At 37.2% G+C, this 121,896-nt stretch overlaps 7 protein-coding genes, 1 long non-coding RNA gene and 1 pseudogene across 8 annotated transcripts; 6 read left to right on the top strand and 3 right to left on the bottom strand.

Moving 5' to 3' along the window:
• Positions 1 to 29,254: 29,254 nt before the first annotated feature.
• On the top strand, positions 29,255 to 29,662 carry LOC147522807 (uncharacterized). The gene has a single exon (XM_086568541.1). The coding sequence runs from the start codon at positions 29,255 to 29,257 to the stop codon at positions 29,660 to 29,662; it is 408 nt and encodes a 135-aa protein (XP_086424667.1).
• Positions 29,663 to 42,465: 12,803 nt separating this feature from the next.
• LOC147522808 (protein MITOFERRINLIKE 1, chloroplastic pseudogene) lies at positions 42,466 to 43,381 on the top strand (annotated as a pseudogene).
• Positions 43,382 to 43,953: 572 nt separating this feature from the next.
• Positions 43,954 to 44,718, bottom strand: LOC147522809 (uncharacterized). The gene has a single exon (XM_086568557.1). The coding sequence runs from the start codon at positions 44,716 to 44,718 to the stop codon at positions 43,954 to 43,956; it is 765 nt and encodes a 254-aa protein (XP_086424683.1).
• Positions 44,719 to 50,763: 6,045 nt separating this feature from the next.
• LOC147522810 (uncharacterized) lies at positions 50,764 to 51,670 on the top strand. The gene is made up of 2 exons (XR_015195635.1): positions 50,764 to 51,241; positions 51,323 to 51,670. It is a non-coding gene; the product is annotated as an uncharacterized LOC147522810 (long non-coding RNA).
• A 254-nt stretch (positions 51,671 to 51,924) lies between these two features.
• On the bottom strand, positions 51,925 to 53,259 carry LOC147522811 (uncharacterized). The gene is made up of 4 exons (XM_086568566.1): positions 53,089 to 53,259; positions 52,620 to 52,875; positions 52,332 to 52,460; positions 51,925 to 52,178 (listed from the first exon to the last, which is right to left on the bottom strand). The coding sequence occupies exons 1-4, from the start codon at positions 53,257 to 53,259 to the stop codon at positions 51,925 to 51,927; spliced, it is 810 nt and encodes a 269-aa protein (XP_086424692.1).
• A 17,914-nt stretch (positions 53,260 to 71,173) lies between these two features.
• Positions 71,174 to 77,129, top strand: NRT1.7 (nitrate transporter 1.7). Its single transcript, XM_086595062.1, has 4 exons — positions 71,174 to 71,517; positions 71,920 to 72,137; positions 73,693 to 74,267; positions 75,935 to 77,129. Exons 1-4 carry the CDS (start codon positions 71,313 to 71,315, stop codon positions 76,809 to 76,811), a joined length of 1,875 nt encoding a protein of 624 aa, XP_086451188.1. The 5' UTR covers positions 71,174 to 71,312; the 3' UTR covers positions 76,812 to 77,129.
• A 954-nt stretch (positions 77,130 to 78,083) lies between these two features.
• On the bottom strand, positions 78,084 to 84,094 carry LOC147522813 (translocase of chloroplast 34-like). The gene is made up of 7 exons (XM_086595070.1): positions 83,766 to 84,094; positions 83,569 to 83,676; positions 83,331 to 83,455; positions 82,981 to 83,245; positions 78,889 to 78,957; positions 78,573 to 78,734; positions 78,084 to 78,457 (listed from the first exon to the last, which is right to left on the bottom strand). The coding sequence occupies exons 1-7, from the start codon at positions 83,862 to 83,864 to the stop codon at positions 78,347 to 78,349; spliced, it is 939 nt and encodes a 312-aa protein (XP_086451196.1). The 5' UTR covers positions 83,865 to 84,094; the 3' UTR covers positions 78,084 to 78,346.
• A 2,249-nt stretch (positions 84,095 to 86,343) lies between these two features.
• Positions 86,344 to 90,149, top strand: LOC147522814 (protein NRT1/ PTR FAMILY 2.11-like). The gene is made up of 4 exons (XM_086595079.1): positions 86,344 to 86,766; positions 86,872 to 87,089; positions 88,385 to 88,944; positions 89,063 to 90,149. The coding sequence occupies exons 1-4, from the start codon at positions 86,670 to 86,672 to the stop codon at positions 89,967 to 89,969; spliced, it is 1,782 nt and encodes a 593-aa protein (XP_086451205.1). The 5' UTR covers positions 86,344 to 86,669; the 3' UTR covers positions 89,970 to 90,149.
• Positions 90,150 to 96,177: 6,028 nt separating this feature from the next.
• On the top strand, positions 96,178 to 100,393 carry LOC147522815 (protein SWOLLEN 1-like). Its single transcript, XM_086595086.1, has 6 exons — positions 96,178 to 96,259; positions 96,338 to 96,428; positions 96,520 to 96,576; positions 97,012 to 98,425; positions 99,055 to 99,143; positions 100,113 to 100,393. The coding sequence occupies exon 4, from the start codon at positions 97,022 to 97,024 to the stop codon at positions 97,463 to 97,465; it is 444 nt and encodes a 147-aa protein (XP_086451212.1). The 5' UTR covers positions 96,178 to 96,259; positions 96,338 to 96,428; positions 96,520 to 96,576; positions 97,012 to 97,021; the 3' UTR covers positions 97,466 to 98,425; positions 99,055 to 99,143; positions 100,113 to 100,393.
• The last annotated feature ends 21,503 nt before the right edge of the window (positions 100,394 to 121,896 follow it).

Raw genomic sequence — 121,896 nt, forward strand, 5'->3', positions numbered from 1 at the left:
ACGTCCACTTGCTTGATCACTATGCCATATCCTAAGCGAGAATTTAGGCCTTCTTTGGATCGATATAGCCAAAAATTCAAACCTATGAATTATTTTCCGCTGAAGTTAAGCCCCCTCCGAGCCTTTCTTTAGCCTTCCATAAAACCACAATTTTTTACCTGTTACAAAAACAAAACAAAATAAAAAAAATTCAACTTACCCAATCTAGAATAAGTCTGAGAATAGAATGAGTGAAGAAAGAAGAAGAGAAAAATCTGTGTAAACAAAAATTAGTTAGTTGCTTCAGAAAAAGAAAAGAAGTTTCCATCCAAGGAAAAGAAAAAAAAATAAAAATAAATAAAAACTCCAAAAATAGAATAAAAGGGAGTCAAAAGCCAAAGAAAAGAAAAAGAAAAATATGGCTAAGGATGGAAACAAAGTATAGAAGCAAAATAAAATAACAAGGTTTTCTCTAAGTTACATAATATGAAGACTCTATTATCTCGGACTTGTCCTTTTGAATATCCATTTCCTTCCTTCTTAAACCATCTCCTAATCCCCGCAACACCTAATAAAGACCTCTAGCTCAATTAGAAATAGGTTAGTGTGATAGTAAGTGGCAGATGTGTTTGATCGACTCCGGCTTCCTTGTTGTCATTGAGATTGTAAGGTAAAGTGTGCCCACCGCATTAATCGGAGTAAATAAACTTGGAGCAGAAAAATCGAGTGGTTTTTTGTCTTGACATTTATGTGAGGACCTACTTAAGGGCGCTTATTCGAAGTTTTCAGAAACTTAACCGCTAGGCATTTCATAGTATTACTCATAGTATATATATTTGTATCATAGATGATTGATTATTATGCATATATTAGTTTAGTTTTTGACTTGGTTATTCTTATTCAATTGCTAGTGAGATGTATAGATAGTTGAGACATGAATGAGGAAACAATAGTTTTATTTCTTAGTCGTTGTAGTATAGATGAAGTTTGTGAGTACCTTCTTTGGAAAACTCTCACGAGGCTATAACTCGTCCACTAGGGAATTCCTAGTGGTTTAAGGCCTTGTCAAGATATGGTCAATGCAATCGTCACTCAGTAAACGCGAGTAGATAGAACTCCATTTTTTGGTCACTTATTCAAATTTCTCATCTTTGCTTGAGGACAAGCAAAATGCTGTTTTGGGGTGGTTTGATAAGAGCCCAAAACTGTAGTTTTAACCCTTAACAATCATACTTTTAGACCAATTATGTGAGTAATAATTAAGAGTTAATCTTGACATATTATTTTTATGCATTTAGGGCTTCAAAGTCTATTTATGTGCAGAAATGTGCCACTTTAGCGAGATAAAGGACCAAAGGTCGGTTGCTAAGGAGTTCTCTGTGAATAAAGGTCAAGATTCAAGGAGACAAAGCCTTTGTAAAGCCCGGCCAAAAGCTGAAAAGTCAACACGGGCGTAAGCTTGATGCACAAGTCAGTGAGAACTTCCGAAGGCGTATCTTTGGACTCGGATCTCGAATTGGGAGTAGCTTATGTCAAAACGACCGGCTCGAAAAGAGCTTTCCAATGGTCTAAGCCTTGGCCCAATCAGAGGAGCAGAAGTGGATGAAACATCTGTCGAAGCCAACTGCAGCTGAATAGCCCATTTTGGACTAAAGAAATTGGGTTTTGGGCGGATTTTTCCGCCCAAAACATGGCTCCAAGCCCATGCACGATTTTTGGATCTGGAAGTATAAAACAAAAGCTTGACTCTTTGTTAATGGCAGTTAGGTTAGGAAGCTAATGTTAATGGAGTTTAGGGTTAGAAAAAGTTAGATCTAGATTAGTTAATTACTTAGTTTTCATTCCATTAATTAGTTTCATTCTTTGTTTTAGCTTAGTTATTTAAATCATTGAATATCATTCATTAGATAAATAAAATAGTTGTTATTCATTCAATCATATCTTGTTCTTATTGTTCTATTAGATAAATAAAGTTAATTAGTTCTCCATAATCTAGTTTCATTTTCATTTATTTATTAGCTTAAATCCTTAGATTTACTTATTTGTCATTATTAGTTTAATTCAATTATTGCATGAGTAGTTTCAAATTGAGTTTAAACAAATAAAGTTCAAATCTTTATATTATGTCTTGTTTAGATTCAATTGTTGGGAATGGTAGAATAGAAAATTCACATCAAATCATTACTCTCACCATTGTTCCTTTTGGGTTTGATTAGTTGAATTCAATTTAAGTCTTGAGGGTTTAAGAGTGGAACGAATCCTTACTCATTATATTGCATGATTATGACTTGAGAGTAAGAAGAATTGATTTAAACGTAAGAACGGTAGGATTACGTATTAGTGTTGTTAACATGATATTAGGATTCTACTATTTTTACAGTTATCACGTCTTGTTAAAGAATGTCACATATCATTCATATAGTGTCTAAACACTTCTAAAACCTCAATTTTGCTTACAAGTATGCTTACAAAACAGTATCTTGAGCAATTTTCTTTATTGGCGCTCTTTGGCGCAATAGTAAAACACATACATCTTATAAGTAATATAATACTTTTAAAACCCTTTTAGAACCCACCATTCCTAACATCTTGAATGAAGTAAGGATTCTCGAGAATCTTGGATCATAATCCCCTCCAAGTGTGGCATTACCACCACCTTGTTTGCTTTCAAGAAGTCCATTCCAAGAATGACTTGAAAATTGTCTAAGCGAGCTACCATCATGTCCACTTTTCCTCGCCAGTTGTTCATCTTAATGTCAACTCACTAGTACAAAAAAAAGGGTTTTTGTGACTGTTTTAAAATGTTATTTGTGACTGTTCTATTTGAAACGGTCACAAATGGCAGAAAAGGGTTTTTGTGACTGTTTTAAAAAGTTTTTGGTGACGTGCGTTTTGAAACGGTGACAAATGGTTTTTTACTAAAGAAGGTGTATATGTGTAGAGAACTATTTGTGACTATTTCATTAAAATAGTTACATATTACCCGACCTTAAGTGACTGTTTGACCCATCTATTTGACCCAACTAGTTTTGGTCTAACGTGCTCACAACTCCACTAAAAAAACAAATTTGAACACAACACTACTGCCCACATTCACTCTCACCTCCCTCTATCTCCCGCTCCCTTCAAACTCTAAGTACCTGCCTCTTAAAAACAAGAAAAAAAAAACACTTCATGACTTTCTCTTCACTCATTTTTTACCTAAAACAATTTCAGTTTGACAAGTTCAGTGTTCATTAGCTCTCCAAAATTCAGTGTGTTTGTGCAATAATTGAAGACAAGGTTACTTCTTTCTCTCTCTTCAATTTTGAACTTGTTGCACTAAAAAGTTTTGGTTTTTGAGTTCTATAACATTTCCATTTTTCATCAAGCACAAAAACTAACCCGGGCCATTTGTTGCCACTATTTGCCCAAAATAGTCACTAATGGTATTATTTTTCATTAGTGTTCTAACTTCTAAGCCCATACGCCCACGAAGATAATCAGTTTCTTCTTAAACAACACTTCATCTTCACTCATGACTCTCACGGTTTAATCCCTAAGAAATTCGATTTGTCGTCAGGTTCCTCATTCTCTTCTCGGAACTTCAATTCCCACTACAAAGAATAATCGATGGCTTATGTCTGTAGGAAGTCCCCGCACATTTTGTCTATCGGGTATAATCTGGCCATCTCCCCGGGTACCCGATGGTTCTACGAGAGTTATTAACTGTCGGCATATCTCTTCCAAATACCAGGCCCGCCCAAACTAATTTCACTTCCTACCTAAAATAATATTTGGTAAAACTAAAATAACAAAAAAAAAATCCCTAAAATTGTTATCCCTCATTCCCTCAATCACTCACGCTTGTTGTAGCCACTTCACCTATCTTTCTCTTTCCCACTTCAAGAAGGCCGGTACACCCACTCTATCTAATCTCAAAACGTTAATAATTTTCCCTCCCCTCCAATTGGCCATCTGACATATGAAATTAGATTCATTATTTTTCAGGAATCTAGGGTTTTCACACTTTTATTTTTGTTTCGGGTAATTTCCGTTCATTTCAACCCAAATTTCTTAGAAAATTTCGATATTGAAACTGATTTTTGAAAATTTCCGTTCTGAGCTTCAAATTTGTGAATATGGGACTCGGTACACAATTTCAGACTAGGAAATTGAAGATAAGAACTGGTTCCATACGGTTATTATTTTTCGTTTTTTTATTGCCTAATTAATGTTTATACTATTTCTACTACAAATGATGTTAGTGTTAATTCTGAGAATGATTGTTCCAAACCGATTGTTTTAGTTACTAATGGTGATGATATTGATGCTATTGGACTTACTGTTCTTGTCGAGGCATTGGTTGGAGTGGGGCTTTTTAATGTTCATGTTTGCGCTCCTCAATCGTGGGTTTTCTTATGTTTTGTTAGATTTTATTTGTTTTTAGTAATTTGGGTGTTTTGGGTTTTGAGTTGCTATTGATTTGACGCAGTGATCTATCGGTTTCGGGTCACTCGATGTCGCCTTTTTAGACGCTTATGGTTAGTCCTGTTGAGATTAGTGGTGCCACTGCTTATGAGGTTTCTAGTATGTTCTCATTTCCTTGTATGTATTGATGATTAGATTGAACGTTCATTCCTGATTTAGGATATAGGTTAACACCTAATTATAGTTACTTTGGTAATTCTAGATAGTCAATTGTAATAGAGGCTTATTGTATTTAGGATTTTGCTCTAACATCACAATTATACTGTAATTGATTGTTTATGCGAAGGAAGTTGATTTGGTTTTAGGAAAATATGAAGGGAAGGAGTGCACTTACGATAATTGTTGGTTGAAGAGGCAAGCAATATTCTCGTCTTTCTTGTTATATCTGGATGGCAATGATGGAATTTGCACTACTTGTAGTTTTTCTTGCCATGGTGGTCACACGTACGGTATACCCTAATACACCCCTCCTTTTCCATTTTATCAAAGTACATAGTGTACATGTTACAATGGGTTTTAATGTTGTTTAGTAGGATATTGAGTTTGTAAATGAGAACTTTGTAATTGCTACTAGATTTTAAATTTTGCATCTGATTTATCTAATAATGGAACTTAGCTTTTAACCGATACTCATCTTATCGCCTTGCATTGGGTCAGTGTAGCTAACTTGATTCACTTTCACTTTCACTTTTCAATTTCCATTGTATTCAAGCTTCAAACACTTTTCAATTTTCATTTTATTCAAGCTTCAAATATTTATGTTTCGATCGGACTTTAGCATGTAGGATAAGCATGTCATATTACTCGGGATCCAGAGAAGATATTGGATAGTTATTTTATTTCTTTGGACCTTTCAATGAACATACTAAATATAAACAAACAATCTGACTACAAAGAACTTTCTAAGAATTTACTTGACAAATAATCCCACAAAAAATTAGATTTCAAATTTGCTAAACAACTGAAAGAGATGAAGACAAATATATGAATACAAATATAACAGTATCTCACCTCCTCAATGGCGTGTGACGGAGTGATGGATACGAAAAGATCTTACAGAGTGAAGAAACTTTAATGAACAAAGAATAGTTGGGTTTCAATGGAGAGATTAAGGAGTCGAAAGAGTGGGGAGATTTTGGATTTAGGTAGGGCGAGAAGAAATGAATATTTGAGTTTCTATCCCTTCGTATTCTCTCCTACCCAATTATTGCTAATTTATGTCATTTATGGCGGGGCGTACAATTCAAAATGGTGTGGAATTGGTTTTTTAATTCACTGCCACAGGAAATGACCGATTACTCTTATTTAAAGGTGTGAAACAACATTTTAATTTAAGGACAATATCGGTACTAAGAATTTACAAAGACATAAAAAGACCAAATAGTCTTCATTAATAAATATCTAAGTATTATGCATAAGAAAAATATCCAGATGAATTTTAAGAGTCCATATTAGTTATAGGATATACTACTAGTAGAGATTGTGTGTACCATCTATTAATACTTCTAGACTTCTTTTGCACTGTTTTAGGGTATGCATGAATACTTTCGGTAGGACTGGGCTTGAACTTTCGGCCTCCAAATTCTAATTTTCTCTAGTTGAACGAGGCCCAAATCATTTATTTGTTGAGAGAAACTGTACTTTTGTAGAATGTCTGATCGAAATCAGAATTCTGCCTCTAATCACTGAATTGCACTTGATTCATTCCTAAATGCCACTCTGAGTTTAAAAGTAGGCTGATCATTAGTTGGTAATTTTACGTTGCAACTGTGTCCAAGGACGATCCAAAAAAATTAGTTTTTGGTCAAACATAGTGCTGTTCAATTCAGGGGCGGATACAGGATTGCCACTCAAAGAGGCTGCCTACAACTAACATACACTATAAATATTTTTTTTTGGAGTGAGTTATAGACCCCCGCCCCCTCTGGATCCGCCCCTGGTTCAATCTAATGCGCTGTACTTTTATCTAATGATGAAATAAAAGGATTCGTATGCGGTTAATTATCATTACGTGTGCATGCTTATTCTTGAATATTTGATCATTGATGTTTGAAAGCGCGTGCACAGGCGCACAAACTCAGTTAATCGTCTAGAATCTTTTGAAGGTCGATAGGAATGAACAAGAAACGTAACGTGTAGGCTTTTTCCGACTCTTCCCCATGGTTTGGTATTCCTTTGGACCATCTGGAAATTGGAACCAGAGCAAAAATCACATTATTTTGATGATTAATTATATGACACATGAATTGAACACCCTGTACACTTTTGGTGTTCATTATCAATTTTAGGATCATAAGGCGGTGGGAGAATGCACATGTTTTGCATGTGCTTAGTTTTACATCGATTTCCATGGAGTAATTACCAGAACAGTTGAAAATTTGTTAAGATTCAGCATTTGTAGAGAGATACATCGGCAAAAAAGTGGCTTCAACAAACAATGGACTGGACTGTTCAGAACTACAAAATGGCCAGTTCTGCAGTAAACAGCTAAGATCAGTAAAATTACATGCACGGTGCTTTGAAAAAAAAAGATGTTTCATTGTATTGATATGATACAATGCCAATTATGCCATTACTTGATTCTTAACAGATTTATTAAATAAATAGGTATAAAAAAAATCATGATATCCTACTTTATTCGATTATGAAACATTAACTGAAACACTGTGTTATGTATGTTAGGAATAATAGTCTTACACTGTTTGGATATTTGGGCATGAACTAGTAGATATGCTCTTGGTAACCCTCACTTGGTAAACTAGTTTTCCAAGTGAGTTCTACCCATGGGTTTCGGATCAATCCAATAACAATGGTCGGGTTAAAAAAAATGGTAATTGATTACATTGGTAGCTCTATCGTTGGTGTGGAGGGAGAGGGCTAATACATATCTTGATCCATAGTTTTATGCTCACGAATGGAGAAAACATGTTTCTCTTTCTATACCTTTCTCTATGTTCTTACGGTGTTGTAAATCTCACAACACAATACACACCTATGAGACTGTATTAATAGAGTCAGGGAGAGGACAATTTTCTATTTCAACAAAAATGTAATTCTCCATAAGAATTACGTTAGTAAATAGGAACACTTCTAATTGCCAATATATTCAAGAATGAACCAGATGCACATTAATAATTTCATGTTTTAGTAAAACATAAAACGCAAGTATTATTAATTACTTGGCACATAATACATCCATGTCATAATGTGGGAACGCCTCTAGCCTTGGCGTTAAGGGAGACTACAAAAAATATAATTGGCATTGACATTGGTCGATCAAGAGTTCGAGAGGAGGTGCTAGGAATAATAGTCCCACATTGCTTGGATATACTTGGGCATGAGCTAGTAGATATGCTCTTGGGCACCCTCACTTGGTAAGCCGATTTTCCAAATGAGTTCTACCCATGCATGCATGGGTTTATTGACATAGTATGAGGTCAATCCAAGTAATGATCGAGTCGGATTAAAATAATAATAATAATAAATGGTGACTGATTGCATTGGTACCTCTAATTTGGCGTGGAGGGAGAGGGTCGCTTCCAACCCTGCATTAAAGGAGAGTACAAAAAATTGGCATTGACAAACTCTCCGAGTGCCTCTAGCTCCGATACCATGTAAATAAACTCATGGGTAGAGCTCACTTTGAAACCCGGAGTACCAAGTGAGGATGCCCAAGAACATATCTACTAGCTCATGCCCAAGTATCAAAGCAATGTGAGACTATTATTTTTAACACTGTCCATGCTACTTGTTTTTCCTTGATAGAAATACTATAAATGTTGCTTTCATATATGGTGATTATGGTCTCTGCTACTAATTGTAATCTAGATAGCATATTAGATTAGCCGATAGTTCCACTATAAAGAGATCGTCATAATTTCATAATAATGGACTTGCGTCAAAATCCAATTGCTTGACATTGTGCAGCCTTAATAGGATTCTCACTCAGCCTTAGGGGTGTCTCTTTTTGCCGAATTTCCGATTTTTCCGAAATCTGACCCGAAATTGGTCTGGCTCTGGGTGTAGTTTTCATGGGCCGATTTTCCGATTTTCCGATTTCCGAAAATTCCAAAAAAAAATTGGATCGGATTTGGATATAATTCTAAAACCCGATCCGATCCGAAATTTCCGATATTATTGCCAATTTATTCCGAAAATATATACTTCTCTCACTATCCACTTGATTAGATCTCGACCGTTCATTCATTTTCTAGTTTTTTACTTCCAAAAACAAAACAAAACATAACCTAGCCGCTACTTCCCCACTTGAATTGGACCACTCTAATCGTCATTACACCGCCTACCATAACAACAATGATATATGAAAAAAAAAAATGTCATTGAGTCATACAATGACTTCCGCATCAATCCAAAAGCCAAATTCCAATAGATAGAATATTATGTAAAGCTACTTAGAGTCCAAGACCATAATCGATTATTTATCGCAGACACTTCACGCTTCAATTTCCACACACGAAAAAAAGATTGAAACATTACAAATACCCGGACCTTAACGAATGCAATGCTTGCTATTGGTGGTCGCGGGTTCTTTTCTCATTTTTTTGGATCACTTGTTTGAATGAAAATAGGTTTTCTCAAGAAACAAGTGCGATTGTTGTTGGTACATTGGTGTTGTGGACATAGTTTTCTCTCCTATAATGAACATTGGGTATGATATTCCAAAAATAATTGAAAGTAAAGAGATCTTTGAAAATTTACCAAGTATTCCGAAATTTCTGAGTTATTCCGAAATTTCCGAAAGTTCTAAAATTGGAAATATATTTTGAATCCGAAAAAAAATTGGATCGGATTTGGTTAGCATATTAGGTTCCGAAAAAAATTTGGAAAAATTCCGAAAGAGGTTAATCCGATCCGAAGTCACCCCTACTCAGCCTACAAGATAAATCGTACCTGAAAATGATATCTATAAAGTTGGTGACCTTTTAGAGCTCATTATCCTTTTAGAGACTTAGACAGTTTGACCTGTGTATAATGGGCCGGCCCTGAATTTTGAAAGGCCCAATGCAAACTCCCCAATTGGGCCTCTTTTTGTTTCTTTTATCTGTTTAACTATATGGGCTTTTGTAGTGGATATGTTTAATATAGTGGGGTTTTTAAGGGTGAATGGGGGCTTGATCTTGATTTTTCTTTGGGGCCCTATGCAAAGGCTTAGACTGCATAGGCCCAGGGCCGGCCCTATGTATAATTATTGGATCTTGATTGAGAAGTTGTTGTCACTATAGTGTTTATAACTTCATACGCAACACAGATATTTTAGAACGGGACGACTCTAAGCTAGTCTAATAAATTGCACGCACAAGGATTGCTAGCGTCCTGCCCTCTTCAGGGGGCAAGACCATTCTAACCCAAATACAAATAAACCAAATGACATGTTGACCTCTTAGATAAGTTGCACTTCAAACTATCAAAACAGAAGACCAATGAGTTAACTCTATCTTCTACAAGCCCAACACAAAAATATTACCACCCACTAAAAATATCTTACTCACTCCGGTGCAACTCTTACGGAGCAACCTTGAGACCGGCCGCCGGAGTATTGTGGGAATCTCAAATTTCTATTTATTCATTATATCTTTATTCATAATTAGTTAGCAAATATATATACATAACAATTAGTTTACTTTCTTCAATTCAAACAACCCCGTAACCTAACAACCACCCTCAACCCTCTCTACCCATTCTCCACCACCCCAGCTACACATTCTCTGGCAACCGGAATCCGATCAAGCCAAAGTCCCAAGTTTTATTGTATCCCTTTAAATAAATAAAAAAATTACCCACTATCACTAACTTTACAACAATCATTCAATCAAACTACTAATAGAAAACCCACCCACCTCTTTCAAATTTCAGATCCAACCATGATAGTGGACATTAGTGGGGTGTAAGAGGATGAAGAAATTATGAGAACAGAAATCTAAAAAAAAATGGAAAATAAATAGACAACCCAAATAATTGAATAAGATGAGAACGGTGGTGCTCGATGGCGGCAGGTGGTGGTGGTGCTTAATAGAATTTGTAGTTGAAGACTGAGTCGAGATGAGTTGAAGTTAAATTAGTTTTAAATTTTCTAAATATTTTTTATAAGGCTAACTCCAATGGTTTGGTGCGCCAAAACACCAAACCACAATAACACAGTAGATACAGTTAGTGAGATAGCGAAATCAAATCCAATGGTTTATTTTTCCAGCCGCCCGTGTCATTGGCCCAACACAAAATATTAAATATCGGTTAAAAAAAAACCAAACTTTTTTGTACGCCATCACCAGTGGCGGGCAAGAAATAAAAAAAAAAAAACCAAACTTTTTTGTACGCCATCACCAGTGGCGTGTAGTTATTTATCTTCCTATATTGCCCTTTAAAAAAAAAAAAAAAAAAAAAACAAAACAAACAAACAAACCAAAAAACCAAGTTTTTGTACGCCATCACCAGTGGCGTGTAAAAAAAAAAAAAACCAAACGCCATCACCCGGTGGCGCCCGTAACCTAAAAAGAAAGAAAAAAAAAAATCACTGCTCAATCCATGAACATGTACACTGGAAAATTTGGAATCAATAATTATTCCTTCAAATTTTCTGGCAAATTAAACCCAACTGCTCAATCTTCTCAAGTGGAACTTTGCAATTAATCCATGGGCATCATCAAATCGAGGGGCAGTGAAAAGATAGTACGGATTGAGAAAAAGAATCTACAATTAACGTCAAGGGATGGATTCATATAACAAAGTGTGGCAAAGAGAGGCAGCAGTCATGGTGGATTCATATAGCCAAATAGTAGTCGGTGCACCTCTAGAAGTGGGAGTGGATTCTTAGACATCGATGATTTTAGCAATGCAAGTGTTTTGTTTGGAGGTTAAAGATGGGTATTGGATTGATGCTTTGTCCAAGAGTTTACAGTATCTATATTTTGTTTGCCATGACAAGATTAAAGGGTGTTTCTCAATTACAACTATGAAATCGAGTATTGGCAAGGCTTTCTTCATTTCTTCATTATTTTGTTCTTAAATATTTCCCACTAAATAAGCAACTGAAGAAGATAGGATAGAGATTCGCCATTGAATATGCTTGTCATGTCTATTGAAGAAGAAAGAGTTAGAGATTTCGACGATGACCGTCGAATTTTAAGAGATGAGTGGGCTAGATTTTAACATGTGACCATCAACTTAAGTTTTTGTTAATCAAAGGGTAACATTGGTATTATGTAAAAATTGAACAGTGAACTACCAGATTCAAAACGGGGGGGGGGGTAATTTCTAAGCATGGTTGCTGAAGACACAGTATTATTCAATTGATCCAATTACCGGAACAAATCAATCAGGCAACATATTGTGGGATAAAATTAAAGAACAATTTGAGAATCAGAGGATGATACGGGGTTTTACAGAGGCACGAACTATGAGAAGTGTTACAAGTCGTTGGCAACTTATAAATAAAGCAGTTACTTTATTTCGTGGATGTTTGAATCAAGCCGAGGATATGAACAGATCAGGAGCTAACGAAATGGACATTGTAAGATATTTTTATATATATATATCAATTATTTAGCTAGAATATAATTGATTAAACTCAAACTATTTTTTTTTTCTTTTACAGATGGAGCAAGCAAAGAAGTTGTATGTCACCAGGTCTTCAGATAATAAACCCTTCAAATTTGATCATGCGTGGTTTATTTTGAAAGACTACGAAAAATGGGCGCGCCATTCAATTCCAACTACACCTGGTTTCTCTCAAACTAATTTTCATAACGGGTCTCCAGCTCCATTAAACGAACAAGATGGCATGGGGGGAACACCTGATTCTGAAATGCAAAGACTGGTTCATCAAAAGACCGGATTGTGGAAGAGACAAAAATCAAAAAAAAAAAAGTTGATAGTCAAAATGAAACTTCTCTCAAAGAATTAACGCGACAATCTCAACGGGCGATGGAGGCCATTGAGGCAGCAACTGACCGTGGGAAAAAATTCTATGAAAGTGAAGCGTTTAATCCTTCAAGGATTAAACTTGCAGAAAAAAAAAGAATTCCGTGAGACATTGGCATGGGAAAAGGAGATCATGAGCACAAATACATCGACTATGACACCTCAAGGAAAAGAATGGTACAAAAACGCAAAGAAATAAATTTTGAAAGATCAAACTCTTCGCAATTCACGGACTCTTTCAAGAAATTTGCACTTTGAAGAATACGGAGAAAGCGATTGATTAATTTGATTAAGAATTTTAAATGTTTTTAAAGTATGTATTTGATGTATTTTTTAATGTATTTCTTTTAATTTGTTGTTTTTTTATTTTCAATAAATGTTTTATTTAAATAATTAATTAAGTTGTTGGAATAAATTTAATCTTAAAATTGAAATTATAACAAAGAGATACAAATAAATCAAAAAAATTTAAAAGGGTAGGATAGAATGGTAATTGAACAAATTAAGTTATTAAAAAAACAAAAAAAAAAAAAATCAATTCTGTACGCCATTGTGAGTGGCGTGTAACTTATTATTTCAATTAATAATTCAATTCTGTACGCCATTGTGAGTGGCGTGCAACAATAATTAACTTATTATTTAAATTAATTCACATTCCTACCCGCCACTGGCTACGGCGTGCAACACTAATAATGATTTTTTTGATTGCCCGCCATTGTAAATGGCGTACAGAGCATACGCTATAACGTTAAAATTGACTGCAAAAATAGAGAAATTTATGAAGATAGCGTTGGCGGTATAACGTTTTAACGTACCATTGGATCACATTTTACGTTAAATTTGATGATTTGCAGCACCATTGGACTTAGCCTAAGGCTAACTCCAATGGTTTGGTGCGCCAAAACACCAAACCACAATAACACAGTAGATACAGTTAGTGAGATAGCGAAATCAAATCCAATGGTTTATTTTTCCAGCCGCCAGTGTCACTGGCGTCCAACACAAAATATTAAATATCGGTTAAAAAAAACCAAACTTTTTTGTACTTATCACCGATGGCGGGCAAGAAATAAAAAAAAAACCAAACTTTTTTGCGCCATCACCAGTGGCGTGTAGTTATTTATCTTCCTATATTGCCCTTAAAAAAAAAAAAAAAAAACAAACAAACAAACCAAAAAACCAAGTTTTTGTACGCCATCACCAGTGGCGTGTAAAAAAAAAAAAAAAAAACCAAAAAACCATACGCCATCACCAGTGGCGTCCAGAACACAAAAAAGAAACAAAAAAAAAAAATCACTGCTCAATCCATGAACATGTACACTGGAAAATTTGGAATCAATAATTATTCCTTCAAATTTTCTGGCAAATTAAACCCAACTGCTCAATCTTCTCAAGTGGAACTTTGCAATTAATCCATGGGCATCATCAAATCGAGGGGCAGTGAAAAGATAGTACGGATTGAGAAAAAGAATCTACAATTAACGTCAAGGGATGGATTCATATAACAAAGTGTGGCAAAAGAGAATCATCATGGTGGATTCATATAGCCAAATAGTAGTCGGTGCACCTCTAGAAGTGGGAGTGGATTCTTAGACATCGATGATTTTAGCAATGCAAGTGTTTTGTTTGGAGGTTAAAGATGGGTATTGGATTGATGCTTTGTCCAAGAGTTTACAGTATCTATATTTTGTTTGCCATGACAAGATTAAAGGGTGTTTCTCAATTACAACTATGAAATCGAGTATTGGCAAGGCTTTCTTCATTTCTTCATTATTTTGTTCTTAAATATTTCCCACTAAATAAGCAACTGAAGAAGATAGGATAGAGATTCGCCATTGAATATGCTTGTCATGTCTATTGAAGAAGAAAGAGTTGTGAGATTTCGACGATGACCGTCGAATTTTAAGAGATGAGTGGGCTAGATTTTAACATGTGACCATCAACTTAAGTTTTTGTTAATCAAAGGGTAACATTGGTATTATGTAAAAATTGAACAGTGAACTACCGATTCAAAACGGGGTAATTTCTAAGCATGGTTGCTGAAGACACAGTATTATTCAATTGATCCAATTACCGGAACAAATCAATCAGGCAACATATTGTGGGATAAAATTAAAGAACAATTTGAGAATCGAGGAGGATGATACGGGGTTTTACAGAGGCAATTTAACTATGAGAAGTGTTACAAGTCGTTGGCAACTTATAAATAAAAAAGCGCTTACTTTATTTCGTGGATGTTTGAATCAAGCCGAGGATATGAACAGTCGGGGAGCTAACGAAATGGACATTGTAAGATATTTTTTATATATATATATCAATTATTTAGCTAGAATATAATTGATTAAACTCAAACTATTTTTTTTTTTTTACAGATGGAGCAAGCAAAGAAGTTGTATGTCACCAGGTCTTCAGATAATAAACCCTTCAAATTTGATCATGCGTGGTTTATTTTGAAAGACTACGAAAAATGGGCGCGCCATTCAATTCCAACTACACCTGGTTTCTCTCAAACTAATTTTCATAACGGGTCTCCAGCTCCATTAAACGAACAAGATGGCATGGGGGGAACACCTGATTCTGAAATGCAAAGACCTGGTTCATCAAAAAGACCGGATTGTGGAAGAGACAAATCAAAACAAAAAAAAAAAGTTGATAGTCAAAATGAAACTTCTCTCAAAGAATTAACGCGACAATCTCAACGGGCGATGGAGGCCATTGAGGCAGCAACTGACCGTGGGAAAAAATTCTATGAAAGTGAAGCGTTTAATCCTTCAAGGATTAAACTTGCAGAAAAAAAAGAATTCCGTGAGACATTGGCATGGGAAAAGGAGATCATGAGCACAAATACATCGACTATGACACCTCAAGGAAAAGAATGGTACAAAACGTTAAAAGAAATAAATTTTGAAAGATCAAACTCTTCGCAATTCACGGACTCTTTCAAGAAATTTGCACTTTGAAGAATACGGAGAAAGCGATTGATTAATTTGATTAAGAATTTTAAATGTTTCGTATGTATTTGATGTATTTTTAATGTATTTCTTTTTAATTTGTTGTTTTTTTTTATTTTCAATAAATGTTTTATTTAAATAATTAATTAAGTTGTTGGAATAAATTTAATCTTAAAATTGAAATTATAACAAAGAGATACAAATAAATCAAAAAAATTTAAAAGGGTAGGATAGAATGGTAATTGAACAAATTAAGTTATTAAAAAAACAAACAAAAAAAAAAGAATCAATTCTGTACGCCATTGTGAGTGGCGTGTAACTTATTATTTCAATTAATAATTCAATTCTGTACGCCATTGTGAGTGGCGTGCAACAATAATTAACTTATTATTTAAATTAATTCACATTCCTACCCGCCACTGGCTACGGCGTGCAACACTAATAATGATTTTTTTGATTGCCCGCCATTGTAAATGGCGTACAGAGCATACGCTATAACGTTAAAATTGACTGCAAAAATAGAGAAATTTATGAAGATAGCGTTGGCGGTATAACGTTTTAACGTACCATTGGATCACATTTTACGTTAAATTTGATGATTTGCAGCACCATTGGACTTAGCCTAAGTAAACTAGTCACTCTTTTTTGTTTTTTATTTGAGTAGTACGGTCCTACCTTTTTTGGTAGGACGCTAGCAGTTCCCCCTGCGCCACCAAACAAATAGTTACAGACCAAAATCTAAGGTTGAATTGGGCAAAAAGTGTTTTGAGGGTTTTGGCTGAATCTTAAAAGTCACGCAAATCTAAAGATGAGATTGACTAAAGATGTTGCATTCACTTTGAACTTTTTTGCCACTATCGAGCTGCAACCCGAATTACTCTCTACTTCATGCCATGATATGAACTATTTACATATACACCACATATATCTAGAATTGCCATTAAAGAGGGTTGCTATAACTAATATACACCACAAATATCTTGAATTGCCACTCAAGGGATTGCTCCAACTAAAGTTCAGGATTTCGGAATTGCGACAAATTTAAAAATTGAAATTCATTAAATTTCGACTCTTATCACATTCAGAATTTCAAATGATTTTAGAATTTTATATATTTCGACTATATAATTGGAATTCCAATTTTTTTAAAAATTGAAATATCGAATGGAATTTCAAAATTTCGTTCAGAATCACAAACATTGGCTACAACTAATATACACTACAAATATTTTTTTTAATAGAATTATATATACTATTATAATTAGTAACCCCAACCCAAGACATGATCAACGCTAATGGACCACCACGATAACCCTATCTCATGAATAGGAAATATCACTGAAATATTTCTTTTTTCAAGAATCCGTAACAGATGTTGCCAGCCATGCTGGAGGTGATGGACGATGCATGCACCAACAAAAAACATTATATGGTAATGAATTGAAGATGTGCAGACCTCATAACTCTCCTGATAAATATTATATTCTTATCCCCAATCATTACTATTGGTCACATATTTTTCATGCGACTATACTAAATTGAATTCAATATACATTATTTTTCAAATCTGTTGTTATAATTCATACTGGTTTTATATATTTTCAATGCCTTATTTGTTGTGGTTCTTCTAATCCAAATACCAATATGCCTATGGGTTAAACAGGTAAATTTCTGATTTGGCCATGATAATTGCACATTATGCTCCAACCAGCCACGTCCTTTAATTTTTACCCATTTAACGGGTTTTTGACTCTTTTGCCCTTACTTGCAGCACTATCTCTCCTCAGGCAACTCTCTCCTATTTGTACTTTTGATATTAACATAAGAAGTTACAATAACCCGTTAGATTTTCTTAGCTATACAGAATAGCGACTGTTGACCATTGGATTTTGACCCTCATAAAATGAAAACATTGTAGTAATTTATACATGCACAGTTAGCTAACTTTGAAATCTAAAAGTAGTAATTTATAGACCTATTGTCAGTAATTTTTTCGTTGATTTTGTAATTCAAACATGAGACAAATTTTATCTTGTTTTTTGTGCCAATTTCCAAAAGTTTGTATAAAGCTCCAAAACTACTGTTTTTTTCTTTTTCTTCTTGATTGTCTTATCATTTTCGTTTTTCTAATGTTTTTCATGGTGGACAACAACACAAATTAACCTTGATAATGATATAGTTCTTATTGTTTATTGATATGTTTTGAATTTTGATTTGTTGTCTTCAGTGTTGGTTTGTTTATAGGTAGTGTTGGGTTTGTTTTTACATAGTAATGTTTGTGTTTTTTAAGGTTTCTATGCTTGTATTTATCATTTCCATGTTGATTTTGTTATTATATTATTATGGTATTTATAAAAGTTTTATGTCATAAATATAGAACAATAAAGTAGTGGTTTTTGTTTTTCTCTAAACTTTAGTGAGCTTCATCTTTCTTTTATCTTTTTTTTTGAAAAAGTTGAATGAAGGGGTTTAGTCATTGGTTTATATATATATGATGTCTTGTGGGATTTATATTTTTGTTGTAACATATGACGTTTGTGAAGGTGATTGGTTTTTTAAAATATTTTTGTAAGTTTAAATATTTAGAAGATGGAGGCAACTCAAAATTTATTTATTTTTTATTTATTTTTGTAGGAATTTGAATACATCCAATTTATGTTTACATTGGTTTCTTTTGAATTGCAACAATGGAGGAATAAAAAGTTGGGTGTCTTGAATTTGATATCCAGGGTACGCTTAAGGCAACATGCATATGCGAGACCTACAAACATGACGACATGCGGAGGAAAACAATATCGATGTGTGGATGTGCACATGGTAGCTCAAAATTACTAATAGGGATGAAATAAAACATCTGAGTGAAGTGCTCAAATTGTAGTGAGCTGCTTAATGAAAAAATTCCAAGAAGTGCTTCCTCTGGAAAACAATTTTTTTTGAAAGAAAATGTGTTAGCTCGTCAGAAACGTTCTTTCAACCAAGTTAACCTTGTGAATGAAACAATAGGTAAATGAGAAACTTTATTTACGTTCTTGTTAATGCTAGTATATGCTTTCGTTGCTGACATTTATAAACGTTTTGTTTACTAGACAGTCCGCTTGTTCAATCGTCAACTAGAACTCGTCAATTGGAAGATGTACGCGCATGGAGATTCATGATGTCGTTGAAAGAGTCGCACACAGCTTGTTGACGTTTGAAAATGCCATGGTAGGTGAGGGTTGACCAACATGTTGTAGGAGTGTAAATGAGAAAGTTACTGATACATCCATTTCCAATTACTGACTGTTTGTTTTACCATTTTAGTTTTTATCCCTAATGGAAGCTCAATTTGGTACTTCAGAGAGAAAAAAAGAAAGCGTACCTCCTTCACCCTCATTGAAGGTGCACATTTTCTTTCTTTCAAGGGGTACTATTGTCTAAGTTGTTGAAAGTCCTTTCACTAATGGTTGACTTATTGTAGAGGAGTTGAATGTGGGTGATGGTCTGCCTGGTGTGTTGTAGATTATGATCAACCTGACTATGATGACTTTGATTCCCAAAATCCATATGGAGTACAATTGACATTCCTGGAGAATACATAATTAGCAGTCCTCGAATAAATGAGGAGGTTAAGGATGAAGTTGATAATGAAGTTCAAATACGACTGGTCGTCCTCCCGTAGATGAGGTAATGCCTGGACGGCCACAGAATAAGAGGAAACTCTTTTAAAGGAGATTGTCACACCCCGAATTTCGACAGAATTCGGAAAAAACATTATTTGTTCCCGACTCTTCGATCTCCGAAGTGTGACGCACTCTCAACTCCCAAAAACTCATAAACAGTTTAAATATGCGGATAAATAAAAACCAATAAAAATTTTAAACTTATACAAAAGTCATCTTTATTACAAAAATTAACAAATGAAAATACAAATAACTTTGTCTCAACTGAAAAACTATATCACCTCAAAGGAAAACAAAGCCTATCTTGAAATGCGACGCTAACGCAAACCACGAGCAGCAACCAATCTTCTTCCACACTAAACCTGTCAAGACTTATCAACTGTGTTCATTTAATGAACACACCGATAAGCAAACATGCAAATCGGGTCAAGACATTATAAAATCTTTGGTGTGAGTAGCTCTAAAACACAACATATACTTATACATATATTTACACAATCTATAAGGCAGTTAGTTCCTCCACCGAGGCTTTTAACTTTCCACCTAATAATACAACATCCTTAAGTTCAATAACTAAGGCAGGGTAGTTTCCACCGAGGCGCCTTAACTTCCCACTAACCACACAACAAACCATACGCATAATAAAAAGGCATTTAGTTCCTCCACGAGGCGCCTTAGGTTCTAACTAAACTATAGCCAGCCAAGCATATACAATAATCTATCTAAAGATATATCATTAACCAACATATTACCATAATTATATTAATTAAGGCTTTCTTTGTGTGTCCCTAAAATCACGTCGTATCTATGTCTTACCTAGTTTCCCTGGCTACCACAATCGCTACCCAACGCCGAACATGTACATCCACATGCCTCCCCTTACATAATGTACCACTCCGTGCGTAACTACCCTGAGCGGGATGCCGCACACCAGGTAACCCTCACACGGAAGCCATTATGCAAATACTGCCACTATTCGGCATAAAATATCGCGCGTCTCGTTCCAATATTTGCGAACGGAATAATCAAGCCACTATTCGGCTACGATTGCCCAACACATGGGTCAATCAACATCTCATATATATACACCCTACACAAGGGCCAATCATATCACATACGCCCACACAGGGCAAATCACATGAGTTGTGGTAGTCAGGTTCTAGGATTTTCGTTACGTAATTTATTCAGGTGTCATACATAACTATCTCATAATCATTTCACTATATCACGTGCATGTCAAATATCTTATTGCACTATGCCACAATATTTAGAAATATCTCAAATATATCTCATAACCACTCTCATTCTTTCACGTGCCAATATATTATTGCACTAAGCCATAATTCCGTGGGAAAATATCCACACATACTATACTACCTCATAGTAGCATCTCACATATAAAATAATGGAGCGTTTATACATTTATTTCTCCAAAACTATTGCATTTAATATATATATCCCAACATATTATATAATGTCACAATATCAACGTCAAATCTTAATTAGATAATGACCACCAAATTTATACAAGCCTCTACAATATTTTAGCATTTGATTTGTCCATACAATTTACAACATAAAATGCAGCACAATTAAACAGTCCACAGTCCACAATCAAAGCCCAATATATATATGTTTTACACACTATTCACGTCAAATCTTAATTAGATAATGACAAACAACGTTATATAATTTTTGACAATATTTTATTACTATATTTGTCCATATTCTTTAAATATGAGAAAAACTAGAAAAGTCAACATTCTACAGTCAACGGTCAATGGTCAAAATCAACGGTCAATGGTCAATGGTCAACGGTCAAAGTCAAAGTCAAACTGGCATTGTCAAAGTCAAACTATCATTGTCAAAGTCAAACTATCGTTTCTATATTCAACAAGTTTATGGTCATAGCCATGGTTCATGGCGAAGGTCAAGGTCAAGGTGCATGTCATGGCTAAGGTAATGGTTCGGACCCAACTGGCCAAACCCAAACCTTAAAACCCGGCCCCGAAAGTCTAAAACCAACTTATTTATTCCACCTGACCCAATTGGGGACATAAGGACCAGCCCACATAAATAAAAGAAAACCGGCCCATGATTACAAAAATTAGAACTGGCCCCATAACAACTAATTAGTTTGGCCCAAAACTGAAATAGAACTCGGCCCACAACTAACACTAAAACTGATCCCAAAACTTAATTAAATCGGGCCCAAACAAAACTAAAACATTTCGGCCCAACCAAACCAACCAAATCCAAGAGAAACCAACCCAGGCCCAAGCCCAGGTCGTCATCTCCTTCCTCCAGCAGCTCCACCAGCCACCAAAATCAACCACCGTCGACCTCCACTCGACCACCCAATTCAACCTAGCGGTTTGACTCCAAATGAAAAACCCCACATCTTTAATACATGGAAAAGTCGAGTTCCTCTCCCTCTCACCAACGCACCAGCGCGACTTCAAGCCAAATCGCGCCGCCATTGATGGCTTCAACCACCTCCGACAGCCCTCACAGAAATCCAACATTTAATCAGACATCACTACCTAACCTCAACCCAACAAAGCAAAACAACACAACCAATTAAACCAAAAAAACAGCCCAACCACCGGCGCCATTAACGCCTCCAACCAAGCTTTGGCAGCACCTACCCAATCAACCAACAACCAACCTCCATCCCTTGATTCCCCGTCATCAAACAACAATACAAAACCACCACAACAATTAAAATCGCATAGAAAACCAACTCTCAAGATTATCAAGAATGACATTTTTTACAGGGAGGAGGTTTGGGGGCTCGCGCCTCCCTCTACAACCACCTACGGGTGTTGACAGTCCTAACAAATCGCATAAGTTTTAAACATTTACAGGAAGAATAATTGTTGAACCGAACAGAGAAGAAAAATGTTAAATGAACGAAAACATGTTTCTACAGTAAAGCTACTTGTGTGTATAAACGAGAAAAATGAAAACTAACTACTCACCTTAACTAACAGCTCGACGAATTCCTCCTAGTCCGAATAAATTGGCTCTCCCCTCCAAACAATCCAGCTTTTATCTCTGCCTCCATTTTTATCATTTTTTTATTCTCCAAGAACCCTATTCTCTAGAACAATGTGTTTATATATTTGGGTCTGAAACCCAAGCCCAACACAGACTTGGGCCCAGAAACCAGGCCCACGTATCACAAATCCAATCCAGCGAATTTTTAAATAAATAAATAATTAATTAATAAATATGTATTTTAAATACGGGCATTACAGAGATGGTGCCATAGTGCAAAGGAGAAAGGTGCAGTCGTTGTGGTGCCCTTGGACACAACAGTTCAACATGCGCTGCTTCGATTGATGATGTTGTTTGGATTGACTTTTTAGCCGGGGTTCCACCAGATTTAGCAATGAAGACTTTATTTGATGCAACAACTGATTTAGACAAATTATTGTCGTTTAGAACCTACAAATCAATAAATATATTTCTAAACTTGCAACAATTAAAAAGGATAGTAGCAAGTTAGAGTCGAACCCAATCTTGAAGTGGAGAATTTATAAATAAGAAATTTGATAAACCAATTACTAACCAGAATGATTTAAAAACAGTTTGTTGGATTTTTTTGCTAACTAATTTAAACTAAGAATAAAAATTTAATTCTAAATATTTTAACTAAATAATTATTTTTCAAGAAATTAATGAATGAAGAAATCCTAATGGTGAATGACTTCACCCCTATTTTAAAGATAAGACTATTTATATATTTCCAAACATTTATTCTCCTTTCTATTTTATAAATTTTATCAAATAAACTCCAACTCTAATTGCAAGTTTAATGGATGATTTTCAATAAATGCATTTTATGGACGCTAGTCACATTTATTTAAAAGAATAATTCCTCAAATTCTCACTTTTTGAGACACTACATCGCAGGACTGAGACGAAAACAAATTGTACTTATTAGAAAACACGACGAAAATAGTAATATGTTCTATGGTACCAATTAGGACGATGTTCACTATCCCACTTTGCAAGCGTTGAGAGTTCATGACATATTTTACCTCCCAAAGTGAAAAGACAAAGGAGTCGGACTTTTAATTTACAAAACATCTTTGTAATTGTTAAATACCCAAAAAAAATGGGGTGGGGATTCACAAAGTGTAACTCTGCCATTACCAACTGCTCAGGAGGCACCTATATGAATCTCGTTGCACATTTGTATCATAAGTTCAGGAGGCATCAAGCATTACAACAGGCAATCAAACTATGTTGAAAGTCCCAGACTCCAAAAGAAGATGAAAATTTAAATGAAATTCAAAAAATAATATATAATGCTCAATGACATACCTCATCTGTAAAAACTATTTAAACATGCATGCTCCAAAGTAAGTTCAGTGTCTTCCATGCACAAAATTGTAAACCTAGCCCTATCTTATATAAAGATGTTTAAGGCTAAACAAAACTTAGCTACTCCCCTCTTTAGTTTAGTTTTAAATTAGGGTTCTCTCTCTCTCCTATTTTAGTTTTAGTTTATGAGTTTAGTTTGTAGCCTCCATTAGAACTTTTTAATAAAAGCTTTAGTTTATTCAATTTAATTAATTATTCTTTACATTATGTCTACCTTTTATTATTTTAGTTTAATTAATCCAATGATATTAGGCTAATCCCCCTATTAGAGGGAGTGATTATGAAGCCTAATGAGGAATATATTGCTTAGTAGAATTATTTAATTGTGTATGTATTTCAATGAGTTTAGTTTAGTATATGACTTCCAAAATAAGCATATAGTAAATTAAACTAGGGATTGTTGTAACTAATTCGAGAGATTTGGTTGTAATAATCATACATGCTAGTAATAATGACTATAGAGATGTAGGTTATTACTAGGATGATAAATGTATGGGCTCAATTGAGGAAATGATGCCAGGTCAGCGGACATCATGAAGAAGGCAGGATAGTGTGATAGAACAAGAGCACAGGAATTGAACCTAGAGGAGGACTAGGTCCGCGGGGTACCGAATGGGGGGTAGCTTAGTAAGGCCAACTGAGAGGTAGGCGATCATAGCCGGGAAACCTTAGAGCACGGACGTGTCAAGGGTACGACAAGAAGAGGAATGGTTGGATGGAGGGACAGCTGGACGGCCATGAAGCGAGGGGAAGGGATATAAAAAGAATGAGAAAGGAAGGGAAAGAGGAGGCCGCACAGTGGAAAGAAAGAGGAGGAGAGAAAGTGAGAGAGAAAGAGAGGGAGAGAGGAACAAGAGGAGAATAGGAAAGAGTTTTTAGGTCTATACATTTGGCGCCGTTTGTGGGAACCGAACAAAAGAGAAGTAGAGATGGCACCGAAGAGAAAGGTGGGCAGACCAAGGAGAGTACCAGTGCTAGAAACGACACCAGAGGCGGGGGTAAAGGAAAAAGGAAGCGAGAGAGTAGATTTGGAGACAGAGGAGACGAGGCTTATGAGGGAGGAGATCGGAAGGCTAAGGGAGGAAAATGACGGGTTGAGGAGAGAGAGGGAAAGAGAAGAGGAAGGACTGGACGAAGAAGTAAATGATAGCTCGGGGGAGGAAGGAGAGGAGCCCAACCTGGTGGAAAATCCGGTAGCAGGCTTGACAATTGAACAAATGTAAGATATGATAGACAAGGATAGAGAAGCGAACCAACAGAAGGGGAAGAGTCATGGAGGAGTGGCTAGCCAGGTGGTGACGGGGCTAAACCGCAACCCTTTGGTGAACGACATTTGGGCTTTTGAGGTCCCAAAGCGCTTTAACCATCCCCGATTCGAGAGGTACGATGGGAAAGGAGACCCAGCGGATCATATCCACCACTTCAGGCAACAGATGTCGTTGTGGTAGGAATCGCGGTACGATGGATTGTGATGCATGATGTTCCTGGCCAGTTTGAAAGGCGGGGTGTCGGATTGGTACTATCGGCTGCCAGCATGGAGCATAAGGAATTTCCAAGAGTTGGAACACGCCTTCCTGGATCATTTCATACACCCGAAAAAGCGAGCGGTGGACATCGCGGCCCTGTTCAATGTGAGACAAAAGTCTGCAAAGACAGTAAGGGAGTATCTCTGCCGGTTCAAGGCTGAGACACTGAAGGTTGAAAATTTGGATGAGAGGACCGCGGTTATCGCCTTCGAGCGAGAGTTGCGGCCGGGGACGGGAGTGCACTAGTTGGTCACAAAGAATGAAATTGCAACGTTGCACAAGCTATATCCTCGGGTAGAGAAATACATCAGGTATGAGGATACTTTACCGAGGGAGGCTAGGAGATCAGGGAAAGCTATTTTGTCTTTGGATAAGGATAGGGAGCGCCACAAAGAAAGGGCATCGGAGAAAGGAAGCGGTGGATACTGTGATTACCCACCGAAAGTCGAAAGAGCATGGGAAGGAGTTCAACAGGAGAATAGAGAAAGGAAGCCATACCGGGAGATAGAGGTGACACCACTGAATAGACCGTTGAGAGAAATACTGCCGCTGATTAAAAACATGCAGGGATATGAAGGACTGCGGACTACACCAATAGAGCTGCCAGATAAACCGTTCTGCGCATATCACCAGATGCGAAACCATGAGACGGATGACTGTTACACTTTGAAGTGGATGGTTCAGAGATTGGTGGAGAAGGGTAAGATGAAAGAGTTTGTGAGGGAAGCACAGATTGATGAGTGCCTGCCACGGCAGGATCAGTTGATGGGGACTATACATGTGATTTTCAGTGGAGAGGTACTAAGTCATAATGCACATAGAGATAAGGTGAGGAGGACTGCGAGCATCCAATAGATCAATGACAGGACTACTATGTCGCGACCAAGGGTGGGGTCAGCCGAGGACAGAGACATGATCGTCTTCAGCAAAGCAGACTTGCAGGCAGTGGACTCCCCACATGAGGACGCGTTGGTGATCATGGTGGCAATGGGCAATTATCTGGTGAAGAGAGTGTTAGTGGATTGTGGTAGCGCAATTGATCTGTTGTTCAAAGGAGCTTTAGAAGAAATGGGAGTGGATCTTAGTCAATTAAGGCCTCCTCGCACTAATTTATACGGGTTCAATGGAAGTATGACAAAGCCCCTGGGGGAACTCTTGCAGTCGGTAACCACGGGTCCTGTGACGGTATTTCGCGGTTCATGGTGGTGGATTCCGCCTCCCAATACAATGCTATCTTGGGGAGGAGGTGGATTCATGAGATGAAGGTCGTCCCATCTACCTACTATCAAGTGATACGGTTCCCAACTCCAATGGGCACATATGAAGTCCGCGGTGATCAGGTGACAGCCAAGAACAGTCATAGGGGAACAGTGAAGCGATTGGTGCACGGAACAGAAGAGGAAAGCTCCCACCCAAGAAAGAGGCAGGCATAGCAGTTACAGATCGCCTCTGCGGAGAGTAAGGGGGAGCCTGCGGAGGGTCGAAAACACTAGATGAAATAGAAATGGTGAATATAGGGGATGGAGAAGAAAAGAGGCTCACATCGGTAGGATCCAGTCTGCCAAATGATTGGAAGCATAAGTTGATACAATTCTTGTCAGAAAATAGGGATGTGTTTGCATGGACTATTGAGGACGTTACGGGATTAGACCCAGAATTTGCATGCCATAGGTTGCACATGAAGGAGGACGCCAAGACGGTGAGGCAGAGGATGCGGAGTATCAGACCAAACTATGCGGAGAGCATCCGTGAGGAGGTGTCACGGTTGAAGGGAGCTGGCATAATACAGGAGACAGAATTCACTGAGTGGTTGTCCAATGTAGTCGCTGTACCGAAAAAGAATGGCAAAGTGCGTATGTCCGTCGATTTCACGGATGTGAATAAGGAGTTCCCGAAAGATAGTTACCTTATGCCACGAGTTGATGAGTTGGTAGATAGGACTGCGGGGTAAAAGGTGTTCTCGTTCATGGACGAGTCTATGGGGTACAATCAGGTGGCAATATATGGGCCAGATCAAGAGAAAATAGTATTTGTGGTAGAAGGCGGCACATATTGCTATACACGGATGCCATTCGGTCTGAAGAATGCTGGAGCCACGTTCCAAAGGTTGGGGGAGAAAATATTTGAAAGCAAGATCCGAAAAGGGATTGAAATATACATAGACGATATGGTGGAAAAGAGCATGTCGGAGGAAAAGCATTTGGAGGGCTTACGGGAGACATTCAGTATATTGCGGAAGTATAACTTGAAGTTGAACCCAGAGAAGTGTACCTTTGGAGTGACCACGGGCAAGTTCTTGGGCTACATCGTGACACATCAAGGGATAGAGGCCAACCCTGAGCAGATAAGAGCCTTGATAGAAATGTCATCCCCGCAGAATGTAAAGGAGGTACAGCGGCTAGTAGGAAGGGTGGCGGCATTGAATAGGTTCATTTCCAAATCATCCGACAAATGCAGACCGTTGTATCGACTATTGAGAAGTACTCCGGATTTCTTGTGGACGGCGGAGTGCGAAGAGGCATTCCAAGAGTTGAAGGGGTATTTAGGCAAAGCACCTTTGTTATCCCGGCCGGAAGAAGGGGAGAAGTTGTACTTGTACTTGGGGGCGTCTGATTATGCGGTGAGTTTAGTATTGGTCCGCCTCGTGGACAGGGTGGAGAAACCGGTGTATTTTCAAAGTAAAACATTACTGGACGCAGAGACGAGGTATAGCATAATCGAGAGACATGCCCTGGCCCTAATCTTCTTGGCTCTGAAGTTGAAGCCCTACTTCGAGTCTCACTCCATCATAGTGGTCACCAACCTCCCGCTCAAGCAGGCACTGAGGACAGAAAGTTCTAGAAGAATGTTGAAATGGGCAGTGATGCTTAGTGCGTACGAGATACAATATCAGGTGAGGACCGCGGAGAAGGCGCAAGTAGTGGCCGAATTTCTAGCGGAGTTCCTAGCCGAGGATCCCAATTGGGGAGAAGAGATGGTTATGGAACCAGAGAGAGATGGGGAGCCCAATTTACTGGATCCTTGGGATAAGAGAAATGGATAGAGGATATTCGCGGACGGGTGAGCCACTGATGAAAGTAGCAGCATAGGTGTGGTATTGGTTACACCCGATAACCATATAATAGAGTTAACTGCAAAATTGGGTTTGCGACATCCAGCAATGAAGTAGAGTATGAGGCAGTGGTAGCGGGACTGAGGATGGCAGAGGATGTGGGGGTCAGAGAATTGATAGTGTACTCGGATTCGAATCTCGTGGTTTGCCAAGTTAATGGAGGGTTTGCAGCTCGATGCCCAAGAATGGCAAAATATCTGAAGGTGGTACGAGAGAAGGCCAGCAAGTTCGCAAAGATCAATTTGTACACTTGGGTCGCGGAGAAAATAGACACGCAGACGCATTGGCGTACATGGCGGCAGCAATGCCGGGGTCAGAGGAAAGGATGATATGGGTAGGCAGATTAGACAGGCCTAGTTCAGAAGAGGGGGCGGAGATGTGTCAGGTTATAGAGGAAGAAGAATGCTGGAGGGATCCCAGCATAGATTTCTTGGGGGGGAAGGGAGGTGACCAACAAGAAAGAAAAAAGAGGGTTGGAACAAATGTCCCGAAGGTACGTCCTAGTAGATGGGGAGTTGTACCGGAAAAACTTCAATGGGCCTTTGTTAAAATGTCTGGGGCCACAGTCGGCGAAAGAGGTGTTAGGCGAATTGCACGAAGGTGACTGTGGGAGCCATTCTGCGAGAAGGACCACCGCGCACCGGCTGTTGACGCAGGGTTACTTTTGGCCCCATATGAAGAGGGATGCGGTGGACTTCGCCAAGAAATGCGACAAGTGCCAGAGGTTCTCACAGCGGATATTCGCGCCTGCAGAACCCTTGCATAATGTGTCAAGTCCGTGGCCATTTTCCATGTGGGCGATGGATATCATGGGACCGTTGCCCATGGCAAGTGGCAAGAGGAGATACATGCTGGCGGCCACAGACTACTTCACAAAATGGATTGAGGTTGTCCCTTTGCAGCAAGTCAAAGAAATGCAAGTGATTAAGTTTCTATGGGAGAACATCATATGTAGGTTTGGGTTTCCGTATGCTATCATTGCAAATAATGGGACACAGTTCACGGGAGCTAAAGTGGCAGCGTTTCTCTGAGACATACCGGGTGAAGCGAGATTCTCACAACAACCCAGAGGGTAACGGACAGGCAGAATCTTCCAACAAAACGATAATAAACAACTTGAAAAGGAAATTGGAAGGTAAAAAGGGCGCCTGGGCCGACGAGTTAAATCAGGTGCTATGGGCCTACCGAACCACCCCGAGGACAAGCACCAAGGAGACACCATTTGCCATGGCATACGGAGTTGAAGCCGTGATTCCTTCAGAGATGATCGCGGCCACGATGAGAACCAAGGCGGTGGAGGACGGGTCAAATTGGCGTGTATTGGCAGGGGACTTGAACTTGGTAGAAGAGAAAAGAGACGCAGCTCGTATCCAGTTGGAAGAATATCACCGAAGACTACAAAGACAGTACAACCAAAGGGTCAAGCCGCGACGTTTCAAGATTGGGGAATTGGTGCTGTGTCGAGTGACCCCAAACACTAAAGAAGAGAAGGATGGGAAGTTGGGTCCAACTTGGGAGGGGCCATACACCGTGGTAGAGACAGGAGGGTCAGGAACCTACAAGTTGCAGACCATGAAGGGTAAGCTGATAGAGAAGCCATGGAATGTAAGACTGTTGAAAAAGTTTTACAATTGAATGTAAGGGAATCTTAAGCAATGTAAGGAGGTCCAAAATAGAGGACAACAGTTGAATGTAAATGTATAAAACCACAGCACTTTTGGGAATTGAATTGTGTTTGTTAACTGCAATGTAGTAAGGAATAGTGTAAACCAGAGATCAGCGGAGTGAGTATGGATAGGGACAAAATAGAGTGTGTCCAGTAAGTGTAAGAAACTGAGCGAGTCGCGGGGCTGGATGAGCCCCTCGCGGATCAGAGAGGTCAGCGACACATGGGCAATAGAGTGTTCCCAGCAGGTGTAATAGACTGAGCGAGCCGCGGGGCGGGATGAGCCCCTCGCGGATCAGAGATGTCAGAGACACGTGGGGCAAATAGAGTGTTCCCAGCAAGTGTAAGAGGCTGAGCGAGCAGCAGGGCGGGATGAGCCCCTCGCGGATCAGGGATGTCAGAGACATGTGGGGCAATAGAGTGTTCCCAGCAAGTGTAAGAGACTGAGCGAGCCGCGGGGCGGGATGAGCCCCTCGCGGATCAGAGATGTCAGAGACACGTGGGGTAATAGAGTGTTCCCAGCAAGTGTAAGAGATCGAAGCGAAGTTCGCGGGATGGGAGCCCTCGCGGATCAGTGATGTTAGAGACACGTGGGGCAATAAATTGTTCCCAGCAAGTGCAATAGACTGAGCGAGCCGCGGGGCGGGATGAGCCCCACGCGGACCAGAGATGTCAGAAATGCGTGGGGCTATAGAGCGTTTCCTGCAAGTCAAAGAGATGGAGCGAGCCGCGGGGGGGATGAGCCCCTCGCGGACCAGAGATGGGCGGCGCAAGAGCCATATTCGTCCCATGGGCCAACCCTCAAGAAACACGGGGGCAAAGAGAATGTCCCCGACATGTTTCAAAACATCTCAGTAGATGAGGCGGCGGAGGGGGTGAGCCCTTCGCTGACGCTATAGAAGAGGATAGCGCGGAAGAGACTAAGGAGAATAGCGGAGATTTGGAAGAAGGAAAAAGTGTAGATGAAAAGTACAAGTAATCTCAAATGACGAAGAGATAATAATAAAACATATGGAATCCAAAATACCATGTTGAAAGGGAAGTATGACCAACAACCGGGCTAGGAAAGCTAAAATATCTTATTACAAAACAATGGTCACTAAATCACATCAGAAGCGGGCTCATTGGCCGGGAGTGCATCGAAAGGTGATTAGCAAGTGGTAGCAGTGACATCTTTGGCAGCTTCTTCGGAGGGAGCCGTGGGCAGAACCTTTGGGGCCGACAAAATATCTCCAGTGATATCCGAAGGGTCAGCCGCAGAGGTGGCAGGCATTTCAGGGAGGAGGCGGCCCTCCTGGATGAGTCTATCCATTGCTTCTTGAAGTTTCTTGGCCACCCTCTTGTCGTCCAGAAGTTTGAAGCAGTTGCGGAGGATGTTCATGCCCGATAGGTTCTTTCGTGACTCGGCGACACTGGCTTCTTTATACTTCTGTTCAAGTGCCTCCAGAGCCTCCTGATGTTGTTAGGCCGCAGCTTCCAAGGTGAGCTGATGGTGCTGGAGAAGTGAGTCCCGTTGCTGACTTAGACGTGTAGGAACTGTTATTTCAGAACGAATATTTCTACAAACCGCGAACTCCACGCGCAGCGGAATTAATAGGTGTCCACGATTTGTGATTGGAAAACATACCTTTTAGATCCGGTTTAGATAACTCTGAGAATCCAAACTTTATCAAATCCGAAATCAACAATCAACCCCTTGATCTTCTGTTGTATTCCTTTATAATAGATTGGACGTTGTGTGGACAACGATCTACCAATCCCCTTCTTACTCTCAAGATCAGAAATGAATTCAGACCTACTTTTCTTGCCTCTTTTTCAGAACCAGTGAATAGTGAATTTCCACCAGAGAGAAAGTATTCTATTTATTTCGACTAGCAAAGTCGGTAAAACCTTTGGGTGATGGACAATATTCCAGGCTTACCAAACAAAAAAAAAAAAACAACAGGGACCATATTCCAACTCAAACTCAAATTCACGTTCAAATTCATATTCAAATTCAACTTCAAATTCAAACGCACATTTTCATATTAAAATTCGTATACATCATTTCAAATTCGAAATTCATATAAAATAACTTCAAACATATAAATTCAAACTTCAAATTCCAACTTCAAACCATAATCCAACCAAACCCTAATCCCTAACCAAACCCTAATCTATATACAAAACCCTAATCCAATTTCGAAGCTCCAACTTCATACATGATCACGACGGTAACACCCACCAATAAACTTGCACTGGGTCAAGTTTTCCACTTTGTGGAACGATCTCCTTGCTTCCTCGGGAATCGCAGGCCCACCCAATTGCAGAGCTTTCTCAAGCATAAGAGTAGTTTCGTCGAGAAAATTGCTTTGTAAAAAGAAATGGAAACTTAATTTAGCATTATTACAGTTTTAAAATAGTGGAACTATAATTATAAAAGCACAAAACTCACCAGTCGAGTTCCTAGGGAACTGGGAAGTGTCTATAGGGAGAAATGAATAGGAAGTTGAGGATTTATCATTCGAATGTGAGTATTCATTTCATAACATTCCATGTAGCCAAACTCACACTCTCATGGATAACTTGCTGGGGGTCCTCGATTTTGGGGTTGGTCATAAGTGCCTAAAATTATATATTTTATATATAGTTTTATAGGCACTTTATAATATCATTTATGCTTAATGGCATATTTTTAGCATAAAATCATACATTTGCTTTATTCCATGGCATTATACACATTTTTTTGTCATAAAGGTTTCTTTGCATTTATGTGCATGTCTTTGGAAAAATCCCATGCAAAATATGTTTTATTAATTTGGTTTAATATTTTTTTTTCAGGAAATAAAGATGTTGGTCAAAGCCCAATCAAAGCCCGATCCCATGAGCCAAAAGGATCATTTAAAGAATCAATAAGTGAGAGCTCATGGAATAAATTCTTCTATCAAGAATGGAAGGAAATGTTAGAGAATTGATAATTATGGAAGGAAATCAAGAAAGGATAATCACAACTACCACTATATATCCTTACCATTTTCACCCCATTAAATATCCCATTTCCATTAATCATTTATTTCTTTGATTTTATCATATCAAATCATTCCTTAATACCTTATATTTTTGCCACCATATATATTCCCCCATATCCTCCATATTCTTGCCAATCACTCCATTCCTAATTCAAAACCATATCATTCCATTTTATCCTTTATTTGATTACCAATTTATATTTCCTTCCCTCATCATGCCTTGAGAATATCTCTTCTATATTCCATTTCCAAAATTTCTTTATCTTATATTCTCCTCCCATATCACAAAGATTGTTTTCATTTCATGTGAAGATATTATGCACCAAGATATTATTTGTACAAGCTATAAATAGATAAGAGAATTGGCATTGAAGACATCCAGACTTGAGAGAAAAATACAGCAAACTAGTTCTTTAGTTAGTTCATTTTTGTTTTAAGGGAGAGAGTTTTGAGCGTGTATTAGTTTCTCTTGTTCTCAATCAACAATCAATACAATAATTTAAGTTTCAAGTGAAATGGTGGTATCTACTTCTTATCTTTTTATGTGTTCTAAACTCATGATGGAGTAAAATCTCTACCATAATGGTGGAAGATGAATCCCCTATCATGAAGATGTAGGCTTATTTTCTTGCATTTCCAATTTTTATTCTCCAGTATAATCTTTAACGTATCCAATGATTTTCTTCATATGATTTAATAATATTGAAACGAAATGTGCACGAGTTCTATCACCATAATAATTGGGGTATTTCTCATTGTTAGTTTCTTTCACCATTATTATTTTTATTAAAGCTTGTTCAATAGCGTTTTAGTTGCCTATCCTTGATGACTTATACTACTTTAATTTGTTTGAGTTGATTTGTCATGCTTAGATAGCTTCCTATAATGCTTGAAGAATTTGATGATTTATTCTTTTAAAAAAATGTGACTAGCATCCATAAAATGCATTTATTGAAAATCATCCATTAAACTAGCAATTAGCGTTGGAGTTTATTTGATGAAATTTATAAAATAGAAAGGAGAATAAATGTTTGGAAATATATGAAATAATCTATTCTTTAAAAATAGGGGTGGAGTCATTCACCATTAGGATTTCTCATTAATTGAGTTCTTGAAAACCAGAAAAATTTAGTTTAATTAGTTGATAAAATAGAAGCAAATTTTCATTCTTAGATTAAATTAGGTTGATAAAATCAAAATCCAAAAATTGTTTTAAATCTCACGTACCTAGTTAGTTATTGGTTTATTAATTCTCTTCGCTCTAATTTCTCCATTTCAAGGTGTGGTTCGACTCTAACTTGCCACTACTTTTTTTAATTGTTGCAGGTTTGAAATTTATATTTATTGATTTGCAAGTTCTAAACAACAAGAATTTGTGTAAATCAGTTGGATCACGTGATTCTCCCATGTGGTCCAATATGCCGAAGCAAGATTCCATTTGACCTCGTACCCACATCCGTTGGTAGTTCTCATTGCGACATTTGGCTATGGAGGATTGGAGGGTATAAGCTGCAGGTGACCCAACTAATGGACCACCCTACAAACAACATAAAGCTCTATGATACCAAAAAAGCATATAAAGCCCTCAAAATAAACAATATCATCCACAGGGCGTAAAGCTCTAACATTGTTATAGGGCCACCATTCAACCTATCATATGAGAAAATTAATTAGTAATCACATACTCCAACCATCAATTAATCAATAAAATATTAAACAAGCTCATATACTTACCATAAAACAAGTTGTCTCATCAAGAAATTTTTGAAAACACTGCAATGCATGTTTTGTGTTAACATAGTGCGGAGCGACAATTGAGTGCCTACGACATTGAGGTTGGGCCAACTTACACTCCAGGTTTGGGATTGGCCTGAAGCACGGGAAGTACTTGTAGATCCACGCCTAGATTTATATACACATACAATTAAAATATTAATTAGATAAAGGGTTAACATATAAACGAAAATACTAAATATTTACCTGTAGGAGAGTGAAATAGCCTGAAATGCCTTTCACTTTGGTACCTGTGGCAGCCCTATGACCACGGTACAAGTATGTAAGTATTGCTGCACCCCACGCATAGTCTTTGATCTCGCTAAACTTCAACAGCAACCTCAAGTTACAAACAGGCACTGCAGTCCCAGACTTGTCGAGGAAAAGAGTACATCCAAAGAAGAATACAAATAACCTCTAACAGCACGATGTACCTCTATCAAAGTCGACACCTCCTTCACACCCCTTTTTAGTTTAATCGCACTATCATGCACTTTCCGGCCATGTGATGCTTCAGGAATTGTAACCTTACTTTTTATATGAAGTGGCTGGCTTCCAACTCCTCCTTAATCACTCCTAACGATATATTAAGAGCGTGGTTAAGAATGTTCTGAGTCTATTCCAACTTCATTTCAATGTTCCCTTGCACGACTCTTCCTTTTATCGAGACATCATCCAAAGTGATAGTTATCTCCCCAAATGGCATATGAAATGTGTTGGTCTCCGGATGCCACCTTTCCACAAACGCATAGACCAACACTGAATCCTGATGCTCGTATACTCCCATCATAAGATCATACAAACCCATCCTTTTGAGCTCATTTTCAAATCTAGGAGAGTTTTTAAATTCTGACTCCATATTCCATTGAGTTAACTTGGTTTGGTGCTGACCACACTTCAAAACTCCGCGCTCCTAAAACAATAAAGACAACAAAGAGTCAATGAGGAGCAGATTTAATTTCATAAAAAAAAAAATTAAAGTACTAATTAATATTAATATATATTACCTACCCCTCCCAAACATCGTGAGCCACGTGCATAACATGGCCATACAAAAGTTGGTCCTTGTCACATCCTTGCACTCTAGTCGGGCCACCACCATATGTGCCTAGTTGGTACTCCTTGTCTTTCTTCAATTTTCTCACAATATTTTGAACAGGACGTATCACCGGTGCCTCCATTGTTTCCTCCACCGCTTCCTCCTCATCATCATCCTCTTCCTCATTGTCATCCTCCTCCAAATCGTCGTCAACCTCCTCCAAATCTTCATCCTCCTCGTCCCCCTCCTCATCGTCATCACCAAACTCTTCACTATCCTCCTCTTCTCCTTTCCCTCCCCTTTCCTTTTCCCCTTCCTCATCACCATCAGCATCCTCACCTTCCCCTTCCCCTTCCCCTTCCCCTTCCTCTTACCCGTCCTCATCACCATCACCATCCTCCTCTTCACTAACACCACCATCTAAATTCTCAAGAAGAACCATATCAACATCGACATCATCATCCTCATCTATATCCTCATCTAAATCTAAAGCTACGTCCTCATCTACAATAGGAGTCCTTATTTCTTTTTCCCTTTTTCTTTTATTTTTTCTACTACCTCTAAATCACCTACACCTACTATAGTACTCGGATCGGTGGCTTGTCACCACGACCCGAACTACTACTGCTGTCACTAAACAATTTCTTAGCACCTATGTAGATGGTTTTCGCTATACTCTTCACATTTTTTGATCAAGGAGCCATTATTACTACAAAAAAATAGTAATAAACAAGTATTAGTAACCACAAGTTTCAATCTAATAATATGAAATACAAGCTTCATTGACAAAATGAAAATGAAACATAATCAATACAGTAATACAGTGATAATCTTATTTCACCAAAAAATTGTTACAATTAATACAGTAATACAGTGATACAGTCAAAATAATCCAATACAATCAATTTACGACAACAAGAAGTCTAGCAACTACTAATAAACTTAATGGATAAAAATGTACAAAGATGGCTATCTAGAAAAGTAAATTGCAATTCCCGGAATACAACTATCAATGTATCTCTCTAGAAAAGTGAACAAGGTAATTGTAAATCTTAAAAAATAGTTGTCGTCTTTGAAAAATGACAACAATTCATTCTTTGTAGGAATTCAACATTTCTTTTCTGAGTTTCCCTGTGATATGTATATTCTACTACTAATTTAATTACTAAACAACTCAAAACCAAAAATAGGATTGATCGTCTTTGGCATAAAGAACTGACTATATAACACAAGGAAACCTCATTTTTCATTCGCAAACTTAGTCATGATAATGCAATAAAACCACCAACAAAAATAAGGTCATAACAATGCACACACTAAACCAAATTCACAATAGATAGTGTAATCATAACAATCTTATTTCAATATAGATAACATGCATTGATATCAAGTACGTCAGTGTAACTTTATAATTGTTTTCAATACCTTCATACTAAATCAAGACAAAAAACACATAACAAACAAATTTCACACCTAATACTTAGATAGACTTCAAAATTTTATAGACAACATTGACAGTAAATAACCCATATACAATAGTTTTCAGTTAAACTAGCAATGCCATACACCCACTTCCTAAAACTAAATTTGCAACACCAAAATAACTAACCTAGCAATACCATACACTCACTTCCTAAACCGAAATTTGCATCACCAAAATAACTATTAAAGATGGGGTAAAAATTAAAGAAAAAAGCACAAGACAAAATTGTCTGATAAATGGATGGGCACAAAACAAATCAACCAGAGCTCGAATCAAACAGAAGAACTGCTAGCAAAAAAATATTCAAAATTCAAAAGACTGAACCAAACACTAATAGTAATAACTATTAAAACCCCAATGAACTGAACTAAACTTACCCAATCAACTGAACTGAACTGTGGCTATATTGAAAATGGTTTGGAGAGAATTGGGCGTAGAGACAGTTAAGCCCAACTGCTGGAGAAGATAATGCAAGTTCAATTTGTTTTGTTTTTTCTGGAGAAGAGAAGAGAAATTGGCCTGTGAACTGTGGCTATATTGAAAATGGTTTGGAGAGAATTGGGCGTAGAGACAGTTAAGCCCAACTGCTGGAGAAGATAATGCAAGTTCAATTTGTTTTGTTTTGTCTGGAGAAGATAAGAGAAATTGACCTGCGAAATTGGTTCTATTTGTTTTCTTTGTTTTGTTTTCGTTTGATTTTGTTTTTGTTATGTATAAATTTTGTTTTTGTTTTTGATGGTGTTGCGAGAGACGAAAGGTTTGGCGAGACGAAAGGTTTTTTTTTTTTTTTTTCAGTTTACTTTTGTTTTAATATGGACCCCAAGATTTCGAGATGATCTCGCAAGGTGAGTGGATGAGATTTGGAGTGGGTTGGGAATGGCGAGACTGGAGTGGGCGTATCCCTCCCCATTTCTAGCATGTAATATATATATATAATACTTATTACCCAAAATATACTAAAAAAACAAACAGATTCCTCAGTAGATAAACTTAAAAATATAATAATAAAATAACATAATCCCTAGTAGTTTGGACTCGATCACAGATCAACAAATTACAACTTAGAGAAACTTAGTATGTCAAAAAAAAAATGAGACAAACAATCACCACCAGTTCAGTACCAAAAATCATATAAGTTTTTGGCATATTATATGAAAGTAACTATCATATTCATACAATTAATACATTCAAGAAAAAACTTTACACAAAATGTACTGGAAAAAAAACACAAGTTCATTTTCAAGTAAGTTCTTCTGGAGCACCTATTCCATAATCATCATATCATTTTTTGTACAACTTTTAGTGTAACTAAACTAAATGATGAGTTAGTTTTTCAAATTATTGTTGAACTAACTTTTCATATCTATAACAACAGTGAAGTTTTGTAGATGAATGATGAAAATATCAGCACAACGAAACAAAAAGATGACATTTTTTTTTTCTATTCCATGTAAACTAATTACTAAAAATGGAAAATATAATTGGTTGTGTGAGATGAGTTATTCAAATAAAGAAGAGAAAGATCTGGGAAATGAAAATCGAAAAATGGAGAAAGTGAGTGATAAGAGAGGGATTTAAAGAACTAATGATGATAAATGTAAGAAGAAAATGAGATATCTAGTTGTTTTCCCGCCCAATTATTCCAGCCTAATAGTTTTCCCGCCAAATTCCTTATGTCATTTGTCATGTTGCATATGAGGGACTGACAAACTCATTCGCATTGTATATCAGCAATTTTACTATTGTACCTTGACTTTATCATTATCCAATCAACTGATGAAGTTTGGGAGTTAATGACAACATGGCTTGGAATTTCGATTTTGTTAGATTGATGGAATGAGTTTGCAAAAAAGAAAAAATTTGCTATTTTAATGGATGATGGATTTTATTATTTTAAGGAAGATGGATTTTGTTATTTTAATATTTTCTTGTGTATATATTTTTTTGCATTTTGATTTTATTTATTATCTAATTTATTTCACTATTTTATTTTTGTACTTTTTTTTTCATAATTTTAATTACCTAAAAAAACAAAAACAAAACTCAATCTAGATGGTCTATCTTGATTGTAATGATCTCCATGAAATCGAATGGTTGTTAGAAATTAACATGTATAAATCATGAGGGGACAAGGAGAGAGAAAAGTGTAAGAGGAGAGAGAAATTATCTTTTTGAATTGAAGCTGGTCAAATCATGTAGGGACAATGCAAAAACTACAGGAGAGAGAGAGAATCGGTTGCAGTGAAGAGAGAATTTTTAATGTTTAAAATCGCGCAAAAAATGAGGTAAAATTTGTCTCATGTTTAAATTACACAAATAATGAAAACATTGCTGACAGTAGGTCTGTAAATTACTACTACTACTTCTAGATTTCAAAGTTATCTAACTGTGCCTGTATAAATTACTACCACGTTTTCATTTTAGGGTTAGTTAGACTTACCCCCATTTGAGTGATCAAGCGGTCGATTTCTTCATCTGAAAAAAAATCATCTTGTAACCATTGGATCTTGCAATTGGGGTAAGTCTAACTAACCCTTCATTTTATGATGGTCAAAATCCAACGGTCAACAATCGCTAGTTCGTATCGCTAAAAGAATCTAATTGTATTTTCTCATATCAACATCAAAAGTACAATAGGAGATAGAGTGTGGTAGGAGGAGAGAGAGTATTGCAAGGAAGGGTAAAATGGTCAAAATTAAAGGGTGTGGCCGGTTGGAGCCCAATGCACCATTATCATGGCCGAATCAAGAATTTATCCTATAAGTATACACTTGATGGTTTATGTTGCTAAAATATGAAATTTCAACGAAAGTATAACTAAGTACTTAGCTTATCTGGTACATATGTCTCGCTACTAAACTTTTGAAAACCAAAATATTTTTCGAAAAATCTATTGTTATATTAACAACAACTATTGCATTATTAATTTCTACACTGCAACACATTAAAAAAAAAAAAGTCATCCAACAACACATTAATTGGGCTTAATTTTAGTTGATTATCACACACACACACACATACACACATTAATTGGGCTCCCAGTAATCAACAAGGACAATTTGGCCTTGTGCACACCCTCCTAGCTACAAGGCTACAACCTTCATCATCATCGACTAACTAAACATATAGTCCCAAACTTAGGACTGCCACCAATGCTCATTTTGTTGTTTCTATGATCAGTCCAAGCTAGCATTGTAGTGGCCCATATTCATATGCAGAATGGGCCATTCTCCAAAAGTCCAAGCAGTTAAATGGCAGCAAACCAAATTGTAAGAATTGTGTATCACTCATAATATAATCCAACCGCAACGCTTATTGGGGGGATTTTAATTTTAATTTTTTTTTTTAAAGTGAAAATTTTATTGATAACAAGTGTTACAAAAAATTAAGACAAGTGTCCAACAAGCTGTGCCGTAAGTCCTTTCTGAATGACAAATTATTTCATCTTAAATACAAACTCGTTAGAACAAATTGTCCTTATTATATTATTGTCAATAACTTTATGCAATCTTTTAAAGAGTTCAACTGACTGTTGTGCTAAGAAACCGAAAATGTCGAAACGGAACGGGATAAAACAATGCTGGTAATGGTTTTGGAGGGCTTTATCAATTTCCTTTTTTAGTTCAAATATGTGTATGTCCCCAAAACGTTTTTTTTTTTGTTGAACCATTACTTTCTACAGGGAGTGACTCTCAAGGACAAATCGGACGAAAAATTCACACTCAACACCACGTTTTTTTTAATCACTCACAAGGACCGGGTAGATGAAAGGTCAAGTATACCCTTGATGCAAAATAAAAAGCGGATCGGGTAGATGAAAAGTCAAGTTTACCCCTGACGCGAAATAATAAATAGTCCAGCCCAACAAAAACGACCCGGTGTATATAGTGTGAACAATCATTGTTGATACCATAAACATATAACACCCCTATTTTTAATAATGTCAAATAATGTTTATTTTACTAATTATAATATATTTTTTTATTATGCCATAAATCAACCATTTGAATTGAAACCAAATTTGAATGTTTAACTTTTTAAAGAAAATGAGATAATAGTTTGTTTATTTTGAAAATGGCTTAAAAGGTAAGTTTTAAAGTTTAAAAATAATGTGTAGAGATTTGATTAATAAGGAAACATGAAGTGACTTTGTAAAAATAAAAAGAAAGTAACTTATATTAGAGAAAGAAAGAGATAGTAGAGAACTTGTTAAAAGGGAAAGTTGCACCATTCAAGAAAAAGTTATTCGAATGTTTGTTTGTTTAAAGAGGTTTAGCAAATTTATTTATATAGTTAGTTCTTTAAATTTCATTTTTAGATCTTAGAATGTAATAGTAAAAATGAGAGATAGAGAGAGAGAAAAAAAAATGAGAAGAGAAGAAGAACTATGAAAATAAAGCTTTTACTATTTATTGGTGTTTCTCTTGGAATCTACGTGGAGTATTTTTATTGCTTAGTGGCGTTTGAATCTTACGTGGAGTGGCAATCTTTTCTTATTGTTCTTTCGCAAGAAGAAAAGGTGAGTAGACCTCACATAATAAGCTATTCTAATTATTTCAATTGTTGTTTTTCAATTGTTTTCAATTTATTAAAATAAAATATATTTTTGGTGGTTGGACATTTATGAAATGAATTGGTAGTTGGAATGTTAATGTTTGGTGTACGTATAATAATTATGAGATATAGCACATATCAATAATGTTATTAATTTTAATTGCATAAAATCTATTAACATTACATTATTATTATTAATGATATATAAAGTATATGAGAAGAAAAATGGGTGTGCATTTCCTTTGTGGGTTTAAACAATTATATGTTAGAATTATAGAGACTTAATTTAGTATTTTGGTTTGTTTGAAATAAGAACATGAATAAATGATATATTATGGATTAATTACTACTTGTTGTATTGAAAAGTTCATTGATTATATTTGCAAGAATTTATTTATTTTATTCGCATGTGATAATTGTAGAAGTGTAGAATTTTGGTAAAGGGGAATATATTTGTTGTTATGTATTTTCGGTTGTAAGATAAATACATGCTAAGAAAAACTGATTTATTTATCTTGTGTCTAAGTGAGAGTAATAACTTGTTTTGATGTAGACGATTAAACTATAATAGATTTTGTTATGGCATGAGGGCATACATCACTACTACATAAAGGCTCATTCCCCACGGTAGGTCAAAGAGTATATCCCACGGTTTCACTAATAACAGTGGCTAATAGGCATTTCTCACGGTAAGAATAACTTTTCTAATTTCGGCACAAGAAAATACCACTAGTCTCATAAAGCAGTGGCATATAAAGTGCCATATACCACGAAACGACTCAAAATCAGCTAATTTGTGCTTTGGTATTCATATATCCCACAGTTTCAACGAAAAAGGTGGCGAATGTTTTGCAAAATAGCCTGGATACCGTGGACAAAGAAAGCCTACCAAAACCCCGCACCCTACCTTAAAATATGAAGAACAAGCTCTCTGCATCACTTGGTCTTCCACCTCCAAACTTCATTGCAAGCACCTACCTTTAAAGTCTCACTAATTTCGACAACCTTTTCACTCATTTCAACGACACTCTATTATCTCCTCCAAACAACAATATCACATTCTCTTCAATTTCCATTTCAATGGAACAAAACTTTTCTACCCCAAAATCAAAAAATTGGATTAACCCCACTGCTAAAGGGAGTCCAAAGATTCAAACTTTGATGAAAAACTTGACAACTTTTGAGAAAGCACTCATTGGTTCATCAACTGGAGGTATGGCTGGTGCTTTTACTTATGTCTGTCTTTTACCTTTAGACACTATTAAAACAAAGTTACAAACCAAAGGGGCAACTCAAATTTACAAAGGAAGTGTAGATGTCATTGTGAAAACTTTCCAAGCAAAGGGGATATTGGGTTTTTATAGCGGCATTTGTGCTGTAATTGTTGGTTCAACTGTTTCTTCTGCAATTTATTTTGGTACTTGTGAGTTTGGAAAGTTGTTTTTATCGAAATTTAGTAAATACCCATCTGTTTTAATTCCACCAACTGCTGGTGCAATGGGGAATATTGTGTCTTCAGCTGTAATGGTGCCGAAAGAGCTTATTACTCAAAGGATGCAAGCCCGGTGTGGTGGGTAGGTCTTGGCAAGTTTTGTTGAGTATATTACTGGAAAAGGCGGCATATTGGGTTTATATCTTTGGTTATTTATCTGCGACTTTGCTTAGGAATTTACCTGTTGGGGTGTTGAGTTATTCGTCGTTTGAGTATTTGAAAGCCGCAGTGTTTGCTAAAACTAAGAAAGGTCATTTGGAACCATTTGAGAGTGTGTGTTGCGGGGCGTTAGCAGGGGCGATAGCAATGGCTTTTCCTCTCGGTAAGATTTGTGGATAATATGCTTGTTATATTATTTTGCTTATAAACTTGTTGTTGGTTAAGTTTGAATTGTAGTGTGCTACTCAAGTTGGAAGATATCTTGTGAGTATGATGAGTACTGGAGTCATACTTGCAACTAGATTTCAATTGTCAAGTTTGAATTTTTCATAATTTGGTGGGACATTTTACAATAATTTGGAATTTTTGGATTGAGAAAGTTTTGTGTGAATTTTGTTTGAAGGTGGGAACAATCAATTGGATACTTTGATATGGTATAGTTGGCTTGGGGGAATTATAATCGGAACGATGATTGGTTCCAATATGGTTTTGGAAGAACATTATAAGGCTGGTCCAAGAATTTTTTTTTGCACACAAGTAAGGATATTTTATTGATATAATAATATAGTTACAGGAGATAAAGGTCTTAAAACTTAGGGTGCTACATGATCATAGCTAATTAAAACCGGTAGTAGGTTCTATGAGGATCTTCTAAGCATCTGATGCAGTCTGGCTTGGTGCAGCTCCAACAGTATGTGCCTCTTTGCATTGATGAGCCCTTCTTTGATGCCGCGTCAGCTCCAAAGTTAGCTTCACGATAAATATGAGAGAGTTTCCAAGAATCCATCTTCTGAGTTGCTCGTAGCCCATCTTGCCTTAACAGCCCATGGAATGTTCCCCTTGCTAAATGCTATGATGGCAGGTTGTGAATCTGCTTCAATCCATAGACTTCTCCAACCTTTTGCTATTGCTGACTCCACCGCCATAACAATAGCTTCACATTCAGCATCGAAACTGGTGGTAACTCCTAGCCCAGAAACCATAACCCCCAGAACTTGACCATGGTGATCGCGAAATATAATCCCCCCATTTCCTGGGTTTCCCCTGGATGAGCCATCAGTATTGGCTTTGACTGTGCCTGGTTGGGGGAGCTTCCAGCAGACTTCTTTTGGGCAGCGTGGTGGCTTAGAGATGCCTCTGATATGAAGAGAGTGAAGAACTTCCAGCTCTTCCGCTGAATTACGCATGTGCCCAGTAGCAACCAACCCTGCAGCTTGAATTCCTTTGGTCACTTCATACTTGATGAGAATAATATTTATCTTCTTCTCATCAAATAGGATGCGATTCCTAGTTTTCCAAATCTGTGCCATTAGGTGCGCAGCTCCTACATTCCATAGTTCTTTTCTGATTGGACTAAGAAGCTTTGTGGCCGATATCACTTCCTGCAAGTTCAACGAAATCCTTACCTTGAAGACATCCGCGAGCCAGCCCCATAATTCCTTTACTGCCTCACATTCCCAGAGTAAGTGGTTAACACATTCTTCCTCTTTTTGACAAAGCCGACATCGAGAAGCCATGGGAATTCCCTTCTTCTTGACCTTGTCATCAGTGGGCACTGCCTTTTGTAGGAGTTTCCATACAATCCCTACTGTTCTCGGGTGAAGAGTCTTGTTCCAGACCCATTTGTTCCAATGTACCTTTTGTTCTTTTTTTCTAATAGCATCAAAAGCCTCCTTCACTGAGAACTTCCCATCCTTTGCTGGTTTCCAAATCCTGATATCGGTTGCTTCGCCAGTTGGAGGTTGGATTGTATTTAGATCTATTCCCACTTTTCCAAAAACTTGGAGCACTCGATCTGGAATGTTCCAATCAGTTTCAATTATGATGTCAGCAACAGTGGCCTTGAAGTTTCTCCAGTTGACACCTTGTACTGCAATGCGCTATTGCAACTCCACGCCTTGATTATCCCGCCAAAGTCGATGTCCTTACCTTGACCCACCTCCCAACCCATGTGAGGCGACATCTCTTTTAGAGCCCATTGAATGCCTGGCCATACTGATGACTTTTTGAAGTATGTAAGCCATTGACCTGATAACATAGAGAATTTTGCCTTCATAAAGTTACTCCATTCAGAATTTCCAGTGAGAAAGCTCCAAGTGAGCTTCATGAGGAGGGCTAGATTAAGCTCTCTGAACTTTTGAAGCCCGAGGCCTCCTTCCTCATATGCCTTACAGACCTTCTCCCATTTGAGCGTGATGCCTTTCCTTACTGTAGGATCCCCTGACCAGATAAAGTTTCTGATAGCTGCCTCACAGTCTTTGATACATTTAGATGGCCACCTGTACACTGACATGTTATACACCGGAAGGCTGGTCCAAGAAATATTGTCATTACTAGAAGGTAAGATTTCTTAGATTAGTTTGAAATTTTAATTACTTTCAATTTAACTAATATGTTCATTTTACTGTGATTATTCTTCTTCTTCTTGTTTTTGTTGTTCCCTTCTCAGTCTGTTTTATGTTTAATATAAACCAAAAGAAGGAAATAAGGAGTATGTTCTTGGTAATTTGTTAAACAGTTGATAGTCGTACTTGTCTAGTATTATGCTTGAAGATAATTGTCATGGTCTTTTTCAGTTTGTCAACCATATTCAATTTAAAACATAAAAGTACTTGCTTATTGGAGATCGGTGCCAAGTTCTTGATAATTATATCCTTGTGAATGATTCCTTTGGTTATGCAACTGTTTTTCATTGTTTTGTGACTTGAATACTAATTATGTTTGATTTGATGCTATACCCGATTTGAAACTGCGTTCTTATAATTATATCCTTGTGAATGATTCCTTTGGTTATGCAATTACATTCGAATATTATAGCTCAAAGATTGTTTTGAAAACTTTTGTTTTCACTTATTCATCTTTTTCTTTCTGTCTATCTGTCTATCTATGGCAGTTTCAATCTGTCTATCTATTGCAATGTATTTATCATCTCTTCCTATATTTTTTTCTAATTAATTAGTTTTGCTAATTTTCAACAGCTAAACAATGCTGGCACCAATAAAGGTTTTAGACCCTTACTGCAGTTCGCAGATGAAGATATTGAGCAGGTGTTTCTTTTTCTCTGAATTCATTCATCTGAGTACTGCTTGTTTCTGAAATGTGGTTTTCTATCACCTTCCGCAAAGGGGGTGGTAATAGTAAAGGTCCAATGCCATTAATCAATTAGTGACCATATGTTTAATGAGCTAATAAAATTGGTGACATAAATCTAAACAGTAACCATTGCTTTCCATGATATGAAGGATTTTGGCTTTTTTCTCAACTGAGACGGATGGTCTACTTTAGTTACTAAGTGTACTTATTCTTCCCAAAGGGGCCGGTGGTGCTTAAATGACATAGTTTTATACATCATGATTGTATGAATAGATTGTCTCAACAAATTTGGTTGGGTCTTTGCTTTGCACACGAGAAGACATGCGGGTGATGAGATCCCATGAAAAAGGAGGTCACATATTTAACATGGATAGTGCAGGATCTAGAGGTTCTAGTACCCCTTTGACAGCTGTGTAAGCTCTATTCTTGTTCATTCTTAATCTAATTTTATTCATTTTAAAGTAAACAGCAGTGTTTGTGCTTAGCATCTAAGAGTATCGCGGCAAGTTCCAAGTTGTTGTTGAAGGCGTAGCCGAGGAGGCTCAGATCCCAGACGCTACTTGGGAACCTAGCGCCTTGCCTCGTGCTTGACAACATAGATCTAAGATTGTTTATTATTTGTTAATGCTTTTCACTCAGTTGTGACTATTTTGACTTGTAGATATGGTTCGACCAAGTGCGGAATAAGGCAGCTTCAGGCATCACTTTTGACAGACTACAAGTGGTGGAAGGCAAGGCCCAAAATTTCGATATCGGTTAATATATCGGTGTACCCAAAAACCGAGATATATCGGATATCTCGGTGTTTTTGGTGACCAGTCCAAAGTTTCTAAAATATCGGATATCTTACCGATATATCTATATCTCGGATATATCGGATATTTCAGAAATTTCATTATTAAGTTATTAACAATTGGTCAAAAAGTCAACTGATATATATCGATTATCTTAGAAATATCGATTATATCGGCGATATAAACTTTCATATCGGAAATTCCGATATATCTCGGAAAAAAAGGGTTCAATATTCGGTGGATATATGTCGGAAATATCGATATCGGTGTACCAATTTACCGAGATATATCGGCGAGATATCGATTATCTCGATTATCTCGGCTATATTTTGGGCCATGGTCAAAGGTAGGAGTACATACAGTATCTCCAGGCATGGTGCTTACAGATTTACTTCTGAGGTACCTTTTTCATGATAAGTTAAACTTCTGTTTATAGTAAACCGAAAATGGTATGGTAGGTTCCTAAAGATACACTATCAAGCACCAAACCCCCAAGCAATCACATGCCAATAGTAAAGAGTGTAGGTATTACGTAATGAAGTTTATGAGAGAAATAATGAAGCTTGTTCAGATAATTCTTTTGAAAATAAGGTATAAGTCGTCATACACTAGCATTCTCTATTTTGTGGTAATCTTCATTATTTAGTTATTATATTACTCTATGATCTTTGATCGTGCAGATAACAAATCTATCCCTCAAAGATACATACACACAAGAGGAACTTGATGTTATTGGACTTGAAATTCTTAGATTCATCCAACATAATGGAGCGTTCAAGCCAAGCGTTGTGTCTTTGCTAGGTTTTGACCCATTCCAGTTAAGGTTTGGTGTTTGGTCTCACCATTTTTTTGATATTTTAGATAGAACAAATAGATTGCTCTTTTGATTGATGGAACAAGTTAGGTCATTATTATGTTGATAGAACAACTAAATTTGGATGTTTATTTCATTATTGATGACTCGAAAAAGTTCAAAACTCTTTTAGCAATTCAATGTCTTCGTGTTGGATGTCTAAATTTATTTCTTTTGTTCGTGTTGCACTATGAATTGTTTATTTGAGCAATGTGTTTTTAAATCTATTGTGGATATATATGGTGAAAAGGGTAGGTTGCAGGTTGAATGAATATGATTAGAATCAAATAATTAGGGGCTTTTTTTTTTTTTTAAATGACTATAAACCACGGTTTGGTAAGAACCGAGGTATAAGTAGTTTATATACCCCATAGAGCATATTGTTTAGACTATTAACCACGGTTTGGAAATACTAATACCACGGGTTTAGTCAAAACCGTGGTATATAATAGGTACTATTTCCCACGGTTTTGCTAGAAGTATTTGTCACGGTGGTTGTTACCACGGTATGAAAACAGTGGCTAAAGGCTTTTTACCACTGTAAATAACAGTGGTATATGAGCTTTTTTGTAGTAGTGCAGTTTGGAATGGTTTAAAAATAATTAAATCAACGTTAGCTTTGTTTAATTTTGATCTCTGTACATTACTGACTACATTCTAAATTAATAAACAATATTATTTGTTTGTTCGTATCGATTACCTTACTTTCGAATCTCGGGATGAGATTCTTTTGAGATGTGTATTAGTATAACACCCCTACTTTTAATAATGTCAAATATTGTTTATTTCACTGATTATAATACATTTTTGATTATGCCATAAATTGACCATTTGAATTGAACCAAATCTAAATGTTTGACTTTTTAAAAAAATGAGAGAATAGTTTGTTTATTTTGAAAATGGCTTAAAAAGTAAGTTTTTAAGTTTAAAAATAATGTGTAGAGATGTGATTAATAATGAAACATGAAGTGACTATGTAAAAATAAAAAGAAAGTGACTTATATATTAGAGAAAGAAAGAGGTAGTAGAGAACTTGTTAAAAGAGAAAGTTGCACCATTCAAGGAAAAATGATTTGAATGTTTACTTGTTTAAAGAGGTTTAACAAATTAATTTCTATAGTTAGTTATTTGAATTTCATTTTTAGATCTTAGAGCATCTCTAGGTGGTGGTAGCATACTCTTCAAATTTGAAGAATGCGACCACAGAATCTGGTAGCAAATTTCGACCAACTCTAGGTGGTCGCAAATTCGTGGTCGTAAAATTCATTGTAGACCCACCTGCTTGGCGACATTAGTATCGCGGCGCGAATTACTAATAATGTCGTGTGCTATGTTTTTATATAATGTCGTAGCGACGATTCGGACTTTGTCATTTTACAAATTTTTTTTAAACTCAGTCACTCTAGTTAATAGGAAAAAAATGAGTTCCGACGACGAATCCGTCTATATAACCAAACACGATGGATTGGTGGCGGTGAGGAAGAAGAAAACAGTGCATACGTTTGGGATAATCCCAGTGGTGATCTAGATGATGAACCAACCACTTCCGAAGCTGAGGCTAACGATCCATTGCTGCTTCAATATCAGAAAGTCGATTTTGAATTTCCTGCGGAGGCTATTGATTTCAGCCATCTTAGGCCGGTGTCTAAGAGGTTTCATGATAGGCATGTCTCAAGAGTTGTTCTTGAACAACAGGTATGTATTTTAATTTCATAAATTAGTAGTAGTAGTAGTTAATTTTAGTAGTTCAATACGTATATTTTTATTTTTATTTTTTTAATTTTAGTTTCATTTTATGCACATCGAGATGAGATGTGTTATGTATCGGGTTCGGTGCACTCCACGTCCGCTTAGGACGTGGTGGGATGATATTAAGAAAGTCGGTGCACTTGACCATGTTAGAGATGCAATTTTAGCGACTCCCTTTGCTCATCTAGTTGACATCCCTTACAATAAGACCCGACATTAGGGGAGTTATTAATGGTTTAGTTGAGAGATGGTGGGATAGTACACATACTTTTCATTTCCCTCAGGGAGAGTTGGGCTTCACTCCATTAGATTTTTGCATGATATCTAGTTTGAGTATAGGATTAGGTAATCCATTGAGATGTAGCACTGAATTCCAAAGTTGTGCCCAAATGATGACTTTCTTCCCTTGTCTGACTGAAGAGTCATATGACAGTGCTGGTGTTAGGATTTCTGGTATCAAGGCTGCATACATTACACCGTTGACTACTGATTCAGGATTGCAGTTTTTAATAGATTATTTGTCACTTGATTCGATGATGGTCAAGCACATGTTGATGAGTATGTAAGAGCTTTCTGTATGTATTTGATGGGTGTCTTCTTTTTTTCCTTCCGCCATTCCACGATTAACTTGGGATATCTAGCTAACTTTGAGCACTTGCATGAGTTGGGCGGTATTGATTTTGGTGGAGCCATATACCGTCATTTGTTGCGTTGTTTAGATAGGTTTCTCGACAGACTGGTGTTGTCAGTAGTCCCCAGATGGGAGGGTTTGTCATTCTCTTAGAGGTATGGTTTTATGAGTATTTTCGTGCTGCAAATCCTATCCTTACAGAGTATACCGATGAGAGGCCTAGGCTCAGGGCTTGGCATGGACCTTGTCGAGCTCGTCTGACCAGTGAGATCAGTCATAACATAACTTCTATCCGAACCCAGATCGAGCTTAGCACACAGGCTTCTATTGTTTGGAGGCCTTGGAGGACATCTGTGCACATCGACGCGAATGACTGTAGATATACATTGTTCATTTCTCATAGGAGGATGGTATTCACTTGTGGGAGTGATATGGAGTGGTATTTAGGGGATAGATGTTACAGACAGCTCACACCATGCTTTGGTATCCCTCCTGATCCACCTACCCATGTATCAGAGGCTAAGGACATGACCTTAGAGCAAGTCATCGAGAGTAACGTGCATTGGACTTGGCTACAGGCTTCTGACCTAGTTACATTGCAGACTTATGAGCAGTACTACTGTTAGTGGTTTAGGGTGTATATTGGTCATTTGCTCCCAGCTGTAGGTCGTACAGGCAACATTCATATGGTTAGCAATTTGGGTGTCAGACATGAATTCTAGATTGGGCAGCCGTCACAGCCGACGTTTCAGGCTGGACCTGTGCACACATTTGTTCCAGCGCCAGATCCCCCTTAGTCAGAGTGGCTTTGGGTTTTCAGTTTGAGCGATCCGAGTGGCCAGACGATTTACCAGCCCATTTCTTCTATTGATGCCACTCGCGTAGTACAGTTAGAGCCTGACCTTGGACATCTATCTCTGGTCATTATTTTTATTGGTTTTGTTTTATTATTTTGGTTTATTATGAAAATGTCATAAATTATTAATGAATAATTATTTCAGGATGACCTACGCATGAGATATGAGACAAGCATTCGTGTAAATGATGGATTGCGCTCCTCGGTATTCACCTACAGTGTTGAGAGAGAGAGACTTCTTTCCCAGGCTCATGTGGATTATGACGATTTGCAATGCCAGATTGATGAGTTACAGACTCAGATTGATCGCACAAGGGTGAGTTCATCACAGTATGGACAGACGGAGAGTTCAGCACAAGGACAGTCGAGGAGGAGTTCACGATAGAGGAGGCGTATGTAGGATAGTCTAGGAGGTTGTTGTATGATGATTATTATTATGTTGTGTGATTTAGAATTGTTCATTTGATCATTTTGATATGTTGTGTGATTATTATTATGTTGTGTGATATGTTGTGTGGTTATTATTATGTTGTGTGATTTAGAATTTACTTCATTTGATTTAGCAAATGAATTATAATTTTTATTAATAGAATGACAACTAATACATGATTGCAAAAACATAAAATAAAAATAAATAAATAAAAGATAACTATTACATATCACCATTTTATTACATACTACTAGAGTTACTCTAATTATCTAATAAATAAATAAAAGATAACTAATACATGATTACAACAATCAATGTCAGTCACCCCTAATGCTCCATAGATGCTCGACAAGGTCGCTTTTAAGTCTATCATGCATAGTCTTTGATTGAACTCGTAGAGTCCCTTCAATGTAGTGTTCCCGAGTAGGTGGGATCTGTGGTTGCCCTTCTGGATCAGGAATGTACCTCCTCATTTCATAATTTTTATTCTTAGCTCCGATTACTATATTGTGCAATATGATACATGCTCTCATAACAGTACCCATTGTCTCCACATGCCATAATTTGCAAGCTTTTGCCAAAATACCAAATTTAGCTTGCAAAACCCCAAAAACTCTTTCAATATCTTTTCTTGCAGCTTCTTGCATCGTTGCGAACCACTTCGTCTTTAGAGCATTAAGGTTTGAAATTATTTGTATAAATGCCGCATAGTCAGGATAGATACCATCAGCTAAATAATAACCCATATTATAGCTATGCTGATTTACATCAAAAGAAACAGGTGGAGAAGTACCATTGATCACGTGCTCAAATACAGGCGAGTTGTCCAACACGTTGATGTCATTGTGTGACCCTGGCATCCCAAAGAAAGAATGTCATATCCACAGGTCTTTGGTTGCAACAGCTTCGAGAATAACATATGGTTTTCCAGAACGACCACTGTAAGCACCTTGCCATCCAGTTGGACAATTATGTCATTCCCAATGCATACAATCAATGCTTCCCAACATACCCGACCATCCACGTGTGGCAGAATGTGCAAGCAAGCGTTTTGTATCTGCAATATTTGGCCTTCGCAAGTAGACTGAACCGTACAATTTGATAATTGCATCACAGAAATGCCTCAACGCCTGGTTTCCACTTTGCTCGGAAATGTATAATTGATCGTCAAGTTGATCAGACACCGTGCCATAACCAAGAATACGCAAAGCTGCAGCAACCTTGACCAGAGGATCTATACCAAGTTTACCAGCATTGTTAACTTTAGGCTAAAAAAACTTAAAATGAGTCTGAATATCGTTGAAGATGTGAAGAAATAAAGATTTTTTCATACGAAAGCGCCGTTTGAAATCCTCTTTCGGAAAGACAGGACAATCGACGAAGTAGTTGTTCTTCAAGATTTCCAAAGTCAGAGCATATTTTCTATGTTTAATTTTTCGACCCTTCTTTGAACCACCATGTGGTGCCTTCGAAGCATGTACTTGTGCTTGTGCAAGTACAGCCAAAGTGTGTTTCATAAGGGGCATGGCGTTAACAAATTCTTCATCAAGACTATCTACCGAGTCTTCCGCTGGAGGAGATGAAGAAGAAGACGACGATGAAGATGAAGATGAAGACTGAAGTGGAAATATCTCATATACTTCATGATCCATTTTTTCGCAATGTGTGTGTTGTTTGTTAAGGATTGATGTGAAATAGTTGAGTTGTTTGATACAAATGTTTGAGTTGAGTGTGTGTAAAATGAAGAAGGAGATGAGAGTAGATACAGAAGGTAGAAATCCGGCCGTTTTTTGGCCGTTGGAGCATTGACGGTAGGAGTGGCGCTACGATAAGAGGAGTGGCGCGTAGTAGTGGCGGACGGTGGCTGGTAATGGCGCGGCTTTGTTGTGGTCAAAGTCAAAAAAGTGGTGCGACATTAGTACTGGCGCGCGACATTACTATTGTCGCTCTGCATCCGCATCCAAATTGCCAAATTTGCGAACAAGAATGCGAACAAGCAGGTGATGCGACCACGAATGCGACCACCTAGAGTTGGAATTCCGGGAAATTCCGATGCATTTCTTCAAATTTGAAGAATGCGACCACGAATGTGTCCACCTAGAGATGCTCTTAGAATGTAATAGTGAAAATGAGAAAGAGAAAAAAAAATGAGAAGAGGAAGAAATAAGGAAATAAAGCTTTTATTACTTAGTGGTGTTTCTCTTGGAATCTACGTGGAGTACATTTATTGCTTGGTGTTGTTTGAATTTTACGTGGAGTAGCGATCTTATCTTACTGTTCTTTCGCGAGAAGAAAATGTGAGTAAACCTCGTATAATAAGCTATTCTAATTACTTCGATTGTTGTCTTTCAATTGTTTTCAATTTATTAAAATAAAATATATTTTTGGTGGTTGGATATTTATGAAATGAATTGGTAGTTGGAATGTTAATGTTTGGTAGACGTATAATAATTATGAGATATAACACACATCAATATTGTTATTAATTTTAGGGTTAATTTGTCTAAACCCCCCACATTTGTAAACATCACGATTTCCCCCCTATGCCGTTTGACTTCCATCCCCTTTCCGTCGGTATTTCATCTAATACTAAAATTACTCCTGAACCAAGGGTATAACGGGTATTTAACAACAACTCTTTTTCAAGTGTAAATAAGAAAAAGACAAAATGTAATAACGACTCTTTTTTAGGAGTCATTTTGGAATATTAACGGAACTAGGATGGAAGTTAGACAGCATTGGGGGTCGTGATGTTTACAAATGTGGGGGTTTAGACAAATTAACCCTTAATTTTAATTGCATGAAATTTATTAGCATTACATTATTATTATTATTAATGATATATAAAATATATGAGAAGAAAAATGAGTGTGCATTTCCTTTGTGGGTTTAAACAATTATATGTTGGAATTATAGAGAATTAATTTAGTATTTTGGTTGGTTTGAAATAAGAACATGAGTAAATTATATATTATGGATTAATTACTACTTGTTGTATGAAAAAGTTCATTGGTTATATTTGCAATAATTTATTTATTTTATTCGCATGTGATAATTGTAGAAGTCTAGAATTTTGATAAAGGGGAATATATTTGATGTTAAGATGTGCTTGTTGTTTAAAAGATGTTTGGAATAGATTAGAAAATAATTTAGACATGAATCAAAGTGTACGTATATTTTTGGTATAACATAACATTTTTGAAATGCTATAAAATTATTGTGCAACATTTTATGGAGTAATTATGATATTCTCTTATACATTGGAATTTGTTGAATTGGAATTTGTGTTAAATGATACAATTTGTTCTACGATACTTTCTAACCACTTATGTTGTTTTTGAGAATGATGTAAATAAATGATATGATATGTGACGTAGTATTCTTTGGTCAGTTACGCATTCATTAAATGCAGCATTTTTGAAAAATAAGGACATAAGTAAATGTTCCATTATTATATTTGTGAAATGTTATTAAGAGGTATTGTAGCCTTGGCGGATATTTCCAAAGGAATTGTGGTTTAATGCAATAATTTTATTTGGCACATGATAAAGTGTGGAACGATTATGAGATATAATTGCAAGATATTTGAATAATTTACGTAACGAAAATCTCAGTTCCTAGCTACCACAACTCATTTGAATATATGATTAACCCTTGTGAAGGAAAAGTGATTTTGTTTCAAGGGAACTTGGAGCCCTCATAGCCAAATGATGATGACTTTATTTATCTCGTCACCAATTCAGTACGAGACACGCAATATTTTATGCCTTGTAAAAGTTTACTCATAGTTTTGGCGTTCGTGTGGGGGTACCTTGTATGCGACATCCCGCTTAAGGTAACTACCACGGTATGGTTCCATTATATGAGTGAGGCATGCAGATGTTCATGTTCGGCTCGATAGAGAGGAGTGATTGTGGTAGACAAGAACCTAGGTAAAACATAGAGACGACGCGATTCTAGGAACACTTGAATAAACTCTAAATAATAATTATGATAATATGTCAAAATGTACATTAAATCTATAACAAATGTTTGATTGTGGTGTGAAATTGGTCATGGAGATTGTTCTTGTTGGTTTGGTGAGATGATTGGAATTATGCGTACGATATGTTTGTTTTATTGTAATTTATTTGCACTCACAATGGTTTTGCAAAATGGTGGGTTGAATTAATTATTTATGCAGGTATGACCCACTCTGTGATCAGGCCTACATCAGTGTCAGTATAGAGTAAGTTTTACTTTTGTTATTTTATTATTAGATGCAGTTGATCTAGTATAATTTGAAGCTAAGGCGCCTCGGTGGAGGAACTAAATGCCTTATTATTGTTGATTTGGAAGGTAAGGCACCTCAGTGGATGAACTACATATTTTAATTATTGTACTTACGGATGTTGTACCATTAGTTGAAAGTTAAAGGACCTCGGTGGAGGAACTAACTGCCTTATTGATTATGTATATATACGTATAAGCGTGATTTGTATTTTAGGACTACTCATACCATTATTGTTTATAATGCTGACCCGATTTGCTTGCATGTTTGCTTATTGGGTGTGTTCATAAAATGAATATAGCCGATAAGTTTTGACAGGACTAGTGTTGAAGAAGGTTTATTGATGCATATGGCTTGCATTAACGTTTCAAGAAAGATTGTTGATTGGTTTTCACTTTAAGGTGTAATAGGGTTGAGATAAAAGTTGTTATGTATTTTTTGTTGTAATTAGAGTTTTTTTTTTTTAATATTTAGAGGGTTAAAGTAGACCCACACCGGTTACATTGAAGGACCCTAAGCCCGAAGGCTTACGTTGCCCGAAGACTTATCAACCCCGAAGGCTCTCGCCGATGCGCCATTTTTAGTAGACCCAACCGCTTCCACTTTGTCCATGAAAACTTGCTTTTGCTCCTCGATCCACCCATCATAGCAGCACCTAATCTCTAGCCCGAAGGCTCACCTAGCCTAAAGACCCATCAAATAATTACATAAAAAATAAATCCCAACCAACACTTGGTAGGATTCTAACTTGCAACCTCTCCCATGAGGAGAGGGGTACACAACCAATTGAGCTAGAAGCTCTTGTAATTATAGTTGAATAGTTGTTTGAGAAAGTTTATATATTAATCCTATTTGTTACTTTTGTAATAAAGAGGAGTTTGTTTTAACTGTAAAATTTTAATTGGTTTCAAAATGTTTAGAATAATTAAACGATAGTGTTTTTGAAAGTTGGTTGTGTTTTTTATACCTCGAAAATCAAAGAGTCGAGAACAAATATTGTTTTCCAATTTTATCGAAATCCAGGGTGTGACAAAATAGATAAGATATGAACAATCACTGTTCATTCCTCAATATAATGTATGATTAGTAAGAACACATATTTGGGGTATGAACAATAACCTCAACATGAGCTATGAACAATAACTGTTCGTACCCCGGCCCATTGTTTATACCTCAACATAATATATAATCAATATAGTAAGAACACCTATTAGAGTATAAACAATCATTGTTCATATATATATGGGTTATGAACAATCACTGCTTATACCTATTTGGGGTATGAACAATCACTATTCATACCTCAATCATATCATACCTCAACATGATTGAGGTATAAACAATCACTATTCGTGTAAACAATCATTTTTCATACCTATTTGGGGTATCAATAAGCATTGTTCATACCTCAACATAATATATGATGATCAGTAAGATCACAATATTGGAGTATGAACAATCACTATTCGTACCTCAACATGAGATATGAACAATCATTGTTCATACATATTTGGGGCATAAACAATCACTAGTCATACCTCAACATTGTTTATACCCGAAAAATTGATATGAATAGTAACTTGTCCTTACAGGTTATTTTCACCTGAAAATTGATTTTCCAACTCTCTTCTATATAAAGCAGGTATGTGATTTCTTATATATAAAACATGGAAGGGTAAAAGTGGTATTTAAGGAAAAGAAAAAAGATTGGGCCAACTTATTTTGTCCTTGTTGGTTACTTTAATTAAAACACTGGGTCCGTGGGTTATTAAAACGTGGAATTTGGTGTTGTGAATTGTAAATGTCTAAATTTACACCAAGGTTAAGACTTAGCTATTAAGTTAGGATAATGAGAAGGGGATGGTTTTTGTTGTTAATAGTTGATCTTCATGTGGATGAAGATGCCTACGTATCCAGTCTGTGTATTGAGAAATAATGAATAATGATGGGGTGAGAGTTAATAACTTAGGTTAAGATTAATTGATCAGCTGAAATCAAACCACACATAGTTCTTGAGGGTGGGTTTTATAGGCATTAGGAGTGTGTATCGGATGCGACACGTGTACTAATAAGTACAAATGTGCAGTTGAGATGAATGACATGAGTCTATGAGAGCCACGCAGGTAGTAGCTGTAGGCGTTTAGGTTTATCTGAGTTGGCATAAAGTGTAATGATGGTACGTGTCTTTCATAATGATGGTTGATGGCTGTAATGGTGCAAGTATTACGGCAAGAAAGGGGCTTAAGTATAAAGTTAGTAATGATGACAGTAGCAGGTGATGACGTCATTGTAAGAACCGTTATGGTTTCACCTAGGGGTGTAATACAGGGCGGGTCGGGTCAACCACGGGTCAAATAGTGATGGGGCGGGTCTAGGGGATACAAATCCAGTGGTCCCCGACGGGGGGGGGTTGAAGTGTTATGTCTTAGTACCATCACCCGGCCTGTTGGGTCAGCTTACGGGGCGGGTTTTGGGCGGGTCATCCGGGTCGGATGGAAATTATCATTTGAACCCAATTTAACCAAAAAAAACTTTCTAATTCTGCAAGTAATATATTTCCAATTCACAACATAGAAAAAAAAATAGAATCAATCAATAAAAAATAAACAAATATAAAAAAACTTGAACTTGAACCCAAAACTATATCTGCAAATTTGAAACTTCTTTCTCGTGATTTACCATTTGTAAATTGATTATTTTCCATAACATGATAAAATGAAGATGGGAGCGAGGATCCATGGTACAAAATAATAAAATATAAACTAAAAGAATTCGAAATTAATACAAGGATGAATGATTCATCTTCTCCAAAATTCGAAAGTTGAATTTGAACTTTTGATATTTATTTGTCAAATGTTCAAACTTGAATATTTGAAATTGATGTTGAACTCATAAGTTTGTGTTCATATCTCCCAAAGTCCTACAAAAGTTAAAACAAAATATAAACAAAATACAAAAATATTAGAGTTAGAGTCTTGAAATTGTGCGGGTCAACAGGGTTGGGTCAACGGCTTTTGACACGGTACGGGTCGGGTGGTTTGACGGGTCGGATTTGAGCATAGAACCTACACCCATAGTCCGACCGCGTAAAAACGGTGGCGGGGCTGGGCGGGTCTATTTTCGGGTCGGTGCGGGTTTGGGTGGCGGGTGAAGACCGGGTACCCTACCGGATGATGGGTCAACGGTTTTTTTTACACTCCTAGTTTCACCAAATGATTTACGAACCGTGAAACCCATGCGCAGCGGAATAAAGGGTGTTCACGGTTTGGTTAGAAATTATCTTATCTTTAGATCGGCTGTGATTTTTCTGAGAATCCAAGATCTATGAAATCAGCAACCTCTTGATCTTCTGTTGTATTCATATTCTTAGAATGGACGTTGTGTGGGCAACGATCTTCCAACCTCTTTTTTCTCTCTTGGCCTCTCTCACTCACAAAGTTGGAACCGAATTTGGATCTCACTTTTCTTGAGCAAAGCCTTGGTGAAAACGGCCAGAGAAAGAGGTTTCTATTTATAGGCTACAACAAGGACCATGAGGAGAAATTAGGGTTGGGCCTCCTGACGGGCTTAGGCTTCCCATGTTCGCCCAGAATACACGACCCAAGTCCGTCAACAAATGGCTTATTCCACTAAAGGTCATTGTTGCACTACCGCCCTAATCCCAAATTACATGTTAGGTTTATGGGCTCCATATTATATGCTTGTTGATCTCCCCGTGTTTAAGATATTGAATGCCCGTTGATTAAGTCGAGTTACTGACAACTACATTAATCAACTTCTTATGTCTTTGAGTAGTACCACTCAACCTCATTGTCATGTCGGATTAAATCCACCTACAGGGTTTATATGACAATCTTTATGAGCTCCTCAAGGGGACATCATCAACCCGACTTCCTGCTAGTCACGGATTCCTTCTATAATTAATAGCACACCTTACATACAATGTCATTACCCAATCCATCGAGTTTGTTGATTCACAAATGAATCTCATTCATTGATGATTTAAAGCAATGTACAATACACGTAAGTGTCCGTTATTATATCTGGATTAAGAGGAAAAGCATCCATAATAACAGAGGTGTTTGTTCTCTTATATAGTTAGTATAAAGAGAAACAACCTCACTTGGTCCTGTTCAGTACACACAAAGTGTACTAGTGTAATCTTATAGTCAAGATAGACTAATACCAGATTATACTACAACCGTACCAATGGTTTGTCCAAATCCATCTAGATTGTGAACGTTTACATATACTTTATAAGGTATTGATGATATGATCTTCTGTGTGTTACCACACACCATATTATCTACAACATAAAGTATTAGACGCATACATATAACTAATAACATATATAATATGCATAACATTTTCCCATATGATTCTCATTCAAAATATAAAGAATTAGAGTTAATACAAAAATAATGTTTTTAGTATATAACCCTATCAGTCATGAGGTGGGGTCGAGTGACGAGTTACTGGGGCTGTTGAGTATGCGAGTCTCCTGATATAGCGAGTGTTTGGAGTCGTTTGCGAGTGTGAGGGGTACTCGTATGTCTGGGGTCGCATTGTACTGAAGGAGTCGTTGCATGTGAGTCTTGTGCACATCACGTGACTGGTAGGATGTTCCTTATAAAGCCCTCTATCGTTAGCACATCATTGAAAAGGGCGTGTTGACGAGAAAAATGGATAACTTAAGGCACGTGATGTGACGGTTACAAAAAGCGAGGTGGGCTGGCTGGGGTAATAACTGATGTGGTTATGATTACTTTTCGTTTGAATGGACAGTTGTGGAGCTCAAGGTGGGTACATGGCAAATGAAGCGTTGGGTAGGTGTTGTATTTGCAGTAGACACATGTTATTCATCTTGACCGCACATCTGTACTTATCAATACACGTGTCACATCCGATGCGCACTCCTAATGCCTATAAAAGTCACCATCAAAAACTACTTGTGGCTTGATTCCAGTCTGATCAATTAATCTTAACCTTTTTTTTTTTTTTTTTTTTTTAGAAAAAGCTAGGGGTTAAGGATGCCCCAACCTTTATTTGATCATGATCTCAAGTACAACTTACCCTCTTCATCCTCTTTGACCAAAACATGCAGTCTTTGGTCTAAAGGGGGAATGAAATACAAAACACTATCATCTATAGAATCACTAAGCTTAGATAAATAATCTGTGACCTGATTCCCTTCTCTCGTAAACATGTTCAAAGTCCACCAATTCAAACTCAACAATATGCGCGCTTTATCCGTGCTAAGCTATTCATCTCCGTCCAATGTGGCTCCTCCTTCAAGTTCAGAATACGTACAGCCCTCATGGAGTCAGATTGTACATGCAGTCGCTTTACTCCCAACTGGACAGCTCCTTGTAGGCCTCTTATGACTCCTAGCAGATCCTGTTGAAGCACTGAAAGAGATGTTGACGATCCAGTAAACCCAAAGAGGACCTTGCCATCTGTGTTTCTCATTAGCCCACCATACCCTGCCTTTGCCGAAGTTTCATTGAACCATCAAGATTCAAAGACCGCACTGATCATTCGGCTTTGACCAGCGCACCCACTGTTCCTCAACTGGCTGGTAGTTTCCTTCTATGCCTAGTTTTTTCAGCAGCACCCGCATCGCATGGCTCTCCTTTATAGACTGCAGTGTTTTTCCAAGATACACTTTCATATCATTTAGAATCTGCATACTCAAGATACTCGGTAATCTTTTCCTGCCTTTCTTTAGACGCCAGTTCCTCTCATTCCAAATCGCATGGACTGTTGCGCACGTGAAAGCCCGCAGAATTTCATTTTGCATTGAGTTCGCTCTGCATAGCCTCATTAAGAAGTACCACTCTTCATGTGATTTCTTCACCTGCCCAGACAAGCCCAAAGCTAGCTTTATCCTCGCCCAAACTTGCGTTGAGAACGCAGAGTCAAAAAAAAGATGCGAAGAACATTCCGCGTGACCAGTGCATAGGCAACAGCTGGATACATTTATGACTTTCTTGAACATAAGTCGATTTTGGGTGGGCAAGGATCCAGAGAAGAGCTGCCATACAGTAAAAGAGTGTTTGGGCACCGATAACTTACCCCAAACAAGCTTGAACCATTTCACTTTTCCTCGAATATTCTTGAGCGAGAGATAAGCCGATGCAAGGGAGAAGCGACCAGTGCTTGTTGGTGTCCAGATGACTCGATCCTCTGTCAAGAAGCTGTTTACCTCCGTTTCCATGATACACTTTTTCAGTTCGCAGCTTGGTAATTGACAAATGACATTGGACCAACTCCCATTTTCAATAATCGATCCAACACAAGCATCATCAGGAATAGAAGTCGCTAGCAGTTCTCTAGCTTGGGCGTTGAAGATCAAAGGACCAGAACACCACGGATCATGCCAGAAGCTCATTTTCAAACCATCAGCAATACTGTATCTCACACTCTTCCAGGTAGCCTCCCTGTGCCTAAGGATGCCTCTCCACACCCAGGAACAGTCCTTGGGTTCTTTCATAGTCCAGAAATGTCCCCCCTTTATACGATGCTCCCATGTCCATTTCACCCACAAGCAATCATATTTCTGAGCAATCTTGACAACAAGCCCACAGTAAGCCGCTTTATTCCAAGTTCTAGGATCTAGCAGCCCAAGCCCACCTTGATCTTTGGCCACTCTCATGGTTTCATGACTCGCATGATGCATCTTTCTCTCCATGGAAGGTCCAACCCAGATAAACCTGTTACATAGCTTTGCCACCTTATCCAGCACCATTTTTGGCAAAACAAAGGTTTTCGCCCAATACGTTTGGAAGGAGGAGAGGACCGACTGAACAAGCTGCACCCTTCCTGCTCGGCTAAGAGCTACATTTTTCCAATTTGAAATTCTCCCCGTTATTTTCTCAATGAGTGGGAGGCATTCCTTAATACCCAATCTGGTGGCCGTGAGAGGTAGGCCTAGGTAGGAGACTGGAGGAGTAACCAAGGAGATTCCTAGAACTTCTGCAAGTTGTAGCCCTTCTTCCTCAGACATGCTACCCGTGAGGAGGGTAGATTTTGCATTACTGAGCTGTAGCCCTGTTGCATTAGAAAATGCGGCCAAAATATCTTTTATCGCCAGAAGAGACTCCATATCACCTTTATAGAAAAGCATAACATCATCGGCAAAACAAAGATGCGAGATACCAATCTTTCTACACTTGGAGTGAGCATGGATAGACTTAGACCTAAGCCCTTTTTGCAGCATAGCACTTAACACCTCCATCACAAGAACAAAAAGATACGGAGAGACCAGGTCGCCTTGCCTTAGCCCTCGCTTTCCTTCAAAATATCCTTCAGGTGTCCCATTAACTAGAACGGAGTAAAACGGGGATGAGAAACACATCTTCAGCCATTCGACAAACAACGGGGGGAACTTAAATCTCTACAGGATCACCAAGAGGGAATTCCAGCTTATAGAGTCGTAGGCCTTCTTGATGTCCAGCTTTATTGCACACCTCTTTGGTCCTCTCTTTCAGCCATAACCTCGCAAAAGTTCATGAGCAAGCAACAAGTTATCCTGTATAGTCCTCCCAGGCACAAAAGCCGATTGTGCACAAGAAATCAAAGAAGAAATACATAATTTCATTCTGTTTGTGAGAACTTTAGATACACATTTATAAATAATATTGCAACATGCTATAGGTCTAAAAGAATCAACACTAGAAGACATTCTATTCTTCGGAAGAAGACTAAGGATTGTGGAATTTATACCTCTAGGCATCTGTTTATGTTGGAAAATGTGCTGGATGGCTCTTATTACATCATTGCCAACAACATCCCAACACTTCTTGAAAAAGAAAGCGTTAAACCCATAAGGGCCCGGAGCTTTATTATCGCTCATATCAAAAGAGCTTCTTTTTATCTGCGTGATCGATTGATAGGGGTAGCCACCGTAGACTTGTGCAATTATCCACTTCAGCGATACTAAGATCATTTAAGACTGCACGGTCACAAGTAGCAGGTGAGGTGACACCCAGAAGGTCCTTGTAGTACTCAATAAAAGCATCTTTCACCTCCATCTGGCCCTCTCTGAGATATCTCTCCTTGTCTTTTATACACCATACAATGCTCCTAGACTTCTTCTCCTTTATAGCATTAAAGAAAAAAGCATTACATTTTTCCCCGAAACAAAGCCACTCAATATTAGTCTTCTGGAAAAGGTCTGCCTCCTCCATCTTGATCAAAAGACAAAGTTTATGCCTTGTGGCACTCTCTTGGCAGCATAAAGAAGAATCTAGAAGGTTCACCTGTAGTCTCACTTGCAGATGTCTCAGCTCTTCTCTTGTTTCCTCCACAAGCCTGTGGGCGTCATAACAAAAGGAGCGAGCCCAACCCTTAAGAACAGCCTTTAACGCTTTCAGTTTGCATGATAGCATGTACGGTGGGTTACCATGGTCTTGAATGTTCCAACATTGAGCAAGGGTAGGTGCAAAATCCTCATGAAGTCGCCAAAAATTACAAAACCGAAACGGTGGTCAACTTCTTATTTTATTCAGAAAAGACATAACTATTGGGCAAAGGGTCGTCGAAAACTCCCCGAAGTTAGAAATTCCACGCTCGTAGCCAACTGTAAGGAAGCCCAGGATGAGTTCACCAGACACCGATCTAGCTTTGACCATTTCCTGACAACCTCACCCCCATTGTTCCATGTATAGAAGCATCTTGTTGCGGTATGATCAAAAAGCCCCGAAGCATTTAAGCAATTTGCTAGTGGAGCTGTTTCCCTCTGGTGGACTGCCACATCCCCAATTCTTTCGTGCGAGAAGAGAACATTATTCAGGTCCCCTATAACACACCACGGACCTTGAATGCCATGACTGAGAAACTTCAGCTCCTCCCAGAGAATCAGTCTCTCTGCATTGTTATTACTAGCATATATAACTGTCAAGGTAAACTGGAAATCATATTGTAAGATAGACACCTTACAGTGAATAAATTGCGCCGTCTCCAGCTCTTTAGTAATCTCCATAATTTCCAAATTCCATACAATCCAAACTCTACCACTATCATCGCTTGCATAGTTATGCATACTTTCCCACGAAGGACAAACTATTCCAGATATAGCTAGAAATTTCTCTCTTTTCACCTTCGTTTCCAAAATTCCCATACAACTAATATTCTTTTTTCTACTAAACAAATTTAGCTATCTAGCTTTTGTGTGGTCATTTAACCCTCGCACATTCCAGCTACACACTCTTATCATAATGAGAATCAGTGAGCCTTTCTCTTTCCTTGCCCTCGGCCTCTCTGTTTTCCTCTATTACTAGAAACTGCCTGTGCTTGGTGTTGGTTGTTGTTTCTATTCTTTTTTTGGTTTCGAGTATGTACTGACAGAGTAGCTGGTATAGGTGGAGGAGTCCTATCACCAAAAAGCTCCGGTTCTGCATCAGAAATGTCGTCCTCAAGGTCTTCGCCTGCTGCAAGGCATTCAAACATAGCCCCTTCACTAAGAAACTGTTGAGCAAGAGGGTTATCTGGTAGCAAGTGATGTAACGGCCTATCTTCATCCCCACTCTGTACCCTCACCACCTCACAGCTCAGTTCTGCCTCTTGTAACCCATCAGTACAACCACTACAATCAGAAACTCCTACCACCATCAATTGGTTATCATGCCTTGTTTCACCCTGTGGAGATGCGCCTCTTTGGGTTTGACAATTAGCACCTTCATTTTGATTACTGACAGCCGCAATTACACCTACAGTTAGGTCCACCACACCTACCTCTAACATTGGTCCCACAGCCTGAGTATCCATTACTGCTTCAGCCATAGCAGCGTGCCGCTCAAGTTCCTCATTGCTACTTGAATTCGAAGTCACCACAGCAGCTGTTTGCGATCCTGCTCCTTCTTGGATCTCTTGGTCAGTTTCGATATCAATCCCCTCTTGGCTGTGAGTAACTCCTCTTGGTCTGGCGACTCTTATGGTTTCTCCACCATTACGCGAAACTGCCCTTTGTCTCCATATCCTAGTTTGTCTACCAGAGCATAGGACTGCTGAGTGCCCAAATTTATTACAGGTTGTGCAGGACTTCGGTTTCCATGGGTATTCCAGAGGTATAACAACCTCTCGGTTCCCTGCTTTCACTGTTATTACTTCCTTGTAATCATAGTTCACTGGGAACTCAATACAGAATCTAGCAAAAGATAGTCTTTTCCTTTTAGCTGTTGCATCATCCATAAACATAGGTGTGCCACCCACTAAGCTTGCGAGGTACGAAAGTCTATCGAAAGTCCACATTTCTTTCGGGACATCCATCAGCTTTACCCATAGAGGTATGGAGGCCACCTTGTTCTTGTAATTATCAGCCTCCACCGCCCATGGCTTTACTACAAACACTCGCCCACAATAAAAAAGGACCGTCATCTAAAATCATTTGGCGATCCTCCCGAGCCCGTAGAAAACTCATATAGAAAAGCTCTTTATCCGTGGTGATATCAAAGGACCCCTTCAATTTCCACTTTTCTCGCAACACTTCCTTTACCATCGGAAATGACAATCTTTTGTCCGTAAAAAATACCCAACCAAATACTCATCCCACTCCTTTTTACCTTGCTCCAAAGAACTGGACGGAAACTCGGCCACTCCATCAACATAGATCGGGGAGAAAGACTTAAAAGCTACTGTGAATTCAGAAGACCCAAACCGACCAAACAGGGACCTCCAGGACGTGGTTCGAGGAACAGCTTGCCCATTTGCACTAATTGCAGAAGCCATGAGAACAAGCTTAGCTTAAACTGTCCAAGGAGAAAGAAGAACCAGCACTAAGAATTGCCTCAGCGAACTCACACTATAGATAGCGGAGGATTTTACCTTTGAGGCTAAAACTATGAACTTCCACTAATAAACTACCACTGTATAACAATGGAGGATTTTACTATTAGTAGAAAGCAAAACCAGCAAAACTAGATAAGAAACTTACGAAAGTTTAGTTTTTTCTCTATTTTTGGTAAGAAATAGAGCACCAGATCAAAGCAGCAACCTATGTTATCTCACAACCTATCACACCAAACACTGTCCCCATGACCAAAAATTAGAATTCCTAGTTAAAAATTTTCCTTTCTTTTTCTTTTTTCCCATCACTATTCTTCAATACACAAACTGGATATGTAGGCATCTTCATCCACATGAAGATCAACTATTAACAACAAACAAAACTATCCCTTTCTCATTATCCTAACTTAATAGCTAAGTCTTAACCTTGGTGTAAATTTAAACATTTACATGAATGACTAAAAAAAATAGTGTCCTCTAAAGTTGTTTTGACACGAATTTGGTCCTCTGACCCAATTGCTTGTACTTTATAGACCTAAACTACTTGGGTTTGTTCTACCCATAGTTCGGGATTTTGGAATATTCGGAATCCCAAAAATCTAGAAAACCGAAATTAACAATATTTCGACCCATATCATATTTTGATTTTGACTAATTTCAGAATCATCAATATTTTGACTATATATTGTTTTTTCCATTTTTTTAAAAACCGAAATATCCAGCAGAATTCTAAGATTCCGTTCCGAATCGTAAACAATGGTTCAAACACATTTCCAAAAGCATACCATGTGGTTGATAAACGGGGAATTCATTATGTTTGTGATGGCGTACCATGCAATCATAGACGCTTTGAAGTTTCAATTGCTGTAGTCCACCCTGCATTGATTGGCTAAGTCAGTTGAAATTGAAAGACCTGTTTTCAACGGATTAGCTAAGACCTGTTTTCAGAACAAGGACCCTCAACAATAATAGATATCAATTTATTTTAAAAGACTGAAAATTTGCTGAAAATTTTCCAAGTATACGGTATGGAAGACATCCAAATTCGTTGTTTGACACTTTGACAGCTTCATCTGAAAATACTGATTATCTCGAAATATATTGTAACTTTGGCATGCATCATGCATGTCAACATTTCTCCAATTTCAAAATTAGAGACAACTTAACGCCCACAGAGCAGATGGTTACAAAATCAATTAACCAATATAAACCGAAACGATAACTTAAGATAATAGGCTAGCAAAAAATTTACTCTTTACTGGTAAGAGTTGATGAGCTTTTGAGTTTCTCACTTTTCTGACCAATAACGACATTGTCAACATGTCATTTTTTTCCTGGTTAAGTTTTTCTCGTATACTCTAATTGATAAGACATCAATGTCTTGCAGCCGCCACCACTACCACCACCATTTTTTTTTCCCGGTACCTCTTTTTAGAGCGTACCTTTCCGAATCTTTTTAGTCACCAACAAGAGCTTGGAGACAATTATTGCCACCCCCATTTGCTGTTGTATTATAAGTTTAAAACAAAATAAAATAAAGCAATGATGAGGAGTCCAACTTTGCCACTCCACTAAATTCGGCTACCGAGTATTGATCGACCATAGCCAAAACAAGCAACAGCAATAGGACTCATGGGAGAGTGCTTGTTCAATACGCGGGCAGGATTCCGTGGTGACTAGGGCAGTGAACATGTTAGCAAAAAAACAAGTTCAACATGGGTTTTATGTCCAATTTGATATCTAAAGGTGGAATTCGAGCTAATCAAGTCGAGCTTTACCATTCTCAAGTTCGGCTCATTTATTAAGCGAACTTTGATAAAAGTTCAAGTTTGGCTCATATAATATATGAGCTCGAGCCAAGCAGAATCCGAATAATTCCCTTATCAAGCCGAGCTTCATCAAGCTCGTTTGTTATACGAGCTATAATATAAACTCAAGCTTGGCTCATTTATTAAATAAACGAATTCGAACCGAACTAAATGAACCAAGCCCGAACTGCTCGGCTCAAATTTCACCAATGATATCCATTCTAAAAGGAGGTGAAAATATCACTCCTGAGAAGACAAGTTCACGTGTCGTAAAAGACAATTTGACAGTACGGGTCTGAGTGGAGAACTACTATTAGTTTTACTTTTAATCATTTTTAACTTATACCATATGTTCTTATCTAAATAAATAGATGTTCTACACTTATACATCTTTCCTACAACTAGTGTAAAAATGAAGGATCAGATAAATGGAAATAGTTAGTTACCAAGAAATGGCAATAGTCTTAGTCTCTTAGACGCAGTCCTCACAAGTCGTAACAAGCTCGAAATATGAATGTCCAATGCTACATTACATCTTTGTGTTCCAATAATATGTCTTGGCAGATATATCAAAATAATATGACTAATATGGCAAACGAAAAACGACTAAAAAATGTATCAAACTTTACACTTTTTGACAATATGGGGACCAAACTTTTTTTCCTTTTGGGGACCAAACTGTTTGATTTTTTGCAATGTAGAACTTCCATTAAATTTCTCTAACACCGTTTCTAATTTGTATTAATTTGTATTTTTTTTTTTCAACATTGCAAATTAGAAAATTTATATTAATTTTTTTCAACATTATAAATTAATTTATATTAATTTTTTTTCAACATTACAAATTAATTTTCATTTGTATTAATTTATAAAATGAAAATTAATACAAATTATAAACGGTGTTAGAGAAATTTGACGCATTGCAAAAATCAAACAGTTTGGTCCCCAAACTGTCAAGAAAATAAATTTGGTCTCCATATTGTCAAAATGTGTAAAGTTTGATACTTTTTTTAGTCATTTTTTCTATGGCAAAAAAAAAGAGGACCTTTCGAGTTTTGGGAGCAGTTCTGAAAATCTGGCCGCACGATCATTTTCTTAAGGAGTGGGTGATACACATTCCACGACAATGACGACACAGAAGATCTAGACTCATCCTACAGAAATTTATAAGGAATACTAGAATAGTTTGAAATACACCATCAATTATTTGAGGGTCTAAACGACCATCATGAACTAACTATGTTTAGTGCTTGCAAAATGCCATATAGTTGACATCCTAACTTCGTTGTTTGGTGTGAGTTGTGGCCTTACTTTTGAGCAAAGTGCACACATAGTTGTACATGTGTAAAGAACGTGTGTCGTCTGTTTTGGCTGTGTTCAAGTACTGTTGGATGTTGATAGTAATCACGTCTTATTAAGTGCACATTCCGAGCTCCATGTTATAAGCATGTCGACTAAAATATTACGCGGATTATATAAAGTTACATGAAAATGCATCAAGAGCTACTAACATATTTAAGAACTTTTTGTCTGATTGCAATTTTAAGATAATTTAGTCAAGGCTTAAGTTCGTAAGCCACATTATTTTAACTAATCATCAGGTTAGTTGGTCGAAGGACTATTCAGCCTGAAAACATGGGTACTAATAGCTAGAAGATCTATCGCCAAATTGCACAAATTGCTTTCTACAAAATATGTGTAATTTTCCTTGTTTTAGGTGATGGAACGAAGTACGCGACCGTTTTCTTCCATCTACCAAGCTAGCTACCTAATGGAGAGTAAGAGTGTTCTGTACTGTGATTGATTTGCAGATGTGGTTGATTCCCCATGTATACTTAACAACATACATCCATACACTACAATCTGATTCATTACTAGGCCAACATGCATCGATTAGATGTGAAATCATAATCTCAACCAATTAAGCACAATCACTCTTTGCCGAGTTTCCAAACGTGTAGAACCTCAAATTGATCAATAAAAAAATAAAGTAAAAAACATAAAATAAATAATTTACTCCTAATAACGCTTTAGATTATCTGCTCACTCACATTAATCATCACTTTTGTTAAGTGTAGATGTCGACGATGTTGGAGAAACTTCCCCACGTTGAGGCTCAAAATTTGAATAGTACCTTCCTAATTAGGAACCTTTACCAAAAACCTTGTTAATATATAAGATGTCATCTGATTTCTAGTTAATAAGTGTATTGTCGATTAGGTTCTGATCGATACATACTGGATGTCCAATTATATCCATTTTCTGATCCGAAAAAGTAGTGGGTTGGTTTAAATTCATGAATGAAGCTAGGTGTGGCCGGCCTGATCCATTCGCTGCGAGTGCTACCAGAATAGCGTGAGTTTGTGTAATATGTGAGCGCGTTTGGGGTGGTCAATGGGCTCGCACATGTAGGCAAGGTATCGCTGTTTCTTGGAGCATCATATCATATTGCTGCCATTACATTGCATTGCATTTTAGTTCCCTAATAGAAAGAGTTCATCAAACTTGCTACCAAATAGAAAAAATCAAATGCATGTCATTTTCTTCTCCTTTTAAGGGGATATGATGTTAGGAACTCTTTTCCCACTTGCGTCACTTACTTGGTCATCTTGATTTTCTCTCACACCCACACACACTATATTAATAGGACACTTGTTCTCACTCAAAATCTCAAACACATCAGTTTTATGAGAGAATAGAGAGTGGTACTAGTACTACGATCCATGTGCGCTCAGCTCATCATATCACACCCGGCCCTTTTCAACAATACTTCCATTCACCAACAAAATTTTGTGAACAGTGAGTGTTGTTAGTTTTAGTGAGAGAAGGGAAACAAGCACACATGGTTGTTAATCAAGAGAACAATAAAAACATGAAGAACTCATCATCATGTGCTCCTTCATGGTTCATGTGCTCCTTCAAATGCTTTCCTCATTTTTCTTCATCTTCTTCTACCAAAACTGAAGAAATGTTTGGGGTTATGGAAGATTCTAAGACACCACCTAAAAGGAAACCTGGTGGTTGGAGATCCATGCCATATGTCCTAGGTCCATTTCTCTTTCTCTGCTATCATTTTATTTCTTTCTCCATGCATGTTGATTCATTTTATTCTTTTAGATCATTTAAAAATGATTCCGGCCTTCACTGAAAAACTTGAGATTATACTAGCTGTGGCCACTGGACTGTACGTACAAGTAGTTTTCACTTCTGATTTACTGTGAAGAATGGATATATAAGTTTTGTTCACCTATCCCCATACATTATCTGAATTTGCATCTCTATATGCCAACTTGTTATACATAGAGAAAATCTTAAAATTTTGGAAGAAAATCACTTTTTTACATATGGAGATGAAGAAATTAAATCACCGTAAATGTCCCTAATCCCTATAGATGCTGGTAGTTATTGAATTAAGTAACTAATGTTTTGATGATTGTGATATATAACAGGAAATGAGACATTTGAGAGATTAGCAACAATTGGATTGTTAGCAAACATCATGGTGTACCTACTAAACGAGTTCCACTTGGATCAAGTGTTTGCAACCAATGTTATCAACATATGGTCTGGTACTACTAATTTTGCACCTTTACTCGGTGCTTACATCTCAGATGCTCATATTGGAAAATTCAAAACTCTGGCTCTTGCTGTCATGGCATCCTTCATGGTATGATATCTACATAGTTATTCGTGACTTTTACATGTTATTGGGATGCGTGCAAGATTTTGCACGGATCTCGATGTGATTTTATTATTGTCCACCAGACTCTAATCGGCGGACACTCCAATGATTAAAGTTGAAGTAAAACCGAAGACACTGAAACTAAGGAAAAAAGCTTCACCACACGTCAAACGTTTTTTTAAGTTGCTGAGATGAGATTTTTTATCCTATTCAATAAGAAGCAACGAACCACCAATCCATATTTGTCCCTGTATGAGACTCTCTAGGGTTTCAAAACCAATTTGAGGATATGCTTCCACCCAGATCGAGCATTAAACCTAGTGGACCATGGTTGAAATGGGTAGAATCCTAGAAAAACATTAAGATCAATTGCTAGACTATTTTCGAGCTTGCAATTAAATGTTTCGACATATATTTAATTGTATATTTCGCCCATACTTCTAAGATATATCCTAGGGAAATATATGTCGCCCATACAATATATTTCTGTCGACATTTGACCCAAACACGAGCAACTTGCGCTAGTGTTACAATATCAAATTAAAAAAATAAGTAAAGTAAATTATATTAAGAACCTTTTTAATTTTGAGATGTGTTGAAGCAAGGTCTACGAGGAACCCGCAACATCGATATTTAGGACCTTGCTTGCAAGTTGCAACAGAACATGGAAGCCAAACGGCTGATGGCCTGATGCCACGAAAGTCAATATATTAAGGACATGTAGGTGAATTTTAGTTATACCAATTATATCGGTCAAACCTACCCTGAAACTCACATTTATGGTGTCTTGGCAGGGACACAAGTTAAATAGAATTCATTGTTATCATCTAAGATTATTATTAGTTAATTTCATTTTAAGTAGAAAATTAGAGGCAGGAATGATCTCTTATTCAGGGAGGATCCTATGTAATCATTTTCAACTCACTTTCTCCACTCCCAATTATTTGATATTGACAGAAATCTGTCTCAAAGCACTAGTAAAGACGATGTCTACAAATCATATCTGGAGAAACACTCATTTAATGGGAAAATGATCTCTCAACTCGATCTCAAGTCAAGTTATGATCGCAATGAACTTTTAATGAAATCAGTATAATTTCTGTAAACAATACTCAAATTAGAGGAAAAGCACAAGTCCATAACTACTAGAGGAATGATAAGTATGCGACACACCTCTTTACCAATTAACCACTTCATCACAACCCTGGGAACAAACGTAGTTACTGGTTACGCCCCTACGCACACTTTTTTTGTCTTGGGATTTCAGGTATTATTAAATCGATGCTTCAAGTAAATTTGTGTTCCCCTGCTGCTTAGGACGAATATGCCTAACTTCTTCTGAAAGAGTCAAGTCATGAACTTATAAATTAATTCCTTTTTACGTTACAAAATCAACCATTTTGTCATACATTCTAAGTTTCTAGTCCTTTCTTCTTCTTTTCACTACCCATTAAAAATATTTTGTCGCACATAAGAACCATTCACTATATATTGATCATAAGCTAACGTAATGGGCATGTTGTTCTAAATTGAATGACAGGGAATGATATCATTGACGTTAACAGCAGCAATACCAGGACTACGTCCCCCACCATGCACAAAACTACAACTACAAAATGCTCAATGCAAAGGTCCCACAGATGCTCAACTTGGAGTACTATACATGTCCTTGGGATTCTTAACAATTGGTGCTGCTGGAATTAGACCATGTAATGTTCCTTTTGGCGTTGATCAGTTTGATGCCTCAACTGATGAAGGAAGAAAAGGGATTAACAGTTTCTTCAATTGGTACTACTTCACATTCACAGTAGTCATCATGATTGCTATTACAGTCATTGTTTACATTCAAGATTCAGTGAGTTGGGTTTTGGGCCTTGGTTTACCAACTGGGTTCATGCTGTGTTCAATCATCTTGTTCTTCATCGGAACAAAAGTTTATGTATATGTACCACCTGGAGGTAGCATCTTCTCTGGTATTGCTCAGGTCTTTGTAGCTGCTTATAAGAAACGTGGTTTGAAGCTTCCTCCAAATGATCAACTTCACCATGCCTTATATGATCCACCGTTGAAAGGCGCTACTATTTTATCAAAGCTTCGTCTCACACACCAGTTCAGGTAATACATCTACTTCATAGTCATAGTTTTGTAGAGTGCCGTATAAAATAATGTGGCCTATTTTTCGTAGTTTTGGTCTATTTGCACAACTTGGACCATTTTTTCATTAGGTAGCTTGCAAACTACATATAACCCAACAAAAGAAAACAATAATCATATTATTCCACGAGTTTAGGTATGGTATGGAAAGGGTGCTCTAAATGGTTGTTTACTGCATTTGAATTTTGAAGTCGACATAAACGTACAAAAATTCATTAAGCCAGCGACATTGAATTCATTTTCATTGCTTATAGTATATCTATTATTTAACAGTGGTATGTTTTGTCAGATTAGTACTTCAACGCATTTTTAATTCAAAACTTTTAACAGTTTTAAGGTACTTTTCCTCTACTTTTTCTTTTCTTTTACCCTTTTTCTTTTCTTTTCTTGTCTGGTCAATCAAGTTAGATGCGACCAAACAATAAGTCAAGAAATCTGGAACATATGATGAATGCACTCCTTTCTATTTCAGTGTACCAAGTCTTCCTAACTAGACCCTCTCAATCCATTGTCAACCCCGGCAACTGCTGTGGGCTAACACAAAGATGTTTTTAGCTGATTAAATAGACCATTCTTTCACTGAAAACAAACTTCCGGACCACTTAGCTGTTAGGAATATACAACTTAATATATCTATTATTTACCAAGTGGTATGTTTTGTCAGATTAGTATTCTTCATTAAACGCATTTTTAATTCAAAACTTTTAACAGTTTTATCTCCCAAGTACTTTTCCTCTACTTTTTTGAAATTTTCCCTTTTCCATTTTTTTCTTTTCTTTTGTCTGGTCAACTATTTATAGATGCGACCAAACAATAAGTCAAGAAATCTGGAACATATGATGAATGCACTCCTTTCTATTTTCAGTGTACCAAGTCTTCCGAAAACTAGACCCTCTCAATCCATTGTTTTCAAACCCCGGAAAACTGATGTGGGCTAACACAAAGATGTTTTTTCACAGCTGATTAAAAAAAAACCATTCATCTTCACTGAATTGGGAGACAAAACTTCCGGAAATGGATTTGAGCAAATCATTTTTCTAACATTAGCTCCTGGACCATATGAGCTTCACAATACAATTTCATTATTCATCATGAATATACAGTAGAGATGTTTTTAATTACAACTCAAACTTGTAGTAGTATATATATATTAGTCCGGCTTCTAAAATGATCTTAAAATAAATACCAAACTAAACACCAAATCTAAAACAATCCACAATTTCACCTACAAAATAAATTAAAACCTAATTTTTAGTGAATATGATCTACTGACCATAAAGATTGTCTCTACAAAAATTCAGCTTGTTTGATATTCTCTAACCTAAATAAAAATTGTTGTCCACTTTTGAAAAAATATCTTACGGTCTAGAAATGTCAAGTTTTTGTGATCATCTTTTGCCAATGTTACAAATTGTCAAACGAGCAGAATTTTTATAGAGGTGATCTTTACGGTCTAAGGTCATTAGATCATATCTACAAAAAATTAAAATTTAATTTATTTTGTAAGTGAAGTTGTGAGTTGTTTTAGATTTGATACTTATATATTACTCAATTCAATAGATCAGTTTGAGTTCTTAATTTAAGTTTGCAACTTACATACATTTTTTTTCTTTTCGATGTTCAATCAGCTTTTTAAACAAGGCCGCACTCACCGTTGAAGGAGAAGTAGGCGAAGATGGATCTAATATAGATAAATGGAGACTCTGCACAGTTCAACAAGTGGAAGAGGTTAAATGCCTAATACGTATCATACCCATATGGGCTGCCGGTATTATAAGCTTCACTGCTATGGCTCAACAAGGAACGTTCACCGTATCACAGGCCTTAAAAATGGACAGGCACCTCGGACCGAAATTTCAAGTTCCCGCAGGTTCACTTGGAGTAATATCCATGCTTGCATTAGGAGTATGGGTTCCATTTTATGATCGAGTTCTCGTTCCCTGGCTACGAAAATACACTAAACATGAAGGAGGGATTACTCTTCTTCAGAGGATGGGAATTGGGATGGTTTTGGCGATCTTATCGATGGTGGTTGCTGCCATATTTGAGGAAAAGAGAAGGACTTCAGCTATACTGCATGCCAGGCCTGATGGGATTGCACCCATATCAGTATTTTGGCTTTCCCCTCAGCTCATACTCATGGGCCTAGCAGAAGCTTTTATCATAATTGGACAGATTGAGTTCTACTACAAACAGTTTCCTGAACATATGAAAAGTTTTGCAACTTCGCTGTTATTTTGCACTATGGCTGGTGGAAACTACGTAAGCAGTATCGTTGTAGCTATAGTTCACAAAAACACAGGTCGTCCAGATTGGTTGGATAACAATATCAACCTCGGGCGAGTCGATTACTTTTACTACCTTTTGGCTGGCATGGGGGTCCTGAACTTGGTATACTACCTAGTATGTGCTAGTCAATACCAATACAAAGGCGAGGCACCAATTGAAGGCAACGATGCGCCTGTTGATATTGAGCTGAGCACTACTAAACAAATAGATAATTAGATGTACCAATAACTTTTTATAGTTGTAAGTTAATATCTAGTATGAATCCGAGGGTGAACAAGGTGAGAAACAAAGAAATGTTTGTAACACTCTTTTCGATCAATAAGGCCATTCGTGTTCAAAAGGAGTGATTACTCAGTGAGAGTGGAGTGTGTAATTTGATCTGTAGAGAGACTGAGAGCTATAGGTTTGTTTAGTTATTTTTCAAAGCAGACAGAAGGGCAGCTAACAGCTACACCATTGAAAGATCCTAGTCCTATAATTGCTGCTAATCAATTGCGTGGCCAGAAACCATTGATTTATCTTAGTTATAAACTTTTTGCCATGTTATTATCAATCACATTTGCATGTCTTGCTTTCAGCTGGTGCATCTTTTCCTATCTCAGTTTCAACCACAACTCCTCCAAAGAAGCAAAGTTTAATTCTACATCCTTCTGAGTGAAACAAGTCTTCTAGTCTTACAAGTACTTGTTCTTCGAAAACTTTTAATAGAATGGAGCAATGTGACAACTCCACAAAAGGACCAAATGACTTCAGAATGGTGCAATGTGATAACTTCACGAAAGAACTAAACGACCGAACAATCTTCTGAATGATTGAGCAATCATGCAAAACTTCTAGATGAAAGATGGATGTAAAAACCCAACTTCTAAATGAAAGATGGATGTCGAAACCCTAAACAAATGTGAAACCAATTGTCAGATTCTTAGGGTTTATCACATAAACAAATGGATATTCTCCGAACCCAAGATTAGAATTTGAAGTTCTGCAATCACCTATGAACTGGAATCTGGTTTATGACGGTATGTGTTTCGGTTAAAATTGGGCTGTCAATAAAGCCGGTGGTAACTACCCATTTCAAAGAACCGGAAATCTGGAATCAACCTTCCTTATTTTATAGTCACGTGAGTTGGAAATGCGTTGCTATCACCTCACAGCCAATACGGGCCTCCTTGTGATTAGGACTAACATAACATGGTTTTGACCAACGAAGGTAGTAATGTTTGCAACGCTCTTTGAAATTGATTGGGATGCATCCTAAAGGATCCAACTATGGCTTATACGAACATACTCTTCCTAAACATAGCATTAGCAGGGAACGCACAAAAATGTATAAAGGAAACATCCATGGGGTCACAACAAATAGCGATCATTTCTGCAGTTCATTTGTACATATCATTTCAAATCAAGCTTAGGAACTAGGTATTAGATATTGTATAAATGACCTCTATTAATGGAAACATAACAAATGCAAACTACAACAGGTCCACAGAACAAACATAACATTGTAGATTAAAAAGATTATTCAACTGAAAGATTTTAACACACAAGGAAATCCTAGAAATAATTCACTCAAATTCAAGAAAGGAGTTTATCTGCCGCTTAGGTTTTCTGCTGACTACAACTACTATGATGAACAAAAAACAAACAAATTGAGATGATCAGCAGAGAATCTATCAGACATTTGTAAAACAAACAAATTGAGATGATCAGCAGAGAATCTATCAGACATTTGTTTGAATCAAGTAAGGCTGTTAGAACCTGCGAGCACCTGATCCCATATCCCGCAGCTCCCAGAGAGGCTTATCCTCCTTTGAGATATCACCTCTGATTGATTGCTGAATTGGTTTCATGACAAAGAAGTACTGCAAAGAGGTAAAAAACTACTCATAGAAGGAAAACAACAACAATAATACTATCTTACTGTTATTATTGTTATTATACTCCCTAGATTACCAACATGGAGATGGAAAGGAGTACCTGGACGGCCAAAATAAGAGGGATCAAGAACTTATTTTTTTCATTTGGGTTTGGACCCTCAATTAAGTTCTTATCAACCAAGATTGATTTGCTTCCATTCAAAACGACTTCTGTAATCATCTCCACCAAATGTGGTATCCATGCAGTACCATTTGGAAGAACCTGCAGTCCAGTCGTGACTGTCAATTACCGAAGTATAGTTCATGTTCACAAAAAATTAAAAAAAAAAGAAGATAGAGAAGAGAACAACAAACAAATTTAACGAATTATGAAACTTATAAAATGAATAAATAGAAGGTGAGAAGCTGATGAATACCTTCTCATCGTCTTCATTTGTCTGGCATCTCCCACTATTCTCAGCCAATGCAACTGGAATTTCAGAATCCTACAATAAAAAGAAAAACTAATTAAAGGTGCTGAAATGACAACAATTAGAATGTGAATGGTCAAGCGTTGATTTTAACTGAAAAGACATGATGAAAACTACCAATGAGGCATTGCCATGTTTAAATATGTATGACTGCTGTTTACCAATGCAGTATTCAGGAAGATACAGGATACGAATCAATCAAATTACAAATCTCCAAAATCAAAGTTTATTTTATTGATCAACTCAGTAATTGTTGAGTTATTTTTTTAAGAAAAATGACAAGTTATATTCTTACTTCAAATTGCTAATGATTGCTCGCCTCAAGATTATTCATTACTGAAGTTGTGCTTCTACCTTCTCATATTTATTGCTGTGTTGCATGGGTACGGGACGGAGTGTCTGGTTTGGACACGGGTATGACGATTTGGACACGGCGAGATCTGAGAATTAGGGTACTGTTTTGCTTGTGTCCGGGTGTCCGTGTCCGTGTCCGTACCCGTGTTCGCAGGACACGGGTACGCGATACAGAGGAAATTAGGGCATACCCATGCAACAGAGATTTATTGTCTTGAGCTCTCTATTTCTTCTAAATAATTTCCTCTTCTGGCTTCCCGTACCCTCTATTCCTTCAGTTCTCTCTTTGTTATCTATATTTACCTTCTACTCTTTACCCAGTAACAAAAGACCAAAATAAAAAAAAATGGAAAAAAGAAAATACAGAAGAGAACACCCGAAAAAAACTTAACGCTAAACCAAGTGGTCAGCCTACCCACAGGACAAACTACTTCCATATTCCTCTTCCGATTTCTCCCCCACCTCCTCTGAGCAACTAAGGTCGACATGGTCACCTTCACTGTTACTGATGTCGTCTTCGCTGCCACTTTCCTCTGTCGGCTCAACCACCCTGTTCTCTTCAATACATCTCTTCTCATCCTCCTCAATAAGTTTGAGAAGCTTTTTCTGCTCACGTTCACCTTAGCACCCCCAACACTCACCAAACTGGATCAGGGATTCCTTCTCTTCCATACTCGTTGGCTTCTTTACTGCCTTTGTAGTTTGTACCCTCCTCTATGGCGCTGCTCCCACCCTTGCTCGTACCAGCATCCTCCATCCTACCACCCCCTACATGTCCTTTTTTTTTAATAATTGAATTTTATTGATTGAAGAAGAAAGCTATTACATTCATTTCGTACATGTACTTATCAGCACAGAAAGTAGTGGTATGTCATGGTGACAGAGAGGATCACCAGTAGCATAAACAGGACAGGAACAAAGAACTACAGCACCTAGGGGAGTAATCCAACCTGAAAGGACCACGCACCACCAATTACACTGAACTATTTATGATCCCCTGCCAATTAAGCACCACGTCCCTGAACCTGTAAGCCTTCCTTTCTAGAGTCGCCGAAGACCAATACCATAAGAACACCTTGACTTCCACACAAGCTCTTTCAGCAGTAGTGGTCTTATTCCTGAAAACTCTATTGTTTCTTGAATTCCACAAGACCCAAATCACTGCATACAGTGTCATTCTCCATAGGTTAGCACCAAAGCCGGCTCCTCTCAGTTTGGGCCATGCCACTAACGACTCCTCCAAAGTATCAACCTGAGCTATTCGAGGAAATGCAGTGCATACCGGCTGCATAATAAGTATCCACAATTCCAGCGCAAAGGAACAAATGAAGAAAAGGTGAAAAATATTCTCGGGAAAGGTCTGACACATAGAGCATACAGGGGAGACATCCATTCCTCTATGAATCAGGGAGTTTGCTGTTAAAGTATGCCCATGCATTGCTACCCAAAAGAAGAACTTGACCTTAAGTGGAATGGGGACTTTCCATACCAACTTTGTGGGGAAACTTGTACTACCGTGAGCAGTGCCACCATTACTTCCTGCCAAGGTGTCATAGAAAGAACTCACAGAGAACACACCATTGTTAGTCAAGCGCCAACATCACGAGTCGTGTTGCTCTGTTAAGATAACGCTACCTAACATAGCAGTAAATTCAGCATATTGTTGCATTTCCCAGTCATTGCTAGCTCTCCTGAGATGAAGGTTCCAACAGATACCAGTCGAGTCAATATTGCCAAACTCACTAACCATGCCGTTCTTCACCCTTGAAGCCTGAAAAATCAAAGGAAACTTCTCACGTAACGGTCCATCACCAATCCATGGGTCTGACCAAAACTGGATGCTATTACCATTCCCCAAGACAAGAGATATGTTGTTTTGAAAGTCAGGGAGAGCTGCGAGGATTCCTTTCCAAAGACGTATACCATGTGAGCGGGTAACTTGGTTAGGCCATCCACCATGCATACTAACTCCATATTTTGCAACAATCACCTTTTTCCATAAAGGATCAAGTTCATTACCATATCTCCACAACCAACATCCCAAAAGTGATTTGTTCATTGTGACAAGATTGTGGTAACCAAGACCACCACTCTCCTTGGGTGAGCATACTGTCTTCCACTTCACCAAATGGTATTTCCTTTTAACTTTTGTAGAACCCCAAAGAAAATCTCTAACCCTTCTTTCAATTCTCTCAGCCACATTAACCGGGATTGTAAGCAAAGACATGTAGTAAACAGGCAAATTTGCTAAGACACTTTGCATAAGAATCAATCTCGCACCTTTCGAAATAAGTTTTCTCTGCCACCCAATCTTCGTTGAACGGTTTCTATCACGGGATCCCATATCTTCTTATTCTTATACGATGCACTGAGAGGTAATCCCAAGTATCGGCAAGGCAGAGTACCAATATCACATCCCATAATTCGAGCCAACTCTCCCATGTTTTCAACCTTACCCACTTCATACAAATTAGTCTTCATCATGTTAGCCTTCAAGCCTGACAACGTCTCAAAGATCAGAAGTACCGATTTGACGACCAAAAGTTGAGACACTGAGTCACTGTGTTGCATGGGTACGGGACGGAGTGTCTGGTTTGGACACGGGTACGACGATTTGGACACGGCGAGATCTGAGAATTAGGTACTGTTTTGCTTGTGTCCGGGTGTCCGTGTCCGTGTCCCGTGTCCACATGACACGGTGCGATCTGATAAGAGGAAATTAGGGCGTACCCATGCAACAGAGCTGAGTCATCTAGCAGAAACAAAGTATCGTCGGCAAACTGTAGAATGCCCACCTCCGGACTAGTGGGAACTGGTTTAAAGCCTTTCGTATATCCCAGGTCCAAAGCTTTTAAGGCTAAGCGACTAAGAGCCTCCATCACAATATTGAACAAGAACGGCGATATCGGGTCCCCTTGCCTCAATCCCCACTGGCTTCTAAAGTACCCTGTAGGCAAACCATCAATGAGCACAGAAAAAGATGCTGAAGAGATACACAATCTGATCCACTCTCAGAATTTAATACCAAAGCCCATCCTGTTCATCAAGTAGTCGAGGAAATCCCAATTGACACAATCTGATCCACCCCCTACATGTCCTGTCACTACCATCTTCTTTAAATCCTCCACATCCTTTCGCTTTATCCTCAAAGTCGCTATCCTCCGTAACAGCTTCCATAAATTTCTTACGTAATCTGTTATACTCATCATCCCTTTTTTTCTTCCGCTGATAAACCTTGAGTGTCTTCCCTTTTTCCTTGCTCTCCCCTTCCTTAGCTTCCTCCGGTAAATGTGCTTCTACTTAGAGTAGTTTCTTCATCCATTCCACTGCCGAGTCATTATTTCTACAATTCTATTCTTAGAAACAATTGAGTGTTCCTCTTTCTTTTTCAGTTATGTATTTACTTGGCATTTGTGGTAACCTATTTATTTTCTTAAGCAATACGTGACTAAAGCCTAATAATTTGAGAAAATAATCTCATAAACCCTTCTAATTCATTAGGTATCCTAGTGCTAACAAAGACAGTACGGCCTAGAAACTTTGATCACATGCTTTGAAAGAAGATGCAATAATTTGTATCAATATCTATGGAAAAGTGCATTTTAGAGTCATGGAAGTCATAGAGTACACCCATCAATATAGAAAGAACCAGTCAAGCGTAATGTTTAAAGTGTCCACAAGTACCTTGAGTTCATGTTTTTTAAAGCGAGCTCCCGAACGAACAACCTTCAAAAGAGTGTCTGATCTTCTAGACAAAAAGTCATCATAACTCAATCCATCTGGTGGAGAAACTTGTCCATGTGTAAGAACAACCAAACTCCTTCGCCATATTGCTTTACCAAAACTGTCAGTGATTGCTTTAATAACCTGCATATCCAAATTATCCACTCTATATGCATCCATCCGATCCACATACAGCAAAACATCAATAGTCTTGTTCAAAAGAAACCTGCGAGATTAACCACAATAATATAAACATCAAACAAAGAATAAATCCGCAAATTAACTACAAAAGGAAGTACCGCTAAACAGACCTCTTAATTATATCCAGTGCCTGATCATTGACATATCCCCCTTCTATCAGTCCAGGTGTGTCAATTACATTCAACGTAAACCCTGCCCTCGAGCGTGAAACCATCACTGGCCTCGGTCCTTCAGACTACAAACGACCTCAAATATCATATTTTTCCCATAATTAAGATAATGAAAACACAATATTGAATTTGGAGTTAACCCCTCAAAAAACATAGAACAATAAAATAGGCCCCAAACCTGAAATGAGCTGACAGCAACAACACGTTCACCAATAAGAGAATTCACAGTTGAAGATTTGCCAACACCACCTTTTCCCATTACTAGTATAGTCAATGAACTCACATTCTACACATTAAAAAACAAAAATACTGCCCCAATTAAAATATATGTACAACAAGAAAAAGAACCATGTATAGAAATTAACGAACAAAAACCTCTTGTTTTAACTTCCCTAGTATATTAACTAGTTTGGTTTGTGTTGCTTCAGGGAACTGTTGGATTCCAGCCCATTCGCGTATTAACGGGGATGCCATTGAATTTTCTCTATCCTCAAAATGTCAGAAAGTTGTAAACCCCTTTTAGAACCCTATCGATGAACACAATCTGGGTTGGGCCCCCATGGTACAGAAAAAGACCCATATTTGGGAGGTAAAAGAGGCCCATACAATCTCGGTTGTTTTTTTATCATCATTGTCATTGTCAGGGAATCACCCGTAAACTTCAATCACTGCCTAAGATCTTTGTTCTAATCTTTTCTTTTTACGAACAAATCTTTTTTCCACTCCTTTGTATGTATGCGGCTCGTTTTGCCTGAATGAGACGAGGAATCAAAATCACACTAGAAAGCAATCGCATATTGGCAGTGGATACACATGTCACCGCTTACGCCGTTGTTTAAGTCTATATTGAACTGTTCGGGTTTTTGGTAGGACATAACATGTTCATGTTGAGGTTAGGTACGTAGTACATGCATGACTCGAAGATACATTTTTTTTTTTTTTTTCCATATGGTAATTAACTACCTTATCAACAATGACACACGTCAAGATTAGGAAAAAAGTAGATTTGAATGTGGGGGATTATATCCAAACAAGGCAGATTACAACAGACAATACTCAAAAGTGAAATGCTACACTCCCTGTGCATTAGAATGTTCAGTTAGCAAACACAGTCGGCACCTACCCACATTTTGATTAGATAATTGAGAAACAAATTTGTCACTATTAACATACTGTTTAGAATAAGTGCTTGTTGTTGTGAAGTGAGGGGGGTTCTTTTCGCTTTTGCGTCTCTAAAAGTATAAACGTAACATTTAGCCAATCTATATGGAATTGTTTAAACTTTGCTTAATATGTTTAGAATATATGGAGTAGTCCATATGGGATGGGGTTAGACAAAACTCAGGGACGATATGATAAATTATAATTTTTAGGTGCTCTTTTGTTGACCAAATTATTTTCCTTAAGTATTTAAGCAGTTCATACATTAGTATTAGTACTATGTGAGTATGTGACAACTACAAAAAATGTTTTTAAAATTTGTCATGATAATTCAGTACTATATACTACTATGAGAGTATGAGCCTTGAGGCTATGTGTAACGTAACGGAGTACTTCAAATGCGGTGGCTTGACCTACTCATACATTTTGGAAGCATTCGATCAAATTTGTCCTCGTCTAAATGAAGACTTTAATGGCAATTGATAGTTGGGGAACTCAATTCTAATACATTTTTGTGTCATGCCTTCTGGAGTCTGTTTTCCGTGAAAACGAAATTGTAACTTCATTTGATGCACGTACTCTCCTCCGATCTTTTGTCTCCCTCTGCGAATTAGAAAAACAGTGTTTTTCGATTTTGTAAGAAAGCCAATTGACAAGTTGACATTATTCGTAGAGTGAGAAAGTATTTTTTTAGTTTTAACTTTAATTCAATAACAAATTAAAATAGTCAACTGGTACTTTCATTGTTACAGTCAATTCCACTAAACCATATAATAGTTTCGTTCTTAAAATCTCCACACCCCCCAACACTATCGAGTAGTGGATTTCTTTTTCTTTTTTTTTTTAAAAGTTGTGGATTTTAAATTTAACATTTTCCACAATATAAATACCTCCCTAACATCACCGAAATTACATAATTAATATAATCTCAAAATTTATAACTTAGTTAAACTTAATAATTCTAAACATTTTTACATGAATTCAATTCCTCATCGTCCATCATGTGGCTGAATCACTAATTAATATTTTCTTTTTTGTTCAACTCATCATATCTTTGCAACTCTTTACAAATACCTTATTTTTTTATAATTTGGAGGGGAAAGATTCAAAAACTTTCAAAAAAACTTGTGCGAAGTTAATACATACTTGTTCTTAAAATTAATATTTAATTAGTGTGAATCGAATTGCAAATGAACTGGTGTAACATTATTGTCTCGTCGAAAAGTTAAATAACACGGTTACAAAATTAATCTCTGTACCGGTTATAGAGGAACCGGACTCTAGTACCAATTCAAAATTAAATGGTACCGACTAAATGCTATCAAGCTTTTTTTGCAACCATACGAATTTGAACATGTGTTTATAATGTCTCTTGAAATTAAGAACTCGTGATCTTTAATGCAAATCATGTATTGAAATTCTTCTTATTTCACACAAATATATAGATGACAAGTGTGATTCTAACTATCTTTACCAAACAAAAAAAAAACAAAAAAACAAGTGACTCCTTATAATTAATGAAAACATTCAGTCTATGGTTGGAGTGTAATGATTGAAAGGATGAGAAAAGCTTCAGAAACACATACACTGATGCAGCCACTAATGTTCACTAATGTGGCTAAACAAAATAAAAATATTTCTTCACAATATTATTTATTTCCTTGCCTATATATGCTTGATATATCACCACATGTCTGATATCTAGAACATGATTTAAAACTTAAAAAACCACCACCACCACAAAAAAACAATTATCATCAAAGATATATAGACCCACTCGTCTCAATTAATTACGATCCCCAGTCTCATTTAGATGCTTGTAAGACTCCCATTCTGTGTCATCTCCTGGACCAGTCGACCATAAAGACTTTTTCGACTCACAAATAAAACATGCACAAGAAACAATATTATTAGCAAAAGAAGACAGGAGCTAGAAGAGAAGTTATGTATGTGATATGAGCTGATAGGTGTTGTCTCTATCATATCTAAGAAGGTTTGAACCGAATTCCCCTTGGATCCCTTTTTACTCCATTATTTGGCGCTGTGCATCTTTCGTTTGTTCACATTATTATAAAAACCAGCCCACCAAGAACAAGAAGTAGCTTGAGAGATCCCAAGATGGAGAAGAATAGTGAGAAAGTTCATGATGTGGAGCAAGCAGTAGAGAAGCCAAAGCATAATCATAGAGGTGTTAAAGTCATGCCCTTCATCATAGGTAAACTATGTAGCTAAGCTACACATACGTAAGTTGCTTTTCTGCTTTGCCTAATTTTCGTACAATTTTAATACTAGTGTAAGTGACACTTGAGAAATGATGCAGGGAATGAGACATTCGAGAAACTTGGAACAATTGGTACTTCATCAAACTTGGTGGTGTATCTCACTACTGTGTTCAACATGAAGAGTGTAACAGCCACAACACTTCTAAATGTCTTCCAAGGAACCACCAATTTCGCACCTCTTCTAGGTGCTTTTCTCTCTGATACTTACTTTGGCCGATACAAAACTCTGGGTTTTGCTTCCATCTCCTCTCTCACGGTACTCACTCCCTTATCCATCAATTTCATTCATCTTTATATGCGTTTTACATTCTTTGTGTTTGTCTTAATAATATTCGGCAAATCAAAATGGTATATAAATAATAACAACAAATCTTGCGGGCGGATTTATATTTTTTAAGCAGAAAAGCAACTATAAATCCATGACTATTTTTTGACTAGATTCACAAGTAAATTAGCACACTGTCGATTTTGGTAAAAATTTGACCATATTTTTTTTTCCAACGCACGGATCTTTTTCTTAAGGTAAGTTTGGGGTCTAAAGGTGGAGAGCTTATTCCACAGACAGTGACCAGACTACGAGACTACGACCACTATTAAGTATTAAGCTAGACTTATAAGTGGAATTGAATCATGCCAAAATAAGTTTTAACTTTTTGAGTCAGTGAGTGGGTAGATACGGACATATATACCATGTGGAGTTGTGGACCAGAGCTTTTTCTTATAAAAACCTTGTTATTCAGATAATACACAGCAGATCAGTATGGATCAGTTGATCTGAGAGTCTGGCACAGTTTCAGATTGAGATTTCTAACTTTCCAACTTTCAAGTATGGTCCTTCTTTGGAATACCACATGCATCACAGGAAGTCAATTTTGTTAGGAACTTATGTCTTATGCGTAGTACCGTTTATCTTTTGCTTTCGTTTTTTGGCTCCAGTGGTTTGTAAACTTAGCCATACCCGTTCATGAGGTTTTGGAAGGATTCAAAACTTGATGGTCCTGCTTTGAAAGTTAAAAGTTGAAACACACCTACCAGGCCACCACATAAGGTGAAAAAACGTTCTTTATGAGGCAAAATCTGTTTTAAAGCAGGACAGTTGAAAAACTTTCAAGTTTCATCAACTGAAAAATGAAGGTACAATAATAATGAATTCACTGTCGTAGAGGGGGAACGGCCAATTCACTGCTTATTTTTTACAACTATATTCACCAGCACTCCAGCAGTTAGTTATTCACAATATTGTTTCAGAGTTCAGACTATTGCTGTATAGTGAGAATGCCACGTGATATTAGAATTACAGATGAGTTAAAAATGGCTTACAGATCGATCAGAAACATAGATGCCAAATTTATGCAGTTTTTGCATGCATATTGTACACTATTAGTCATTTCGGGAACAAACTATAAGTGTCAGTCTTTCAAAAATTTGAGAAATGCAAACTTCCTTAGTGGAATGCAGAGGAAACACGTAACACAAAGCACCATGATTCACTCATTCACATAGCAGCAAGCCGAGTGAACTTACAGAGTGCAATTTACCTATCTCCTGCAGGGAATGTTAGTACTAGCACTTACAGCTGCATTCTCCAAACTGCATCCTCCACACTGTGGATCCAAAGACACTGGAAACTGCATAGAAGCTACACCATGGCAATTGGCATTCCTACTTAGTGGATTCGGGTTCTTAATAGTCGGTGCTGGTGGTATTAGGCCATGTAACTTGGCCTTCGGAGCTGATCAATTTAATCCTGAGACAGAATCTGGGAAAAGAGGAATCAACAGTTTCTTTAACTGGTATTATTTCACATTCACGTTTGCAATGATGGTGTCCGTGACGCTTATTGTCTATGTGCAGTCTAGCATCAACTGGGCTATTGGATTAGCTATTCCCACAATGCTAATGGTCTTGTCTTGTGCACTATACTTCATGGGTTCAAGAATGTATGTGAAGGTGAAACCAGAAGGTAGCCCGTTGATAGGCATCGTACAAGTTTTTGTGGTAGCGTCAAAGAAAAGACTATTAAAACCATCTGAAAGTCCACAACAGTCCCTCTTTAATTTTCTCCCAGCCAATTCTATCAACTCCAAGCTAGCTTACACTGATCAATTCAGGTAGCGCACGCACACCATATATATCTATTGTTTTCTTTAATTATAGTGTAATGTACGAATGACAATTAAGACACAGTGAATCCAAGTTTATGACTCTGACCGTATGATGACCCATCAGGTTCTTAGATAAGGCCGCAATCCTTACTCCAGAAGATGCTATTAATCCAGATGGTTCACCTGTTGATCCATGGAGACTTTGTGGGATGCAACAAGTGGAAGAGGCGAAATGCATAATGAGAGTGCTTCCTATATGGGTCTCTGGTATAATATTCTATGCAGGAATAGTCCAACAAAGTACATATGGAACTTTTCAAGCTCTTCAATCAGATAGGCGTCTAGGCGGCAAGGGGAGTTTCGAGGTCCCTGCAGCATCTTACGTAGTATTTACTATGCTTGCTCTGACCATTTGGATACCAGTCTATGACCGCATTATCGTTCCCTATCTCCGCAGAGCCACAGGCAAAGAAGGTGGTATCACACTTCTTCAACGAATTGGTATTGGTTTTGTCTTGGCAATAATCACCATGCTAGTTTCTGCTTTTGTCGAAGTGCGTAGGAGGAACTATGCTCTTACAAGACCAACACTCGGTACTGCAAAAAATGGGGGTGCCATTTCATCAATGCCAGCATTTTGGCTTGCCATTCAACTCTCTCTAGCTGGTCTTTCTGAGGCATTTGGTGTTATTGGACAGGTTGAGTTTTATTACAAGCAGTTCCCTGAGAACATGAGAAGTATAGCTGGATCATTCTTCTTTTGTAGCATGGCAGGAGCAAATTATCTGAGTGGATTTTTGGTGACAATAGTTCATCGTACTACTGCCCACTCACCGACTGGAAACTGGCTACCAGAGGATCTTAACAAAGGGAGGCTGGAGTTCTTTTATCACATGTTCGCGGGGTTGGGAATACTCAATTTCGGATACTTCCTAATTTGTGCTAGGTGGTATAGATACAAGGGTTGTGGTGGTGTTGTCACCATTGAAATGGCCAAGGATTCAAATCAAAATGGCAAGCATATTGTGTGAATCCAAGTTATTTCCGAACTACCCATACATTGGAAGAGTGATTGAGGCTGTTACACATGGAAAAAAAAAAATACGTCAGTACTCAAATGTATTGAAATTGTTCAAGGTAGCTAGGCTTAAGCTAGGCAATATTTCAGGCCGGGGTCTGGACTTGGTAATATATTGATTTGTTTTTTTTTTTTTGTTTGGTCGCAATCACATCCTTATCATAAAAAATCTGAGAAAGAGGAGAAAAAATTCGCTACTAGGCGCTGAGGAGCGAAAAGCCTCCTAAGCACCCATCCACCACACATCCACTTTCTTTTTAAATAATAATTAACTCTAGTTAATTAAAATCTAACCAAATATTTATTTTATTCTCTCCAAATCATTCCATTTTTTCTCCACAAATTTTTTCTTTCTTTAATTTGTATTTCCATAAAATAAAATAAATTATTAAACAAAATTTTAATTGTACGTGTTGCAGATTTTTCAAGGGATTCTCCTTCAGTAAATTACAACATGAATTTCTCAATTTTATTTTGTATTGGCTATTATCATCAGTATTTTGGGTTTGTACTACAGTTGCAATTTGTAATTGCATGTACGTTTCTTTCAAAAGTATGATAAAATTTAAGAGTTTTTTCTTAAATGTTAGTGTAGTCTTCAATTTATTAGATAAGGTTTTTTTATTTTATTCTTTTTTGTTTAATCACCAAACTGATAGAGTTAGGCTAAGTCCAATGGTATGCAATCCCACCAAATATGGTGAAAATCGTGATTCAATAGTGCCTCAAAACACCAACCCATTAACACTATCGCTATTAATTTACCTATATATAGCGCGAGTTTTAGTGGAATGGTGTATGGTCTACACGCCACTTTGAAAGGCAGGTAGATTATATTTTGCTGGCACGACACTACAAATGGCAGATAGAAAGTGTTTACACGCCACTAGGAGTGGTGTTTGGTAATACTTGTTTGATTTGGGCTACACCCCATTGGGAGAGGCGGCTAGAAATTCGAATATTTTCTTCACACATTTGGCACTACAGATGGTTTAGAAACCGTGCAACTTACACCATCCCACTAACACTATCCATGTGCTACTGTGCTATAGTAGGATAGCACAAAAACGTTGGAAAACCAAAATTACTTCATGTTATTAGATGCTGACATGGAGTCCCAGCTGGCGTAAAGAGAAAGGAGAAATCATCTTCTCCATCGGGAAAACAAATCCCGGGTTTTTCGTCGATTTTATTACGTAGACGCATTGCAACTTTGAAGAAATTAAAAAACTGTATTGTTCAAGCCCTTTCAGCTAGGGTGCCAGGGTCGGTTTTGAATCGGGTTTTAGCGGTTTTGGTTTGGGTTTTATTATTTGCGGTTTTATTGGTTTTAGTATGAGAATTATAGAACACAACCCAAAACCATAAAGGTTTTTATCGGTTTCGGTTATAATTTGGGTCTTTATTATTTATTATAATTATTAAACAATTTCAATCATTTAAATACTAAAACTTGCATTGTTTTTTTTTTTGTTTTTTTATTTTCCTACACGATAATATTTTATATATAATTAGTGATATATCAACAATCATATTTACATCAATTTATGAATATGTATCAATCATACACGTTAAAACATTTACTATTCATGTGATAATTTAAACCTTTGATATAGAAATTAAAATAATTAAATATCTAACCTTATATTTTTGATTTTTTTTTTACGTACATACACATATATTTGTTTCTTTGCATTAACTCGATCGTGTACACGTGCAATCACATATATTTGTTACATTGATATATTTTACGTATATACACATATATTTGTACACGTGTATTAACTCGCATTTTAAATCGAACATGCGAGTACATACATCTTACAATTACATCTCATCACTAATTTTTAACATGAACACTATATATTGGTTTATAATAAGTACGTGTACCACAATATATCAAGCATGTGTATCCTATTTAAATATACACGTGCATAAGTTAATAAATATAAAACGTATTAGTTAATTCATAATATACACGTTGACATTATTATTAACAATCTATGATACACTTGTTTAACGTATAATTATAAAATATACATTTAACAACACACATTCACTATTATGCTATATATATTTAATAGACTTTTACACGTAAAAAATATATTTTATATTATGATGTATGAGTTTGATTATCTTAAATGTAATATAATATTAAATTTTATATATCGAAATCATAATAATCGGTTTCGGTTTCGGTTCGAATACCCACGGGTTTTTTACTATTCAGTTCAACGGTTTCGGTTTTTTATCGGTTCGGTTTTTAATGACCCATTTTAAATGGGTCTAACTTTTTAAGACCCATAACCGGAATATTTGGTTTTGGTTTAGGGTAATCGGGTACCCATTGGCACCCCTATTTTCAGCCATTTAAAAATTATCGTTTATCACACAGTACACTAACAAAAAACCTAGCTAAAATGAACAAATTTTTAACAAATGAAAAAGATAAATTCTTGTTCAAGCTTTTTAAGCACAAGTAAAACATGAGGAAACTTGGTTCAAATGGGTATCGTTTCAAGTATTTTAATTCTTCTTTAGTCATCATGTTCTTGCCGGGGAATTGAAATTAGGAAAGGATTTTAGCTATATATTATAAGTAAAACAAAAAGGTATTTAGATTTTGGTCCTATTTATAGTAGTGATATTAGGTTTTGGTCCATTTATAATTGAAAATTATACTTTAGTTCAACTTCTGTTAGTCAAACTCGTTGACTAATATAAGTTGGGCTAAAGTCTAATTTCCAACTATAAATTGACCAAAGCCTAATATTGCTATTATAAATAAGACCAAAACTTAAATATCTCTTCAATCAATCAAATGTTTTGCATTCATTCTAATCTCTAAAGCAAGGACGCATCTATGAAAGTGTTGTGTCCGCGTCGGACACGAGTCGAACGCAGACACAAGAACAGATGCGGCCCGGACACGGTCAATGCAATTGGACACAGGTCAGGACGCATGTAGGATGCGGTCAACCAAAGTCAGGATGCGGTCAAAATCACAAAAGAAAGCAAAAAAGTCTACTTGTCTACCAATCAATTTCAATACAAAACAAAAACCAAATCCCATTAAAAAAGAAAAGAAAGAATATTTGCATTTTGAGGCCAAGGCTCAAAAATAAATGGATAAATCAAGTGTTTTCCGTTGAAGAAATTTCAAACCCATTTTGGAAACTAATTGAAGAAGAAGGAGAAGAAGATCTGAAAATGAATAGAAGTTCATCTGAATAGGCTTTTCAAAGATTCTTACAAGAAGTTGACCCGTTACCTGAATCGTCAGATTCAAATAATGGATTGCCCATTGTTGATAAACAAATACAAAACCAATCTTTACCTGTTTCTGTTCTTGTTCTTATTGAACGTTTTATTTATTTATTTATACGAAGTTGTTCTTAAACGTTACTAATATGGGTCTGGCCTTGTATATTACCACTTGGGCCTATTATTTTAGTTAGTTGGGTTGTTATAACTTAGCCCATTCTATTTATTAAACTGGCCAATCATAAGTTGTGTTGAAGCCCTTTTTTCACTGAAAATACCCATGAATTAGTTTATAATGTTCCATTATTTTAAAAAAAAAATAGTATTATATATATTATTTAATTCCCGTGTCTAGGTCGCGTCCGCGTCCTATATTTTTGAGATATAGTTGAGTCACCGTGTCTGCGTCCGCGTCAGTGTCCATACAACATAGATTATAATGCAAGCTCACACGCAGATGATTTCAATCAAGTGTTTTGCATTCATTCAATCAATCAAATGTTTTGCATTCATTCTATTGCAAGCTCACACGTAGATGCATTCAATCAAGTGTTTTGCATTCATTCTAATGCAAGCTCGCTTGTAGATGTGTTGATTCAATCAATCAAGTATTTTGCGGCATATATTCAATCAATCAAGTATTTTGCATTCATTGTAATGCAAGCTCACACGTAGATGCAATCAATCAAGTGTTTTGCATTCATTCAATCAATCAAGTGTTTGCATTCATTCTAATGCAAGCTCACACGTAGATGCATTCAATCAAGTGTACATTTTGCATTCATTCTAATGCAAGCTTTCTTGTAAATGCGTTCATTCAGTCAATCAAGTGGACTGCATTCATTCAATCAATCAAGTGTTTTGCATTTATTCTAATACAGGCTCACATGTAGATGCATTCAATCAAGTGTTCTGCATTCATTTTAATGCAAGCTCGCTTGTAGATGTGTTCATTCAATCAATCAAGTGTTTTGCATTCATTCAATTAATCAAGTGTTTTGCATTTATTTTAATGCAAACTCACACGTAGATGCATTGAATCAACGGTTTTGCATTCATTCTAATTCAAGCTCAGTTGTAGATGTGTTCATTCAATCAATCAAGTGTTCTGCTTTCATTCTAATGCGAGCTCACACATAGATGCATTCATTCAATCAAAGGGTATTTAGGTTTTGGTCCTATTTATTCAGAAGTATTAGGCTTTGATCCATTTATAGTTGGAAATTAGACTTTAGTCCAACTTCTGTTAGTCAACAAACAGTCAATGAGTTTGACTATTAGAAGTTGGATTAAAGTCTAATTTCCAACTATAAATAGACCAAAACCTAATTTCGCTACTATAAATAGGACCAAAACCTAAATACCCCTAAAACAAAGATAAGCATGAACTGAAAAAAGTAGCTACAAGATAAAAATTGACTTTAAGAAATTGGTTATAATCACTCTTTCTGAAAAACATTTATGTACACTTGTACGTCTTTATCCCAACTGTTGTTAGCAATTCGGGAGAGGGCAAAAATACGGTAGGGGAATAATCCACAATACATTAATTATGCCGTGTTTAATTACAAGAATTATTTGGTGACTCAAAAAAACGGTATGGTCAAATATTTTGTCAAAAATTCACAATACGGTAATTAATTAATGCAGTGTTTAATTAATAATTAATAAACATTTTAAACGTTTGGTTGCAAAAATTCGTGAAATTTTGTTAATAAATATTAAGAATAGTTGTCATTCTCTACAATATAACAAACATATCCAAATAGTTTAGCTACGAAACATTGAAACCAATTGAACGGTCCACATAGGTACATTTATTTACTTACTCTTGGATTCCATGAAATTACAGTTCAAACTTCAAAATATACACACCGTGGCATGACAATTTAAATATTGCCGAAAAAGTATGAGAGCAAAGCTTTTGGATTAATTTATTACTAAGGAAGTAAGAGTGAGGAACATAAAGTAAGAGTGGAGACATAAAGTACATAAAAAATAACAAAACAAAATATAATTTTCATTATTTTTTTTCTTTTTTTTAATAACTAAAGAATTTTTTAATCGAATTTTTGAAAAATTCGTCAAGACAAAAAATTGCGAATTATTCTAAATCTTTCAAACATTCGGAAGTATTAAATGTATGACCCTTCAAAAATTCTATTTACAAATTATTTAGGAATAATTTGACAAATTGCTAACAAGGATCCCAACTAGCATGAGGGCATGTAGTGGTGTACTACGCACACTTATGTTATTATTTTTTGTAGAGAGAAATGGGGTTATGAAATTTTAACAATGGTAATGAGTAATGCGTTGATTTTTTTTTTTTTTTGCTATGTTGTTGAATATATAAAGTATCATATTGGTTTGTTTTGATATGAAAAGAGGCCGGACAAAATTAAATAATGTTGGAGATTGGAACAAAAAAAGTGAAAATAAATGTGGTATATCTCTACTACTAGTATATCTATAATGATCGTGGCCTCTTAAATTCATCCGGGATTTTTTCTGACGCATAATACCCTTGATGAATAATAAAATTAGATGCCTAGCTATTTATTAATGAGGACTATTTTGTCTTTTTATGTGTTTATAAATTTTCAGTACCGATATTGTCCTTAAATAAAACAATTGCTTAACACCTTTAAATAGGGCCAATCAGTCTTTTCACGTGGGAGTATATTAGAAAACCAAATCCACGCCATTCTCATTTGTACGCATTACTATTAATGCCATTTAATTAGTAATAATTGCGTTATTTAATAAAACGTTAAGAAATGGAAAAGTCTAATTAAATAGGAACCGATTCTTTTCCATTCTCTCCCACATCATGTAATCAGTTGCCCTTCTTTTTAATTGCGTTATTGTTAAGCAACTGTTGAGGAGCAGTGAAGGTGAACCAAAAGAATTGGGGTTTTTTTTTATTTGATTGTGCAGTTGGAGAATTTACCATCGATTGTTGCGGGAGTGTAGATGGTAAGTGTTGTGTTATTAGTTTTTATTTATTTTGGTGCAATTTGTGACTGTGTTGTGTTGTGAATTGTTTATGTATAGAGCGAATCCCGCCAATTGAGGAAGTGATTCAATCGGGGTGGTTCCGCGTTTTGTGGAGTTTCTCAGGAGGGAGGACTTTACACAACTTCAGGTTTGTTAAATGCTGTTTTTACAGTGTTTGAGTAGTGAGTAGTATTTGTGTTGATTATAATGTTGTTTTGGTTTTTTTTGGGTTTGAGCAGTTTGAGGCAGCTTGGGCACTTACCAATATTGCTTCTGGAACGTCTGAGAACACCAGGGTTGTAATTGATCATGGGGCTGTTCCTATCTTTGTGCAACTTCTTGGAAATAAGTTACCTTTTTTTTAAGTTTGTGAATATTTGGTTAAAAAGAAATTAGTTTTTGAATTGATTTAGTAATTAGCTAAAAATGTAGTGAGAGTATTCTGAACTAAGTAATTTTACATTTACCGCAGAGTTGGGCAAGAGAAATAGTGTGCATGTTGTTATGTCTTTATAGAGAGTTAAACTTTCACTGGTTCAAGATGCAATGTACAAATCTTTAATATGGACCTTCTAGAATTGGCAACATAGATATTTGGAAAGTGATGCTTGAAATACCTTTTTACAGTTGAAGTCATAAAATATAATTTGTTTCCAACGTCAATGTATTTGCAATGTTGAATTTGATTGAGTATCTCTTCTTTTTCTTTTTCCCCTTAATCATTATTTCAGGGATATACCCATGGATTATGAAGACAATAATTTTCACAGTCAAACTTTCCAATTAGCTGGTGAAGAGAACATCAAGTTTTCTACAGGTTTGCACTCATATTCACTTCCCAAATTTGATTTGGATGACAGCCTTCAAACCCGCTTGAGATTTGATAGCTTAGTAGACTCAGAGGCTTTACTCGGCATTCACGGCCAAGAAGAGAACCACTGGATTGAAGATTTCTCGCGTGAAAGTAGTGGGTTAGAGTTCAGCTCCAGTGCAGTTGAATCTTGCTCCATTTTAAGGCATGACAGTGTCTGGTCAGAGGCAACTTCCTCAGAATCTGTTGATTTGATCTTAAAATCGGTTGGGCAGGATGATATGAAAATAATGGAGCGACCTATTATTGAAGAGTCAGATATCTGTGATGGGTTGGATTGCTTAACCAATCAAATGAAACACAACATGGATTGAGAGGCATCCAAGATAGAAAATGTCACATGTGTGGACTCTACATCACCACTTGAGTCTTTAGATAGATTCTCAGGATTAGATATGGGTGCCATGGATCAGGTACCTTCCATTGACTCTAACACTCTAGAAGGTGAGGGTGAAAGGTCTGTTGATGGAGGTTCAAGAGCCTTAAGTGTGATTGAAGAGGAGTGTAGGGAAAGTTTAGTTAGCAATGAAAACCTTGCCATAGCAAAACTGAAGGAAAACACGAATTTGTTTGATAAATCTCAAGGAAATATGTCAGCGGTGACTTCTCAGTGTATGGATGTTAATACCTCCACTGCTCTTGTGTAGAATTTTGTAAATGCTGGAGTTGGGAACTGTCATCAAGTCCTGCAGAGGGCCGGAGATTTGGGAAAAGGCAATGATTCAATAGTGGGAGATCACCATGTTCTCAGTAGATTGGTTGACGGTCAAACTTCTAAAGGACATGTGGATCATGATCACGACAAAAATATGGGTAACCCATCCAGTTGGGTGGAGAAGGTTGAGTCTATGCCGCAGGTTCCAGAATTGAGTAGTGATTCTAATTTCACCCAGAATACGGTTGACAGTGGTAAAGATGAACATATTGCTTCTTCCAAAGAAATTGACATGGTTGATAATTATATCGGAAATCCACAAGAGGCATTGTTGTTGGTGGTGGGGGGAGTAGATACTGCTGAAATCAGTGCCAGTGCTTCTGGAAATCTTTCCATGCAGGGGATGCCTATTTGTGTTCAGACAGCACAAGGGTGTAGTAACTCTGAATCGCTTTTGTAACAGGATGGTTTGCCAGAAAATGTTGGTCAGCAAATAGGCGCTCTAATTTCTTTAAGTAATGCTGAAAGTTTATCAGTGGAAGAACAGGCAGTGTCTCAAGGTCAAGGCAACGAAAGTAGTGATGTTCATTTAGAATATTCAGCCAGCTTAGCGAAGGAGGTGAGTTTTTCATATTATTGGCTTTGAAGAAGTTGTTTTGCATTGCTGCCCTCCTCATTCATTCTCTTCTTCTATCTTTTTAATTTTATTATTATTTTTTGGAGAAGATTGGGGGAGACAACTAGAAGGCTAAGAGCCTGAGAAGGCTGCATTTTACAAATTTATACGGAACTCCATTGTTTCTTACATTAAAGGCTTGAATTCTGTGTTTGGTGATATTAATTGTAATGAATCTACTATTCTACTGCTAATATATACTAATAAAAACATCTACCAGTAAAAAAATAAAGAAGATATGTCTGTATGTGATGATATTGATCGATAACTTCCCAAAAAGTTTGATCTAATTGTGTGCTCTGCTTTGCATTTATAGGAGATCTACATGAATCATTGATAATCTTTATACCTTTTTGATGTTGATGTCAAAACTTTCCATCTAAATCTACTTCACCTGACGCAAGTTTTTAATTGGTAACCTCACCTGAGGCAAGTGAGCCTATTTAACAATGAAAGTATATGTGTTGTTTCTTCATAAAACATTGTTATAATACCGAGTGCTGTGCCAAGTATCTCCCTAGGTTTATGTCTATATCTGTTAGTCTCAAAGAATTATAATTTTTTCTTTCCAGCTTGCAGAAAAGGATTTGAAAGAAAATCAATGCCGTCAGACCTTCTTGAGAGAAGCTTATCTGGACTCTGGATATTGAATTATTGCACGGTAATCAACAACTTGATGCTAATTGCAATTATGTCAGTGAAATGCCGTCAGAGTTGATGACTTAATTTTTGTTCATATATTCTTCTATCATCAAGGCAAGCTCCAATTGGTAATGAACTTACTGCCTATGCCTATTGCATTCACATGTTGAATTGAAGCATCAGTTTTCCTATGTCTAAGTACATACTTGCGCGTGCATACACACACTCACACTCACACACACTGTTCTTTACGACTTAACTGTCAATGTTCCCTTTATAGTCACTTGAGGACTATTAATATTTGTTAGTGAAAAATGAGGTAAATACATTTGTTAAGAAAGATCACCACATACATAGGAGGCTTTCCATAAGATCTAGCTCAGCAGCTCAGGATAGGAATAATCACATGGTTAAACAAGATAGTGGCATATATAATAATCACGGAGGCTAGGGGGTTCTTTCATAGATAACTGTCAACGCTCCACCACCTTTGTTAATCAGAAGCTGCACTTAATTTTAGTTGAAAAAAGACATCTTATACACTTGGCTTTCCTACCAATTTTTGTTTCTAATTGTGCTGGAACTTCATTAGTGTTTTGCTGCTGTCAACTATCTCATTTTAACCGTGCTACCCAGTTGCATTTAAACGAGATTTGTTCAGTTGTATAGAAACTTGTATTATTGTCAATTTAGTTGAGAGGTTCTCCGTGGCTGAAATTAAATCTGAAGAGAGCTTAGTGAAGGTGCTTACGAGAGATAATTTAAGAAAACTTTCAAGCAGATGCCATACCTTCAATGAGAAGTCGTAATGAAGTATTAGCGCAAATGGTAAGCCCATCCTATTGTCAAAATGAAAAATGTTGCATCGTCATAAATGCCAATTTAGAGATGGAATTATGACTTTGATGGTGGACTTGTATTTTGCTCATTGTTTTATCCATTCTGGTAGTGGACTTGTAATTTTGCTCATTGTTTTCTCCATTTTCAGATTAGGAAAATTGTCCTTTTGTGGAAGCGGAGGCGCAGCTAGCCATTGTCAATGGGAAGAGACTGCAATTGTGTACAAAACATCCAAGCTAAGTAGCAGAACGTTTCTCTTTACCCATCCAATAGTTTTTCTGAATAAACCAATGTTTTCTCTATTTGGTACACTGAAACAAGACAGGGAAATAATGCAAGGAGTTTTTCCCTGACATAGTTATAGCTATGCTTTTGTTTATCAAAACTTGTGTGTTTTTGTTTGATAATATTAGGTTTCTGTTTTCAGTATTTTGTTCTACGTGGTACTTTCTAAGTTTCTAGGCCTCTACTATTGTAAGTTTTTAGGGTGGACTTGGTCCTATTAAACTTGACAAGTTATATGGAGAACAGATCTTTCATTCATTTCTTTATAAATACAGAAAGAGCATATAAAAAACTCCTAAATAAAAAATAAAAAAAATTCAGAATCCCAATCCAATCAAAAGAGCAAATGCGATCTGTACATTCTTTTGACCAAGAAATGAAAAAAAGAAGAAAACTATACAACATTAAGAGCTCAAGCTTCCGCAGTCCCAGAAAATTAGATGTCCTCCTTGAACTTCATACAATTTTGGGAATCTTGGAAGAGCATGTGTCCGAAGTGTTGGGGAAAATTCTTTTCCTCTATTTATGTAGATATTATTGGAATTTGAAATGATGTAGTCCTTTGCAAAGCGTATTATGTTCTTATATTTATGTGTTTTAATTTTGTTGGGTAATTTTCGGTACATACTTGGTTCTTTGAATTACATTATATATACATATGCATTCTTTTAAGAAATGCCAATTATGAATTTCTAACTTGAGCTTCAATGTTCTGTAAATTAGTTCCAAATTGACGTTCTCTCTGTTTGCCTTCTCTTCTCATGCCTTTCTGGTTGACAACTATGGCATCACCAATCCACTCATGTAAGTTATTATTATTATTATTTTATTTCTCCTTCATTGGTTTGTTAGAATGAATTGAGAAGTTTATTTGAGAGATTGAGCTCAATGGGAACAATGTCCAAAGCACCTTCTTGATATGTAGTACCGAATGCATCCTAAAATAAGTTGTTTCCCAAATTCGAAGTTCTATCAAGAGAAGGTCTTGGATGCTCCAAATGTTAAAAGTCGGCGCTATGAAAAGCATTATCATCTAGGTCCTATGTTTGGTCCCTACTCATTCACAAGTATTTCCAATGGAAGAGAAGAAGTTAATGATGTTGGTCATAGGAGGAAAAACATGGTAGAAGTAGCTGTTGTACTCATGATTGTGCGAAGTCTTTTTAAAGGTATTATATGCTCTTACTCACTCCCCCCCCCCCCCCGTTTTTCCCTGCAAGATATCTTGCTATTGTATGGTTCAAAAGAAAATTTTAAATGATTCTTTTAATTACACATTATAGTTACCATTTGCCCTCCCTGCTTTGCTCATTGTTGGAGTTAGGACCGAAGGAGGGTACTAAATTATTCTCCACATGTATACATGAGTTATTCACCTGTTGTTTTGATATTAATGACTTCATACTATACATTGTTACTTTTTTTTATAGCATCGGAAGTATCCAAGCAAAAGATTAGCATCGGTATAATATATCCCTGTCTTCTTTTCAAAGGTTCTTTGCAATTCAAGAGAAATTTGGAAAGATGTACCAAAACATTGAGGACTTTGATGTAAGGGTGAAGTCTGTTGGCGGATTTCAAGGTGGTGAGCAAGACATCATTATAATCTCTTTGCCGATCAAACAATGGTGGAGACATTTGCCTTTTTATCAATTTCCAACATACTAATGTTGCTTTAATAAGGGCTAAGTATGTTGATCTATGGTTTTAGTGGATCGAGAAGTTGTTATATCCAATATATACCCAACCCATCAGCAATGTTTCAAGGCAAGTTCAAAAGCTTCAGGTTATTTGGGAAGTCATCCGAGCATATCCCATTCATGGCTCCTTAACGTGACTCTATTTACCCTCAAAACAATTGTTAGTGTATTGTGTTTTGCATTACCTTAGATTTTTATTGGACTAAATCTTTAAAAATAAAATTAGTTCTCTTGATAGAAAAGGAGGTATATCTTGATAAATATGTTGTTATATTTGATTATTGTTTTATTGACCTCCTGCCTTTTCACTAATTAAGTTAGTTTGGTTGTTAGTTTGACAAATTTGACTCTTATTATTAGAACTTCATGAACGATTCCCAGTAATTAAAATATGGCTAGCATTTTGTGTGACACAGTGCATTTAGAAATACAAATTTAGCTTCATTTTCATTTACACATTTACAGATTGAATGGTATGCACTTATTATACAAATAGGCGCAACGCGCGTGCCAATTTGCTAGTTTATATAGTAAGCAGACAAAAAAATACAAAACCAAAAAAGAAACAACACTAGTAATTGGGATTGAAATAAAAAATCATATTAAATATATATAGTTTATACAAAGCATAGGTGATGTGAGGGATTAATATGCACAACCAATGTATATATAGTATACACGTGTCCAGCACAACTCATCACATAATACTTTTCCTGACGAACTCGATCATGACATCTCGCTCCAGAACGAACCAACAACCTCTAATAAGGAAGATCACCAAGCAATTCGATCAGATACTTATTCACGAACTATCAGCTTGATGTGATATCGTAACGGTCAATAACATACGTGACAACTATATCTCCATCAAGACCAGAGCTCCAGCCACGCTCATCAATGCTTCGCCATCACTCTCCATCAATGCTCCATAAAGTCTTGCATCAACCATACCTGACTTGATAGAAAGAAAGATGAGAGATCACCAAGCAAACTCAACTCTTCTTCATTTGGGAGCGCGAGGATCTCCAGAGGAGGAGGAGAATACTCAACTCCCCCAATTCTCCAGGCTCTATGCCCCACAACGACATTCAACCAATCAACCCAAATATGAACTACGTTTGACTTGATTCCAATTCGTCAGAGAGCTGGATACGTAGGCAGCTCACACAGACCTGAGTCATCGTCATCACACACACACACACACACACACACACACACACACAAAATTTCCCCATTTCCCCATAATTATAAGGTTCTGCACAAAATAAACCTTTACAGGTGAAGTATGTTGTGATGGTGAAAGAAAAGTTATATATTCAAAGAAGCTAAATTTGTCATATCATTAAAGTCCTTTTTACTAGCAATTCCTTTGTTGAAGTTTTCGATATATGATTGTTTCTGTAAATGGAAGAAAAAAATTGCATGAATGTTAAGATTACTTGCTAAGAATACCTTATAAAATATGTGAGAACTTTTTGAAATTGTGATGAAGGTGCACTTACATTTTCATTTATGTTTGCTGCTAAATTTATGTTAAATGTATGGTAAATTTGCATGAATGTTTATGCACGCGTTTTCTAGTGGGATAGTGGGTGCCTGGAGGAGCTTGAGTAGTAGTAGTGCATGACCATATTGAGTAGTTCACTATACCAACACATGAGGGGCTTCACTGAATTTACTTAGGTGGGTGTCGCCTATTTATATGGTTAGTCTTTATATTTATTTTTTCAGTCACTATTGTTGACCAATTTTTGAGATTTATGAGAAGGTGTATGGGCAATTTTAGAAAGTTGAGGGATATATATTCTCATAAATTTTGAAATTTATAATTTTTCGACTCTATTATATTTTTTTAATTTATAAAAAAAAAAAACTGTTCCGGCCAATATTATGATAGATTGTGATGGCGAACATTCCAATAGATCCCTATATTTTTTGACATGTTGAAATTTACAAATTTTTTACTCCATATATATATATTTTCAAAAAACCGGTATTTCGACAAATTTTCTAATAAATTTGAAATTTAAAATTTATAAATTTTTTGATTCGATACATGTTGAAATTTACAATTTTTCAAATATATTTTTTATTTTAAAAAAATTCATATGATTTTGACTCTACATTGCATTTTTTTTTTTAAAGAACCGTTTGGGCCAGTATTCCAAAAGATTGTGATAGCCAATATTCATAATAGATTCTGGTAAATTTCGAGCTTAATAATATTCTTTTTCTTTTTCTTTTTCTTTTTTGTATTTTTTTTTTTAAAAGGTAAAGTTTGAATGAAATGTGGGCTTCCATTTATGAAGAGTGTTGGTTGGGGCATGGGGTGGTGTGAGGGGGAGAAGTCAAAGATTGCGGCTGTGTTGATTTTTGAGTAGGAGGGAGGGCAAGGGCAGTTTAGACAATTCATAGAAAGATTAATTGTTTGTGATTGGATTTTTTTTTTTTTTTTTTTTTTTTCCTGAAGTAGGCTGGTGGGATATATTGGGTATTAGGGAGAAAGAAGCATTCGAATCTAAGCTTCGGCAGACTTTATAAGAGGGCAGATAGGGATGGTGAGTACGTTGTGTTTTTCTTTTGGGTTTTTTAAAATTTGGTCCTAACAATAGTAGGTTTATTATAGTTTGGTCCATAAAAGCTTGAATATTAGGGTTTAGACCCAGTTTTGGTTGTTGGCTTTCAGTCATCAACTTAGTTGATTGTGGTCAATCTGTTTGTATTTTTGAAATAGCAATAATACCCCTCGCGAGCAACATCACGTGAATATACAAGTTAGACTTTGATACAAGAAATAAGGTTATCTTATAGGACTTGGTCCCTACTGTTATTTGACAAATTAGAGTTTAGTCCTACTTGTCAACCATTTGAATTTCCTTCTAAGTGAGATTTGCAAAGGATGAATGGTTTGTTTGATTTCTTGTTTGTATGATTTTCGAATTGCAAAGGATGATTGGTTTCTCTTATACAAAGCATCACCAACGGATCTATTGTTTTGGTCGTTGATTTATTTGTCAGTTAGATTGTCAATTTGAGTGGAATTCCAACGATAACTTTACTTATTCACGTGATGTTGCACGCGAGGGGTATTATTGATATTTTAAAAATACAAGCAGATTGACCACAGTCAACTCAGTTGACTAACAATCAACAACCAAAACTAAGACTAAATCCTAATATTCAAGCTTTTCTAGACCAAACCCTAATAAACCCACTATTGTTAGGACCAAAGTATAAATACCCTTTTTCTTTAATTTATTTGTGTTTTTATGAGCTCCTTATTAGTGATAGTCAATCAAAAGTCAAAGATCGAAGTCAAGTTGATCACAATTACAGTTTCAGTTATTATAACAAATTTAGTTACTTGTAATCATGTATATAAATAGGAGGCTAGATCTTCTCCGCCTGGGTGGAAAAGTTAAGCTTTTACATCTTACAAAAATAAATCGACACCTGTCCACTTATTTCACAACCAAAGCAAAGGGTAGTAATTAACTTAGATAGAGATAACAAAAAAAATCAAAACAAAATCGCTACAAATTAGGAAGATTTCGTGCGTGGGTACATAAAACAAAAAATAAAAAGGAGTGGCAAGGAAAGGAAACTCAAATGCATCAAACATATTTTCAAATTTTGTAGAACAATGCTCGCGAGAATCACTAATCAATCTTGTTTCACTTTTTAGTTTCTTTTATTTGAGTATTGTTGGCCAGGCCTAGATGCGTTGTTAATGGTGATGCACTAAGAGATCATATCTATAAACAAAATCTATGATTTGCGCAGTCCCTTTTTCATAGAGCAAATGATCTTGAAGTGTTGAACTGTTTAGAAGAGATCGAGATGAGAACGAGATTCTGGAAAGAGAAATTAATTGGATAGATTATAATCCAACGAAACATCCTTTTTCGTTGGGATTTTTCCTCTTAGTTTTAAAGTTTTATTTGTTAAATACTCCGTTTATTTGAGTGTTTGTTGAGTGGATAGATGTAACAATGATTTTGTAAGGTGCAGGAGGGCGGGGATTACACCCGGGCGGAGATGATCTGATCTCTATAAATAGTACCATGTAACACTTAGAAGTTAAGCAATCATAATTCATTCTCATATAATTTTCTAGTGTAGTTTCTATTTTTGCTCACGTCTACTACAACTTTCATTACATGCATGGAGTATGGTACTAGATAGCTTGATATACTAATTTTTTATCTTGATTGAAGCCATTATTGGTGCCATTGATTTCAACGATGTTCGTCGAAATGAACATCCAACTTACGTTCTTATTTGTATTGTTCTTTATGTATCATATGTAGGATTGGCCTACTTAGTTTTCTTTTATTTTTTGAGATTGTTGAGTAAAAATGGTGTTGATACTTGTAAATACCAAAATTAGTCTATTTAGGACTCACTTTAATATTACACCAAATGAGATTAGGAATTTAGGACTAGGCTAATCTATGATGAATGGGGGAGGTTTTGGGTGTTTGGTAATGGCTACTATTCTTGGTGGAAGATGCATGTCTACGTATCCGGTTAGAGTGATGGGTCTAGAATCAAGCCAACATAGTTCTAGAGTTGACTTTTATAGACATGGTGGTAGGGTGTGAGTCATGATGACAAAAGATGGGTCATGGCCGAAAGTGTGGCTGAACAATGTAGTTAGTGGAGAGGCATGGTTGTTGTAGTTGGCAGAAGGGATGATGATTGTAGTTGGTGAGGCAATGATGCTGCGATGTAGGGACGGTGGATGATGATCCGTACTTTATGCGTGTTGAGGGAGAGAATGCTCTGGACCTGGTTCAGGGCATTTTGTTCGTGTATTGGGATTTATAAGTCGGTTAAACAATGGTGATGGATGAGACAGTTCAGATTATAGGGCGTAGTATGTGAGTTGTAGCCCGGATGGCTTTGAGTGAGATATCTTCCGTAAGTAGAGCGGTACGGTGTTGAGTATAGAGTGCAGTGCGTTATACTTGAGCTGATGGCTTGACCTGATATGCTACTAACTTGTCTTCCACATGTTGCCCTGTGATTAGTTGCTAGATATTAGATGAATATATGTACTTACATTATTGTTCCTGATTAAATATGTAAATCAAGCAAATTAAGGTAATTCACGTACAACTTGGATCTTAGGAGGTCAAGAACAACTTGGATTTGTTTTTGTTTTTCTGCCAAAGATTTGGCCAGAACTAGAGTTGGAACACTTAAACGACTAGGATCCATGTAAAACTCACAATGTAAAGTACTTAAAGTTTCGCAATTTGCATATGAGAATGAAATGTTGATATTAGTGGAGTGGTAAAATAATTAAGGAAACCCACACACACACACACACACACACACACACACACATTTGAGACATGTTTGTACTAAATCCCTCATATTTTGAATCATCATGATTTACCCCCCACTGTAGTCCCAAAACTGTTCAATTACCCCAAAATATGTGAATGTTCGTCTACCTTATTTCCTTCCACCGCTTCTTTGCTTTGGATGCTTCCAAACTTTAATTTTCTAAATAAAAAATTTAACTATTAATCCTTTCAACATGGGTCGTGCATGGTTGGTAAAACAAGATTTGAAATTGCTAAACTTTTTGGCCTTAATCATTCGTCTTCTTCTGGAAGTTTTCCGTAAGGGGGGTTTAAAGTCAAATTGATTCATTTTTTATTGGGGGGGAGGGGATTAGACAAAATGCTTTCAAGGGTAATTTGGGCATTAGGTAAAATATTAATGGTACGGGAACGACATAACGGGGTAAATGATGATGATTCAAAATATGGGGGGTTTAATGCAAACATGAGTCCAATGTGGGGGGTTTGGACAAATCTTCCCAACTATTAAAAAACTTTCATCACTTAGATATTCTTAGCTCTGACATGTCATGGACTAAGGAATTTTACCAAATACTCGAATAATACTGATTTCCTTACATATTATAAAATGGATGATACATTAATTTATATATGATTCGTGTCAATGATATTGCTAATGAGTGTTGACATAAACAAAAGGAGTTATCGACTAAAGACGGTTTGCTTTACTTTCAATTCTTTTTTCCAATGTAGGTCCCCTCCCCTCCTTATACATTGCTTGTTAACCTCGTTTTGCCTGTTAACTTTGTTTTGCCTATGAGGAATCAAATATACTATCTACTATCTAGATACTAAAGTAGAGCGCGTTAATGGAGATTTCTCTCTGTCCTAGGTGGCCTCTTCTAACATAGTTATAGTGACGTGGATATCTACTTGGCACACTGCACTCCTAGAAGTGTCCTTCAATACCTACAACACTAATATGAAAGGTTCCCTATTCTAATGGAGTTATAGTGTCGTGGATATCGATCTACTTGGCACTCTCCTAAAAGATTCCTTTAATACCTACAAATTAAACTAAACAAGATATAGGTGATGGAAACTAAGGAAGATTGATTTCTAGTCTGGAAAGATCCCTGGGTGCTTATAGGAAACAATATAATTGCACCTAGAGAATGGGGTGACTGAAAGACCTAAAGGCTTATATAGAGTTCAAGATGCTCTCTTGGACTTCAAAGAATGGATATGGAGTTGTTGAGTCAACTGCCACCTCCCTTAAGAGAAGCCATCACATCTATAAAGCCTAAAACCTTTGCTCAGGATAAGCTAATATGGAGCCCGACCAAATAAGAAAGGTTTGTTCCCAGCCAAACCAGCCCGATGTTAACCTAAAATCTCATGAGGGACAATTTTCAAACCCTCTCTAGCTCAAAAGCATGTGTAAGATTTGGAAATTACCTATCCCAGCTAGAGTTCAACTATTCTGGAAAATTCTTACCAATAATATCCCCACCAATCAAAATCTCACCAAACATCATCTCAATATTGACCCATGTGTTGCCATGCTATTGCGGCAACATTTTAGAGGACTCAAATCACATCTTTTTCTAGTGCAATAGGTCTAGACATATATGGTTTTCTTCCCTGTTAAATCTAAGAGTTAACACTACTGAATTTGATCCCGGGGATTGGTTACAGACATGCCTCAGACTTGCAGAAAAGGATATAACATTTGAGCCTTCTTATGTTACTCTTTTTATAACTATTCTTGATGTCGTTAATTTGGCAAGCAAGGAATAATTTGACTTTCAAGCACATTATTTCCACTCCATAATCAGCCCTTCATTCAGCATGTCTATGTTACAAATGAATGTTGGTCGGTACAAGGTTTTTAATGTTGGTACTAATACAGTGTTTGAGAGACTTGAGGAGGAGTTAAGGGTGTGTTTGTTTAGTGGCAAACCTCTAGTGGGAAAATATTAGATTTGTCAGCATTTTCCCACTAGAGTTTTGCCCGGCTAATTTGTAGTGGGAAAATTTCAATTTGCCAGTGTTTGTTTGCAAAAATTTCTAGTGGGAAAAATTAATGAATGAGAGATAGAGAGATGAAGTGACAAGTGAGAGAGGAGAGCAGATGAAGAGAGAGAGATGAGAGGAGAGAGAGAGAGAGAGGAGATGAGAGCAAGATATTACCTCTTGAGAGATTGAGTTGCGACTGTGAAAGAGAGAGAGGAGATGGTGGCAAATTATTGTTGCCCTAGTGAGAAAATAAGGGGTGGCAAAAGAGTTTAGGGGGGGAGCTAGATTCTATTTTCCCACTTCTAGTGGGAAAATTTCATTTGCCGGCAAATAGTAAATAGTGTTTGCCACTACCCTTATAGTAAATAGTGTTTGCCAATGATGCACCAAAACACCAAATATCACGGAAATTCTAATACAATATAATGGTGCATCAAAACGCTAACTCGCCAACGCTATCGGTATAAGTTTACCTATCTACAACACCAATTTTAACAAGATATATAGCTTCAAGTTTACACACCAGTATGAGTGGCGGGTAGAAGAAATATAAGCTACATGCCACACTGTGTGGCAACTACATGTTTTTTTCCCCCACACACGCCTTTGACAATGGCAGCTGAGGAGTCTGAATTTTTTTCCTGTACGCCATAGGTACTGGCGGGTGTGAGAAAAACCATTGCCTCTGCAAATGCTAACCCGCTAACTCTATATATTGTACTATTATGGTTTGGTGCGATGGCGCACCAAACCATTGGAATTAGCCTTACTCACATGGGGAAAGATGTTGTTTGGACTCATCCCCCTCCTGGATGGGTCAAACTCAATTTTGATGCAGTCTTTCATGCTCATAAAAATCTAGCTCACCGACCTAGCTGTGATTGGTAGGAATAGTGCAGGAAAACCAGTAGGAGCATGTGTCAGTAAAACAAAAGCAAGTTCAGTAATAGAGGCAAAAACATTTGCTCTGGAGCTAGTAATCTAATATGCAAAATACAAAGACTGGAAGGAAGATATCTTGGACGGAGATGCAAAAGAGATATGGAAGTATGCATTAAAAGAGATTAGTGTATTTCTTAGGCTTGGAGAGCCATTTTCTATAATATCTTTGCAACTTTAAGTTTATTTACTTTTGTTTCATTTAGGTTTACCCCCAGGGCATGCATGTAATGTGCTAGCTCATAAACTAGCAGAATGGGCCTGGAACTGGAAGAAGGGTACAGTCTAAGGGTAGGAGAAGAACTATGTAATGACTTTATTCCTCGGTTTATGAATGAATTATGTGCCCGTGCCTGACACGGGTCACCCATAAAAAATAAAAAATAAAGTTTTGGCAGAAGCAATTTTGACCTCAACTCTCTAGCTATGAATGTTACCGTCCCCTCAAAACCACAAAAACTTTTGGTAGAAGTGTTCTATGGTAAGATTGGCGCTGGTCTTGAGAGGGAATTTGAATTATCTGCTCGTTAAAAATCAGTCATTGGATGTTTGCAGTCTGAATACACAAAAGATTTTTTACTTGCTATTCAAATGGAGGAACTTAGGCAGCGTATGTCGTCAGTGGAGTATCGTTCTATTCTCCGGTACCGTCTCATTATTTATTTGTACTCTGACGGTGGTCTATGCCCTGTTTGCAAAAATAGTAGACTAGATGCTTTCGGGGACCGTGCAACCCATTGCATAGACATTTTCCAGGTTTCAAATACCGACATGATCATGTCATAGACATTTTATGTGACGCATTTTGGAGGGCTGGGGTACAAGAAAAGAAGAAGGTTCCTTTCAATTTTCTCACTAATCCGAATAGGGTAGATTGACGCTTCGGTCTGCGGATGTATTAATCTACATTTGGTCGGAGGGGAATGAAGCATGCGTGTGTTGATGTAACTGGAGCATCTCCATTGGTAAGGCTTAGGAATGGAGTCTTTGAGGTGGGAGAAGCAGCTAATAGAGCAACGGCAGGGAAGATTGAGAAACACGAGGATGCTAGCTTGTAGGGCTAACTAACATTGTTTCATTCCGTTTAGTTTTGACACTTTTGGTTTCTTGGCACAACAGGCTGTTGAGCTCCTTAAGAGGTTGCATAAAGTTATGGACAATAACGTCATAACAGTTGGTTCTAACGAGCTTGCCTTTAGGAGGATATGATTTGTCATTCAGAAAGGACTTGCGGCGCAGCTTATTGCATGTTTGTCTTAATTATTTGTAAAACTCGTTATCGTTATTAAAAAAAAAAAAAAAAAAAAGTTCTTTGTTGCCTAAAAAAAAACACCCCACTCCTGCACCACTCGTGCAACACCTTCTCTACCACCTTGCGCCGCCTTTCCCCACTCTTTATTGCTCTCAACACGATCTAGGTACTGCCCCCACCATCATTCATTAACCCCAGATGTATTTGCACCATCTCTCTGCATTTCTATTGCCAACCACTGCTGCCACCATCATCACTTAATCTTCCGCCACCACCCTCACTCACCCTCATGCACACCACTTCCATCAATCCCCTTGGTCTCCTCACAGTGAACTAACCACATTCCTTAGATTATCCACCATATCTCACCACCACCATTGCACACTCAATTGAACTGCCACAACCACCACCCTGCGCCGCGAATTGCTACCTCAACCACTACCTTCCTCCAATCAATCACCACCAAATATTGATTCCAATTTGCCACCTATAAAACACTTCCCTTTATCACTTCCACACACCCCGACCACTTCTTCCCAAATAGTAGCGTTCAATACAACTAACCAACACCACCTCCATTAACATTCAACCAGTTTCCCACCGCCAGCACCACCACCACAACACAACTTTCATCATAGCCTCAATTCCATCAGAGTCCTCCCACCTTAGCAACATCACACCCCACTCACCTAACCACCCCCAAATAAGTTTGGGGCGTGGGTTGTTTGATATAGAACGAGAAATACATGCATGGTTTATTATACTAGGGATATCTACTATAAAATCTTTTTGGGTTTTTGTATTTTTTTTTGAAAACATATAAAAAATGCATGAAGAAAAGGGAAAATTTTGGCATGATGTATCTGTTTTACCTTCTACTCATAAACCAAATTCCACAAAACACACACACACACACACACACACACACACACACACACACACACACACACACACACACACGCAGCTAATATTAAACATAAAGTTAAACTTATACTACGTCATACACATGAAAAAGAAACATCAAAATAAATAGATCCAACTATACGGACACTAGGAATCCTAGTCAAAATCCGTGCATGACTCGTCTTGACGTCTAGAAGATCCTTCTTCTTGCTGGCATCAAGGCCTGGCATGTCTATCACTACACGGGAGTGCGTCTTTGATGCTCTAAAGTGTTCTACTGACACTATGCTGAAAACGTCGCTGCTCCTGCTGGAAGGTCCGTTGCTGCTCTCTAAGGGTATGCTGTTCTGCTATGATATTCCACTGTCTCGCTATGATGTTACCCTGAGTTTCCCTGAGTTGGTGGAGATATAAATTCCATCCATAGGCCGAGTGAACTGTTGAGTGGCATCTTTAGCGAAGTAATCCACTTTCTCAGTCAGGTGTGCTTGCTCAGCGGCTTTGGCTTAAGGTGGAAGTCATGACTACTAAACACAGTGGGCATAGATAGGACCTGTGGTAGCGACCTTGACCTTTACTAGGGCGTCTGTGGCTTGGAACCCCCAGTGCTGCATGATCTTGGTGACCAGCACTGGTAGAAGGGCAGACGTCTTCTTCGATTTGCAGAGCTGCTCGAAGATAAAGGAGACGATGCAAAAACTGTTCTTCTGCTCTTGAAGAATCTATAAAATATGATGCATCGCCTTACCTATATCCGAAGGCTTGGCTGAGCCTAGCAGGTTGTATGTTGTCCATTGAGATACTGCTAGCTGGTTCCTTCGTAGCGAACTCTGATAAGCGCAGTGAGACTTGGGGTTTTTAACCCCCTCGAGAAGCGTGTCTACCATAATCACGTCGATGGTCTTACAATCTAGGGACTGCTCTGTCTGAACATAGTCTTTCAGAGGAATCCCCATAACACCAGTCACCACCTCCTTGGTGAGCTCCAGCGAGCGGCCATCCTTAACAACTGTAATGCGGTCATCCTCCCCTCTAATCATGCATTTACAAAATGAAAGAGCAAGAGAGGGAGAATATACCACATCTTCCAACAAAACCAAAGGTTCCCATCCTCTTCTTCTGATCTCAGACCTGAAATACATTTCGGAATAGAAGAGGTCTTAAAGTTTTTGCTCCGGCACGATTTTGAGAACTCTAGCCTTTTAAAATAGGGATTTGAAAAATTAGGGTTTTGAGTTGGAATGGTGGTTGAATTTGGGAAAGGCTGTGAAAAAATTGAATGGTGGTGTGTTGGGGTGAAGTCGCGACTGCTAGTAGAGTAGGGGGCGGGCACAAGTTAAGTGGGGCTGCTAGGGTTTTGAATAAGTTTGATAGAAATTTTAAAAAGGTGGGTCGTTTAAAGTCATATCCCCAAGACTTAGAAGTTTTTGAAAACTCGAGTCAATCCCAACCAGATGGCTAGATTACTTTATGAGACCGAGCGCAATGCACAGCCTAAGAAGTAACCAGGTCAATCTATTCCTAATCCTAAACCAACAAGCACAGCCTTTGAAGCAACAAGTGACGTGAATGAAGCTAGAACGCTAAAATTTCTTTCTTAATCATCTCATCTACGAGGATTAAATCCTCATTTCCAATGTATTCCTTTCTCATTCCATTCCATCTTTTGCTTTAGGGAGATACATCAATAAGGTAACCGGACCTCTCCACTTGGAGGGTGTGGTTGTAAGTACCGAAGCCTTAGTCCACAGTATATCTCGCATATTCTTTATAAAATATTTTTTACTCGTCGTTGGAGTATGTGTGAACTTGTGGAGCGAGTATACAAATTTTCTTTTCTTTATTTTACACTTCTTTTTCAAAAATGTTTGATTTCTTTGTGCTATTAATGATAGATTCTCGATACATCAATAGTTAAGTGATTTTTTTCAAAACGGGTAATGGATTTTACATAGACCAACCCCTAGAACTACGCAATCTAGGAGCGGTTTGAGATCAGATTTGCTTACTAAGGGTAGCCTATATCACCGAGCTATTCGCCCGGGTCAGAACTTTCCATGTCTTGCACAGTAAATCCCCTAACTCGTGTAGCTGAAGCTATGTCTGTCTAGATTGGGTTCACCACAGAGCCAACACGAAAATTGCCTAAGAATATCTGTTATGATTTGTTTTAAAGTAGTAACATCTAGAATCACTATTTTTGAGTATGAGTTTCTTAAAATATCTTTCCATAGTTTTCAAAACTAAAAGATATAAAAAATGAAAGTTATACGTCCGAAGTAACCAAAATGATACTGGATTAACATATAATTTTATCTTCTTCGCAAAACCTCTATATGGATAGAGATATATTTTGAATGAGAAAACAAACCTTAAAAAAAAAAAAAAAAAAAAAAAAAAAAAAAAAACAACGAGGCGTCTCCAAACGAGAATTAAATAAATAGAGTAACTCAAAGTGATACTATTCTCTGTTTAATTCTATCTTTTTGCCTCTACCTCTCTATTTTGTCTCGAGAATCTAACGTTAAAAGACTCAAAAAAAAAATTCAAATTTTCAAAAAAAATTCATTTCTTAAAAATCTTTCCCCTCTTGTTTTAATCATTTCCCCTTCTAAATCTCTCTCATTTCTGAAAATCTTTTAAAAAATGTCTTCTATAGCAAACAAAAACCCTCCACCTAGAAAGACTAGATGGATTAGTTTCAATGATCGTGTGCAAGTACTTTCTAGAGAATTGCAGCTTATGATATGGACACATATACTGAAAATCATTCCTAGTTTAGGTAAGAGTTCATACGCACGTAAGAGATGAGCTAAGAGAGAAAGTTGGTACTTGAATTGTCAAACACCAACTTGCCCCAGTCTTCAACCTCATAATAATTCTGTTTACAAAGTTTACATGTGTTATCCCCCAGTGCATTACGCTCGGTCTAAGAGAGTAATCCAGCCGTCTGGTTAGGATTGACACAAGTTTTCAAAAACTTCCAAGTCTTGGGGATCTCAGTTAAAACGACCCACCTTTTTAAAATTTCTGTCAAACTTATTCAAAACCCAAAAAAAATTAATTAAAGTTTTCTTTTTGTTATCTGTACATATTTTCCCTATAGTTCATGTATAATTCTTTCCATCATCTGTTTCTTATCTACCATTAGATGTGAGTGTATCCTATACCGTTTCGTTGCATTTTTTATGCTGATCGTTTTTGTACCTCACGGGTCAAGATCAAACGAGTAACGAAACATGGATCGGCTCCTGAAGTTGGCAAGGCACTGAGGACAAGATCGGAATTTCCTGATCCATTTGGGCTTGGGCCAAAAATTTCAAACTCATAAAAGAGGCACGTGCCATCAACCCTTTTAGCCCACGTGGTTGCCTTTTCCCTTCTTCTCCATCCCAAAAATTCTCAAACCTAGCCGCCCCACTTAGCTCAAGGCTTCTCAGAGTTTGCCATGTAATAACTCTACACCCATACACACTGATAAGAGCCCAAAACTGTAGTTTTAACCCCTTAATAATCATACTGTTAGACCAATTATGTGAATAATAAGTAAGATTTAACACTGATCACGCGTTTTTATGCATTTCGGGCTTCAAAGTCCATTATGTGCGCAGAAATGTGCCACTTTAGCGAGATAAAGGAGCAAAAGTCGTGAGAACTTCCGAATGCCATATCTTTAGACTCAGACCTCGGATTGAGGCCTACCTTATGTCAAAACGACCGGCTCGGAAAGAGCTTTGCAATGGTCCAAGCCTTGACCCAATCAGAGGAGCAGAAGTGGACGAAAAGTCTGTGGAAGCCAACTGCAGCTGAAGAGGCCTTTTGATTTGAAAGAATTGGGTTTTGGGCCTGATTCTCTGGCCCAAACCATGGCTCCAAGCCCATGCACGAATTTTGGATCTGAATGTATAAGAACAAAAGCTTAAGTCTTTGTTAATGGTAGCCAGTAGTTAGAAAATAATAGTTAGCTTAGAATAGAAAGTAGCCATTAAAATAGCTTCTAGATCTAGTTTTATTTAATTGTTTTGATTAAGTATAGTTTCAATATCTAATTCATTTCATTAGATTAAACCTTTGAATCTTGTTCTTCATTTGATTAGATCAATAAAGTAGTATTCTTTATCCGTTTCGATTTTGTCAATTCCAATTCTAGATCTAATTTCAATTCATGTCCTTAGTTCAATTTAGTCATTAAATTAGATTTCATTATTGTTTAATTAAATAAATTTCAATGCTTTATATTATGTTTAGTTTTAATATAAATGGAAATGATTATGAATGATTCAAGGCTAAACCTCCATTAGAGGGGTTGTGAAGCCTTGATGAAAGCTTGATTCGATTATCGTAGAATCGTCCGTATTTTCTATTCCACTCTAGAAATGATTAGTTCACCATGAGAATGGGTTTAATTGTTCACATGCTAGTTATAATTGGTAGAAATGCCATGTATAATTAGGGATTAGGAATAACCCATTGTTTCTTGGCGATTCGATTCGGATCGATGACGATTTATTCGTCGTTAGTGGATTAAGTTGAGTTATGGTGGAATCAATCCCCTCTAACTCCTTATCAAGAATCAACGTAGCATTCCGTAGTATTCTCGATAACCGACTAGTTGCATCTTGTGGGTAGTTGCATCGTAGTATAATTCCCTTCGTAAAACTCTCATAGACTTAAAAACGACTAGCTAGATTAGAAAACATCCATGCTAGAGCACTAGGAGTGGAACGAACTTATCTACTCCACTATATCTCATAGGATTGAGAGTAGAATTCTTTGATAACTCAAGATAGCATCAAAATAGTTTTAGTTTACTTACGGATTGAATTCATCGTTCATTTCGTAGGTAAACTACGTCATTTTCCAGTTATCAAATGGCGCCGCTGCCATCTTAGTTGCACTTTAGCATTGTTTTCATAATAGAATTAGTAATTTTTAAGTCCCATTTCACCCACCCACCCTTGTTTGATTCATACTGTGGTTGCCGTTTCAGTTTTGGAAAAATTCCGCGAGAAAATACCGCTGGCCGCCTACGCTTCAAAGAGAGCGCGACCCGCGCTTATGTTACCGAATTTTTAAATGTACGCTGCCGCCAAAGAGAGCGCGACGACGCTTAAGTTCTTGGACTTTTCGAATTTACATGAATTTACCCAAGATAGAAGGCGCCAGTTTAATTGAAATGAAATTTCGGGTTTCCACAGGTTGATTCAAACTTCGAGTTGTCAAGTTTTTTCAGTGTTTTATTCTCTTATATACACCTAACACCGCATTACACAAGATGCTATTCATAAGCGAAGCAAGGGACGCAATCGTATTCCGTTCTTCCACACCTCGCATCTCCTCGTTAGAGGTTTATACTAGTACATCGTAATTGTTTGGAGTGTTGCATGTGTAGTTAAGCTCGACTTAGTCTTGCATGAGATTAAGGTCGGCGAACAAAACACCGAACGTAAATACACAACAACATCAACAATCAAGTCTATCTAGTATACCACACAACTACACCTCTAGCTACTATTCCACACACACCACCGATATAATGGGGAAGAAAGAGAGACTCCTCTCGGACTTCTACAAAGCCTTGAGCGATAGCCCCAAATCTTGCATCGTTCTAGCAAAACCCGGTGGGGATTTGAGAATCCTCCAAATATTTTTAATTTGTTACCCGTTTTTCATGGTTTAGACCATGAAAAACCTTACCAAAGACACGCGTAGGATTGAACAAGTCCTAACAACATTCCACCATCCTACGGTTGGTTCGGAACAAATTAAATTAAGGGTATTCCCTTTCACCTTAGCCGATAAGGCGGCGTCTTGGTTAACTACCCAAGCCTAATTCTATGGACTCGTGGGCTAAACTTGTTCAAATTTGTTTATGGAACATTTTACCCACCCCTAAAGACGGATGAGATGCTTTCCAAGATTCATTTCTTTTCGACAAAATCCTCATGAATCATTTTCAGAGGCTTGGAATCGTTTCACCGATCTGCTTATAGAGTGTCCACACCATAACTTAGCAAAAAAGACACGTTAGTTCGTGCCTTTTCAAAGGACTTCAACATCACCATAAAGAAGTCCTTGACATAATGAATGGGGGTAGTTTCTTAAGTAAAGGAGCCTCGGAGGCTTATAAATTTTAGAGGATCAAACTAAGCTTAAATAACAACCGGGGGTAGTGATGATATCCCCGCTCCGCTAGTTCTTCTTCCACGCTTAAGACTACCAAGATGTTTGAGGTTAAATCAGATCCCGAGCTTAAAACTCTAATTGAATCCCTCACTAAAAAGGTAGATGCCATATCAGACAACAAAAGCCAATCCCCGTTATGAATGTAAATTCAAATCCATGTAGTTTCATTTGGAGTCCCGAGCATCCCGATTCCCATCGGCCCTATAGCCTATGAACGGGCTTGTTCCATTAATAGTGAACCTAACGCCCTAGGAGACAAAATCCCAACTTCGGTTGGCGGAATAACCAAAACGTCACACCCAAGCGGTACAATAATCAATATGTTAGGCCTACGCAAAGCTTTAACCAAGCCCCACTACGACAAGGGCGTGGTCGGGGTAATTTTAATAATTATAACAACCAAGTGCAACCTCGACAAGGTCAAGCACAAGGTCAAGGTAATTATAATAATTATAATACTAATAGAGGTATCGTTCCGGTAAATAATAACTATCAAAATCCACCAATAAATAATTCACGGGAAATAGTTCCAGTCCACACCACCCGTGACCACTACACCCACACGGCCGGATCGTCTTGACACCTTTATACAAGTGAGCCAAAACTTTTCCAAACCATGGCTCAATCCAACCAACAGCTTCTACAATCCGTAAATAATTTAACCCAACGGTTGGCTCAAGATAAAGCCCAACCCAAAGGTGTGTTTCCAGGTAACGCAATACCTAATCCTAAAACAACAAACACAGCCTTTGAGGTCACCGATAATACTAGTAATGAATATGAAAATGTAGGTGAGATAAATGCCATCACCACTCTCCGTTCTGGCAGAGTGGTTGATAACAAAGTAACTATGCCTATAGTTACCCCACCAAGAGTCTCCCTACACCGCTATATTACTAGATACCGAAATAGAAACTGAAGAGCCTACCACCGTAGAGGTCGAGTTACATAACACAACCTAAGAAACGTAAAGCCATGGTTAAACATCCAAGTGATACCATTGCTAAATATCGACGTAAAACCACCGTTTCCACAAAAATTAGCCATGTTAACTAGAGATACAAATTACGAGGGAGATTAGGGACGTTTTCAAGAATCTAACTATAAACCTTCCCTTCCCTCGGCTATTAAAAGCTACCACATCATGCTAAGTTTCTTAAGGAATTGTGTACTACTAGGCGAAGACAAATATACCGAAAGACGCTTTTTTAACGTAAACAATTCCCAACCTTATCGAACATAATGGAATTGTTAAGTACAAGGACCCGGTCGTCCCCATCGCATAATGCACCTTAGGAGATTCCTATAACGACCATCGCGTTATTAGACACGGGGGCTAGTGTTAACTTACTCCCATTTTATTTGTATAGACAAATAGGTCTAGACAAAATGCAACCCACTAAAATGACGCGTTGCAATTAGTCGATCGGTCTATTAAGTACCCTAAGGGTGTAGTCGAAAATGTGCTTGTAAAAGTGCAGGATTTCTACTATCCGGCTGATTTTGTAGTCCTCGATACGTGAAGTCGCTAACGACTCTGTCCGATTATTTTTAGGGCCCTTTTTCGCGCAACCGCCAACGCTCATTAATTGCCGTGATGGTTCAATGTCCATGTTTTGGCCATCTTCTTTGAAGTCAATGTTTTTAAAACAAGGACACGCCATTCCGATTCGCCTATGGATGGAGAGGTTAGCATGATCGAGCTTTGCTCGAGATTATTTCAACAACACACGTTCCCCGATAGTCATATGCCCAAAATTCTTTCCTTTGGAAAGTCGGACTCAATATTTCCATTCCTACACTAGTCGATACACATATTATTGATGAGGACGGGATAGATGACTTTTCTCAAAGATGTAGAGGACTACCATAGTAATGTGGATATGACCAATCTAGATGAGGAATTTGATGAGTTTTTTCGAAAGTAGGTGAAATTTCACCCTATCAAGAACTAACTTGCACAACATCCACCTCGATGCCCCTCCTTCCACCCTTTCAAAGGAATCTCGAAGTTTGCACTTTCGATCCCTGTTGTTTCTTCAGGCTTCATAATTTTTTAAATCCTCCTAGCAAACGGATACTTCCGGAAGGACAACCTATTTGACACCTTCATTTTCAGAATTGAGCGGTCCCTACACACACAATGAATGAGTTCGATGCTAAAACCACATCCTCATCAGGTACAAGCTGCCTTTCTAAAACTTATCCATATCCACCATATCCTTCTCAACCATTCACTTTTCCACACTTATTTACTAGTACACCCACTCATTCAAAATGAAAAGAAGGTGCATGATAGGTTACACAATAGGGTTATCCGACTTCGTTTGGATTCCACTAGGTCAGTGGTCGTAGGAAATCTTGGTGTTTCATTGTGTTTGGATATGTTTCCTCGATATTTATTTATGGAATGATCCACAACTATTTAGGTTGTTGATATATGATCAACCGCATGTTCATACATATGTTTTAGATAAAGTCTTGAGTATCGACTATAAACGACTCAAATTTCTCGTGTTGGTGCATTTCCTTTCATTCCAATATATTGGTGAGTGCACCATTAAGGTAACCGGCCCTCCCTATGGAGTGTGTGTGGCTGTAAGTACCGGATCCTAAGTCCACGGTTCACATAGTTCACGCGTTTTTCCACTCTTGCATGTTTTTCTCGGATTTTGAGTCATGTTTCTCTATGGTGTGAATTATGTCTTTATTGCTTATTGTTTTTCCTTCTAAAACTAAAATAAAAAATAAAAAATAAAATAAACATAGTAATCTATGAAGTCTCGGGAATCTGACTTTAAAAGACCCACTGCTAAAAACAAATTTTCTAAGCTTCGTTGTAAAAAATTTGTTTGGGGGTGGGGTGTTTGTGTTTCTGTACTAAAATGTTTTATGTCCCATTAGAGTTGCTTAGGCCGTTTTATTGTATTACGATTCGGATTGACATGATCTATTCATTTAGATTTCATTCGTTCGCATAACTTACGTCATGCACGCACTTCGAGGCGTTTTCCACTATCTCGTATGTCATCCGAAGTCGGAATAGAGTGTTTTATGGATCATTGGATAGGAAATTCTCTCCTGATCATTTCCATATCTCATTCGCAAAAATCGGACATGTAACGAAGCGGGAATTTTGATTTGAAATTCGCGAAAAAAATCGAAAAATCGAAAATTTCGATTTTGGGCTTGGGCCCAACTCGCGCCCACCCGCGCCCATGGAGAGCGCGCTCGCGCTCTTACATTCTCACGCAACAGTTCATCTTTTCCATCTTCCACCGCCATCAAACCACCTCCAAACCTAGAAAAATCAAAATTAAAAAAATACCATAA

The sequence above is a fragment of the Coptis chinensis genome, chromosome 1 (genome assembly GCF_015680905.1).
Source record: "Coptis chinensis isolate HL-2020 chromosome 1, ASM1568090v1, whole genome shotgun sequence".
Classification (NCBI taxonomy): domain Eukaryota; kingdom Viridiplantae; phylum Streptophyta; class Magnoliopsida; order Ranunculales; family Ranunculaceae; genus Coptis; species Coptis chinensis.

Bases quoted from the DNA above. Each gene is read 5' to 3' on its own strand.
- LOC147522811 (XM_086568566.1), bottom strand. From the start codon at position 53,259: ATGGATCATGAAGTATATGAGATATTTCCACTTCAGTCTTCATCTTCA. The intron at 52,876-53,088 runs GTACATGCTTCG...AAGTTTTTTTAG, and splicing joins CTGTACTTGCACAAGCACAA to CCTAAAGTTAACAATGCTGG. The intron at 52,461-52,619 runs GTATGTTGGGAA...TTGGGATGCCAG, and splicing joins TGCCACACGTGGATGGTCGG to GGTCACACAATGACATCAAC.
- LOC147522807 (XM_086568541.1), top strand. From the start codon at position 29,255: ATGGCATACGGAGTTGAAGCCGTGATTCCTTCAGAGATGATCGCGGCC.
- LOC147522814 (XM_086595079.1), top strand. From the start codon at position 86,670: ATGGAGAAGAATAGTGAGAAAGTTCATGATGTGGAGCAAGCAGTAGAG. The intron at 87,090-88,384 runs GTACTCACTCCC...TATCTCCTGCAG, and splicing joins CTTCCATCTCCTCTCTCACG to GGAATGTTAGTACTAGCACT. The intron at 88,945-89,062 runs GTAGCGCACGCA...ATGACCCATCAG, and splicing joins GCTTACACTGATCAATTCAG to GTTCTTAGATAAGGCCGCAA.
- LOC147522813 (XM_086595070.1), bottom strand. From the start codon at position 83,864: ATGGCATCCCCGTTAATACGCGAATGGGCTGGAATCCAACAGTTCCCT. The intron at 83,246-83,330 runs GTCTGTTTAGCG...TTAATCTCGCAG, and splicing joins GCACTGGATATAATTAAGAG to GTTTCTTTTGAACAAGACTA. The intron at 78,958-82,980 runs GTACTTGTGGAC...TTTTTATTGTAG, and splicing joins TTAAAAAACATGAACTCAAG to GATTCTGAAATTCCAGTTGC.
- LOC147522815 (XM_086595086.1), top strand. From the start codon at position 97,022: ATGGATTATGAAGACAATAATTTTCACAGTCAAACTTTCCAATTAGCT.
- NRT1.7 (XM_086595062.1), top strand. From the start codon at position 71,313: ATGGTTGTTAATCAAGAGAACAATAAAAACATGAAGAACTCATCATCA. The intron at 71,518-71,919 runs GTCCATTTCTCT...GATATATAACAG, and splicing joins ATCCATGCCATATGTCCTAG to GAAATGAGACATTTGAGAGA. The intron at 72,138-73,692 runs GTATGATATCTA...ATTGAATGACAG, and splicing joins CTGTCATGGCATCCTTCATG to GGAATGATATCATTGACGTT.
- LOC147522809 (XM_086568557.1), bottom strand. From the start codon at position 44,718: ATGGCTTCTCGATGTCGGCTTTGTCAAAAAGAGGAAGAATGTGTTAAC.